The 144,179-nt window shown below is 38.1% G+C and overlaps 7 protein-coding genes and 1 long non-coding RNA gene across 17 annotated transcripts; 5 read left to right on the top strand and 3 right to left on the bottom strand.

Annotated features, from left to right (window-relative positions):
• Positions 1-12,027: 12,027 nt before the first annotated feature.
• Positions 12,028-13,507, bottom strand: LOC130430274 (galactose-specific lectin nattectin-like). The gene is made up of 6 exons (XM_056759313.1): positions 13,359-13,507; positions 13,177-13,244; positions 12,857-12,942; positions 12,639-12,761; positions 12,357-12,468; positions 12,028-12,150 (listed from the first exon to the last, which is right to left on the bottom strand). The coding sequence occupies exons 2-6, from the start codon at positions 13,235-13,237 to the stop codon at positions 12,080-12,082; spliced, it is 453 nt and encodes a 150-aa protein (XP_056615291.1). The 5' UTR covers positions 13,238-13,244; positions 13,359-13,507; the 3' UTR covers positions 12,028-12,079.
• Positions 13,508-51,537: 38,030 nt separating this feature from the next.
• Positions 51,538-75,174, bottom strand: LOC130430220 (galactose-specific lectin nattectin-like). 5 transcript variants are annotated; one of them, XM_056759250.1, is made up of 7 exons: positions 75,057-75,174; positions 67,726-67,862; positions 52,677-52,744; positions 52,360-52,445; positions 52,143-52,265; positions 51,864-51,975; positions 51,538-51,660 (listed from the first exon to the last, which is right to left on the bottom strand). In XM_056759250.1, exons 3-7 carry the CDS (start codon positions 52,735-52,737, stop codon positions 51,590-51,592), a joined length of 453 nt encoding a protein of 150 aa, XP_056615228.1. In that variant the 5' UTR covers positions 52,738-52,744; positions 67,726-67,862; positions 75,057-75,174; the 3' UTR covers positions 51,538-51,589. The 5 variants fall into 5 exon arrangements, with proteins under 5 accessions (XP_056615228.1, XP_056615227.1, XP_056615229.1 ...); XM_056759249.1 differs by lacking the exons at positions 67,726-67,862; positions 75,057-75,174 and adding an exon at positions 59,737-59,874; XM_056759251.1 differs by lacking the exons at positions 67,726-67,862; positions 75,057-75,174 and adding an exon at positions 59,437-59,715.
• Positions 59,911-65,532, top strand: LOC130430219 (galactose-specific lectin nattectin-like). 6 transcript variants are annotated; one of them, XM_056759244.1, is made up of 11 exons: positions 59,918-60,191; positions 60,398-60,529; positions 60,704-60,831; positions 60,931-61,018; positions 63,538-63,613; positions 64,109-64,156; positions 64,266-64,333; positions 64,562-64,647; positions 64,741-64,863; positions 65,030-65,141; positions 65,358-65,532. In XM_056759244.1, exons 6-11 carry the CDS (start codon positions 64,152-64,154, stop codon positions 65,423-65,425), a joined length of 462 nt encoding a protein of 153 aa, XP_056615222.1. In that variant the 5' UTR covers positions 59,918-60,191; positions 60,398-60,529; positions 60,704-60,831; positions 60,931-61,018; positions 63,538-63,613; positions 64,109-64,151; the 3' UTR covers positions 65,426-65,532. The 6 variants fall into 6 exon arrangements, 3 of the variants coding, with proteins under 3 accessions (XP_056615222.1, XP_056615223.1, XP_056615224.1); XM_056759245.1 differs by having other exon boundaries at positions 60,931-60,994; XR_008907747.1 differs by lacking the exon at positions 64,109-64,156 and having other exon boundaries at positions 59,911-60,191.
• LOC130430217 (uncharacterized) lies at positions 68,401-70,018 on the top strand. Its single transcript, XM_056759242.1, has 5 exons — positions 68,401-68,679; positions 68,783-69,103; positions 69,248-69,394; positions 69,476-69,595; positions 69,738-70,018. Exons 1-5 carry the CDS (start codon positions 68,655-68,657, stop codon positions 69,767-69,769), a joined length of 645 nt encoding a protein of 214 aa, XP_056615220.1. The 5' UTR covers positions 68,401-68,654; the 3' UTR covers positions 69,770-70,018.
• LOC130430218 (uncharacterized) lies at positions 70,879-73,260 on the top strand. Its single transcript, XM_056759243.1, has 5 exons — positions 70,879-71,652; positions 71,791-72,117; positions 72,321-72,452; positions 72,627-72,754; positions 72,858-73,260. The coding sequence occupies exons 1-5, from the start codon at positions 71,628-71,630 to the stop codon at positions 72,885-72,887; spliced, it is 642 nt and encodes a 213-aa protein (XP_056615221.1). The 5' UTR covers positions 70,879-71,627; the 3' UTR covers positions 72,888-73,260.
• Positions 75,175-77,743: 2,569 nt separating the features above from the next.
• LOC130430222 (uncharacterized) lies at positions 77,744-80,071 on the top strand. The gene is made up of 3 exons (XR_008907750.1): positions 77,744-78,990; positions 79,234-79,352; positions 79,578-80,071. It is a non-coding gene; the product is annotated as an uncharacterized LOC130430222 (long non-coding RNA).
• A 996-nt stretch (positions 80,072-81,067) lies between these two features.
• Positions 81,068-120,998, top strand: LOC130429738 (uncharacterized). Its single transcript, XM_056758474.1, has 6 exons — positions 81,068-81,146; positions 114,503-118,748; positions 118,857-119,177; positions 119,287-119,433; positions 119,617-119,723; positions 119,857-120,998. Exons 2-6 carry the CDS (start codon positions 118,724-118,726, stop codon positions 119,959-119,961), a joined length of 705 nt encoding a protein of 234 aa, XP_056614452.1. The 5' UTR covers positions 81,068-81,146; positions 114,503-118,723; the 3' UTR covers positions 119,962-120,998.
• LOC130429739 (CD276 antigen-like) lies at positions 90,713-94,520 on the bottom strand. Its single transcript, XM_056758475.1, has 4 exons — positions 93,968-94,520; positions 92,895-92,935; positions 92,479-92,790; positions 90,713-92,302 (listed from the first exon to the last, which is right to left on the bottom strand). Exons 1-4 carry the CDS (start codon positions 93,976-93,978, stop codon positions 92,100-92,102), a joined length of 567 nt encoding a protein of 188 aa, XP_056614453.1. The 5' UTR covers positions 93,979-94,520; the 3' UTR covers positions 90,713-92,099.
• Positions 120,999-144,179: the final 23,181 nt, after the last annotated feature.

Genomic DNA, 144,179 nt, shown 5'->3' on the forward strand with positions numbered 1-144,179 from the left:
TGTTTTATTCAAACGGTTTTGTACAGTATTTTCGGACGTCACGAAAATACTAAATACCACCTGACGACACCTTGCACCATAGTGACGGGTAATAATAATTATGACCGATATTTTACGAGCGTGTCAATCAAAATGACGGACAATAAAAAAGTCTAGCGCAACCGCTTGTGTGTTCGTTGGAAAATCCGTGTGCTGCAGTCACACAAAGAGAGTGAGAGAGGCAAATAGCCATCAGTAACACAGAGTGGTTGTAGCAGCGGATGATGGGAGAAGATGAAAAGAACAATTGACAACTTTTTCGTGAATAATGTTTAGTTAAGGTCTGATCCGTCCGAAAATCAAAAGCATTGCTCTGACACGGAGCACTCAACATCCCAGGTTTTGTCAAGGTCCATTTATCTTGAGATCTTTTAAGTTTAAATTTCTGCTCAGTGAAGCACTTTAAGCACCAACACTTTTTCAGTAAATCATTTACAAGTATATTTTGCCAATACGGACATTAGAAGTGAACTGGTAAAACTAGTTAAATGTTAAATGTGATGAAGTCGAAAATTTGGGTGCACTTAACTTTTGTGCCGGTGCACCTAAGAAAAAAAGTTAAGCGCACCATTGCAAAAAGTTAGTCTAGAGCCCTGTAACAGAGCAAAACTCAACACAATTGAAGACTTTCACTCTCATATCAGGGGCCCGTTTCAGAAAGCAGGGTAAGTGCAAACTCAGAGTAAGTCAACCCCAGAAAACGGAATACTCAGGGTTTTTGGTTTCAGAACGCGAGGTATGTCAAACCCACGACCGCGGAGTAAGTCAAGCCCATTTCAGAAATCGAAGTATCTTATACTCCGAGTGAGTAACCAGAGTAACCTACTACGTGAACCTAACCTGGTCGGGAGCAGGTTTTATTCCGCAAACCTAGGGTTTGTTACAATCTCCGCCCCCTTTTCGAAGCGCGAGCGGTGTTGAAATGACATACGTCATCTGTTTATTGATTCGTGTTCCTAATCGCGCTCTATTTAGTCACACAGAACTTAAAATAGCATGTCCGTTTATTCAGGAACCCATAGAAGAGGAAGCTGCATTAATTCGCAGAGAGTTACATTTATGTCGGGAAGGAATTGTGAGGCCCCGTTTGGACGTTTTATCTTAACTTTTAAGGCCAGTTTAAGAAGTATATTTAACATTTCCCAATCAGTCATCCTACTAGCAAGACTATTTTATTTCTTTAAACTTTCCTGAATGAATGATGTTATTGTATTTCTACCACGGCGTTTTAGTGCCACGTTAAAAATAACATAAATTCAAGATTACGAGAATAAAGTAGAAATTTTACGAGATTAAAGTCAAAATGTTACGAGAATAAACTCGTCGTAATACGTATTTTATTTTCGTGAAAGTTGTAGTTTAAGAGTTTAAATTATGTTTAAGTACGTCATCTGAATCAGTGAGTTAATTCGTAGTTCATGTCAGATTTTGACATTTCGACTTTATTCTCGTAACCTTTCGACTTTATTCTCGTAACATTTCGACTTTATTCTCGAAATCTTTTTTATTTACGACGCCGTCGTATATTTCATATTCAGCTGCTGCCAAGATCTTTTTATTGCAGAAGGATTTCACCTACATGAGAGCGAGAGAGTTAAATATAATTCGCATTTTCACAGTTTCAACAAAATAAATATAAAAGTGATTGACATATAAACTGGCGCATTAACACGTGAAGCACTTTTCTCCCACGCCAACTCTCTTTCTTTTGCTGCTGCGGCTGTGTTGCACTTTTTTCTAAATATCTGCTCATATTCACTGTACGCTTGTAACAGTTCCTTCAATTTGATTGGCGAGAAATGAACAGAGCGCTTTTTGTCACGTGCCGTTGCCATGGTGAATCGTGCTATCTTCACTCAATTGATGATGGCTTTTCATCGCCATGCTGTACGCGCGTAACCTAGAGTGAACTTACTCAGGGTTGATTGAACTAACTCAAATCAGCTGTTCTGAAACTGAAAACTCAGAGTAGCGATTCTCTGAGTAAATCAACTCAGAGTTCAGATTTTAACTCGGTGTTGGTTGAACTTCCTTATTGAAACGGGCCCCAGGTCTGCTGAATGCTGTTCTGATCATAACAGGTGAGATCTTTCTGCAAAACAATGATTTTAAGATAATGCTGCTCACAATGTGGCTCTACAACAGAAAGGTGAGTAATTGTGTACTGACACATTAGAAAAAAGAAAACTAAAATATTAATAACCACAATATTGACTCACTGTCATTAGGATTCTTAAATGTTGTTATTGTTGAAATTGGATGTTGGAACAGATCTGGAAACAGTTCACAACTTTATAACACTGAACTGCATCAGACGCAACATTTAAAAGAGCCTCAAGACCCAAATCAATTACAGGTAAGATTATTAATATCTTTAAAGATATTCACTGAACACAATTAACCAATAACTGATTACTGTGGTTTATTTGTTAATATTGATTTCCTTTTCATCTTTCAGTTTGTGACAGTGGTTTTCAAGCTGTTTAAAATATTAAGACCAGCCAGATCAACAGCACCTACTGTGTGTTGCTAAAAAGCTGTCAAAGTAAATCTGTATTTATTTTGTACAATACACCATTCACGGTTCAATTCATGGTCTAAGAATTAATAATCTAACTTGTTTTTTTTATTAATTAGATTTTAAATAACATTTTTTTATAGTAACATGCATATCTCTAAATAATGAAAATCCCTTAGTAACAATACAGTTTCTTATCAATGTTTTCTGATGTCAGAATTTTGATATACAAAACTTTTGAAAGATTTGTTTTGAAAGAAGTAGGCTAATGTTTGTTTAAAATGTTTGAATCAGTATCTATTAGTATAAATATGCAAATTCTGTAGAAGAAAACAGCATAAGTTTAAATATCACTAGTTGATAATGCTGACTATTTAACAACTAGTTAATAACTTTCTGTTTTGCCTTGATGTATAAACAAAAGTGTTGCAAAAACCATACACATCCAGTAGTTTATCCTGGCTTTTTTATTTTAACATCAGGTCAAATTATGTGTTATGTAATTTTATTTTCAGCAAACACTTGAATAAAAATAATATGAAGTCAAGAAAAAGTTCCCAATGGTTTGGTCATGCAGCCCATGACTAATATAGTCTCACCTTTGACTAGACCGGCGGTTTAACCTTGAACCAACTGCAGTGTTTTTCTCAGAGCAATTAACTTTAATGTATCGGCTCATGGTTTTCTTAACCACAAATGGAAACAGAAGCATTTTAGTATGGTTACTATAGGGTTTATATGTTTGCTTTATAATTCACAAGTTATGCACATTTAATATCACACTTATGTAACATGGAATAACCTTAAATACTTTTATATAGACGTGCTAGTAGGAGTGATGGTTTATGAAAATACTGCAAAGGAAACCAAAGTCTGAAGCGTCGCATGTTTTCAAGCAACACATGGGGAAAACCCCAAACAGAAGTGAACATCCCTATAACCTACTGCAAAGGGCAGATGTCTTAAAGTGGGAATTATGGAGCAATAATTGTAAAATAGGTGTTTAGAAGACACTCAGCATAGGAAACAACACTCATTGGTACAACTCTTCATACGGTACCCTTTCCCCAAAGCGCACAAAAGCACAAAGATTTCAATCAGAGACTGAAACAGACAGAAGTAGTGATGCTCAAAGACATCCTAAGACCCAAATAATGGTCATTCAAATATATCAAATATATAACATACAAATATATCAATGGAGTCCCTGTTAAATATCAACTATAACCTTTATTTAGACTTTGTATAAACCGACAAAGCTGGTTAGTGTTGTGTCTAACCTTCATGTTCCTTTTGTTAAAAATAAAAAGGCTTGCCACAGGAAGTCCCAGTAGACTTTATAAATGTCAAAGTTTATTCATGATAAAATGTTTTTAAACATGTGGAATGAAAAAAATGACTCGTTATCAAACTATTTCAGCGATGAAGGTAGAAAATCAGCAGTGAAGTTGACTTTGGCTGACTCTTCACACTCACAGTGTGGAAAAGTTCACCTCTCTGTACTGACTAACAGAAGAAACAATATAAGCATATGTGCTCATTACATTAAAATTATGATCCAAAAAAGACAAAACACTCCTTAATGAATTGATGACAGTTTAACATATGCACCTGTACTTTGTTCAACTCTTCGTGTTGTTTTTGATATAAATATTTAGTCTGTAGTAGATCAAAATCATGAAGTTTTAATCTTTCTCCTGAATAACAACTTCCATAACCTACTGGAGAATATGAGCATATCAATATTTTTACTGCCATAGTTATTTTTATACATTTAATTTTATTACAAACAATATCTCACCAATAACCACAATGATCAGAGCAGCATTCATCAGAGCAGATATAATGATGATAGTGTGCCATTGTGTCTCATTCTGATGAATACAGTTCCCTGTCTGTCGGTCTCTCTGCGTTGTGTCGAGCCAACAGATGGGGTTCGCTCTTGAGAACCAATCAACTCTGACTACTATAGAAGAGGCCAATGAAATTTGACGAATGAAATTTGTATGCCGGTCTCCGCCCCCGGATATCAGGTATAAAGCGAAGCCGGCGTGCAGCATTCATTTACCTATTGTTCCGAAGAGCCTGAGAGCCTCTCACGACTGGAGCAGAGGATGATACGTGTTGTGGCATAAGGGACACAACGTCTCGTTCCCTTCATCAGGGAACTGAGGTTACGTCCCGGCCTGAGGGGGAAGGCTGCTCTGCCCAGCCAACCCCCAGGGGGTGCTTGCTTAGTGATGGAAGGAATACCTGATCTCCAGTGTCTGGGTAAGAAGGGAGATGGGTGGGATACCTGTTCTTAGCCATCGTGTTTGGGTAAGAGAGAAGGTAAATAGCACACTAAACCCAGCTTGTTCAGGGTACGCAGATCTAAAATTGGGCGCGACCCGCCGTCTTTCTTGGGAACGACTAAGTGCGGGTTGTAACCCACTTAACATCTTGGTTTGAGGGACGAACTCGATGCCTGTTTCGGTGACGAGGCAGGAGCCGTCCCATACCGACTGATCAGAGCCATGGCTGTGAAGGTCGGGCCCGATGTTGTTCACCCTGGGGTCTTCCCGTCAGTGTCGCTTCTTGTGAGAAGGTTGCTGACGGGGTGGGGGTTTCCCCCTCGACCTTCGCTTCCGGGGTGCCGCCTGTGCTGGGGGCACAGGAACCGGAGCCGATGTCGAAGGGGTCCAGGACTGCCGGGAAACAGACGTCAAACAGGATCTCGGAGGCCTCTGGGCGTAGTCTGCTGAGCGCAGTCCTCAACGGTGTCACCAACAGCCCATCCTGCGAGACGGGTGCACCAAGAAAGCTGACTTTCTCTGTGTCATTCTTCTGCATAAGGATCGCCCAGAGGTGTCTCTCCTATACCACCTCGTGGACATCGTCCGACCCAGGGCTCATGCCGCCACCTTGGTCGCCCGTACAGCGCGGTCAGTGGTGGCACGGAAATCCTGCATTATACCCGTGTTGGCCTTACCCTCGTGGAGCTCTCTCAACGCCTTGGGCTGGTGGACCTGCAGAATGGCCATGGCGTGGAGAGAGGGGGCAGCCTGGCCCACAGCAGCGCAAGCCTTCGACACCAGTGATGCCGAAGTCCTACACGACTTGGACGGTAGCCGTGGCCGATTCCCCCAGGTGACAGCCGTCTGCGGTCACAGGTGCACCGCAACCGCACGTTCCACCTGGGAGATCTCGACGTAGCCTTTGGCTGCCCCACCATCGAGGGAAGTGAGGGAGCCGTAGCTGGTTTGAATGGAGCGGGCCGTGAGTGGAGCGCTCCAAGTCTTACACAGCTCCTCATACACCTCCGGGAAAAATGTCACTAATGCTGCTAGCGCTGGCAGACATCGGAGCCTTAGCCACCGACGTCACAGGCTGGGTAGCAGACGAAATGGTAGCTGGTTCCCGTAGGAAGACAGCCACCCATGACCGCAACTTCTGGATGACAATCTGCCCACAGTACGGGCAAGATGTGTCAACGAAAGCTGCCTCAGCATGCTGGACGCCCAGACATCTGATGCAGCTATTGTGTCCGTCCCCCTCCTCAATGAGGGTGCCGCACCCAAGAAACAGTGGTACATGCCGCGCTGGAGAATGCTCAGTCCTGAAAAGGACTTTTTAGAAAAAAATCTCTAAGAACTCTTGAACCGCCGAGACGCCCAAGGGAAGGTCGCTGCAGGTTGGGACGATCCGCTGTTCTACATCGTAGATCCGGCAATGTAGGAGAAGAATTCGTTGAATTCATCTTGTTCGTAGTCATGAGCGAAGGCTCTGAAGAAGAAAAGGTAAATGAATGCTGCACGCCGGCTTCCTTTTATACCGGACATCCGGAGGTGGAGACTGGCATGCAAATTTCATTCGCCAAATTTCATTGGTCTTTTCTATAGTAGTCAGAGTTGATTGGTTCTCAAGGGCGAACCCCATCTGTCGTTCTCGACACATTGTCGAGAGACCGACAGAAAGGGAACCGGGGGTTATGGCTAAATGTAATATTTTGAGTGAGGCCTAGTGTTGTATATTAGTTAGTTGCTATTTACAGAACAAGGTAAGTAGCTTTACTGAGCAAAATTAAATGAAAATTGGGCATAATGATGACATTTGGAATACCATTATTTTATTCCTTTTAATTTTGTGTCCGTAAACTTGATTTTTTTTCTTATTTAAAAATAACATTTATAACGTAAATAAATTATATAGCTTTCCAGTGGCTCAGTGGTGAGAGCTAGGGTGACCACCTGCTAATAAGCCCAAGGGGGGACAAGGGGTATGTTTCTGAGGGACAATGTGGGACACTGGCTGGCACGGCGGTGCCCCCACCCCCCAGACAGACTCACAGATAGTGGTTTACCCATTTCTAGCACATACCACCTTACATGGTATATTAATAATGCCCTTTTCCCCTAAACATGTGTAATTGCTGATGTATGCTCATGAATAGGCCAGCCAATGTATATTTTTTTAAAATAAAGATTCACAATATTTTGAACATTCAATGAATTGACAAATGCACTTCCACTTACGATTTACTTTAGCTATTTAATTTCCCCAGTCTTTCTTGTACCCACACCTTCTCTTTTTAATTAATGGCTCAGACCAGTGGCCTTGTTAGGCCCTTTTTAGGGGAGCTAAAGCCCCCCTAAAGTTCTAGCTCAGCCCCCCCTAAAATATTGTGTGTAATGTAATCTGCACAAGAATTCAAGATCGCTTTATAGCCCCCTTTAAAACTCTTATTATGAAAACGGCGTTAGGCTGCGTTATTTAGCGCATTCTTCAGTTCACACAGTAGCACATTGGAGTTAACATCATTAGCAGAGTAACTTTACAAGGTGTGTTCATTAACATGACGTCTGCATTTTTGCCATTCTTTGTTATAAATGCATCTTAATATGATGTGGAAGCGATACAAGACTGTTTTGGTGTGGAGGTCTTAGATGAACACACAGTCATGCAGAGAGAGTGACAGCGCTAGTGTTAAACAGAATGAATGGCAGGGAAACATATTAAGTTATTCTTACTAAAATATGATTCAGCAGTTAATTGTGACATTTTATTTTATGGATTTGTGGCTGTTGTTGTCACTTTGAAATATAAATGTTGCAGATTGACCGATTAATGTGATATTCATTTGAATAACAATAACTTGTATTTATGCTTTTCTGCATATTCTTTCTTAATTCTTTATTTTAGTAACGTCTACAATATGTGGTGATTAGAGTGTGGCTTTCTCTATATATATATATCCTCATTGGAGGCTGAGCCCCCCTAATATTAAAAACCTAGAATCGCCCCTGGCTCAGAATCAGTGTCTTTCTCCATTTTTCAAATTGGAGCGCGCATCTAAAAGTTCCTTCTTAGTGTGTGCACGTGTGCGCGCTGTCATGACAACAACAACGGAACAACCTAGTCAGCAGTTCATCTGATGGGTGGTTGTGGCAACAGTAGCGTGCTGAACTGTCAAGTAATGTTCGTTTGGTTGTCTGGGGCTCGAGGATATAGAGCGACCAACTTTTTTTTGAGCAAGCTTTGATTATGCGTGACACGGTCTCAATTTGCGGGACGCATGAATTGGGCTTCAAACGCTGTGCGCGCACGCGCTACGCGGGACGGGTGGTCACCCTAGTGAGAGCATGGCGCTAGCAATCCCAAGGTCATGGGTTCGATCCTCAATGTTTTCCAATATCCGTATGCGTGTGGATGGAAATCTTGAATGGTCTAGAATGCAGTCCTGTTGAAACGCTGAGTTTGGGTTCTGAGTCCAAAGTTCCATGGCCTAATCGGATTCCCTAGAGTGGAGCCCCATGCCGGGGTGTCCGTTGGAGTGTCCTCCACATCCTCTTTCTTTTCCCTACCAATTCCTAATTCCAAATTGTGATTCCTAATTCCTAATTCAATTCCTTGATTGTGTTTTAAATGCATCCCTGCCCTGCCCCCAGATGGTCTGCGGGCCAATGCCATGAAAGTGATAAGTGTGCCAGAGAAAGTTCCTTTGTTTCTCATGGGGCCTCATTTGCATAGCTCTGACAGTATGGTCACTTTGCATTTAATACCTAAACTTAGTTATGGACATAGTATGATGCATGATATGTTTTTAGAACATAGCTCATCATATAGGGAATTCAAAGATGTGTAGTTACATATAGAACATCCATGGCATTGAGCTGTGAATCATCGCAATGTATGAATACATCGAATGAATCCTATATCAAAACTTGTCCATCTAACAGTTACAGACTATTTAAAATGGCACGAGCGCCAACTCACAACCTAGACATTTGGATTCATTTATAGAAAAGGATAGTTAATCACATAAGTTCCTACTTGTCAGAGAAGTTTCTCTGGTTAGCCTCAGATGATAAATAAGAGATGAGACAGAGACTTCTCACCAATGCTTTGAAACTAAGGAGTCGTAAATATCCTACAGAGTAACCAATTGGTTATCGCACTCTCTGTGAGAGTTCAAGACCTAAAACCAGACCCATGGAGCCATCCTTGCTATCGTAACTAGAAACCAGGAAAAAAGGGCGTGAGGGGGTTTATGGCTTTCCTCTCAATGATCCAGTCACTATATTATGAATGCTAAGATTTCAGAGATGCAACAACATATCTTTTGCGAATTCTGCTGTTTTTAATGAAATCTTATGCAGTTTGTCACATAATGTGATGTGTGCTCTACTTGACATGCCTAAAAACATATAAGTTTATCACAAATAAGGCATAAGATATGACTGCATGTATGATGGATTTTATTAACAGTATAATTCAATAGATATTATCACAGGTAATAAAATTACTTTTTTGGTCAAATTTGTATTGAACATTATTAAATAAGTTGTTTGGAAAAACTGTTTCTTAAGTAGATAAATATGTTAAATATGTTGTAGGCTACCAGCAATGTCCAAAAACTCTTTTTTGTTTCAGAAATGTCAAATGTAGTAGCTTGCATATGGCAACCTGCACAAGAGAGTACAGGAACCGTTTTTTCCCTCTTCAAGCACTGCTAAGACTTGTAAATTTTCTCACTCACAGCCGAGTTTTATATCTGACTCTCCAACTATTAGATCAAAACTATCTTTGACTGAATGCATCAAATATGGCCTAATTCGTGGACAAGAGTACTGATATGCATTCATCGGGAATTAAAATAACTTTTACCATTAACTGTTGGAAATTGTAAGATGTGTACATTGATCCAGTGATATTTGGATATTTTTTTAGAAAGATAATTCAAAATATATACAATATTTAATATAAATACATAAAGTTTTACATTATCAGCTTATATTATTTAATTTAAAGGTAATTTAATTTAAAAAGATTAAATAATAAATTTAATACAAAAATTGCGCAGTGTAATTGTAATATTACTGTAATTTTTTTGAATATTTTACATAATCTGTGATTCCACGGCCACGTGACGCTCATCAAAAGCACACACATGCGCAGACAACCCCTAAAGCTTGAATGAACTTAACCTGGAACATAACCTGCTCCCGAGCAGATTATCTTCAGAGAGTTAGTTGCTATAGTTACTTTCTGGAATACACCCCAGGCTTATGTAGACGGAAGTGACAAGGTTAACTACAAACAGATGAGGGTATTCAACATAAGGATAGCAAAGGGTTATGGGAAATGTAGTGTGCAGTGAAAGGCCAGGTGATGAGGGGAGAGCCCTCTAGTGGATTTGAGAGGGCACTTCAGCTGCTGACTGTGACGCAAACGTCAATCATTAAAAATAGCATTAAACTTGGAGAAAGCTTTAAGCCGGACGTCCTTTTTCAATGCAAGTGCCAATAAATTAATTTCTTGTGACTAAATTATGTTTTTATCAGTGCCTACATACAGGTTGTTGCTAATACGTCATAGGTCAAAGAGCATAGGTCCCATAAATCATGCCTGATCCAGTATGTCTGAAATCTACCCATACTACTCCCACTCAAACTATATAGAACATACTGTTTTAATGGTCGATAGGTAGGTACCTTAAAACAGTATGTACTAGTATAAAATTTCAGACGGATTTTATATTTAAAATTTAAAATTAAGATTTAAATATTCAGAGGATTTCAATACGTCTTACATCAGACGTAGACTCTCTCATGAACGTGCATACTACCATTGTCCGAACCCATAGATTACAGTTAGTACTTTTTTTATGTAAATATTTTTGGTACAAAAACCCATCTTTTAGCTTACGTTCAGGGGTAATGTTATTTTCATGAGGAATATATGTGCTTTTGGAGGTTTAAACTCATGCAATCCACTGCAAATACCAAGCTGGAAAGAGCAGGGTATTATTAAATATAACTCCACTTAAAGGTCATAAACACCTCGGACAGCCTTCGAGTGAGTAAAATGTAGGTGAATTTAATGTTTTTCTTATTGTTTTTTATACACAAGCAAAGATAACACGTACAGCATTATAATACATGCTAAAACTTGGGTCTATTTAAGTTTAAAACATTCAGTCTTCTGAATGTCAAATTTAATTCTCATGGTTCTGCCTCATGTCATATATTTCTTGGTCTTGTGGCAGAACCAGGACAGGATCCCCCGTTTCTTGTAGAGAGAGAGGTTTCAATGAGAGGCCTCATTGAACACCATACTGTCTGAGTCGCGTCTGTGCTTCCCGACCTTTCGTCTCATTATTGCCTGTTAATTACCTGCTTTCTGTACCTGGGTCCTCTGTCCATGTAACCTCACCTGAGGTTTACAACATTTATTCTAACCTGTATCTTTCCTTTATTGTACAAAGAGTGAATGCTGATATCATTAAATAGGTACAAAACATGGAAATCGCTAGCACTATTTATTTGTAACCTCGATTGTTTGAAATCTAGCCCAGAATGTTTTGGTCTGTAAATATAATAGGAACTCAGTAACTTAACGTTTTAAATTCGCTGCTAACACTGTTCATGATCCTGACTGCAGCCTCTCACCTACACGCTGAGACTGACACACACATACACACCATGTGACCGATTTCAACATATCCCTAGAACATCAAGCAATGGAGCTGCTCGACAATATAAAATATAACAGTGTGAGGGCAGAGAAGACTACAGAATGGCAATGGGGTCTGCCAAGTAACAAACAAATCATGATTTAATTTTTGCAGAGACGAAGAAAGGTAACTTATTGCGCAAGTACAGTACATTCAGACGAAAATGTACACCTATAATTCCTAATATAAAAATCCAGACTATCACAACAAGCCTGCAGTTTTCCATGATTCTGATACTGTGGCATAATCTCGGACAAAATCAAGACAAAAATAGCAAAAATGAATTCAGCAATTGAAGGGCAGGCTATCATTGTGCCCTAATCGATAGTGTTCAGACGAGTTACCCAGTTCATTCTATCAAACAATTGATTTATTACTTGTTTTTTGTACATGATAAAAAGCTTGACTCTGCAATTCAGATTTTTTGCTTTTGAAATGCTTTTATTTCTTTGAGACAATTTACAAGTTATGGAAGTTTAGAGATGATGTGGTGGTACAATTTCAAAGGTGTACTCTATGCAGAATTCTCATGAGGGTCTTCGAGAACAAATGTAAGCTAGTGTGGTACTACAGGCTTCATCGTTCCAGCAACGGTTACCTGTAAAATGAGATAAAAATTACATTTACATTAAATTAATATAGATGTCAGTATAATGAAATGTAAAACAATACATTAGTCAACAATATTATAATATGTATTTTAGATACAAACAATATGTGTCAACAAAACTAGCAACTTTACTAATACAGCCTTGTAAATTGTCAGAATTGACAGGATTCACACAACAAAAGTAGAATTCTTACTGCTCAAGTTTATCTCCAGGCAGTGCTCAGAACCTTTAAAATTGTCAGGTTGTGTTTTGCACCAGTTGGTGTAGTCAAATGGAGATCCGTCAGTCCACAGACATTGTTGTTCCTTAAGAAAGAGAAGAGCCAAAAACATTATAAATAATATATGAATAAATTAACAATCCCAGTGAATGTTATTTTAGTTAAAATCATAAATTACCGTCTAAACTGACAAATTTGGTCTGGTGTAACTGAAAACTGTTTGTGTGTAAATATTTTTAAATCTGAAATATTTACAATTTCACCATCATGACCTCCAATCCAAACACGAGTGTTAACAGGTACCAGACTCAGGAGAAAATCATTTTGTGCTTTACTGCGCACAGACGCAAGATTTCCATCAAGGCTTTGACAATTTTTCTAAAGAGAGATTTTTTTCGGTCATTCCAAAGTCAAATAATTTTAGCTTAGATGCAGAAATGGATTATTCTTGAAAAATGTTGAGATGAAAGTACCTCTGCTGTGACCCAGTCAACTGCCTGGGGGAAGAACTTGAAGCATTGAACTCCAAAAGGTGTCCATCCAAATGAACAGTCTTCAGCTATACAGTTCATGAAATATTAGAGATTTACTCGCTGTAACACTGACAGTAAAGAAAGGTTTTATTTATTAAAGCTCTTTCTTTTTCTCTTTTATTTATGCTTTAGACTGTATAACCTCTTTTAATCATGACAATATTGATTCATGTCACAAATTTGACATTAAGAGCACAGAACAGTATTTCAGAGTTTGTTAATACTTTCTAATTGCATTAATAAATAAATGTGTTGGTTACCTGCTGAATTCTCCACAGAAAAGACCAAAAAAAGAAGCGCAAGACCTCTCATGACTGCCATGATAAATCTGAAAATGAAACAAAAACAGCAATGCAAAAGTGACACATCTGAACTCAAATGCAGACTATTTAAAAGTTAATATTAAAGACAAAAGCATCAGTAGTTCAGTGTTTAAACTCACCACTCTTTGGATTCTTGCTTTCAGAACTTTAATGAGGATTGAGCGAAGCTGTATACAGAATCCCACTTTTATACATTTTTATTTATGAAATGTAAACACTGTAAAATAAAGTGTTTATGAGCCTGCATGTTCTACAAATAACTTGGAATTTTGGGTGGTAACATGGTGTCATATAAAAAACTGTACTTTATTGGCTGTTATCATTGACTTCACACATATGGTAAGTTGCCTGTTTACTTACTCTGAAGTTTTAATTTTCGAATGAAGCTAATAAAGTGTGACAACACGCGGATTAACTTTGTTTGTTATTCTGTAGCCTACTGTTTGTACAAGGATTGTATAACATTTATGTGGAAAGGAGCTAAGAAACCAAATAATTGATCCTCTGCTCTTTAGTGATAGACTCATGACATGGTATAAATTAGTTGTGTAAGAGTGTATGTACACAAAAAACTACACTAGGCTGAGTGCACCAGGTGTTTGCAAGTCATTTTAATGATGTGTTTCATTTAATGTATTTATTTTTTAAAGTGGTGTTTGTTCATGTTTAAAGGTTTTGCTATTCACTTTGCATCAATCTTCTAAATAAAGGAAAGAAAAAGAAAGCAAAAGTGTGATGAGTGGAATCCAGTAAAGTCTTCCTGAAATTAGCTGCCTTATCAAGAGGGGATTTTTGCACACTAAAACCTTGCAACAGTGAGGGAACTTGACATTGAGAGTGTCACAAATAAGCAATAACTGGGCTAACAACAGTTCTGAGATCAGTTTTGGGGTTGCATTAGTCAAGGTGTTTGGTTTATGTTTTTAGGGTGGGGCAGAGTCCAGGTGTGACACTTAATCTGCCTTAAATGTGCGTCATCACAAACCTCTCAAAGCACTTTATGGTAGTGAGTTCCACAGGGACCTCTTGGGCACAAGCATGATGGTGGTAGTCTTAGGGCATGTGGGAACGATGGCACTGATCAAACAGGTGTTAGTCATGTTAGTGAGGACATCTGCCAGCTGGTCTGCATATCCTCTAAGCACATTGTAAAAGCTGCTGGTAGGCAAACAAAGGTGAGCAACGTCTCCACGAGATTGTAATGCCACTGAGCCTCTATCTCTGTTTATGCCCTACAGGATCGGATATCTAGAGACCGGTTAAAGGAGCTATATCGCTAACCCGAAAGTGAAAGGACCCGGAAGGAAAGATCCGTACTGCTTCAGGAAAGAAGTAAGGAGAAGCAAGACTCGGTGCCTGGGGACCAAGCACCGCCTAGGAATTCTTACTCAGTGGCATTAACACCTTACTGTCTAATAAAATACCCTTCGGGGTGGTACTTTGTACTTCTGTGTATGTGTCGTTGCTTCGCCCGTCACAATTGTTACCATTTACTCTACAAGTGTACCATTTTGTCTGTATCAGGCATTTTAATTTAATATCTAATATGAAGTGTATGAATGAAGTGAATAAAGTGTAATAACATCCGCAATGTAGATTTTACATTAATTTTCACAAGACAATTTGGTAATCTTGAATTGGCATCGGAACTATGATTTTGTTGATACAAACGTTAAATGAATGAAATGAAAAGACCGCAGTACCTAACACAGGGAATATATGCAGGACATCACATCATTAAAGCTTAGGAATTATCTTATCATTTACTTATTTTAACCTCATTGAGTTTCAAATCAGGATCACTTCTGCAGAACATAAATTATGATATTTTGAAGAACGTCTATTTTAAGAAAAAAAAAGCTTTTCTGGTTAAAGTAACTTTTCCATCTTGAGGTATGTAAATACATGGATAAAAATATAAAGAGTATAGTCTAATAAAAAAAGGTTTCCATATGAGAAAGTGTGCTTACAATTCTTTCAATATATAGTCATTTCACAGCATTGTGTCATAATGTGACTTGAGTCTTTGTATTAACACATGTTAGCCAGCAGATGTCCTCCCCATGCCGTTTTTCAGCTTCATCAACAGTCATTTGACAACAGAAAGTCACAGGTCGAGTAGAGCTACCCTTTCAGCCACAGCAATGACATGAAAATGAGAGGGACAAGGAATAAAATAACAAGTTTCCTTTGTGTGACTCATAAAAAGTCTCAACGAGACAATGACACACGCTTATGTGATTCTAAAAGTGACACAATAACCTACGCTTAGTGAACGGGAAACTCCATAATCATGAGAACACAAATACAATTCTGCATTGCATGCGGTTCAAGATTATTCCACAGGTCTTGTCACGAATTCCACCCGTGGCCTTCTGTCCGATTGCCAACAGAGGTCGCCTTTTCATTATATTGACTCTCACACTTCACAGACTGTTAAACATCACCCTGGACTACATTTCCCATGCTCCATTGCACTATCACAAGCACACCTGAAACCAATCACACGCAGCTGCTACCAATCACACCCACTATTAGATTCAGTCTCAAACGACCATTCAAGGGCCGGGTATTGTTTAAGCGTTTATGCTGTTTATTGTAGCTTCTTTACGGAGCCAGTTCCCTGTTGTGGTTGTCAAAGTATTTAGTTCTAGTTTCCATAGTCTAGTTAAAGTCTTGACTGTTTTCTCGTGTTCTGATCTTCTGCCTGTGTATTGAATTGCCCCTCTTGTCAAGCCCTTTAGATTATGTTCGCCGTTGATCAACCCCCACCTGTTTTAAGATTATTCTTGTGTCCCGTCTGAAAAATACCTGTTTGCTGGTGTTCGGCATTGCCTGTGTTTTGACCATGTCTCTGAATAAAGCTATGCGTATGGATATGCACGTCTCACGCCTCTGTCATTCCGTTACAGTCAAAGATGAAAGTCTATTAGTCATTGTTACAGATTGACCATTTGACCACATTTCTGGGTCCGGGAGAAGCCGTTTGTTGCAGCAGAAGTCAACAGAAGCGTGTACGTGTAATTGATTAATCTTGTCTTATTCGGTTTAAACGCAGTTTTGTTGCTTTGTTTACTACCGGCATGTTATGTGTAGAAGTCACATTGGTTCTCGTGCTGGTTTCGTTTGTTTATTGTGAGATATTGTTAGGCCTGTCCTGCTGAATTCAATTGTGGGATTCAAACCGGTATATAAGTGCCTAATCGCGTGAAAACCGAAGAGTGTAAAGACCATCGACTCCACCTAGCAAGGACCCCGACAAATCACTTGAGGAGTGCACTTCAGTATTAACTTTGTGCAATTATATTTATTCTCTCTTTTTATTCGTCTTGTACATTACTTATGCTCCTATTTAACTATGTGTTTCCAAAACCCTTCTGTCATTACAACTCCTAAATCACCGGTATCATTTTGAAGACCACGCAATGCTAATCATCTTTAAAATCTTTCTGTTTCAACAACTACCTCAATTACATTTCCCATTGGTTTATGGAACTGCCAATCTTCTGTAAACAAAGCATATTTCATCACAGCTATTGCTATACATTCTGGTCTTTCTCATTTTGCACTAACTGAAACCTGGATCAAGCCAAAGCTCACTGCCACAACGGCTGCTTTCTCAAATAACTACACTTTCTCCCACAGCCCACGCATATCAGGGAGGGTTGGAGGAACCAGTCTACTTATCCCTAACCACTGGATATTCAAACAGCTGGTACCCTCATGTGATAACATCTCCATCGAATAACATGCTGTTACTATAATCCACCCTGTTAAAACTCATGTTGTCAGTTATCCATTGTCCCCCAGGTCAGCTTGGACATTTCTTGGAGGAGTTGGATACGCTTCTGTCATCCTTCCCCGAGGATGGTACTCCTATGGTGGTACTTCGAGACTTCAAATCCCACCTTGAAAAACCACAGGCCGCCGACTTCCACAACCTGACTGACTGCGTCGTTTGACCTCAAGAGAGTTCCAAATTCAGCAACCCATAAGTCTGTTAATCAACTAGATCTTATTAACACACGATACTGCTCCACTCATCACTCTTGAACTCCACCTAACTTCTCCTGACACTACACATGCTTCCCCACCGGTCACTTTCCGGCGCAACCTATGAACACTCTCTCCCTCCTGCTTATCCTCTGAGGTCACCGCCATGCTCCCTCCCTCTGAACAACTCACTCTCTTGGTTACTTACAGCACCAGCGACACTCTTTGCTCCACACAAACCTCCTGCTTAGACAGCTTATGCCCTTTTACATCTAGGCCATCTAGTGCATCCCCTTCTGCCCCCTGGTTATCTGATCTTCTCCATAAGCACTACGTTCAGGTCTGCTGAGAGAAAGTGGCGCAGATCAAAAGAACCTACTGACATTTGTCTCTATCAGTCTCTCCTCTCTTCTTTCTCTGCTGATGTGTCCTCTGCAGAAACCCAGTACTACCACGCGTAAATCCACAACTTGCCTGACACTCGTACTCTCTTTAAAATCGCTCTGCTCTTCTTTTCCCGCCTGCCCCCTCACCTCCATCAGACTTAACAACTGATGATTTTGCTTCTTTCTTCGTAGAAAAAACGGCCACCATCAGCAGTCAGTTCTCAGCCCCGTTGCTTCTTGATGACTCCCAAACCCCCGACACATGCTCGCTCGCCTCTTTCTCTCTCCTATCTGAAGATGTCGTTTCCAAAGTCATGTCTTCTAACCACCCAACTACCTGCCCGCTAGATCCTATCCCTCTCATCTCCTCCAGGCCATCTCTCCATCGGTTGTTCCCGCTCTGACCCACATTATCAACTCTTCTCTCACCACTGGTACATTTCACACATGCTTCAAAGAGGATTACCCCACTACTGAAGAAACCCACTCTTAATCCTGCACTGTTAGATAAATACAGACTGGTATCTCCACTTCATTGCTTGAACGTGTTGTAAGTAACCAGCTCTCATCCTTTCTCACGCAGAACAACATCCTGGACAGAAACCAGTCTGGTTTAAAGGGGTCATATGGCGCGAATATGTTTTTTCTATGTCTTTGGTGTGTTATAAATTGTCCATGAATGTTTTAGACACGTAAAAACCTAAACCTAAACGCAAGTAGGGCAAGAAGGGCAAGACGGGCAAAAGAACTCGCGTTATTTATAAAAAAAGATCCTCTGTTTAATTTTGTAGGCTATATGAGAGCAGTTTTATTGCACTCAATTTTTGCTTTTTGTTCTCCTTACAGTTGTGTTATAAAAAGTCTGATGCTTAAAAGCAAAAGCATTTCCGTTGTCATTAGTATTGACACTTTCAGTGTATTACTGACATTACTAAGCTATAATCATTTAACTTTCCTTCTGGGTCCAGATATACACAGTTTGGTAAAGCGAGAAAATGCTCGCTTTATAACACATCGACCAAAATGACAGTTTGTCCAATAAAATCTATCCGGTTATTTCCAAACGTATGCTCCTAGAATTTTGAGTGGATGTTTAAGTAGATTGCGAACTTCAACTGATTCTTGCATGTTAGAGTTGCCAATATTATGACACTATCATGTGCTATCAAAATACTTTAAAGGAATAAAAATATCATAAAATCAATAATTTATCAGAATGAAATTAAAGTTGCAATCAGTAAGTTTTTTTGATTGAAAATGAACTAAAACCAATATCTAGCAAGTACATGAAAGAACAGTGATTTCCACTGTGTCATTATCCTTGCTGGATTCAACACGGAATGCTTGTAATAATGGTTTGGAATTTTCCTTGTTGGGTAGTGTTTCTCCAAAAATCTTTATTTGGTGTTTTCTGTCTATGGGTCATTTTGTTACATTCGTGAATAGAACGAAGAGGATCCGGCTGCTAGCCCACATGTGGATGTGGCGGGTGACAGGGGTAGCATTGTACACAGATTTTTTTCCTTGGAGCCTTTTATTATTTAGGGCGACAAGTATTACTTTTACCAGCGGTTAATTCTGGGATTTTCTGTCAGGTTCGTGTTACGGGAGATTTCATGAGAAGTAACAAAACGGGAGACTCCCGACCAAAATGGCAGCTTTGCTCTATCTGTTTATGTTCTTATTTGTTTCGTGTCATATCATCTGCCATGTTAACTGTTATGTTTACTACGATAAATATAACAACTGATGTACCTTCTTGGTTCCCACTGATGTACAGTAAAGATTCTCACCGGTTCACTGTCACAGGCCACATGTGACATACGACTCAAAACATCAGACTTCTCTGCGCAGTTGAGCAGTGCTTAATCACAACTCACGTAAAGAAAATACCTCTATACATCACCTGCAGTAGCAATTACAAACTGAGATGGCAACAAAGTGGCCATTCTTATGGACATCCACTTAAAGACACCGTACTGTTTTACAACTCTGAAACATTTCGGAAAAGTATTGTGATTTGAGATAATACCCTGTGGTGAGTCTCCCTTAGCGCAATCAGCGTCACCATGGGAACAGAGGGAAGCAACGAGGCACAGCAGCCGGTCGTCAGGAACTAATCTCAGCCGGCATAAAAGCCGGAAACAACAGAAGCACAGGGAGCTACGACTCCCTGCGAAGAGATCACTAATGTTTGTTTCCCCTTTCCTTGAACATGCTCTGACGAAAAGGGTACTGGCAGATAGCCCTGGCCCCACACACCAGGGAAAAGACCGCGTTCAGCACACCCTCTGGTCACTGGCAGTACAGGGTACTCCCTTCTGGGCTCCACTGCGCCCATGCTACGTTCCAGAGGATGATGGACGTCCTCCTACGCCCCCATCAGGCCTATGCCATGGTCTACATCGACGACCTGGTCATCCAGTCGGAGGGATGGGGTGACCACATGGACAGATTGCGGAGACTGCTGATCGACTTGAGGAAGACTGGGTTGTTCGCAAAGCCGCGGAAGTGTCACATGGGGCTCGACGAGGCTCAGTATCTGGGTTTTCGCGTGGGAGATGACTTATCCAGCCCCAGGAAAAGAAGATGGAGGCCATCAGGAAAGCCCCACAAACTCAGAACCATACCCAGGTACGAGCCCCCTGACCGACCTGACCAAAAAGCAGCAGCCTATGCCTCGGACACGGGCCTAGGCGCAGTCCTATCCCAGACTCACCCCCTCTGAGACCCGCTAAGCAACGGTCGAAAAGGAGGCCTTTGCTATTAAGTGGGCAGTCCTGGCGCTCCGATACTACCTCTTGGGAAGATGCTTCACTTTGGTCACGGACCATTCTCCACTTCAATGGATGGCTGAGGCAAAGGACACGAACGCCCGGGTCACCCGCTGGTTCCTGGCTCTCTAGGACTTCCACTTCACAGTGACACACCGAGCCGGGGCCTCCCACAGCAATGCAGATGGTCTGTCGAAGATGTGGTCAGGTTGGGCGTCCCGGTCAGGTAAGCGACACCCATTCCCCCTTCGACCCCACCCTTTCATCTATAGGACGTTCCGCTGATACTCGTCGACGCTTAGGGGGGGATGTCGTGAGTCTCCCTGAAACTACAAAAAATGAGCATGTTACAGCTAAATGAACACCTGTCCATATGACCTATACAGACCAAAATATTTATTTTCTACCAGGCTGTAAAACATGTTTTTTTGCGCTGTAAAGTTGACCATTTTAACATGGTGCTCAATGAGATTCTGCTCCGTTTTGGAGCCAGCCTCTAGCGGCCACTCGATGAATTGAAGTTTCAGTCACAGCCGTGTTGGTTTCACGAGAGAGACCGGAAGATTGCCCCTTGGTCTAATGTCAATGGTGCAATATGTTTTTGTTTTTTTTAAAGAGCACGTAAGTAATATGCACCTGAAGGCGATTGTACACCGAGCGCACATTCTGCTTAATACACACAGATGGACAAAAACATGCCAAATATTAAAATTAAAAGGATTACAATGTAAAATATTATAATTGTGGACGTAAAACTGGTATGCTTGCACGTGTGGCATGCGAGGGAGGGCACTTCAAGAGTGCAATAATCCAACATATATTTTCCCTCTCGTTTTAAATATCTCTCTTCCTGACTGCGCCACCCTGGGAAGGTGGAGGGTGGTTGCCCATCCTGTCACACACGCTTTAACCTCGCTGAGTTATAACTATTGTGGCGAGTCGGCCCGTTCCCAATCAGCGTAGCCATGGAGACGCAGGCAATTATTACAGACACCTGCCAGTCGTCAGCACCTGCCGCTCGTTTCCAAAGAGGATTAAAGCGGGAGAGCGATCAGAGATGGTGAGCTGCGAATCCATAGTAACCTGTGTGCGGATCCTGTTGCTTTCTCTCTTCTCTTTAAAGATACGAGCGCCTGACAACCGGCAGAAACACCAGACACGGATGGAAAAATTCTCACCACGAGGACAGAGAACCCGGAAGCACACACCCAAGCTGGATTCCCCCACGTGACACATACTTATTAGTTGTTTGCTTCACAGGATTGTGTGTTTAAATAAACCACCCTCTGGGGCCTTACACCTGCAAGTAATTTTTGTTTCTTGCTCACCACATTATGCATTCCTGTGCATGTTTTTGCTCTTGCAACTCTGCTGTGTAAATAGTGAATCCGTCATGGCGCTATCTAATGCCCTGGGGAGCGTGCAGGCTTTATTGGTCTGTGAAAAGTCAAATAAGGAAGTAAGGGCATCCAAATCTGCCTTTTCATTACTCAGGTTTCAACTTACTGCTGAATTGTCTAGAGAAGAGCTTGATTTGTTGTTTCTAGTGGCCTCAGTTTCTATATTTAAAGAGGAACAGGACCGTATTACAGATTGGGAGGAGCCTTCATTCTTGCACTATCAGTCTCGGCACTCTCAGTGATGTGAGTTCAGCCCTTCAAGTTGTTGAGTCTAAAAAGTGTTCTTACTGCAGGACACAGTCATGACCCCTGCTTGGGTGAATTTAGTTCTCTCAAGATTCAGCTCGAGTCAGAAACTCTGTCTTAAGTGCCAGAGCTCCTTCAACACACCGTACTCATGCCATTTAGTGGAAGCTGTTTGTCTCACGGTGGACAGATTGGGAAGAATTATTAGATGCTGGATGTTTTCCAGATGCTCTTAACTTTAATGGAAGCCATGACAGTCAAGATCCATTGGGACAGGTGTCAATCCTAGGGCCCTATGTTTTCTGTGCTGCGGACGGATTTGTGGAATGCAGGCATGAAATCAGAGATTGCTGTATAACATGGAATGGCATGGAATCTGGTATATTTAGGGCATGTCTCAATCAGCTCCCTTGTTCATTAGTCAGGGCACTGATCAGTGAGTCCATTTTAACGCCATTTTCCAGTGCAGTGAAACGTTTGTTCCCTAAAAATGTTGATTAACCGAAAAGTCAACTCAATAAACTTCACGAATGTATGGAATGTAAATAAAAACAAAAGAAAGATGTAAGACAGTGGTTTATGTTACCATAGTTGTACTATACATTATGCCCTTTTATCTTAGTATCTTGGTATTTTATAATAGTTTATGAGTAAATACTGTAGTTTACTTAAGTATTTTTCGAGTAGGCTATAATATTTTACTTTTGTTTAATATAAAATGGAAAACACAGAATACAGCACAATTGGATCAAAAAGGGAATTTGTGAAAAAATTAAAACAGATATTTAATAGGCATTTTACTAGCCATAACGTCAACACGAAGGGTCTGCAACATAAATGCTTTTGCAGTGACTTCGCAGTGTCTGTCAGTGTTTGTTTATCTTCACTTTCAGTGGTCTAAACCTCAGAAGGAAAAAGAGTGGTAAAGTATTTCAGTTTGCTTTTTGCAATGATGCTCTGTGTGTTTGTGCACATGTGCACTTGTGTCTAGATTTAAAAATCTATTTTAATCACAGCACAGTCAAAAATACAAGCACCACACCCTCAAACATTTTTTATTTGCAAAAACTTGGAAACCCTCTACTTTACACTGTCTGTAGCATTATCTATTTACAAGTTCACTTTAACCACTTGTAGCTCCTGTAGCTCAGTGGTAACAGCAAGGTTGTGGGTTCTATCCCAGGGGATTGCAAATACCTATATAAAATGTATAGGATAAAGCAATGTAAGTCGCTTTGGATACAAGCGTCTGCCAAATGCATAAATGTAAATGTATAAGTAGAGAGAAAATGCACAGGTAGAGGGAACTTTTTTAATTATGAAGAATTATTTTGTTTTTATTCAAAGTAGTGGACATCACTTAAGTGTTTTTATTTTCAAGTACATTTTCAAATATCTGTACATCAGTGTTATTAGTAATTACATCACAACATTATAAAGGATATATAATGATTTTTACTCCACTAAATTTTATAAATAAATATAAATTATACCTTGAAGTACATAAAAACTGCAGATTTTATATTTCAATGACAAAAAAAATATATATATATTTAGGAAAATCTCTCTCATAAAGTAATGATTCTTGATAATGTGCTTGAATAAAAGTAAAAATTCTTCCCTTCTATCATTCTCTGCTTATATTCATTCTACTTAATAGAATAAAAACACCCAATCAATGGCCTGTATCTGTGGTTGCTCTTTAAAAAACAGTTTGTTGTTTCTGACCCCCACGGTAGTATTAGTATAATTAGAAAATGTCTTTGTGAAGGAAAGATGTTAGGCCAAAAACATTTTTTGAAGGGAAATCTGAAAGGTAGGAACCGACTAGAACATCTTGCTGCTGATGGAGTCCATGTACTTTGCCGAAGGAACACTAGATGGATGTGGAAAAAACTTTGCATTGTGGAAAAAAAACAGACTATGCACCATAGTGTAAAATGTGCATATCGTGTTATGGGGCTACAGTATATGTCCGTGAGGGTCTTGTGCTTTTGTTTACTGTGTTCAGAATAAAGGGTTTGCTTTTGTTTAGTGGGTAGACTGTATGGTTAAATCTACACACAAGGGCACATGTGCACAAGCACACTAAGCATCATTGCAAAGTGCAATGCCACCCTATTTCCATCTGAGGTTTAGACCACAGGAAAAACCTAAGGTTTACAGGTATGAGAAACACATTGGTCTCGATTCACAGTTTAACCTCCCATCTAGTCAAATGTGAGATTTAAAAGTAAGTGGGTGACAAGTGACATAACCGGAATTAGTTTCTGGTTTTAGCTTAAGTTAAGCACAGAGTGTGGATATCCCCTTTCTTTCTTACCTTCTTTCTATTTTCTTATACTTAAACGTTTCTTTCTTACTTTCATGTGGACATGTACAACTGATTTAATTTATTTAACTAATATGACAATAGACAGACATGTGGAAAACAAAAATCTTAATAATATTAACATTATAGTCCAATGCAAAAATACCTAAACCAATAGGTACCCTTTAATACGAATTGGAAGACTATTTAAAATATATTTTCAAAAACTGAAAGAGATGAAATAAAACTGTACTTCAAAGCTATGAATTGTTTCATTAGAATATTTTTTGTCTCAACCTCAACCTGTCCTCCAACCCATACTAGTAAAAGTCATTAGTTAAATACGTAGCACTGGATTGTTCACTGAATTAGCGCCTCATCCAGCAACAGGAAAAGCTCCCGTCATAATTTAATTGCATATTGTTTTATAATTTTGCAACAGTGACACATATTGGAGTGTAATTTTCAATTTAAACAGCCATGATTAACTGAATTTACAGTATACATTACATTCAAACACTATTATTACTTTATGCTTTTTATCAGGTTAGTGAGTATAGAGTTTTATGAGCTTTAGAGAAACACAGATGATACAAGCATTGGGAGGGTAAGTTTACACTTATCTCAAAAAGATAAACCACATCAAGCACACAAAGACAAGTTGGCTAAGACAAAACTCCCATTTGTAAAATGACCCATATGCTAAATATGTCTTTAATAAATGGACTTAAATAAAAGGAAAGGTTAAGGTTACGGTTAAATATTTTAAGGAGTCCAATAAGACTTCATTATGTTATGTTTTTTACGTTTGTAATTGCCTACCAGTTCCAATCTGTAATGATCAGCCTGATGCCATATAATTCATTCCAAGACTTTTTCATTCTGTGTAATACAAGAAACAACCGTAAACCTGTTCCCGATTTACTTGACTAACCCCTAACTGTACATTCTCCAGAGAGCTTAACTTTTTACGTTTTATCCATCATGTCATGTGCCTAATGAAGCAAGAATTATGGGGCAAACCTCTTAGTAAATCAAATGTTGTATCCGGATGAAAATACTCATTACTGCCCACCATTAATTTGAAAGATTATTGTATGAAATTCAAATAAACTTTACATATCTTTATTGGAAAGTGTTTGAACAATGCTTATGTACTGTACTGTACTGTACTGTACATGCACCTTAGTAAATACAAAATGCAAAAACATTTTTCAAACAGCTTTAAAACCAATATATATGATCTAAAAAGTTGATTAAAAAAGGTTTATTTTCAGCAAAATCTGAGCAGTTTACGGTTCATTGTTACAAAGTCCAGAAAGGCAAATAAAATCATTGTACAGTTAACAAAGGCATTTTTATCATTGATAACTCACTTCATACATTAGATATGCTTTCTAAATTAAGTCAACAGCAAAAAGGTAAAATACTTCAAACTAACTCAATATTTTTTATAAAAAAAAAGTCTAATTAACTTTATAAGTTTATACACTTGCGTAGCACTTAATATTTTTGTACTGTAAATAAATATGATGTCATTTATATTCCTGTGCTTTTAGCCTTTGCAGCTTTATAGCAGAATAGGTGCAGTTGTCTTTTCTGGGACGGAAATTTTTATGCATTTTGGAAAAGTCCACCGCTGCATACTGAAATATCAACAGTAGAAACAGTATTAATATTTAAACTGCAGTTGTCCCTCAAACCAAATGGACATTTCATAACCAACCAATGGTCTACTCATCCTGAGTAAAAGTTTAGCAGAAAACAATGAATTTTTATAATGATTTTAATGGTTTTACCTGTCCTTGATTTGGATCTTGATGCTGTTCTGTAACTTGTGTCTGCTGTATGTCAGTGTTATTACATTGTCCTGAGCTTTTTCCATTTTCAATAACATAGACTTTTATTAGTCCAAGGAATAACACAGAGGATTCAAACTTGGGTCGTCTGAAGACCTTTTGCACTACAACATGGAGCATTGTCCACGTGGCCACAGGCTACAACATTCATAAACTTTTTTGAACACAAAGGATTTTATGTATGAGTGTATTAGAATAAAATGCATGTTTATATGTATTATTAGATTAGATTAGATTCAACTTTATTGTCATTACACATATACAAGTACAGTGTAACGAAATGTAGTTTAGGTCTAACCAGAAGTGCAATTAGCAAGTGCAGATATACAGTGTGAATAAATACAGAATACAATATTAGGAAAATACTTTACAATGGGCATGTACTATGAAAATATGACAGTCGGTATGTACTATGAACAATATATACAGAAGGCTATTACTGTGAACATAAATGTACAGGTGGTTATGAACAGATAACAATATAGACTATACAATAATGCAAGTGACTTGATTGTGCATTAGTTACAGACATTAGCTATTAAAGTTACAGTGCAGTAGATGAGTTAATGCAGTTATTAAAGTTACAGTGCAGTAGATGAGTTAATGTGGTTATTAAAGGTTACAGTGCAGTACATGAGTTAATGCAGTTATTGAAGTTATGGTGCAATACATGAGTAGATGCAGATAATACAGTTACAGTGCAGTAGATGTGTTAATGCGGTTATTAAAGTTACAGTGCAGTAGATGAGTTAATACAGTTATTGAAGTTATGGTGCAATAGATGAGTAGATGCAGTTAGTTATGCGATAGGTGCAGTAATGCAATAGATGATATTATTATGAGTGCTGTAACTGGTGTCCAGCTCAGGGGTTTTACCAATTAAATAATTTCACTTGACTAATTACAGTAATTTGAAACTATAAAACGTCTGTGTTGGCTTTTAAATGAGGCTATAAACAACAGTAGCGCAATAAGTATATACATTTGTTCAGATTTTTTTCAATGGTACTTTTCTTTTGCACTGCTGCCAAGGAGCTTAACAGAAAATACAAATGAATACAGATAGTAGTGACAAAAGTAAAACTGGATGGTCTGAGATATATAGACACATAAAATATGTAATACATGAATAGAATACATGGTGTTATTGAATTTGTTCAATACTATAGACTAAACGAATTGGCTTTATGTTTATCAGACTGTTCAAAGAACTATTATACAAGTGTGTATTTAAAATCTTAAGAAAAAAATATATACTAAAGGTTGTGGATTGGTATTTCTTTAATAATAAATAATTAGAAATAAATGCGACCTCATCTATCTAGAGAACATCATTCATATTTTTACAAATAGCACCACACTATATGTACTTACCCACAACTGTTATAATCAGAACCGCATTTAACAGACCAGATGTCATGATTCCACCTCACCTTGTCAGGTATTTCTTGGTCTAGAGGTGGAATCATACAGGATCCTCTGTTTCATGTGGGGAGAGACGTTGAGTCTAGTCTGTGTTCCCGCCCTTTCTGTCTCATTAGCTTCCCCTTATTGTTTGTTCCCCGCTAATAATAAAGTAGCTAGTTTTGTTGACACATATTTTGCATAACACATATTGTTTATATATAATATACGTAGGATAATATTGTTTATTAATTTATGGGTTTACATTTAATCATTCTGACAACTATATTCAATACATGTAAATGTAATTTTCATCCCATCTTACAGATAACGGTTGCTTGAACGATCTCCACTGTGCTATCAAACTAGGTTACGTTTGTGCTCGAAACCCCTGATGAGAATTCTGCATACAGTACACCTTCAAAATTTTACCATCATATAATCTCTAAACTTCAATAACTTGAAATATGTCTCAAAGCAATAAAAGCATTTAAAAATCTAATTATCTGAATTGTAGAATCAAACTTTATATCATGTAAAAAAAGGAATCAATCAATTTTATGATTCAATAATATGGGCAACTCATTGTAACACTGTGTATTAAGGCATACTGAAAGGCTGCTCTTCCATTGCTGTTAATCCAGTCACTTAAAGTCTAATTCACACTGATCCAACAAATAGCAACAAATTTGCTTGTTGTTTCTTTTTTGTCCCGGAATGGCCGTGTGTATAAAGCCAACAACGAGAGCTTGGAATTCCAAAAGTCCTATTACATAAAAAAACAACAGAGTGAAACCTATGATGGCCGGGAAGTGCAAAACAAAACAACAAATCGCAAAACAAAACAACAAATTTAAAAGCAAAATAAAACCCCCAAAATCAAAATAACAAATCTGAAAACACAACATCAAATCCAAAAGCAAAAGCAAAATAGTAAATCGTAAATACAACAACAATTCAGGAAACAAAACAAGTCAGAAAACACAACTTCAATTCAGTCAAACCGGAAAGGTATTTTGTTGGAATGAGATAGCTACTGCTGATTGGATGAAACTCCTTTCAATCAAGATATTCAAGATGCTAAATGTTACTATGAGAAAGGAAATGTGATACAGCGAATATTCATTTATTAAGATTCAAAAGCCCCATTTAGTTAATAAAGTCTAAACCGTCTCATCTTGCACTTGCATTAGGAGATGACTGTCTGTTTCACACTGCATCCATGCTCAGCGTGAGCCCTGAGCAGCATGCATAGTGCATCTTAAAACTGCCTGTGTACCATCCCTGATCCTTTTCATCTCACATGATACATACAATTTAAACATATAACATGATATTTACTTTGATATGTGTCCCTGAGGTTTATGGTGAGGGAGTGACTTTTTTACAAAGGAGCATCTATTGAAAGAGTAAATTGTTATAAATACTTGGGCATATGGTTGGATGACAAACTAGGATTTCAGATTCATTCTGAACAACTTTTAAAACATCTTTGACTAAAGTTGAGTTTTCTACTCCGTTAAAAGAAATGATTTCCTTTTAAAGCAAGAAAGAGAATTATACAGAGTTGTTTCCTTTCAGTATTAGATGATGGCGATGTGATCTATATTCATGAAAGTTTATCTTTAATTTAAATGTTGGACTATGTATACCATGCTGCCTTACATTTTGTGACGAGTGTTTCTTCACACACCCATCACTGTATATTGTGTGAACTGGTGGGATTGTCCTCTTTGTTTTAAAGAATGAACGTGCACATGTTACTGTTTATTGTTAAGGCATTGTTGGGAAAATTACCATTTTATATCTGCAGTCTTTTATCTTTTTAAACTTGTAATTACAGTACCAGATTTTGTAATTTTGCAAGGATCGTCTAATTTCCTTTTATTATGAGGGCACATGATTTTTAAAAAGAGAATGACCAACAGTGATAATATATGATAGTAAACACTGCAAACTTAATAAAAAATGGAATTGTCATTTTTTATTTCACAGGAACTTTAAGTTTATAATCACAGTCGCAAGATGTTATATAAAAACAAACTTGCTGAACGTTTATAAAAAGTAAATTGTTTTAATCGATTACACAACATTTACCTCCACTTTCAACACACCACAACATCTGTCAGCTGTATTGCCATGTGCTCCACCAGAGGGCGATCCCTTCTTGTCCTTTGACATTTTAACATGCAAAACAATTCCCATAATCCTTTGCCCATTATGCTTGATCATCTATATTATTCTTGTTAACTCAGCCCATTTGAAGTAATTTAGGGTGAAGTTGTGTTAGTCTCTCACTGCAATTCTGAGAGCTCTTGTTTTCTGCTCTTTGGCTTTGGGTTTGTGCCTGTATATTTGATCCTGTTGTCTAAGTTTCGGCCCTGGTGCCTGTTCTGTGGATTCGTTACCTTTATTTTGTCTCTGTATGGCTTTTGATTCTGGATTTAACCAATACATTTCTGCATGTGAGTCTTTAACTTGTGTTCATGAGCAGTACGTGATAACATCACGTTCTCTTTTTTCTTGCCGTTACACCTATCAAACTGTTGGTAGTAATAATAATATTAATGGCCTTTGGCCTTAAAGAGATACCTCAGGCAAAAATTTAAATTCTGGCGTTTATTCACCTTATTGCCATTTCAAACCAGAATGGATTTCTTTCTTCTGCAGAACACAAAATATGTTTGTATTTGAACAATGGCGTCACCAATTCACTTCTATTGTGTGAACATAAAACCACTGAGAAGTCAGTGGGTACCAACATTGTTCAGTGACCAACATTCTTCTAAGTATTTTTTTATTTTTGCAGCCATACAGGTTTGAGATGGCATTATACAGTCGTCTACAGTCAAAGCGAGTCAAAATCTCTCCTATAGTATAATGTCAAAGTGAAGTTTATTATAATTTTCCTATGGAGTCCAGAGTAAATAATAAAATGCAGTTGAAACCTTGGTGCAAACATAAAAATAAAGTTCTTGATGTTCTAGGATAACTGTAACGGGCAACAATAAATAGAAATTCAATAGATAAACCACAAACAATTTGCATACATAAATAGACATACACACAAACAAACAAAACAATAGTAGCAGATAAACAAAATACAAACAATTAACATGAAAAAGCAATATGCATTATAATAAATTATATATCAAATTTATTACTAGCACAAAATAAATGATTCTGGCTCGCTTACAGAAGTAATGATGGTCATGAGAAACTGAGAGAGTCAGACTTCAGACTGAGAGAGTTGAATTCCTTTGTTTGGTGTGGGTAAAGTATAAAAATAAGAAGCAGTGGAAAAAATAAATGAATTAGTGGCACCAGACTGCAGATAAATGGTAAGTGCTCATGTTATAATCAAGTTTATTCATATTCAGTTTTATTGATACAATTGTGTCTTTAATATGCTATGAGAAAGTCATATTAAAGAGATCAGTTATAAACATCAGAATCATACAGAAGTGAAATACATTCAACAGAATCAGACACTATGGCAGACTCTTACTCTCATACTTGGTCTGCTGAATGGTGTTTTATTCATTTTGGTCATAGGTGAGTTATTATTCTTTAATTCAACATCAATATAAACATTGTCTTTGATAAGGTCTTTGATTTTATTTTGTTGTTCTGAAGGACTATTAAAGGCTTTTATTGATGGGAATAAAACAATTGAAGAAGGTTTTATAAAACTCCCCAACACTGATCTACAGCAGGTGATCTACATGAGCTTTTCTGATCTCAAACCAGCTAAAGGTAATGATCTCAAATCACACAATTTTATCGAAATGTTTCAGAGTTGTAATACAGTACAGAATATCAGCATCATTTAGATAAATGTAATATAAAACAACTGCCTTCATCTTGCTTAGAGATGTATTCATTCGCTCTTTCAGTGTGCAGAAGTGAAATGTTCAAAGCTTCATAAAGTCTTGTTCCAGGAAACAATAGCAACTGTGCTGCTTCAAAGCTGCCAACATAATCTGTACAACTATCCTGACATATATATCACAAAGTGTACAGAAATATATATGATGAATTATATTACCTTACCAATTTAGTGATATTGATGTTTTTGTGATAATGATGATTCTATTCTTTTACATTATTTTGATAGCACATTACAGTCCAGTGATATTGTCAATTTATTTTAACATCCACTCATATTTCTACAAAGGAAGCTATCAATAGTGAATTTCTATGAGCATTTTACGTTTGACATAAACCATATAGATCTGATTGGTCAAACTATCATTTTGGTCGTACTGTAATAAATCGATTGTTTTCTCGCCTTACCAAACTGTGAATAGCTTGAGGCAAAGAAAAGTTAATTGATTATAACTTAGTAATGTCAGTCATCACTGAAAATGTATGTTTTAGTCAATAATCATGACACTGAAAATGTGAATTATGTTTATCCACTGTGGTTTTGGATTAAAAAGAGACAAAGTGTTCAGGTTAGCATTTCTGTTTTTATACTTTTTTGTAAATTGTTCATAATTTTTTCGGTAGATCAGATTTTTGTCAAACTACACTGGTTTGCTACTAGCGGACTGCAGCCCGGGTGGTTGGGGAGGCAAATACTCGGGCCTGGGTGGAGTTCGGTGAGGCCATGGAGAAAGACTATCGGTCGGCCTCGAAGAGATTCTGGCAAACCGTCCGGCGCCTCAGGAGGGGGAAGCAGTGCCCTACCAACGCTGTTTACAGTGGAGGGGGGCAGCTGTTGACCTCGACCGGGGATATCATCGGGCGGTGGAAGGAATACTTCGAGGATCTCCTCAATCCCGCCGTCACGTCTTCCATTGAGGAAGCAGAGGCCGAGGGCTCGGAGGCGGACTCGCCCATCACCCGGGATGAAGTCACCGAGGTAGTCAAGAAACACGCCTCTGCAGCATTGCGTGGCGGTCGGGCCAGTGCCCTTGGACTGGCAGACCGGGATGGTGGTCCCACTTTTTAAGAAGGGGGACCGGAGGGTGCGCTCCAACTACCAGGGGATCACACTTCTCAGCCTCCCCGGGAAAGTCTATGCCAGGGTACTGGAGAGGAGAATCCGGCCGATGGTAGAACCTCGGATTCAGGAGGAACAGTGTGGTTTCCGTCCCGGTCGTGGAACACTGGACCAGCTCTATACCCTCTCCAGGGTGCTGGAGGGTTCATGGGAGTTTGCCCAACCAATCCACATGTGTTTTGTGGATTTGGAGAAGGCATTCGACTGTGTCCCTTGCGACATCTTGTGGAGGGTGCTCCGGGAGTATGGGATTCGGGACCCTTTGCTAAGGGCTATCCGGTCCCTGTACGACCGGAGCAGGAGCTTGGTTCGCATTGCCGGAAGAAAGTCAGACTTGTTCCCGGTGCATGTTGGACTCCGGCAGGGCTTCCCTTTGTCGCCGGTTCTGTTCATAATTTTTATGGACAGAATTTCTAGGCGCAGCCAGGGGCCGGAGTGCGTCGGGTTTGGGGACCACACGATTTCATCTCTGCTCTTGCGGATGATGTCATCGTGCTGGCCCCATCAGACCAGGACCTTCAGCATGCACTGGGACGGTTTGCAGCCGAGTGTGAAGCGGCTGGGATGAGAATCAGCACCTCCAAATCTGAGGCCATGGTTCTCAGTCGGAAAAGGGTGGCTTGCTCACTTCAGGTAGGTGGAGACTTCCTGTCTCATGTGGAGGAGTTCAAGTATCTGGGAGTCTTGTTCACGAGTGAGGGAAGGATGGAATGGGAGATTGACAGACGGATCGGTGCAGCTTCTGCAGTAATGCAGTCGCTATACCGGTCTGTCGTGGTGAAGAAGGAGCTGAGCCGCAAGGCGAGGCGATTTACCGGTCAATCTACGTTCCTACTCTCACCTATGGTCATGAGCTGTGGGTCATGACCGAAAGGACAAGATCCCGGATACAGGCGGCCAAAATGAGCTTTCTCCGCAGGGTCACTCGGGAGGAGCTCAGAATAGATCCGCTGCTCCTCCACATCGAGAGGGGCCAGCTGAGGTGGCTTGGGCATCTTTTCCGGATGCCCCCTGGACGTCTTCCCGGTAAGGTGTGCCGGGCATGTCCCACCGGGAGAAGACCCCGGGGAAGACCTAGGACACGCTGGATGGACTATGTCTCCCGGCTGGCCTGGGAAAGCCTCGGTGTCCCCCCGGAAGAGCTGGAGGAAGTGTCTAGGGAGAGGGAAGTCTGGGCATCCCTGCTTAGACTGCTGCCCCCGCGACCCGGCCCCGGATAAGCGGAAGAAAATGGATGGATGGAGACTGGTTTGCATTTAAGTGTTAAAAAAATTACTGTTGCAAACCAAATAAAATATACTGTAATTATATAGTTTATGTATTTGTAAGAAAAAAATTATGTTTGTTACATTGTTGGTACACTCAACTAAAGTGTTTAATCAAACCCAGAAATGTGTTCCAATGGTCTCTGCAACCAATGACTAATACACTCTCACCTTTGACTAGACCTGTGGTTTAATCTTGAACCAGATGCAATGTTTTTCGCAGACCACTTACATATTTATCACATTCACACAAGTCTTCTTCCAAACCTTAAATGGAAACTGTAGCACTTTGCAGCATTAAAATGTATAATTCATCAGAGAATGTTCAGTGCTAGATATTCATATTCAGTAACCAATTTACTATATGTAACAAAGATCTTTAATAGTCACACAAAAACTATTTATATTCATATTTTGCCATATTGATAAAAATGTTTCCTAATATGAAGTATGCTATAAGTGACTATTGACACATTTTCTGTAAAATAACATTGTGACATGTTTTTGTAGGCAGAGCTTAGGTGGGGTTAGAAATATTCCCCTGACCACATATCTAACGCTATGTAGCATGTTTTCTTTGCCTGATTTTTGTTAATGACAATAAAAAAATCACTCACAGTCTAAGACTGCAATTGTTCTTAAAAAGTTAACTTCTATGCAAGGAACCTGGCCAAACTGTACTTGTTCACTCAATGGATGGACGAACTGACAGTTAATACCGTATATTCTCTTTATTTTTCTTTTAGTATTATTTTATTAAAAAGTGTATTGATATTTTATAAGCATTACCTTTTGAACACATAGGGTATGGTTGCAAACTTTGTTAGTTATACAACAAGCAGTTAACTATTGGCCAGAAACTAAACGTAAAGGAAACTGTTTGTCATCTCATTTTCTTAAGTTATCACAAGTGCATTAGTATATAGGGAGAAAGAACAGTAAGAAGACTCATGTTAAGTGTCAGGTTTGTGTTCAAGTCAATTCTGTAAGTTGATTTTTTTTGTATCTGAATTTGTGAGCATTAAATTCAGGTTTTTAAATTGGAAATCAAGAATTTTCATATTTAAATTTCATAGAGGTAAATTCGAAACAAATAAATTCAGATACATGGTTTCCAAAGTAAAATAATTCAAAATCAAGTATTCATAGGCTGTTAAATTTCAAAACATTATGTCTCTTATTTGCTTCCATAGTTTGCCGCTGTTTTTACACGCAGGCATCTAGAATACGCTCTCTTGGTTAAACACTTGGTTTCTCTGTCTGGTGAGTGTAGATGTCAAGTCACTTAATAAGTTTAGATTGAGAGCTCTAGTCAGACACTATTATTCATCTATGAACTATTTTACTTCTCTGGACCGTGTGACCTTTAAATAATCAAATGCAACATAACACAGCATATTCCTCCTTTAAAAATAAATCAATTACCTTAACCTGTTACTATAGAGGATACTTGTCCAGCTGAAGTACGTAAGTCTCCCTCTAGTGTTAAAACACTTGACTTCCTGTTTGATGATTGAGACCTTTTGTATAGAGCAATGAAGATGAATTCACTTTATGCAGTGTGTGGTGTGAAGCAGTTTTTATTATTTTAACGTGTTCAGATCACAGCAACAACATGAGGATTATTCAGCTTCAGCTCTGTAAGTTTATTGAATTGTTATGATGCTTTTAGTTAGAAAATGTTTTCTATTTTTTAAAGCGGTTAATAATACCTGCCACATGCTTTTTTTTAATCCATGTGTCATTATGAACGGGTTTCCTTGTTTTTATCTTAAAGGTCTATTAATGTGGTTTGAAGCAGCAGAGACTTTAGATCAACTGACTGATTTGGGACAGAATGTGACTATAAACTGTGATCTGGATGATGAGGATGTTTATTGGGTTTTACAGAAACAATCAGATTCTCCTACAGTGATACTGCTCTCATTCTCAAACCCAACATTAGCTTTTAACTTCAATAAAACAAATATTCAGTACAATCTAAACATCGTCTGGTCATATATAACATCACTGTAGATGAGTTAGGAGTTTATTACTGTATGAACATAGATACACCTCCAAAACTCAGTCACAGCACAAGACTGAACATCATTGGTAAGTACTTTTCCGCCATCAGTGACCAAAACATTATGGATACTGTGATTATTAACATCAGTTGAGCTTCTCTTTGGTTAATCTATACAAAAGGGAATATGTTGTTTAACTCAGTATTACAACAATCTGTTTACACTTGTGTTCTTGTGCTTGAGAAGACTGACAGTCATTACTGTAACTGAATGCAATGCACATCTTTATTTTCAGAACCAAAAGTAATCAGAGGTCGCACCGGTGCGACCAGCCGCTCGAGGGAAAACAATTCTCCGCAACTCTGCAAGTCTCCCTGTGATTCGACAACAGACACGCATTAGGCCCATATCTTGGTCTAAACCAATCAGAGATAGTGAAGGGCGGACCTCTCCTCTGATTCGCCGTGGTCAGATATTCCTGTACGCGTGTGTAACAGTGATCACGTAAAACGAAAATTATCTGACATTGACGGATTTTTTTAAAAATCTGAAGGCCGTCCGTAATTTTGGAGGATTACAATGAGGGCAATTTGTAAATCCCCGTTTCCCTTCAGCGTGATAAACTCGCGAAGCGACCTGCGAGTTTTCACCTGTCATTGTTACTGACTAGACATATGAAGCGATCTGGGAAACCCGTCGGATGTCGCGCTGGGACGCGGAAAAGACAGTTCACCTATCAAAGTAATGAAGGAGTATCAATGCACATTTTCCGCCAGTCATGTGTAAACTATGGCATGCAAAGTTTTGTTAAACAATGTTTTCGTGAGTTGACAGAGCTCCCCGTCTACAGCACCATTAGTTATCCCCGTTCCGCTGCTCATGCGAGCCGGTCCGCGATCGAAAACATACAAGGGATGATCAAAAGTCCAGACACTATGCACATGATAAACAACGTAAAACTTGCTTCACTGCTTATTAGTTGTTGTCCGTAATGTTTGTTAGTTTCCTTGTGTACTGTAGTGATAATGGCAGAGCTCTCGTTCTTTAAGTGTGCGCTGCACCATTTTCCTTACTTTTGTTTTATTCAAACGGTTTTGTACAGTATTTTCGGACGTCACGAAAATACTAAATACCACCTGACGACACCTTGCACCATAGTGACGGGTAATAATAATTATGACCGATATTTTACGAGCGTGTCAATCAAAATGACGGACAATAAAAAAGTCTAGCGCAACCGCTTGTGTGTTCGTTGGAAAATCCGTGTGCTGCAGTCACACAAAGAGAGTGAGAGAGGCAAATAGCCATCAGTAACACAGAGTGGTTGTAGCAGCGGATGATGGGAGAAGATGAAAAGAACAATTGACAACTTTTTCGTGAATAATGTTTAGTTAAGGTCTGATCCGTCCGAAAATCAAAAGCATTGCTCTGACACGGAGCACTCAACATCCCAGGTTTTGTCAAGGTCCATTTATCTTGAGATCTTTTAAGTTTAAATTTCAGCTCAGTGAAGCACTGTAAGCACCAACACTTTTTCAGTAAATCATTTACAAGTATATTTTGCCAATACGGACATTAGAAGTGAACTGGTAAAACTAGTTAAATGTTAAATGTGATGAAGTCGAAAATTTGGGTGCACTTAACTTTTGTGCCGGTGCACCTAAGAAAAAAAGTTAAGCGCACCATTGCAAAAAGTTAGTCTAGAGCCCTGTAACAGAGCAAAACTCAACACAATTGAAGACTTTCACTCTCATATCAGGGGCCCGTTTCAGAAAGCAGGGTAAGTGCAAACTCAGAGTAAGTCAACCCCAGAAAACGGAATACTCAGGGTTTTTGGTTTCAGAACGCGAGGTATGTCAAACCCACGACCGCGGAGTAAGTCAAGCCCATTTCAGAAATCGAAGTATCTTATACTCCGAGTGAGTAACCAGAGTAACCTACTACGTGAACCTAACCTGGTCGGGAGCAGGTTTTATTCCGCAAACCTAGGGTTTGTTACAATCTCCGCCCCCTTTTCGAAACGCGAGCGGTGTTGAAATGACATACGTCATCTGTTTATTGATTCGTGTTCCTAATCGTGCTCTATTTAGTCACACAGAACTTAAAATAGCATGTTCGTTTATTCAGGAACCCATAGAAGAGGAAGCTGCATTAATTCGCAGAGAGTTACATTTATGTCGGGAAGGAATTGTGAGGCCCCGTTTGGACGTTTTATCTTAACTTTTAAGGCCAGTTTAAGAAGTATATTTAACATTTCCCAATCAGTCATCCTACTAGCAAGACTATTTTATTTCTTTAAACTTTCCTGAATGAATGATGTTATTGTATTTCTACCACGGCGTTTTAGTGCCACGTTAAAAATAACATAAATTCAAGATTACGAGAATAAAGTCGAAATTTTACGAGATTAAAGTCAAAATGTTACGAGAATAAACTCGTCGTAATACGTATTTTATTTTCGTGAAAGTTGTAGTTTAAGAGTTTAAATTATGTTTAAGTACGTCATCTGAATCAGTGAGTTAATTCGTAGTTCATGTCAGATTTTGACATTTCGACTTTATTCTCGTAACCTTTCGACTTTATTCTCGTAACATTTCGACTTTATTCTCGAAATCTTTTTTATTTACGACGCCGTCGTATATTTCATATTCAGCTGCTGCCAAGATCTTTTTATTGCAGAAGGATTTCACCTACATGAGAGCGAGAGAGTTAAATATAATTCGCATTTTCACAGTTTCAACAAAATAAATATAAAAGTGATTGACATATAAACTGCCGCATTAACACGTGAAGCACTTTTCTCCCACGCCAACTCTCTTTCTTTTGCTGCTGCGGCTGAGTTGCACTTTTTTCTAAATATCTGCTCATATTCACTGTACGCTTGTAAGAGTTCCTTCAATTTGATTGGCGAGAAATGAACAGAGCGCTTTTTGTCACGTGCTGTTGATGATGGCTTTTCATCGCCATGCTGTACACGCGTAACCTAGAGTGAACTTACTCAGGGTTAATTGAACTAACTCAAATCAGCTGTTCTGAAACTGAAAACTCAGAGTAGCGATTCTCTGAATAAATCAACTCAGAGTTCAGATTTTAACTCGGTGTTGGTTGAACTTCCTTATTGAAACGGGCCCCAGGTCTGCTGAATGATGTTCTGATCATAACAGGTGAGATCTTTCTGCAAAACAATGATGTGATTTTAAGATAATGCTGCTCACAATGTGGCTCTACAACAGAAAGGTGAGTAATTGTGTACTGACACATTAGAAAAAAGAAAACTAAAATATTAATAACCACAATATTGACTCACTGTCATTAGGATTCATGTTGTTATTGTTGAAAATGGATGTTGGAACAGATCTGGAAACAGTTCACAACTTTATAACACTGAACTGCAGCAGACACAACATTTAAAAGAGCCCCAAGACCCAAATCAATTACAGGTAAGATTATTAATATCTTTAAAGATATTCACTGAACACAATTAACCAATAACTGATTACTGTGGTTTATTTGTTAATACTGATTTTCTTTTCATCTTTCAGTTTGTGACATTGGTTTTCAAGCTGTTTAAAATATTAAGACCAGCCAGATCAACAGCACCTACTGTATGTTGCTAAAAAGCTGTCAAAGTAAATCTGTATTTATTTTGTACAATACACCATTCACGGTTCAATTCATGGTCTAAGAATTAATAATCTAACTTGTTTTTTTTTATTAATTAGATTTTAAATTAAAAAAAATTATAGTAACATGCATATCTGTAAATAATGAAAATCCCTTAGTAACAATACAGTTTCTTTTCAATGTTTTCTGATTTCAGAATTTTGATATACAAAACTTTTGAAAGATTTTGTTGAAAGAAGAAGGCTAATGTTTGTTTACAATGTTTAAATCACTATCTATTTTTATATAGATGCAAATTCTCAAGAAGAATACAGCATACGTTTAAATATCACTAGTTGATAATACTGACTATTTAAAAACAAGTTAATAACTTTCTGTTTTGCCTTGATGTATAAACAAAAGTGTTGCAAAATCCAAATATATCCAATAGTTTATCCTGGCATTTTTATTTTAACATCACGTCAAATTATGTGTTATGTATTTTTATTTTCAGGAAATACTTGAATAAAAATAATATGAAGTCAAGAAAAAGTTTCGAATGGTTTGGTCATGCAGCCCATGACTAATATAGTCTCACCTTTGACTAGACCGGCGGTTTAACCTTGAACCAACTGCAGTGTTTTTCTCAGAGCAATTAACTTCAATTTATCGGCTCATGGTTTTCTGAACCACAAATGGAAACATAGAAGCATTGTAGTATTGTTACTATAGGGTTTATATGTTTGCTTTATAATTCACAAGTTATAGAATAACCTTAAATAATTTTATATAGACGTGCTAGTAGGAGTGATGGTTTATGAAAATACTGCAAAGGAAACCAAAGTCTGAAGCGTCGCATGTTTTCAAGCAACACATGGGGAAAACCCCAAACAGAAGTGAACATCCCTATAACCTACTGCAAAGGGCAGATGTCTTAAAGTGGGAATTATGGAGCAATAATTGTAAAATAGGTGTTTAGAAGACACTCAGCATAGGAAACAACACTCATTGGTACAACTCTTCATACGGTACCCTTTCCCCAAAGCGCACAAAAGCACAAAGATTTCAATCAGAGACTGAAACAGACAGAAGTAGTGATGCTCAAAGACATCCTAAGACCCAAATAATGGTCATTCAAATATATCAAATATATAACATACAAATATATCAATGGAGTCCCTGTTAAATATCAACTATAACCTTTATTTAGACTTTGTATAAACCGACAGAGCTGGTTAGTGTTGTATCTAACCTTCATGTTCCTTTTGTTAAAAATAAAAAGGCTTGCCACAGGAAGTCCCAGTAGACTTTATAAATGTCAAAGTTTATTCATGATAAAATGTTTTTAAACATGTGGAATGAAAAAAATGACTCGTAATCAAACTATTTCAGCGATGTAGGTGGAAAATCAGCAGTGAAGTTGACTTTGGCTGACTCTTCACACTCACAGTGTGGAAAAGTTCACCTCTCTGTACTGACTAACAGAAGAAACAATATAAGCATATGTGCTCATTACATTAAAATTATGATCCAAAAAAGACAAAACACTCCTTAATGAATTGATGACAGTTTAACATATGCACCTGTACTTTGTTCAACTCTTCGTGTTGTTTTTGATATAAATATTTAGTCTGTAGTAGATCAAAATCATGAAGTTTTAATCTTTCTCCTGAATAACAACTTCCATAACCTACTGGAGAATATGAGCATATCAATAATTTAACTGCCATAGTTATTTTTATACATTTAATTTTATTACAAACAATATCTCACCAATAACCACAATGATCAGAGCAGCATTCATCAGAGCAGATATAATGATGATAGTGTGCCATTGTGTCTCATTCTGATGAATACAGTTCCCTGTCTGTCGGTCTCTCTGCGTTGTGTCGAGCCAACAGATGGGGTTCGCTCTTGAGAACCAATCAACTCTGACTACTATAGAAGAGGCCAATAAAATTTGACGAATGAAATTTGTATGTCGGTCTCCGCTACCGGATATGAGGTATAAAACGAAGCCGGCGTGCAGCATTCATTTACCTATTGTTCCGAAGAGCCTGAGAGCCTCTCATGACTGGAGCAGAGCACGATACGTGTTGTGGCATAAGGGACACAACGTCTCGTTCCCTTCATCAGGGAACTGAGGTTACGTCCCGGCCTGAGGGGGAAGGCTGCTCTGCCCAGCCAACCCCCAGGGGGTGCTTGCTTAGTGATGGAAGGAATACCTGTTCTCCAGTGTCTGGGTAAGAAGGGGGGTGGATACCTGTTCTTAGCCATCGTGTTTGGGTAAGAGAGAAGGTAAATAGCACACTAAACCCAGCTTGTTCAGGGTACGCAGATCTAAAATGGGGCGCGACCCGCCGTCTTTCTTGGGAACGTTGAAGTGCGGGTTGTATCCCACTTAACATCTTGGTTTGAGGGCCGAACTCGATGCCTGTTTCGCCAGAAGGTTGGTGACCTCTGCCCGAAGTACGGATGCGTCCCTGCCTCTGACAGAGGGAGAGAGGATGCCCCGAAACTTGGGAGGGTTTCTGGCGAATTGGATCGAGTAGCCAAGACGGACCGTCCTTATTAGTCACCGAGACAGTGTGAGCAACTCTTGCCAAGCTCCCAGGGACTTTGACAGGGCGACCAAGGGGACAGTCTGCTTCACCATTTCCACGGGGGGTGGTTCGTCGGCTGGTGGAGCTAACCACGTCTCGCGGGGGGGACCCCTGAGGGAAGGTTGGCTGCGCCGACTTACTTGCATGGTGGGACAGCTGTATGCACTTTCGGTTTGAGAATGGCGACAGCTGTCGTGTATGTACAACCTCACACCTCGCCAGGGCGTGAGGTCAGGATGCCGGGCACAGTCCAGTGGAGTGTGAGATCGGCTGCAAGGTACACCAGGGGAGAACGAAAAAGCACTGTGAGAAAGTGGGCGCCAGGCGCTGAAATGGCTTTGGTGACGAGGCAGGAGCCGTCCCATACCGACTGATCAGAGCCATGGCTGTGAAGGTCGGGCCCGATGTTGTTCACCCTGGGGTCTTCCCGTCAGTGTCGCTTCTTGTGAGAAGGTTGCTGACGGGGTGGAGGTTTCCTCCTCGACCTCCGCTTCCGGGGTGCCGCCTGTGCTGGGGGCACAGGAACCGGAGCCGATGTCGAAGGGGTCCAGGACTGCCGGGAAACAGACGTCACGCGGGATCTCGGAGGCCTCTGGGCGTCCGAGTCACGGTGCGGTATAATGTGGCTAATCGCCACTGTCTGCTTCTTCACCGTCGAAAAACTGCTGAGCGCAGTCCTCAACGGTGTCACCAACAGCCCACCCTGCGAGACGGGTGCACCAAGAAAGCTGACTTTCTCTGTGTCATTCTTCTGCATAAGGATCGCCCAGAGGTGTCTCTCCTATACCACCTCGTGGACATCGTCCGACCCAGGGCCCATGCCGCCACCTTAGTCGCCCGTACAGCGCGGTCAGTGGTGGCACGGAGATCCTGCATTATACCCGTGTGGGCCTTACCCTCGTGGAGCTCTCTCAACGCCTTGGGCTGGTGGACCTGCAGAATGGCCATGGCGTGGAGAGAGGGGGCAGCCTGGCCCACATCAGCGCAAGCCTTCGACACCAGTGATGCCGAAGTCCTACACGACTTGGACGGTAGCCATGGCCGATTCCCCCAGGTGGCAGCCATCTGCGGTCACAGGTGCATCGCACGTTCCACCTGGGAGATCTCGACGTAGCCTTTGGCTGCCCCACCATCGAGGGAAGTGAGGGAGCCGGAGCTGGTTTGAATGTAGCGGGCCGTGAGTGGAGCGCTCCAAGTCTTACACAGCTCCTCATACACCTCCGGGAAAAATGTCACTAATGCTGCTAGCGCTGGCAGACATCGGGGCCTTAGCCACCGACGTCACAGCCTGGGTAGCAGATGAAATGGTAGCTGGTTCCCGTAGGAAGACAGCCACCCGTGACCGCAACTTCTGGATGACAATCTGCCCACAGTACGGGCAAGATGTGTCAACGAAAGCTGCCTCAGCATGCTGGACGCCCAGACATCTGATGCAGCTATTGTGTCCTTCCCCCTCCTCAATGAGGGTGCCGCACCCAAGAAACAGCGGTACATGCCACGCTGGAGAATGCTCAGTCCTGAAAAGGACTTTTTAGGAAAAAAATTATATGAGCTCTGGAACCGCCGAGACGCCCATGGGAAGATCGCTGCAGGTTGGGACGATCCGCTGCTCTACATCGTAGATCCGGCAATGTAGGAGATGAATTCGTTGAATTCGTCTTGTTCGTAGTCATGAGCGAAGGCTCTGAAGAAAAGGTAAATGAATGCTGCACGCGGAGGTGGAGACAGGCATGCAAATTTAATTCGCCAAATTTCATTGGTCTTTTCTATAGTAGTCAGAGTTGATTGGTGCTCAAGGGCGAACCCCATCTGTCGTTCTCGACACAACGTCGAGAGACCGACAGAAAGGGAACCGGGGGTTATGGCTAAATGTAATATTTTGAGTGAGGCCGAGTGTTGTATATTAGTTAGTTGCTATTTACAGAACAAGGTAAGTAGCTTTACTGAGCAAAAATAAATGAAAATTGGGTATAATGATGACATTTGGAATACCATTATTTTAGTCCTTTTAATTTTGTGTCCGTAAACTTGATTTTTTTTCTTATTTAAAAATAACATATATAACGTAAATAAATTATATAGCTTTCCAGTGGCTCAGTGGTGAGAGCATTATCTAGCAATGCCAAGGTCATGGGTTTGATCCCCAATGTTTTCTGCACATAGTCAGAAACAAATGTATAGGACAGTGTAATGTAAGTCACTTTGGATAAAAGCATCTTCCAAAATGCATTAATGAACATCATCTTAGATCACTACATGGCATACATGAAAAGAGCGAAGTATCAGTTTTTTGGTTTCGGGTCAGCACCTTTCCAAATAAATATTAAAATCGCATGTAAAATACTTGCAGAAACTTTTTTGTACACAGCAACCTTGTAGTGTAAATAGTGTTAACAGTGTAAACACATAGTCAAAAACAAATGTAGAGTACAATGCGACGTAAGTAAGTTTGGGAAAAAGCGTCTGTCAAATGCATAAATGTAAATGGTAACAGACAATCAAGTCAAAGTGCTTGGAGGATATGCAGACCAGCTGGCAGATGTCCTCACTAACATTACTAACAACCTATTTGAGCTGTGCCATCGTTCCCACATGCCCTAAGACTACCACCATCATGCTTGTGCCCAAGAGGTCCCTGTGGAACTCACTCCCATAAAGTGCTTTGAGAGGTTTGTCATGAGGCACATTAAAGGCAAATTAAATGTCCCCCCTCACTGGACCCCCGCACCTACCTTAAACATAAACCAAACACCTTGACTAATGCAATGCAAAACTGATGTTAGCACAATTTTGTACATACACTCTTAAAAATAAAGGTGTGTAAAATGTTCTTCACAGCGATGGCACAGGAGAACCATTTTTGGTTCCACAAAGAACCATTCAGTCAGATCTCTTTCTTATATTTTCATAATCTGAAAAACCTTTCGGCGCAAACCTTTTGTAAAACAGATTGACCATTTATACCCAAAAAGTTACTCTTCAAGAAAGACTCGGAAGGCAATATGTTATGTAGTGAACATTTATTAAACAGCTGTTAGACAGAATATATGGTTATATTAAATGTGAATATGCAGTTTCTTAGAGTTTGCCCTGTCCATGGCTCGCATCCAGAGGGACAAGAAGTCCTCCACTTCACGCCTTGAGATGAAGGCGGGGGCGTAGCCAACCCCCTGGGTTTGTATGGACAGGGACCTCCTGGTGGGGAGGATGGGGGCGAATTAATGCTGCTTCGACTGCGAATGCAAAGAAGGGGTAAGTGGCGATCTTTTATGTCCTTGTTGGAGGGTGATTGGTAAGGTGTTGATTGGTAGAGAATGATGCAAGATTGAGTCTTCCTGGCAGAACCTGCGCTAGAGCTATATTGCACCGTGAAGCACCTAAAGTTTTATGAATGTATTGCATATGTTTGAAGGATTATTTTCTTATAACCAACTAATATACATCATTAACATTTACATTTAGTCATTTAGCAGACGCTTTTATCCAAAGCGACATACTCAACTCAACTCAACTTTATTTATATAGCACTTTTTACAATTTTCATCGTTACAAAGCAGCTGTACATGAGACACATTGATTACATGTAAAACAACTAAAGGCATGTACCTGTAAAAACAAGAAAAAGGTGAAAACAACAAAGACAGACATACAAATGCTCCACACACACAATATGCAAACATACTTACACACATTGACATAGACGCACACACACACAAACACACTCGCACACACAAACAGTGAAAGCAAACACATTGGCGATAAAGGAGAGAGAGCCACAGGTCAAATATTAAACGGACAATAAATTGTTATATGCAATATTAATTATGTCTAATTTCTGAATTCTAAAGCAGCCCCCCCGGCCAGGCAGATTGCAAACAGTATGCAAACGGTGGTGAGGAACCCAAAACTCCCATCGAGAAAAAAAACCTCAGGGGAACCCAGGCCCAACCAGGGGATTCCAGTTCCCCTCTGGCAAAAGCTGCTGCCTCTGCACAAGCTCAACAGTGCTTGTACAACAAGGCTAAATAAAAATAAAAATAAATATGGATTTAAGATTATCATTAACAATTTAATAGCATTTGAAATGTTGTAGGAAAATCAAAGTCCTCGCGTCCTTTATCCAGCTCTATCCTCTTAGCTCTTGTCAGGTCACCGCTTCCCATTCTCAGCTCTGCCATCAGGTCTGGGCATGAACTGCATCCTGCGGTAACCTTGGAACAAAGAGACAAGACTGGCTGAGAGTAGAGTACTGTTCTGCACTCTTTGATGCAACAAGTACATCATTTGTTGTTGGATGTGTTCCTGGTTCCGGTTGATCTAAATAATGCAGCCTAAATCCTCTGAGGATCAATATTATGGAGGTGTATTGTATGCAAGATTAAAAAGATGAGTCTTTAGTCTAGATTTAAACTGACAGAGTGTGTCTGCCTCCCTGACAGTGCAGGGAAGAATATTCCAAAGTTTAGGCGCATACATAGAGTTAGGGAGCAACAAGCAATATGTCATACAGGAGCCATAATACATTAGGTGCCAATACAATGTTACTAGTATCAACAAAAGCTAGACCACTACCTGTTGAGAGAAAGGGTTAATGAGTTTTTTTTTTGTCTGTCAGATATTCACAGAAGAGTTGGGTTTTGAGTAGTTTTTTGAATGTTGTGAGAGATGTGGATGACCGGACAGAGTTGGGAAGAATGTTCCACCAGGAAGGAGTTGTGAAGTGGAATGAGCGGGAAAGCGATTTTCTGCCCTTATGAGAAGTCAACACAAGACGCCGCTGGTTTGCTGAACGCAGGGATATTGATGGGGTGTAGGGTTGCAGGAGGGTGTGAAAGTAACCCGGTATAGATCCAGTGATAGTCCTGTAGGCAAGCATAAGTGACTTGAATCTGATGCGGGCTTCGACGGGCAGCCAGTGGAGAGAGATGAGAAGGGGTGTCACATGAGCCCTTTTGGGCTGTTGGAGGACGAGGCGTGCTGCTAGGTTCTGGACCAGCTGGAGAGGTTTGATAGCCTTTGCAGGAAGACCAGCAAGGAGAGCATTGTAGTAGTCCAACCTTGAGATTACCAGGGCCTGGACAAGGAGTTGTGCCGCATGCTCCGTGAGATAAGGTCTAACCTTTCTAATGTTGAATAAGGCGTATCGGCAATATGACTCTGAGGTTCCTGGCTGTTTTGGAAGGAGTGATTGTGGTATTGCCAACATGGATGTTGAGATTGTGTTGCACCGTAGGGTGCGCCGGAAACACAAGTAGTTCAGTCTTGGCAGGGTTCAGCTGGAGTTGATGCTCTTTCATCAAAGGTGTATCTAAACTTAATAAAGGCCTTTATGGTTTTTTATTAAACTCTACTCTACATGGTAAACATAATGACGACAAACAAATACATGAAACACAAACACGCTAGGAAGTGCAGAGAGAGTGAGAATGTGAGACTGAGAGAGTGAGAGGGCATGGCCGAGGTATTCTAATCGGATACTTGCAATCTCGGTGTTGGACCAATATCCGTATGCGCGTGGATGGAAATCTTGAATGGTCTAGAATGCAGTCCTGTTGAAACGCTGAGTTTGGGTTCTGAGTCCAAAGTTCCATGGCCTAATCGGATTCCCTAGAGGGGAGCCCCATGGCGGGGTGTCCGTTGGAGTGTCCTCCACATCCTCTTTCTTTTCCCTACCAATTCCTAATTCCAAAAAGCCCAAGTGGATCGGTGATGGTGTTTAAATGCATCCCTGCCCTGCCCCCAGATGGTCTGCGGGCCAACGCCATGAAAGTGATAAGTGTGCCAGAGAAAGTTCCTTTGTTTCTCATGGGGCCTCATTTGCATAGCTTTGACAGTATGGTCACTTTGCATTTAATACCTAAACTTAGTTATGGACATAGTATGATGCATGATATGTTTTTATAACATAGCTCATCATATAGGGAATTCAAAAATGTGTAGTTACATATGAAACATGCATGGCATTGAGCTGTGAATCATCGCAATGTATGAATACATCGAATGAATCCTATATCAAAACTTGTCCATCTAACAGTTACAGACTATTTCAAATGGCACGAGCGTCAACACACAACCTAGACATTTGGATTCATTTATAGAAAAGGATAGTTAATCACATAAGTACCTATTTGTCAGAGAAGTTTCTCTGGTTAGCCTCAGATGATAAATAAGAGATGAGACAGAGACTTCTCACCAATGCTTTGAAACTAAGGAGTCGTAAATATCCTACAGAGGAACCAAATGGTTATCGCACTCTCTGTGAGAGTTCAAGACCTAAAACCAGACCTAAACCTAAAACCAACTCTCACAGAGAGTGCGATAACCATTTGGTTCCTCTGTAGGATATTTACGACTCCTTAGTTTCAAAGCATTGGTGATAAGTCTCATCTCTTATTTATCATCTGAGGCTAACCAGAGAAACTTCTCTGACAAATAGGTACTTATGTGATTAACTATCCTTTTCTATAAATTGAATAATTTTGAACACAATTGTAAAACCAGACCCACGGAGCCATCCTTGCTATGGTCTTTTGATGATGGTAACTAGAAACCAGGACAAAAGGGCGTGAGGGGGTTTATGGCTTTCCTCTCAATGATCCAGTCACTACATTATGAATGCTAAGATTTCAGAGATGCAACTACATATCTTTTGCGAATTCTGCTGTTTTTAATGAAATCTTATGCAGTTTGTCACATAATATGATGTGTGCTCTACTTGACATGCCTAAAAACATATAAGTTTATCACAAATAAGGCATAAGATATGACTGCATGTATGATGGATTTTTATTACAGTATAATTCAATAGATATTATCACAGGTAATAAAATTACTTTTTTGGTCAAATTTGTATTGAACATTATTAAATAAGTTGTTTGGAAAAACTGTTCCTTAAGTAGATAAATATGTTAAATATGTTGTAGGCTACCAGCATGTCCAAAAACTCTTTTTTGTTCAAGAAATGTCAAATGTAGTAGCTTGCATTTGGCAACCTGCACAAGAGAGTACAGGAACCGTTTTTTCCCACTTCAAGCACTGCTAAGACTTGTACATTTTGTCACTCACAGCCGAGTTTTATATCTGACTCTCCAACTATTAGATCAAAACTATCTTTGACTGAATGCATCAAATATGGCCTAATTCGTGGACAAGAGTACTGATATGCATTCATTGGGAATTAAAATAACTTTTACCATTAACTGTTGGAAATTGAAAGATGTGTACATTGATCCAGTGATATTTGGATCTTTTTTTAGAAAGATAATTCAAAATATATACAATATTTAATATAAATACATAAAGTTTAACAATATCAGCTTATATAATTTAATTTAAAGGTAATTTAATTTTAAAAGATTAAATAATAAATTTAATACAAAAATTGCGCAGTGTAATTGTAATATTACTGTAATTTTTTGAATAATTTACGTAATCTGTGATTCCACGGCCACTTGACGCTCATCAAAAGCACACACATGCGCAGACAACCCCTAAAGCTTGAATGAACTTACCCTGGAACATAACCTGCTCCTGAGCAGATTATCTTCAGAGAGTTAGTTGCTATAGTTACTTTCTGGAATACACCCCAGGCTTATGTAGACGGAAGTGACAAGGTTAACTACAAACAGATGAGGGTATTCAACATAAGGATAGCAAAGGGTTATGGGAAATGTAGTGTGCAGTGAAAGGATTTGAGAGGGCACTTCAGCTGCTGACTGTGACACAAACGTCAATCAATAAAAATATAATTAAACTTGGAGAAAGCTTTAAGCCGGACGTCCTTTTCAATGCAAGTGCCAATTAATTTATTTCTTAATACTAAATTATTTTTTTATCAGTGCCTACATACAGGTTGTTGCTAATACGTCATAGATCAAAGAGCATAGGTCACATAAATCATGCCAGATCCAGTATGTCTGAAATCTACCCATACTACTCCCACTCAAACTATATAGAACATACTGTTTTAATGGTCGATAGGTAGGTACCTTTAAACAGTATGTACTAGTATAAAATTTCAGACGTAGCAGAGAAATATAAAAAATTACTCAGAGGATTTCAATACGTCTTACATCAGACGTAGACTCTCTCATGAACGTGCATACTACCATTGCCTGAACCCATAGATTACAGTTAGTAATTTTTTTTATTTAAATATTTTTGGTACAAAAACCCGTTCAGGGGTAATGTTATTTTCATGAGGAATATATGTGCTTTTGGAGGTTCAAAGTCATGCAATCCACTGCAAATACCAAGCTGGAAGGAGCAGGGTATTATTATATTTAACTCCACTTATAGAAGGTCATAAACACCTCGGACAGCCTTCGAGTGAGTAAAATGTAGGCTAATTTAATGTTTTTCTTATTGTTTTTATTCACAAGCTTTAGCATATATTATAATGCTGTATGTGTTATCTTTGCTTATGTCTATTTTAGTTTAAAACATTCAGTCTTCTGAATGTCAAATCTAATTGTCATGGTTCTGCCTCATGTCATATATTTCTTGGTCTTGTGGCAGAACCAGGACAGGATCCCCCGTTTCTTGTAGAGAGAGAGGTTTCAATGAGAGGCCTCATTGAACGCCATACTGTCTCTCTGAGTCGCGTCTGTGTTTCCCGACCTTTCGTCTCATTATTGCCTGTTAATTACCTGCTTTCTGTACCTGGGTCCTCTGTCCATGTAACCTCACCTGAGGTTTACAACATTTATTCTAACCTGTATCTTTCCTTTATTGTACAAAGAGTGAATGCAGATATTATTAAATAGGTACAAAACATGGAAATCGCTAGCACTATTTATTTGTAACCTCGATTGTTTGAAATCTAGCACAGAATGTTTCTGCCTGTAAATATAATAGGAACTCAGTAACTGAACGTTTTAAATTCGCTGCTAACACTGTTCATGATCCTGACTGCAGCCTCTCACCTACACGCTGAGACTGACACACACATACAACGTGACCGATTTCAACATATCCCTAGAACATCAAGCAATGGAGCTGCTCGACAATATAAAATAAAACAGTGTGAGGGCAGAGAAGACTTCAGAATGGCAATGGGGTCTGCCAAGTAACAAAATCATGATTTAATTTTGGCAGAGACAAAGAAAGGTAACTTATTGCCCAAGTACAGTACATTCAGACGAAAATGTACACCTATAACTCCTAATATAAAAATCCTGACTATCACAACAAGCCTGCAGTTTTTCTTGATTCTGAAACTGCGGCATAATCTCGGACAAAATAAGGCAAAAATGAATTCAGCAATTGAAGGGCAAGCTATCAGTGTGTAATAGTGTTCAGACGAGTTACCCATTTCATTTTATCAAACAATTGATTTTTTACTTGTTTTTTGTACTTGATAAAAAGCTTGACTCTGCAATTCAGATTTTTTGCTTTTGAAATGCTTTTTTTTATTTGAAACAATTTACAAGTTATGGAAGTTTAGAGATGATGTGGTGGTACAATTTCAAAGGTGTACTCTATGCAGAATTCTCATGAGGGTCTTCGAGCACAAATGTAACCTAGTGTGGTACTACAGGCTTCATCGTTCCAGCAACGGTTATCTGTAAAATGAGATAAAAATTACATTTACATTAAATGAATATAGTTGTCAGAATAATGAAATGTAAAACAATACATTAAGCAACAATATTATAATATGTATATTAGATATAAACAGTGTGTGTCAAAACTAGCAACTTTACTAATACAGCCTTGTAAATTGTCAGAATCTACAGGATTCACACAACAAAAGTAAAATTCTTACCTGTATAGCTGATCTCCAGGCAGTGCTCAGAACCTTTAAAATTGTCAGGTTGTGTATTGCACCAGTTGGTGTAGATATATCGGGTTCCGTCACTCCACAGCCATTGATTTTCCTTTAGAAAGAAAAGAGCCAAAAACATAAATAATATAAGAATAAATGAACAATCCCAGTGAATGTTATTTTAGTTAAAATCATAAATTACCGTCTAAACTGACAAATTTGGTCTGTTGTAACTGAAAACTGTTTGTGTGTAAATATGTTTAAATCTGAAATATTTACAATTTCACCATCATGACCTCCAATCCAGACACGAGTGTTAACAGGTACCAGACTCAGGAGAAAATCATTTTGTTGTGGCCTGCGCACAGACGCAAGATTTCCATCAAGGCTTTGACAATTTTTCTAAAGAGAGATTTTTTTCAGTCTTTCCAAAGTCAAATCGTTTGACTTCAATGCAGATATGGATTATTCTTTAAAGATGTTGAGATAAAAGTACCTCTGCTGTGACCCAGTCAACTGCCTGGGGGAAGAACTTGAAGCATTCAACTACAAAAGGTGTCCATCCAATTGAACAGACGTCAGCTATACAGTTCATGAAATATAAGAGATTACTCGCTGTAACACTGACAGTGTAAAGAAAGCTTCAACAAATAAAACCTATCTTTTTTTATCTTTCTGTTATTTATGCTTTAGACTGTATAACCTCTTCTAGTCATGACAATATGGCACAAATTTGACATTAAGAGCACAGAACAGTATTTCGGAGTTTGTTTATACTTTGTAATTGCATTTATAAATAAATATGATGGTTACCTGCTTCATACTCCACAGAAAAGACCAAGAAAAGAAGCACAAGACCTCTCATCACTGCCATGATAAATCTGAAAATGAATAAAAAACAGCAACAGACTTTTTAGTAGTTAAAATTAAAGACAAAAGCATCAGTAGGTCAGTGTTTAAACTCACAGCTTTTTGGTTTCGTGCTTTCAGAACTTTAATGAGGATTGTGTGAAGCTGTATCCAGAATCCCACTTTTATACCATTGACTGTGGGCAGCGCCCCTCCAGCCTGGATACACTAGGCTGAGTGCACCAGGTGAAGGTGATTTACCAATCAATTTGCGGTTGGAGTCACACACACACACACACACATCATTTCTACAGAGCAGCAGTGGGAGCGAGCAGCATGAGAGGTGAATGAGATCTGGGAGTTTAGACTGAAACACCAAGACTGTTTGTGCAAAACAAAGCTTTCAAGGAAGACGCAGCCGGTGAGCTCCTTGCTATTCTTGGATGCAACTGGGCCTTGTTGTTGCATTGTTGTAGTCCATTGTTTGCAAGTCATTTTAATGATGTGTTTCATTTAATGTATTTATTTTTTCATTTTTTAAAGTGATGAGAGATTATATTGGTTGATAATGACTGTGAATTGTGTGCAGCTATCTCTATGACAATTTGGTAATCTTGAATTGGCATGGGAACTATGATTTTGTTGATGCAGAACATAAATTACGATATTTTGAAGAACGTGTATTTTAAGAACAAAAAAGCACTAAGATATATCTTATAATTTCTTTTTTTGGCTAAAGTAACTTTTCCATCTTGAGATATGTAAATACATGGACAAAAACATAAAGAGTATAGTATAATAAACAAAGGTTTCCATACGAGAAAGTGTGCTTACAATTATTTCAATGTATAGTCATTTTCACAGTCATAATGTGACTTGAGTCTTTGCATTTATACATGTTGGCCAGCAGATGTCCTCCACATGGCGTTTTTCAGCTTTATCAACAGTCATTCGACAACAGAAAGTCACAGGTCGAGTAGAGATACCCTTTCAGCAACAGCAATGACATGAAAATGAGAGGGACAAGGAATAAAATAACAAGTTTACTTCCATCACCCTGAACTACATTTCCCATGCTCATCACAAGCACACCTGAAACCAATCACACACACTATTAGAATCAGTCTCAAACGACCATTCAAGGGCCGGGTATTGTTTAAGCGTTATGCTGAAGTATTAAGAAAAGAATATCTGATAATATATCTGTGTTTGCAGCAGAATTAGTTGGCATGATGGTAGCACTACAGTGGGTTGAGGATGTAAAACCAAGATTAGTAGCAATATGTTCAGATTCTTATGCAGCAATTACAAGCCTAGTAAGTGGAAATAAAGCATCAAGGCAAGACATTATATATGAGATTCTTGCAAGTTTATTAAGAATAAGTAGTGTTAGCTTAATAGTGTTCGTGTGGGTTCCTGCTCATGTGGGATTGGAGGCTAATGAAGTGGTTGATAAACTAGCGAAGCAAGCTGTAAAACACATAGAGATAAATATTCAAGTGACTCATAATCCTGAAAAAAAGAGGTTAAATGTAAAATAAAAGAATTCATAAACAATAAATGGCAAGAAGTATGGAACAATGATAGCAAGGGTAGACATATGTATAGTATACAGAAACAAGTAGGAAATGGAAGAAGTGTTCCATTGTATCTTAGAAAAGAAGATACAATCATTTCTCGCATTCTAACAGGGCACACTAGATTAAATCATTCATTGTTCAAAATAGGAAAACATAAAACGGGTAAATGTAATTATTGTGATCAGGCAGAAACAATAGAACATGTTTTAATAAAATGCATAAAATATGTAAAGGAAAGAATAGAACTTATGAAGGAAGTAAGTAAATTGGGTGTTGTATCATTTAATATGGAAAGTCTATTGAAAATACATGCAGAACAAGAAAAAATATATAGTGTTATTATGAAATATTTTAAAGCTATTGGAGTAGACAGGATAATTTAAAGTAATGGGGTTTTTTTTTTAAGTTGTTAATTTCTAGACGCTTATTAGTGCTTCACACTGCAGTCCAGTTGGTGGTGGTAATGCACCGAAAGTTGGTTTGCCAACCGCCATAAAACACCATTAGAAGAAGAAGAAGCAGCAGCGTTATGCTGTTAATAGTAGCTGCTTTACGGAGCCAGTTCCCTGTTGTTGTCGTCAAAGTATTTTGTTCGAGTTTCCATAGTCTAGTCAAAGTCTTGACTGTTTTCTCGTGTTCTGATCTTCTGCCTGTGTGTTGAATTACCCCTCTTGACAAGCCCTTGTGTTCGCCGTTGATCAACCCCCACCTGTTTTAAGATTAGTCTTGTGTCCCATCTGAAAAATACCTGTTTGCTGGTGTTGAATTAACATCTACGGGTAAATGATATTCAGGTAACATCCATGGGGAAATAAACACTAGTAACTTCAACTGGTAAGTATACAAAGGTAAGAACCACGGGTAAATAAATACAGGTAACATCCACGGGTAGGTAAATACAGGTGACATGTATTTAACCCTGTGACCTCTGGTAAACTGTCTCTACGGAATCTTCTTGCTGTGACTCCGATAGAAAGAAAAAACAGAACAATAACAGAAAGCTCTGGTGGTCATCCAAAACTCAAAGAACCACAGTAACATTCTTAACTCTCTTTCAATTTCATTCTTCCTGACCGACAGAGGCAGTGCTTTACACTGGAGGACTTATAACAATAAAGTCACCAGGGGGCCTACTCACAACTTTAAAGTTGAGGTTCCCGACAGGATTGCTGTTTTAATTAAGTCTGTTGTAGCTAAATTAATTCTGTGGTAACGTGAAAACGTTCACAGATGACCACATTTCTGCCATGAAGACGTCATTTGGGGGATACCTTTTAGTGCTGCCTGCCCAAGACGTTGAGATGCATCTTGTTGAATGACATCTCCCAACTGAAGGCAAGAAACATCCATTAGATTCTTACGCATGGGTGATAACCTCCACCACCAGCCAAAAATGTGTTTGTGTGTTGAATCAATTCATGAGGGAGAAAGGGAGAAATAACTTATACTACAATGTTTATAATTCTTTTAGATGATAAGAGATGAGAACTCCTTACAAGCCTTGTGAAAGTCAAGCTAGAGACACTGCAAGCAATCTTTAGGTGAAACAGGTGCTTGATAAAACTGCACAAATGTTCATTGTCAATAACTAACTATCAATGTCAATAATAGATGCAACTTACACACATAAAGTTTGTGAAAAATCTAGTTATTAGGGATGGGTATCAGAGTTTGATTTTAACCATTTTTTTCAATATGATTTACTGTAAGTCTCTGACTTGGCCTTAGTCAAACTAAATCAAAATCTAATGTTTATACTTTCACAAGATATTCTTCACATTATGTAGTTGCCCTGCTTAAAAAAACAATAGAACCCTGCCCAAAACACAAGAGATGCAGATGGGAATCAATAGAAAATACATAAAATAAAAATTTATAAAGAAATGTGTTTCATTATGGTATTTAAATGGAAACCACTAGAATGTATGTAATACTATTTTTAGCAGGATCGGTTTGTGTAGAAATACTTAATAGCTTTTCCCGTGGATCACTAATGTCCATTGAAAATTGCCAGCTGATAAAACCTGTGCTTTAGTGACTGTATACATAAATAAAACTCTTAACTGACTGATTTAAAAACAGCAAGTCCCCCCAGCTTTCATTGGCTATTGAAATCTTTCTTGATTACATATAGAGGAATACTCTATCCTTGAATTCGTGAGTGTGGTGGTGCTCATGGGTTGTCGACCTGGGACGGATGAGTAGGCTGGGGAGGAATCAGAGTATACTCACTACTATACTCACTCAGTATTTGCAGGGTTTGCCCCCTTCTTTTTCAGGACCTCTGCAATTCGACTGGGCATGCTCTCAATCAACTTCTGGGCCAAATCCTGACTGATAGCAACCCATTCTTTCATAATAACTTCTTGGAGTTTGTCAGAATTAGTGGGTTTTTGTTTGTCCACCCGCCTCTTGAGGATTGACCACAAGTTCTCAATGGGATTAAGATCTGGGGAGTTTCCAGGCCATGGACCCAAAATTTCAACATTCTGGTCCCCGACCCACTTAGTTATCACTTTTGCCTTATGGAGCGGCGCTCCATCGTGCTGGAAAATGCATTGTTCTTCACCAAAATGTTGTTGGATTGTTGGAAGAAGTTGCTGTTGGAGGGTGTTTTGGTACCATTCTTTATTCATGGCTGTGTTTTTGGGCAGAATTGTGAGTGAGCCCACTCCCTTGGATGAGAAGCAACCCCACACATGAATGGTGTTAGGATGCTTTGCTGTTGGCATGACACAGGACTGATGGTAGCGCTCACCTTTTCTTCTCCGGACAAGCCTGTTTCCAGATGCCCCAAACAATCGGAAAGGGGCTTCATCGGAGAATATGACTTTGCCTCAGTCCTCAACAGTCCCTTTACTCTACTTTCTGCAGAAGATCAATCCGTCCCTGATGTTTTTTTTTGGAGAGAAACGGCATCTTTGCTCCCCTTCTTGACACCAGGCCATCTTCCAAAAGTCTTCGTCTCACTGTGCGTGCAGATGCACTCACACCGGCCTGCTGCCATTCCAGAGCAAGCTCTGCACTGGTGGCACTCCGATCCCGCAGCTGAATCCTCTTTAGGAGACGATCCTGGCGCTTGCTGGACTTTCTTGGACGCCCTGAAGCCTTCTTTACAAGAATTGAACCTCTTTCCTTGAAGTTCTTGATGAACCTATAAATTGTTGATTTAGGTGCAATCTTAGTAGCCACAATATCCTTGCCTGTGAAGCCATTTTTATGCAACGCAATGATGGCTGCACGCGTTTCTTTGCAGGTCACCATGGTTAACAATGGAAGAACAATGATTTCAAGCATCACCCTCCTTTTAACATGTCAAGTCTGCCATTCTAACCCAAACAGCCTGACATAATGATCTCCAGCCTTGTGCTTGTCAACATTCTCACCTGAGTTAACAAGATTATTACTGAAATGATCTCCGCAGGTCCTTTAGTGACAGCAATGAAATGCAGTGGATTTTTGGGGATTAAGTTAATTTTCATGGCAAAGAAGGACTATGCAATTCATCTGATCACTCTTCATAACATTCTGGAGTATATGCAAATTGCTATTATAAAAACTTAAGCAGCAACTTTTTCAATTTCCAATATTTATGTAATTCTCAAAACTTTTGGCCACGACTGTATTTAGTTAATCTCAGACATGGGCCAAATATAAATAAATACATAAAGTCTGCCCTTTCATTGCTGTTAATCCAGTCATTTAAAGTTTAATTCACACTGATCCAAAACATGAATGTTGATTTATTTAACTTATTTTGATTCTATTTTTTTGTTTTGAATATAATAGTCACACATTTCTATATTTTGCCATGTAGATAAAGATGTTTGCTAATATGAATTATGCTATTAGTTGCTATAGACAGATTTTCTGTAAATTTACATTGTGACGCGGTTTTTGTGGGCGGAGCTTAGGTTGGGGCAGAAAGATCCCCCTGACCACATAACTAAAGCTATGTAGCATGTTTTGTTTGCTTGATTTTTGATGATGACTAGAAAATATCACTCACTGTCAAGGACTGCAACTGTTCTTAAAAAGTTCACTTTAATGCAAAGAACCTGAACAAACTGTACATGTTCACTCAATCAATTGACGAACTGAAAGGGTTTTTCCTCAAGTTAATACCGCATATTCTCTTTAATTTTCTTGTAATATTATTTTATTAAAAAGTGTATTAATATTTTATTAGCATTACCTTTTGAACGCATAGGGTATGCTGGCAAACTTTGTTAGTTATACAACTAGCAGTTAACTATCTGCCAGGAACTAAACAGGAAACATTTCATCTCATTATTTTAAGTTATCACAATTGCATTAGTATAAAGGGAGAAAGAACAGTGAGACTCATGTTATGTGTCAGGTTTGTGTTCAAGTAAATGCATTTGCTAACATTTGCCGCTGTAGTACATGCAGGTGTCTAGTATACTCTCTCAGTTTATATTTAATATACACACTTGGTTTCTCTGTCTGGAGAGTGTAGATGTCAAGCCACTCAATAAGATTAGATTGAGAGCTCTAGTCAGACACTAATATTTGTCTGTGAACTATTTTACTTCTCTGAACTGTGTGACTATTAAATAATCAAATGCAAAATAACACAGCAAATTCTTCCTTTATTAATTTAATATTAATTAGACAACTTAACTGGTTATTTTCAAGGATACTTGTCTAGTTGAAGAAAGGAAGTCGCCCTCTAGTGCTAAAATTTAAAACACTTGACTTCGTGTTACAGGATTGAGACCTTTTGTATAGAGCTTTGCAGATGAGTTCACTTTATGCAGTGTGTGTTGTGAACCAGTTTTTATTATATTGATGTGTTCAGATCACAGCTATAACATAAGGATTATTCAGCTTTGTCAGCAAGTTTATTGTGTGTTCTGGTGCTCTTTGTTAGACGATGTTTTCTGTATTTTAAAGGGGGTTAACCAGCCCGAAGCTCCCCAGCCCGTCACCTGTAGAAGAAGAGGATTACGTGCCTGTATACGCACCTGACTGCTTTGCAGTGAAGCTCCCCAGCCGTAAATTCTCTGTCTGTCGCCTGTAGAAGAAGAGGATTGCATACCCGACTAATCACATGACTGCTCGCAGGAATCCCCCTCGTCGTACCCTTCTGTCTGCTTCCCGCTGTGAAGAGGAGTACGTACCTGAATCGCGCACCTCAACTGTTCCACCACAGTTCCTCCGGTCGTAAGTCCCGATTCATCCTCCCCCTGGGAAGAAGGGAGTGCGTCCCCGAAATACGCACCTAAACCCTCCTGCAGCAGCCTCCTCCCAGTCGGGAGCCCCGACTCGCCCCTTCCATTGGAAGACCGCAAAGCCACTCACCAGAACACCCCCCTACACTGCACTCTGTGGGCCTTCGGCGGATCCACAGGACGGAACGACCCTGCCCAGAAGACTCATTCTCTTAAATCTCTTATACATTTTTATACTCAATAAAGTACCGTTACTTGAAGTCTTGTTGTCTGTTGTCTTTGCCTGGCCTCTGTCCGACTCCCCAAGGGTGGTACGGGTCTCAGGGGTGGGTGTAGCCTGATTGGCCCGCCCCGACCTGTGACACTTTCCTTGTGTTTATCTTAAAGATGTATTAATCTTGTGTCAGGCTGCAGTGACTTTAGATCAACTGACTGATTTGGGACAGAATGTGACTATAAACTGTGATCTGGATGATGAGGACGTTTATTGGGATTTACAGAAACAATCAGATTCTCCTACAGTGATACTGCGCTCATTCTCAAACCCAACATTAGCCTTTAACTTCAATAAAACAAATATTTAGTACAATCTAAACATCGTCTGGTCATATATAACGTCACTATAGATGAGTTAGGAGTTTATTACTGTATGAACAAAGATACACCTCCAAAACTCAGTCACAGCACACGACTGAACATCATTGGTAAGTACTTTTGCTCCTTCAGTGATCAAAACATTATGGATACTGTGATTATTAACATCAATTGAGCTTCTCTTTGCTTGATCTATCCAAAAGGAAATATGTTGTTTAACTCAGTATTACGTGAATCTATTTAAACTGAGTTATAGTGCTTGAGAAGACTGACAATCATTACTGTAACTGAATGTAATGAACATCTTTATTTTCAGAACCAGCTGAACGAAGCGAGTTCAATACAACTGAATGCAAGAATCACACAAATGTAACAGAGCAAAACTCAACACAATTGAAGACTTTTACTCTCATATCAGGTCTGCTGAATGCTGTTCTGATCATTACAGGTGAGATCTTTCAGATATACAGGTATGTGATTTTAATCTAATGCTGGTAATAAAAGAGTCGCTCTAAGTGAGGTTGAAATTGTGAAATGAATTAATATTTATTAGAAAAAAACAAAAGCTCTTTGAAAAATGATTAATTACCACAAATATTGACTCTAAATTCATTGTCATTAGGATTCTTAAATGTTGTTTCTGCTGAAAATGGATGTTGGAACAGATCTGGAAACAGTTCACAACTTTATAACACTGAACTGCAGCAGACACAACATTTAAAAGAGCCTCAAGACCCAAATCAATTACAGGTAAGATTATTAATATCATTATGATATTCATAACTAAAATCAACCAAGAACTTGATAACTTTTTAATTTGTTAATACTGATTTCCTTTTCATCTTTCAGTATGTGACAGTGGTTTTCCAAGCTGTTTAAAATATTAAGACCAGCCAGATCAACAGCACCTACTGTATGTTGCTAAAAAGCTGCCAAAGTAAATTTATTTCTGTGTACGGTGTCCTTGATTGTCTAGTCAGATGCCTTAAAATAAAATAATAATCTGTACAATACAGGATCATTCAATGGTTTATGCATTAATAACCTAACTTGTTTTCTTAAGCACCACTAGCTAAATTGCATCACAAATTTTAGAAACCGATGCATGATGTAATTTATCTGTAAAAATTGAAGTTGCTTTGGAAACCATACAGTTTCTTCTGACTGCTTTCTAATGTCAGAAATGTTGATATCCCAAACCATTGAAATTATTTGCAATATCTGAAAGATTTTGATGACGATAGTAATGTTTTTCAAGTGTTTAAATCAGTTTCTTTCTGTATAAATATTCAAATTCTGCAGAAGAAAACAATTTTATGCTAACAAACTTTCTGTTTTGCGTTGATGTATGAACAAAAGCATTGCCACACAAATCCAATTGTTTATTCTGGAATTTGTCTTTTAACATCACATGAGTGTTTAGGCCTATGTGTGACATATTTTCATTTTCAGCAAATACTTGAATAAATATATTATAAAGTCAAAAAAAAAATTCCAGTGGTTTGGAGCCCATGACTAATATAGTCTCACCTTTGACTAGACTGGCGGTTTAACCTTGAACCAACTGCAGTGTTTTTCTCAGAACAATTAACTTTAATGTATCAGCTCATGGTTTTCTGAACCACAAATGGAAACAGAAGCATTGTAGAACAGTTACTAGGGTTTATACATTTACTCACAAGTTATGCACATTTAATATCAAACTTTTGTATCATGGAATAACCTTAAAAACCTTTTCATAGACATGTTAGCAGGAGTGATGGTGAATGAAAATACTGTCAAGTATCCAGCTTAGCTTGTGGTCACACAACATGTGAAACCTGCAAACAGAAGTGAGCATCACTATGCCCTATTGAACAGGGACGAGCTCTTAAAGTGGGAAACAACGATATCATTTATTATTATTCAATATTAGTATCCTTTTCCCAAAGCACACAAAAGTACTATAGATTTCAATCACAGACAATTAAATTATGCTCAAACACATCCTAAGACCCCAAAACTGTTGTTTAAACAAACAATTTAGGTATATTTCTGCCATCTGTGATTATATCAAGTTTAATCATGATAAATGTTTTTAAACATGTGGAATGACAAAAAATAGAATTAAACTATTTCTGTCGCGATCTTCAGGGAAAGACTCCTGAACCCAGGGTATAGAAACAAGACTATTACGAACAAAAACCGACGATGGGGTAAAACAAGGACAGGATTAAATGACAAAACAGAAAAGAAACCCTCGAGGGGAATTAACCAATGGAACAGAATAAATATGCATATAGAATCGACAAGTTAAAACATTTCAACAGGCCAAGGTAATCCAATGGGGAAATGGACCACACAAGGTAAATAATCCACAGGGTTTAGACAGTAATATGATGAACAAGGCAGGGCAAACAAGACATGTAAGCAAAAAAACGAATGAGCACATGACAGCAAACACAAGGGGATTAAATAGGGAGACTAACAAAGGAAAATTAACAAAGGGAAACGAGAGGGGCGAAGCCAAAGAGATTTAAAATTTTTACAGTCGTAGATGTTCATAATGAACAATATCTCACCAACAACCACAAGCATTCATCATAGCAGATATAATGATGATAATGTGCCATTGTGTCTCATTCTGATGAATACATTTCACTGCTGTCTGATTCTGACACTCTGAGAAATGATAATGTTGAGTCGGTTTTGTAAAGACAATTAAAAATATATATATTAAATCCTTTATTAAGCATAAGCGGATGACTAAAGTAACACTTACCAATGATGTCTTGTGTTGTGACTGAGTTTTGGAAGTGGCATTGTATATGACCAGATGAGGATTAGATTGTACTGAATATTTGTGTTTGAATGCTTTAAGGAAGTTGGATTATCCTCATGTTGTTACTTTGATCAAAACACTATAATATAAAATAATGTAAAATGACCTCTACTGCAGATCTCACAAAGACAAGCTAACAGAGGAAGTCAAATACAATCTTAACAATCATATGTAGTCAACACCCAGACATTCAATCTAAGAAGGGCTCTCGTTGGTTAGTGTCATTTTTTTGCATTATAAATGTAGCATTTTAAATTTCTGTAGTAATGCATTCATTTACACAAAGTAGAAGTAGTAGTTTGTGTTAAAAAGCTGCATATTGTCAAATATCAACATTAGTCCCCAGTTTTATGACTAAAAGTCATCGAAAATTTCTGTCAGTAGGCCTACCTATTAAATTAGGCCTGTGCAAATCCAACAACCTGTGTGTACATGTGATTTAAATAAAAGCAATATAAAATTGTGGTTATGGCAGTAAGTGGTTTGGTTGAAGGCCAAAGGCAACATGGGTAACCACAGTGTGCTAAAATTCAGCAAGTGAAGAGGCCACAGAGCACATATGAAGAGCTCATTTGCGAAAACAGATAACTTGTCCCATTCCATGTTTTTTATGTGCATAATTGACTTTCCCCCAGGGGTTGTATGGACAGGGATGGACAGGGAGGATTGGGCCGAATCCATGCTGCTTCGACAGTAAAAGGCAAAGAAAGGGTAAGTGGCGATCTATTATGTCCTTGTTGGAGGGTGATTGGTTAAGTGTTGATTGGTAGAGAATGATGCAAGATTGAGTCTTCCTGGCAGAACATGCGCTAGAGCTATATTTCTATGGCACCGTGAAGCACCTCTAGTTTTATGAATGTATTGTATATTTTTGAACGATTATTTTCTTATTAACAACTAATATATATCATGTAATCAGTCTATCACTAAAGAGTAAATAATCAGTAATTCGGTTTCTTAGCTCCTGTCCACATAAATGTTATAAAATGCTTGTACAAACAGTAGGCTAGAGGAGGAAGCAAACAGGAAACTTAGCATTAAATCAATGGGAACAGCCAATCAAGTCCATCATTTAATATAACACTAAGTTACCACCCAAAGTTCCAAGTTAGTTATTTGTAGAACATACAAGCTTATAAAACAGGTCATTTTACACTGTCTACATATCATGAAGAAAATGGTATAAAAGTGGGATTCTGTATACAGCTTCACTCAATCCTCATTAAAGTTCTGAAAGCAAGAATCCAAAATGCGGTGAGTTTAAACACTGACCTACTGATGCTTTTGTCTTTAATATAAACTATTAAATAGTCTGCATTTGAGTTCAGATGTGTCACTTTTGCTGTTTTTTATTCATATTCAGATTTATCATGGCAGTGATGAGAGGTCTTGTGCTTCTATTCTTGGTCTTTTCTGTGGAGAATGCAGCAGGTAAACAACACATTTATTTATAAATGCAATTACAAAGTGTCAAACAACTCTGTTCTGTGTTATTAATGTCAAATTTGAGACATGAATCAATATTGTGATGATTAGAAGAGATTTTACAGTCTAAAGCATAAATCACAGAAAGATAAAAAGATAGCTTTAATAAATAAAACCTTATTTTCCTGTCAGTGTTATAGCAAGTAAATCGCTAATATTTCATGAACTGTATAGCTGATGACTGTCCATTTGGATGGACTCCTTTTGGAGTTGAATGCTTCAAGTTAATCCTTCAGGAAGTTGATTGGGTCGGAGCAGAGGTACTTTTATCAACATTTTTCAAGAATAATTCATTTCAGTATCTAAACTAAAACGGCTTGAATTTGGAATGACTCAAAAAAATCTCTCTTTAGAAAAATTGTCAAAGCCTTGATGGAAATCTTGCGTCTGTGCGCAGTAAAGCACAAAATGATTTTCTCCTGAGTCTGGTACCTGTTAACACAAATGTTTGGATTGGAGGTCATGATGCTGAAATGGTAAATATTTCTGCTTTAACAACATTTACATACAAACAGTTTTCAGATGCAACTTAATTTGTCAGTTTAGACGGTATTGTGTGATTATAACTAAAATAAAATTCACTGGGATTGTTAATTTATTCATATATTATTTATAATGTTATTGGCTCTTCTCATTCTTTAGGAAGAACAATGGCTGTGGACAGACGGATCTCCATTTGACTACAGCAACTTGTGCAATGGTCAACCTGACAATTATAAAGATTCTGAGCACTGCCTGCAGATAAACTGGAGCAGTAAGAATTCTATTTTTGTTTTGTGAATCCTGTGAATCGAGACAATTTTCTCTGCTTTAATAATAAAGTAGCTAGTTTTGTTGACACATATTTTGCATAACACATATTGTTTAGATGTTATTTACATATGATAATATTGTTTATTAATTTATGGGTTTACATTTCATCATTCTGACAACTATATTCAATAAATGTAATTTTCATCTCATTTTACAGGTAATGGTTGCTGGAACGATAACCAATGTGGTATCGAACAAGGTTACGTTTGTGCTCGAAACCCCTGATGAGAATTCTGCATACAGTACATCTTCAACATTTTACCATCATATAATCTCTAAACTTCCATCACTTGAAATACGTCTCAAAGCAATAAAAGCATTAAAAAATCTAATCATCTGAATTGTAGAATCAAACTTTCTATCATGTAAAAAAAGGAATCAATCATTTTTTGATTCAATAATATGGGCAACTCATTTTAACACTGGATTAACAGCAATGGAAGAGCAGACTTTCAGTATGCCTTAATACACAGTCACTCTGATCCAACAAATGGCAACAAATTTGTTTGTTGTTGGTTTTTTATTGTCACGGAATGGCCGTTTGTATAAAGCTAACAACGAAAGCTTAGAATTCCAAAAAGTCCTTTTAAATAAAAAATCAACAGAGTGAAACCTATGGGGGCCGGGAAGTGCAAAACAAAACAACAAATCGCAACACTAAAAAACAAATCTAAAAGCAAAATAATACCCCCAAAATCAAAATGACAAATCTGAAAACACAATATCACATCTAAAGCAAAATAGCTAATCATAAATACAACAACAAATCAGAAAACAAAACGACAAGTAAGAAAACACAACTACGAATAAGTCAAAACGGAAAGGTAGGTATTTTGTTGGATAGCTACTGCTGATTGGATGAAACTCTTTCAATCGTGATATTTAATATGCTAAATGTTACTACGAGAAAGGACGTGATACAGTGAATATAAATTTATTAAGATTCAAAAGCCCCATTTTATTAATAAAGTTGAAACTGTCTCATCTTGCACTTGCATTAGGAGATGCATGTCTGATTCACACAGCATCAATGCTCAGCATGACTCCTGAGCAGCACGCATAGTGCAAATAAAAGGCTGCCTGTGTACCATCCCTGATCGTTTTCATCTCACATGATACATACAATTTAAACATATAACATGATATTTACTTTGATATGTGTCCCTGAGGTTTATGGTGAGTGAGTGACTTTCGCGACTGTTTGCTTTCGCTTATAAAGGAGCATCTATTAAAAGAGTACATTGTTATAAATACTTATGGTTGGCATATGGTTGGATGACAAACTAGGATTTCAGATTCATTCTGAAAAACTTTTAAAACGTCTTTGATTAAAGTTGGGTTTTCTTCTCCGTTTAAAGAAATGACTTCCTTTTAAAGCTGGAAAGAGAATTATACAGAGTTGTTTCCTTTCAGTATTAGATGATGGCGATGTGATCTATATTCATGAAAGTTTATCTTTAATTAAAATGTTGGACTATGTATACCATGCTGCTTTACGTTTTGTGACGAGTGTTTCTTCACACACCCATCACTGTACATTGTGTGAACTGGTGGGATTGTCCTCTTTGTTTTAAAGAAGGAACGTGCACATGTTGCTGTTTATTGTTAAGGCATTGTTGGGAAAATTACCTTTTTATATCTGCAGTCTTTAATCTTTTTACACTTTAATTTCAGTACCAGATCTTCTGCTAAACTTCTCTTAAATGTTTTAAGAGTACATTCTGAGAGGCAAAACTGCCTTCTCTTGTTTTCCCCTTTGTTATGGAACGAGTTGCAGAGTATTATTTTGCTGGAATTTTAAAAAATCTATTATGGTGGAAATATGTACTTGCTATAAGTAAATTACACATTTGTATTCATCTGGATGTGGGGCAAATGATTTTGCTTGTTTATGTTTTTGAAACGGTCTTATTGTTAATCTTTTTGTGCTGCCATTTTGGTCAGGACTCCCTGGGCAAAGACATTTAGTAATTTTGCAAGGATCGTCTCATTTCCTTTCATTATGAGGGCACATGATTTTTAAAAAGAGAATGACCCACACTGATAATATATTCATAGTAAACACTGCAATATTTAATAAAAAAATAGAATTGTCATTTTTTATTTCACAGGGACTTTTAAGTGTATAATCACTTTTGCAAGGTGCTTTATAAAAACAAACTTGCTGAAAGTTTATAAAAAGTAAATTGTTTTAATCGATTACACAACATTTACCTACACTTTCCAAGGCCACAACAAATGTCAGCTGGAGTGCCCATGTGCTCCACCAGAGGGCGATCCCTTCTTGTCCATTGAAATTTTAACATGCCGTACACTTCCCATAATCCTTTGCCCATTATGCTTGATTATCTTCATTATTCTTGTTAACTCAGCCCATTTGAAGTAATTTAGGGTGAAGTTGTGTTAGTGTCTCACTGCAATTCTGAGAGCTCCTGATTTCTGCTCTGTGGCTTTGGCCTTGTGCCTGTATATTTGATCCTGTTATCTGAGTTTTGGGCCTGGTGACTGTTCTGTGGATTGCTTACCTGTGTTTTGTCTCTGTATGGCTTATAATTCTGGATTTTCCCAATAAAGTTCTGCATGTGACTCTTCAACTTGTGTTCTTCAGAGCAGTGGGTGATGACATCATGTTCTCTTGTCTCTTGCAGTTAAGCCTGTCAAACTGTGGGTCATAAATAAAAAATAAATATTATATAGCTCAGCCAAATATAAAAATTCTGGCGTTTATTCACCTTATTGCCATTTCAAACCAGAATGGATTTCTTTCTTCTGCAGAACACAAAATATGTTTGTATTTGAACAATGGCGTCACCAATTCACTTCTATTGTGTGAACATAAAACCACTGAGAAGTCAGTGGGTACTAACATTGTTCAATTACCAAGATTCTTCTAAGTATTTTTTTATTTTTGCAGCCATACAGGTTTGAGATGGCATTATACAGTCGTCTACAGTCAAAGCGAGTCAAAATCTCTCCTATAGTATAATGTCAAAGTGAAGTTTATTATAATTTTCCTATAGGGTGCAGAGTAAATAATAAAATATAGTTCAAACCTTGGTGCAAACATAAAAATAAAGTTCTTAATGTTCTAGGATAACTGTAATTGGCAACATTAAAAAGAAATTCAATAGATAAACTATAAACAAATGGCATATATAAATGAACATACACACAAACAAACAAAACAACATTAGCCTATAAACTAAAAACTAACAATTAACATGGAAATGCAATATGCATATAATAAATTATATATCTGATTTATTACTAGCACAAAATAAATGATTCTGGCTCGCTTACAGAAGTAATGATGGTCATGAGAAACTGAGAGATTGTAAAATAACATGGTATGACAGACTACAGTGTGGTCAGAGCAAACTTGACTTCCTCTGTTTGGTGTGGGTAAAGTATAAAAATAAGAAGCAGAGTTAATTTGTGTCCTAATAAAGACAACATGAGAATCACACAGCTTCATATCTGTGAGTATATTGATTTAAAATTTATTTGCTGCAAGTTTCTACTTATATTTGTTATTTGTTGACAGTAGATTGAATAGTGAAATGATGATTATGATTTCTATAGATCTCTTCATATGGTGTCAAACTGCAGAGACTTTAGATCAACTGACTGATTTGGGACAAAATGTGACTATAAACTGTGATCTGGATGAAGGAGACATTTATTGGTTATTACTGAAAGTACCAGATCCTCCTGTGATGATATTACGCACTTTATCAACAACATATTTTCTCTTCGACACAACTCTGAGACAGAAATATTCAGTACAATCTAAAAATCATCTGTTTATAAATAACATCACTGTGAATGAATTAGGAGTTTATTACTGTATGAAGACAGATACACCTCCAAAATTCAGCAGTGGCATCAGACTACAGATAAATGGTAAGTGCTCATGTTGTAATCAAGTGTATTCACATTCAGTCTTATCTACACAATTGTGCCTTTAATATGCTGAAATGATGTTCACTAACAGTACACATTTGAATTGCTACATTAAAATATTGTAAAGATACTCATTATTTGCAGAGCCAACAGAAAGTCCAAATGAAGAGATCAAATATATACATCAGAATCATACAGAAGTGAAATATATTCAACAGAATCAGACACTATGGCAGACTCTTACTCTCATACTTGGTCTGCTGAATGGTGTTTTATTCATTTTGGTCATAGGTGAGTTATTATTCTTTAGTTCAAAATCAATATAAACATTGTCTTTGATAAGGTCTTTGATTTTATTGTGTTGTTCTAAAGGACTATTAAAGGCTTTTATTGATGGGAATAAAACAATTGAAGAAGGTTTTATAAAACTTCATAACACTGATCTACAGCAGGTGACCTACAGAAGCTTTTCTAATCTCAAACCAGCTAAAGGTAATGATCTCAAATCACACAATTTTTTTATGAAATGTTTCAGAGTTGTAATACAGTAGAGTAACTCAGCATCATTTAGATAAATGTAATATTAAACAACTGCCTTCATCATGCTTATACATGTATTCATTTGCTCTTTCAGTGTTCAGAAGTGAGATGTTCAAAGCTTCATAAAGTCTTCATCCAGGAAACAATAGCAACTGTGCTGCTTCAAAGCTGCCAACATAATCTGTAAAACTATCCAGACATATATATCTCGTTATGTATAGATATATTTATGATAAATTGTATTACCTTACCGATTAAAAAAGCGATAATAAAGAGATAATTTTCCCGTTTTACCAAAGTGTGCATAGCTTGACCCAAAGGAAAGTTAAATGATTATAACTTAACAATGTCAGTCATCACTGAAAGTGTCTGTTTTAGTCAATAATCATGACAACGAAAATGTGACTAATGTTTATCCACTGTGGTTTTGGAATAAAAGAGATAAAGTGTAAAATTTGTCATTTCTGTTTTTTATATTTTCTTGGAAATTATTTAAAAAAATGTTTTGGTATATTTCTACTAAGGCGGTTTGCCTTTAAGTTTTAAAAAATTTGTGTTGCCAATCCAGATAAATTAAACTGTTATTATGTAGTTTATGTTTTTGATAGAAAACAGGGTTAAGGTTGTTACAGTGTTTTTACTCTGAACTAAAGTGTTTATTAAACCCAGAAATGTGTTCCAATGGTCTCTGCAACCAATGACTAACAGACTCTCACCTTTGACTAGACCTGTGGTTTAATCTTGAACCAGATGCAATGTTTTTCTCAGGCCGCTTACATTTATCACATACACAAGTCTTCTTCCAAACCTTAAATGTAAACTTTAGCACTTTGCTGCATTAAAATGTATAATTCATCAGAGAATGTTCAGTACTAGATATTCATATTCAGTAACTAACTTACTATATGTAACAAAGATATTTATACTTCATACAGTTTGACTTTAATCAATATAGTCAATCTCAGGCAAGAGCCAAATAAATAAATACATAAAGTCTGCCCTTTCATTGTTAATCCAGTCATTTAAAGTCTAATTCACACTGATCCAACAAATGTATTTTGTTGATTTATGTGGGCAGAAAGATCCCCTTGACCACATATCTAAGGCTAGGTAGCATGTTTTGTTTGCTTGCTTTTTGATAATGACTACATAAAAACTCACTGTGTAGGACTGCAATTGTTCTTGAAGAGTCTACTTTAATGCAAGGAACCTGACCAAACTGTACGTGTTCACTCAAAGGATGGACGAACTGACAGGATTTCCTCCAGTTAATATCGTATATTCTCTTTAATTGTCTTGTAGTTTTTTTATTTTTTATTAATATTTTATTAGCATTACCTTTTGAACACATAGGGTATGCTTGCAACCTTTGTTAGTTATACAACCAGAAGTTAACTGTCAGCCGGACAATAAACAAAAAGGAAACTGTTTGTCATCTTATTTTCTTGAGTTATCACAATTGCATTGGTATAAAGGGAGTAGGAAAAGTGAGACTCATGTTATATGTCAGGTTTGTGTTCAAGTAAATGCATTTGCTAACGTTTGCCACTGTAGTACATGTAGGCGTCTAGTATACACTCTCAGTTTATCTTTAACATACACACTTGGTTTCTCTGTCTGGTGAGTGTAGATGTCAAGACACTTAATAAGATTAGATTGAGAGCTCTAGTCAGACACTAATATCCGTGATTGAACTGTTTTACTTCTCTGAACTGTGTGACTATTGAATAATCAAATGCAAAAAAAAACTGCATATTCCTCCTTTATTAATTAAATATAAATCACTTAACTTAACCGGTTGTTTTCGAGGATACTTGTCCAGCTGAAGTACGGAAGTCTCCCTCTAGTCTTAAAATTAGAAACACTTGACTTCCTATTTGATGATTTAGACCTTTTATAGAGCTCTGAAGTGGAGTTCACTTTATGCAGTGTGTGGTGTGAAGCAGTTTTAATTATATTAACGTGTTCAGATCACAGCAACAACATGAGGATTATTCAGCTTCAGTTCTGTAAGTTTATTGTGTGTTATGATGCTCCTTGTTAGAAAATGTTTTCTGTTTTTTAAAGGGGGTTAATAATACCTGCCACTTCCAGTGTTGCATTTTTATTAATCATTATGAATGGGTTTTCTTGTTTTTGTCTTAAAGGTGTATTTATGTGGTTGCAAGCAGCAGAGACTTTAGATCAACTGACTGATTTGGGACAGAATGTGACTATAAACTGTGATCTGGATGATGAGGACGTTTATTGGGTTTTACAGAAACAATCAGATTCTCCTACAGTGATACTGCGCTCATTCTCAAACCCAACATTAGCCTATCACTTCAATAAAACATTGAAAAATAAATATTCAGTACAATCTAAACATCGTCTGGTCATATATAACGTCACTGTAGATGAGTTAGGAGTTTATTACTGTATGAACAAAGATACACCTCCAAAACTCAGTCACAGCACACGACTGAACATCATTGGTAAGTACTTTTGCTCCATCAGTGATCAAAACATTGTGGATTCTGTGATTATTAACATCAGTTGAGCTTCTCTTTGGTTGATCTATCCAAAAGGGAATATGTTTAACTCAGTATTACGTGAATCTATTTAAACTGAGTTATAGTGCTTGAGAAGACTGACAGTCAATACTGTAACAGAATTCAATGCACATCTTTATTTTCAGAACCAACTCAACTGAGCGAGTTCAATACAACTGAATGCAAGAATCACACAAATGTAACAGAGCGAAACTCAACACAATTGAAGACTTTCACTGTCATATCAGGTCTGCTGAATGCTGTTCTGATCATTACAGGTGAGATCTTTCAGATATACAGGTATGTGATTTTAATCTAATGCTGGTAATCAAAGTGTCGCTGTAAGTGAGGTTGAAATTGTGAAATGACTTAATATTTATTAGAAAAAAACTAGAGGTCTGGGAATTATTATTAATGACCTCAAATATTGACTCTAAATTCATTGTCATTAGGATTCTTAAATGTTGTTTCTGCTGAAAATGGATGTTGGAACAGATCTGGAAACAGTTCACAACTTTATAACACTGAACTGCATCAGACACAACATTTAAAAGAGCCTCCAGACCCAAATCAATTACAGGTAAAATTGTTAATCTCATTATGGTATTCATAACTAAAGAAACAACCAAGAACTGGATTACTGTCGTTTAATTGTTAATATTGATTTCCTTTTCATCTTTCAGTATGTGACAGTGGTTTTCCGAGCTGTTTAAAATATTAAGAGCAGCCAGATCAACAGCACCTACTGTATGTTGCTAAAAAGCTGTCAAAGTAAATCTGTATCTGTGTACGGTGTCCTTGATTGCCTAGTATATTGCCTTGAATGACGATAGTAATGTTTTTCAAATGTTTAAATCAGTTTCAATTTGTATAAAAATTCTAATTTTGAAGAAGAAAACTATTTTATGTTTACCAACTTTCTGTTTTGTCTTGATGTATGAACAAAAGCGCTGCCAAACAAATATATCCAATTGTTTTTTCTGGAATTTGTCTTTTAACATCACATGAGTGTTTAGGCCTATGTGTGACATATTTTCATTTTCAGCAAATACTTGAATAAATATAATATAAAGTCAACAAAATGATTCCAAAGGTTTGGTCACGCAGCCCATGACTAATATAGTCTCACCTTTGACTAGACTGGCGGTTTAACCTTGAACCAACTGCAGTGTTTTTCTCAGAACAATTAACTTTAATGTATCAGCTCATGGTTTTCTGAACCACAAATGGAAACAGAAGCATTGTAGAACAGTTACTAGGGTTTATACATTTACTCACAAGTTATGCACATTTAATATCAAATTTCCGTATCATGGAATAACCTTAAAAACCTTTTCATAGACATGTTAGCAGGAGTGATGGTGAATGAAAATATTGTCAAGTATCCAGCTTAGCTTGTGGTCACACAACATGTGAAACCTGCAAACAGAAGTGAGCATCACTATGCCCTATTGAACAGGGACGAGCTCTTAAAGTGGGAAACAACAATATCATTTATTTTTGTTTAATATTAGTATCCTTTTCCCAAAGCACACAAAAGTACTATAGATTTCAATCACAGACAATAAATTATGCTCAAACACATCCTAAGACCCCAAAACTGTTGTTTAAACAAACAATTCCGTTGGTTAGTCTAGAGTCTAACCTTCATGTTCCTGTTGTTAAAAAAAATAAAACCCTTGCCACAGGATGTCAGTAGACATTCTAAACATCAAAGTTTAATTGTGATAAATGTTTTTAAACATGTGGAATGACATAAATAATGTATAAAAGTATTTCTGTCACGATCTTCAGGGAAAGAACCCAAGTGCAGGCAGCGGTGGTATAGAAACAAGACTATTACGAACAAAAACCCACGATGGGGTAAAACAAGGACAGGACTAAATGACAAAACAGAAAAGAAACCCTCGAGGGATTAAACAATGGAACAGAATAAACTTGCGCTAATTAACAAGAACCAACACCAAATAACAGCAATAACACAACATAGAGAATCGACAAGGTTTAACAATTCAACATTGCAAGGTAATCCAATGGGGAAAGGGAGCACACAAGGCAAGATAAATAATACACAGGGTTAAGACAACAATGCGATGAACAAAGCAAGGCAAACAAGACATGTAAGCAAAACGAACGAGCACATGACAGCAAACACAAGGGCATTAAATAGGGAGACTCATAAAGGATAATTAACAAGGGACACGTGTCTGCCATGAAACACTAGTAGAAGTCTAAACAGGAGATGAGAGGGGCGAAGGCCAAAGATGAGACTGGAGAGAGCGCATGTTAATCTTTCTCCTGAATAACAACTACCATAACCTACTGGAGAATATACGTATTTTATAGCTGCATTTAATTGTCAAGTCATGTTTTTATTGTGCATTCCAGGTTATATCAATCAAATTACAGTTTGGTTGTTTTGATTAAGTAATCATCACTCAAAAATACAGCTAACACAATAAAAACATGATAACACAATAAAAAAAAATGATTTAGAAAATATTCATGAATGATGTTTTCTGTTTTTGGTAATGAACTCCCCATATAGTAAGTGATGGCACACATAATAAAAGACTATTGTGTCGTTCACACAACATTATAAATTGTAACCTCAGGAAGAAACCTAAACACGAGCAAAAAAAAAAAACTCAGAATGACTGTATTGTGATGTGTTATTTATTGTGTTCTAGTGAACTTAATAAAATAAATATTTTATTCTGATATTTTCAACATGCAACAAAAACTCAACTAAACTGATTTAAATTGCTTGAGACACCACATGCATGTTCACATAAACTTATTTATAAGATTAATTGTAAAATGGAAAATTAAATCAATTAAAAGTGTACTTTGAGTTTTTTAATTAAAGGTAGGCTACATACTTTTGTCCTCAAGCGCAGGTCTCTCTTTGACAAGGTCACAAAAACAGACTTGAAGAAACTTGTAACGGAATAAAACATCAGTTTTGAAAGAACTCAATCATGTGTCTGTAGGGGGATCTGTGCTCGTCTTGTGACTTTCTGTTGATGATGCTGACACGTGGCACATGGATGACATCTGCTGGTTAAATTGTGTAAGTGCAAATATTTGAATCAAACTAAAATTTGTCATAGAAACTGAGAGACCTCACATTGGCAAATATTGACATCTGCGCTATCACTATGCTAATACCTTAATGTTTGGTTGACGCCTATTGCAGGACGTTCACATAAAGTCACATGAATATTTGTTATTCACAGACTGATATGATCACACATGTGAATAAACATTTCAGTATCCAGTTTCAACTTCAGTGTCAGGCATAAAGAACAGCCAACTTAGACAAAAAACAGACGTTTTTAAAAAGGTAAAATGATTTAATCTAGATTCTTCTCGTTTGTACATTACCATGTACTTGGACATAAAATCCAATTGACATTTTTTAAATACTGTATATTTACTAATCAGCCATATATGTACACATTGGGTGTGGTGGGTGATCTGGCGCAAGGCTGCTGTCGCATTATCCAGGTGCATGCTTCACATTGGTGGTGGTTGAGGAGATTCCCTCCTTCCATGTAAAGTGCATTAAGTGTCCTGAAAAGCGCTATATAAATGTAACAAATGAATTCATAACTATACCAAACCTCCAGCAGTGGACCAAATCCAGAAGATTCATATTCAGTAAAGTATAAAAAGTGGATACACAACTCATAGTATCATCATTGCTTATTTCCAACTACTGGTCCATAACATAAAGAAAATAACTAGAGATAAGAACATATGCTTAACCCTGTTTTTGTCCCTTTATAAATCATAAAAATTTCTTTGCTAACAGAAGTTCTTGACATTTCTGTCTGTTATCTGCCAATGTTTATCTGTTTTACCCTCACACTGAAACCATTTGTTTGATGTGTTATCAGTCCAGGAACAAGAAATAAAACTCTCTGCAAATATGAGCAGAGCATATAAATTTATATCCGTAATGAAACAGGACCAGGGTTTTTCTTATTCCAATGTATGAAGTAATGCACATAGTCAAATAGTGGGGGTACTGACCCTTTATTGCTGTCCAGTTTTGAAAGAGTAGTTTTGCCCCAATTTTGAATCAATTAAAATCATTTGTGCACTTTAAGACGGTGGTTTCAGCTATCTGAACATAAAAAAACGCAAATGCATTATGTTTCATATGATATGATAAACAAATGTTATTTTTTTTAAATATTGTTTTTAGATTTATAGGAAAAGTTTTTGCAGGTGCTGGTCCTAAGCAACTAGCTCCGACACATGACCAGCTTAAACCAGCTACCATGCTTCAAAACATACCTAACCAGCATGTTTTTTTCAACAGGGATTGTTTAGTGACTGTTCTCTATCAAATGCGTATGAAGTCTATTTTAAGAATGACCGCTTTGTCTTGTTGACCACTTTGTCAGAGATAAGATTCATTCAGTGTACAAAACAGTATTGCTTGAGTGAGTTATCACTGTTTGGTGAACAGGTGATTTTTAATCTCTGCTCAAATGTGAAATAAATGTTCTAGTTATGACTCTGTATCTGAGAAAAGTTAATGTAAAATAGTTTAGGTGCTAAAGGGTGCTACAGGAACAAACTGACCACATGAAGTAACCAAATAATGACAACCATTCACCTTCATTGAGCCGCATTCCTTACAGAGCAAAGGCTCAGCTGTTTTGTTTAACAAACTTAAATGGCCTTCTGCTTGCATTGAAAGTTGCTTTGTTATTTTCATCTATACTGCTTTATGAATACTGAGATACTAGACTAAGAAATCAAAACGAAACTGTTTAAAAATCACAAAATTCCATATTTTATTTAATGTTCAAAGGTACACCATAATTAAAACATTTGCAGTCTCTGTAACAACAGATTAAAGAGTTTTTGTATCACCAAAAGCATATACTGTACATTTCACTCATCTCAATTGAACTTGTGATGATACCAGGTCAGACAGACAATAAGAATGCAGAACATCCAGTTGGAAAAGTGAAAGAGGAAACAGAGTGAAGGTATTTTATTTGCATCATGAATTTGCTTTGCAAATTTCTACTTTACAAGTCATCTTTCTCTGGGTTTGAAAGTGTCTTTAATGTTATTAAAGGTGATTTAAAGTCATTAGCCCAAAGTGCTGCATGTTTAGATGGATATTGTTTGTCCAGAAGGTTTGTTCTTATTTATTATTTGCCCTGTATGAGACTACATAAAACGCAGTGACTCTAAAGGTACTTTAAGAATGTCGAATGTGCTTTGCCACAATTGGCAGACGACCTTATTGACCATTTTCTCAAAAGAAAAGGCACAGTGGTTACCTTACAATAGTGGTAGATTTGAGTCACCATATGAACAAACCCAAAAAACAAATAACTTGGTCTCTATGGACACCAGTTTACATGTCAGCTGTTGTCATTAACATGTTATCTGGTCAAACAAGTCTGTCTGGGGGGTAGGTATAAAAAAAATCTTTGGCATTTTATACAATGCATTTTATGAAGAAAAAAGCGTATATATATTTGTGAAAACCAGTAACCAAAACTATAGTTGTCTTAGTATACACTGTAACGAATTGCTGTAAAAACTACAGCGTTATTTTACAGAAGCTGACTGTATTTTAAATAATACAGAATATTGCTGTAAAGTGCAATGCATTCTGGGGTCACGTGACGGATTAACTCAATGTACAGAATATTGCTGTAAATTTCAAATCTACAATGGCGGGATGATTTTCAACAGTCGAGATTGGGGTAGTGCGCAAAATGAATGATTCACACCTGTGGTAATTTATCACGTATTTTTTTTCCATATTTGGTAACTATCATACTGGTAACTTTATATAGAGGTATCTAAATTCGCGGTTCATATTGCTAACCCCGGATTCAACCTCCATCCGCGGGGACCGAAGGAGTCTTGCGGGGTTTCAGCAGCGCCGTCGCGGTAAGATTTCAAACATTCTCCGTCGCTATAGCACCTGAGGACAGAAGTTGTTCATGTTATTTAGAGTTTTTGTTCACACCAGGAGTGAAGGCGGTATGTGACGAGCTACAGTTCATTGTATTAGTAAGTTGACGGTTGTTTTTTTAATGTTGAACATCGCGCCCGCCGTAGACTCGGTAAAAGTTACATGCTTCGACAGTTGGGATACCACACTCGCTCGTGATTATTTTGTGGTGTAATTCAAATTTGCAAATGCAGTTATCCGTTAAATCGAGCGCCCAAATTAAAATGAGTCACCATAGCTTGAGGTAAGTCGATGTTCACGGAGGATAGCCCGGTAAAGTGATTAATGTACGTAACCATCTAGATATACAGTTTATGTATCGGAGGCCAGCTGAGAGCTTGAGCAAAAGACGTTAGCGACACCCTCATTGTATAGCAGGCCTGTCTCCCAAATAGGACCGTTGGAGGGTGGGAGTGAGACCCGTTACAAAATACTAGTGTGACAATTTCTTGACCGTGACATCCCTAACGTTAGTTGGATTACATTTCTGTATAAGTACGGTTTTAAGTGTAAGTTACTCTGTTTAATTTGCTTAGAGTTTGTTTGTAGAGTCACTTATACTAAAATGTAGTTAAAATGTAAAATGCTTAAAGATAATTGTATAGTCACTATTAACTATTACTATTGTCACATGTATAATTGTTTGTTTTAGGACACACTTTGCTATGCAGGCCACTGGATACTGACTACTGAAGGTTAGGTTGTGTGTGACGGTGCTCAGCACAGCTTCATGTCTGGCCTTCCCACTCTGTTCATAGCATGTTACATATTCAATCTTGAGTACCAGGATGGGGCAGCATGTACTTGGAGTCCAATGAAAGGTATTAATTGAACAACTTCCTTACCTGCTTTTTGTAGATATGTTAATGTTATATACCTGTTAAGACCTTTAAAACAATATTTCTCAACGAGAGATGCAATTTTTTTGGGCAAATTATTTAGAAGTCTCCCCTATTTAACACTAGCAAGCTGATGATTTAATTCATGTGTTTTAATATAATATATTTTGTACATTTAATATATAACATTTAGTTTTTCCTGACTCTTTGTGGATATTAATCCAGAGAGTGGAACAAGAAGCGTCATCTAAAATGCCAGGATACAGAAGAAACAGGTTGCAGTGAACCCACATGTCGCCGCTCTTCTAAACACAATGATGAATATTCAGTGTAATTGATGAAAAGTAAGAAGCACACACACACACACACACACACACACACACACACACAGACACACGCACACACACACACACACACACACACACACACACACACACACACACACACACACACAGATCTCATCATTGAATTACATCATTTTATTATTCTCTGACTGTAGATGTTGTCCTCTGTTTTTCTCTGACTATAAATTGAATATCTAACATTATTCTCTTGTTTCATTTCCATAGTTCCAGCTACTTGTTGTGCTCTGATGGATCAAGATGTGGACCGTTTTACAGACTCACTTGGGCCTTGTTTTGCAATGTTGTTTCATGATGGTAATGTTGGTTAACGTGTTGTTTAAACATGAATGTTTAAAGAGCCATGTTGGATACTATGAAGTTCTTACTGAATAAAATTATTTCATGTACAACAACGTACACAATTTGTCTGTAATGTATTTTTGTATCAATTAAAAAAAAATAAACACTGTATATCCAGTATGCAAAACATACTGGATATACAGTGATTTATGTATTTCTTCTAAATAAAGTAAATTAAAATCAAGCAATTTGCTGTAAAAAATACAGCATTATACTGTTGCTATTCAAAATTACAGTTTTTCCTGTATTCTGCAATTACAGTAAATGGCTGTAAATTAAATTACAGTACTGTGGCTGTACAATTTACAGTAACTGGCTGGCAACCCTGCTGCCAGTAGTTTACTGTAAATTTTACAGGATTTTTTTTACAGTGTAACCTATAACCTTTTAAATTTATATTTAGGGTTATTTTTTATTATTGGTATTTGGTATTGGAAAATCTCATTTTGCTTGAACTTAATAATGATTTGTTCTCAATGGAACCTAAAGTATGGAGCATGTGCAGTAAAAACAGTATTTTTTTTAAATACAGATGTAAAGCAGAGATGATACTAACTCTTAATAACCTTGTTCTCATAGCACACATTCAAATTTTTCAGTTAACACCAAATTTCTGTATAACGCTGACCTTCATTCTGCAATATCCAGTACATTTTGGGCTAAAAGGTTGCTTTAAACTGTGCACTGTAAAGTTTGAGAGTGAGATTATCACAAAGTCACTGTGTTTGATTTACTTTTACAAAAGAAGAGAATAACAGATTGTAGATCAATGGGTCACAAGACAAACATTGAATAGCCATTCACCAAAGTCAATTCTCATTGACATCAGCAGACAAGTTCCAAAGTCAAAGATTAGATGAAGGCATAATGATTAAAAAATTGATAGGTTGATATGCTGTGGAATTTTCAATATTCATTCTTACTGGAGATTCTACATAGGCCTATTTCAGCTCTAGGGTGTTGTAATGTTAAAAGACAGAATATGCAGTATATCTACAGCCCACAGTATTTTGCATAAAGCCAAATTAGTTTACATTTGCAAATAAACAGACTGAATTCAGGTTGATGTCGGTTGTTTCCCAAGCTCAAAGAAGCACGAGACTATTGACAAATGATAAAAATGACGAACTAAAGGTGAAAACTGGAATATCATTCAACGTTTATAAATCAGTAAATGATGGAATGTTTGAGGTTAATATGACATGAAGCTGATACTGTATGGTGGTGGTGATTACTCTCAGCAGTGAGAAACGATAATGATTGACGCGATTGACTGTAAAAAGCTCCTCCCATAACTCCCTTAACTTTCGTTTATTATTTCAGCTGTTTAGTGTTGTCATTCCTGTATGAGGAACGGAACGAACATGAATGAAGAAAATATGGATTATCTTCTGCGAAGCCGTTTAAAGCCCCCGTGAATACAGCGCTATAAAGGTGCGTAACACGACTAAATAACTATTAATATTACTTCTCTTGGGATCACAACAGGTGTCGACACTAGTAATGATCAACTGTTATAACTTGTGTAAACCATTTAAGACTTTTTACCGTAGTCATGGAATTGTTCAGTAATTGAGGAATTTATTGGTTTATTTATATTATATTTATTGCTCCGTAGATATTAAGGGCGATAACCAAACAACCACTAAATGTAAATAAAAAATCATTCATAGAAGAAAAAACATAGTCTACTGTAAATATTCAGTAAATATGGAAAATGTATGTTTGAAATGTTTTCGAGTAATAGCCACTCTCTTAAATCTGACGGAACAGATGTGACATAAAATAAACTGTCGGTCTAAACATAAGCAATATTATTTTTGGGTTAAGGGGGTAATTATGTTCTTGTTAATATGTTTAGTGTAGGCTATAGCCTTGGCTATTATTTAAACAGGTAAGTTTAGATGTTTGACGTGATTGTTGAATTCCGAAATGACGTACAATGATGAGAACTTTAAGATCACACTCCACTCCTTAAAAACAAGCTTTACATTTTTGATGCATCAATCACATTTGTTACATAAGACTATACTAATGTCTGTATTAGAAGTGACATAAAATAATTAACAATAACCCTAATATTAAAAAAGACCATGATGACTATTGTGTGCATTTGTAATAAACTATTTAATAGCCATTAAAAAATGTGTCACAATGGTTACCAAATCTCTCTCTAACTCTGTTCTTGTGATTTTGTTAGACACGATAACCTTGTTCTGACAATCTGACAGCCCTGACCTGTTTATTTAAACACATATACTTTGGAATGATCAAAGTTCAGACGACAAAACCTTACAAATGTAATGTTCTAATGTAATGTACTGCTGTAACAATTGGGCAGAGTAACCAGGCAGAGAAGCTGAATCACATGCAGTTAAAGATCTGATAAGATAAGATAAAACAAAACAAACAAGGTCATAATCTGAAAATAGAGACAAGAGGAAACATGCAAAATGACTGACAACCAACAAATGAAACACAAGGGCTTAAATACACTGGGAAAACAAGAGCACAAGAAACACCTGGGGCAATAATTAACAGAAAACTACAAAGGACTACAAAATCAAACAGGAAACAGGAAGAAATGAAAGTCCACATTAAACTCTGTTAATAAAACAATGTTACACAGGTGACATAGATTAATACAGTATACACTAAATATACTGCAGATATAGGCCTATACATATATTGACCGATACTAAATAAACAAAGTATGCATAGATTCAGCAGAATAAATAAATGCTTAAAATATAGGCTCACAGTCTTACAGTTTAATTTAAGGTAAGTCTATAAACTATGAGGAAAGTTGAATTATTGCAGATTTCCATTAAGTTTACTGTTTACATCTCCCGTGTTCTTTTACATTCTCGAATTCTTCTTGTTTGACAAAAATCTTTTTGGAGACGGATGGAGGAATACCTGTATGTCTTCCTGTTGTGTTATTTGCACATAAATACACTCACAGTCACTTCACTAGCAACACAATGTGAGTATCTGGATGGACCCCTTTTGCTTTCAGAACTGCCGTCAAGAAGGTTCTGTTCACTTTCCTCTTTTTTCAGCTTGAGCTTCCTTTGACATCAACGAGGCATTTTCACTCAGATAACAGTTCTTTACTACATATTCAGTTTTCTTTCTTCCCATTCTCTGTGAACCAAAAAGAAGATTCTTTGTGAAAATCCTCAGATCAACGGTTTCCTAAATATTCTGGAACGATGTATGTCAGCATGATATCAACTCAACCTGCCATCTAGTGGACAGTAAATGTAAGTTAAGTGCAGTAGGGAGTGTCCTCAGATTCCCAATGAGAACAATAGAATATCCACAGGCTTAGTAGTCAAGGCACAGATTTATTCCACGCTTCATGAAAATCAAATTGTTAATCCCAGCATTTGCGTGCAGATAAAATCAGGACATCTGTCAGGACACCAGACAAATAATGTTGGCGTTTAGAACCCAGTGCTTAGAGACCAATTAAATTGTTCACCAGTCTGTTTACGCCCTAAGGGATCTCTCTGGGGTTTCATGTCATTGTTTTGCGGTACAGCTTTCATCCAAATTATGAATGAAATCTGCTTAAACCACTAAAACTAGTCCCACAACATTGTGACAGGTGCACCCTGAATTACTGTTTCATCTTTATGAGAATCAAGTAGAAAAAAAGAAACCCAATAGTAAGATAAATGTTAATGTAGGTGAAGAAAACTACAATCTAGATTAGAAAAAAATAAAATCGATTCAATCATCAATAATAGAATGAATTAGAATATAGTACTTTTTTTATCTTTCCAATGAAGTCACAAAAAACATATATAACATGGGCTATAAAATATGACTACTAAAAAGCTTTCCAATGACACTGGTCCAACGTTATAAAAGCAATAAAAGCGATTTCTCTCCTCAAGAATCAACTGTTTCTTGTTTTTCAGTGACATACAGTATCTTTGAGTGTTGAGGACTAGTGCTTATTGAGCCTACATTCAGTACGAGTATAATCCTGTTAATATCAGATACTTTTACTGAAGTCGTTTTGGAATTGGTGACTTGTAACTTGTAATAGAGTATCTTTCGCTGCAAGGTATCTGTACTTTTACTTAAGTATGGTTTTCAGGTTCTCTTTACACCTCTGCCCCAGGTTTGGTCCTGGAGGGCCGATGTCCTGCAGGGTTTAGCTTCAACCCTAATCAAACACACCTGAAGCAGCTAAACAGGTCTCACTAGGCACAGCAGAAACTTGCTGGCAGGGTTTTTTGAGGCAGTTGGAGCTAAACTCTGCAGGACACCGGCCCTTTGTGTCCAGGAACAAGTTTAGGGATCCCTGCTGTAGACTATAAAAACACACTTACTCTAAGACAGATTAAACAATAATATCAGACCTACACTAAAAAAAATCTGTAAAATAGGGCACAATATACTGTATTATTATGAAGAATTTTTCTGTATTCATTATCATAGTTTTTACATGTATTTTACATTTTGCATTAAATTGAATTTTAGCATTTAAAACTGTGTTCTTCTGTGTTTACTTTAACTCTCCTTATATTACTATGTTGCTCAAGCTCTTTCCACCATTTAACCAATCATTGCCAATCATCCAATCACATATGGACAATTTCTTTATACCAGCTCTCTGCCCTCAGGAGAAGTTTGTTTTGGAATGGGAATAAGCGGCTCTTTGCTCTTTCTGGTAACAAGTGGCTGTGTAGAGATACAATGAAAGTGAGTTATTTCTATTTTTGAGGGTAAAAAGATCCCCTTAAAATTTTCAGCAAAGATCCATGTTCAGTCACTTACAGTATAGTTCCAGTCAGGGGTACAACAAGCTGTGTTGAGATCTGGATTTGTATATAGGATTCTATCCACAACATGGTTTTGTTCTTTGAAACAATTGTCCAATGCGCAGTCATCTTTATTTAATACTCAACTCTCAACTCAACATTATTTATATAGAGCTTTAAAAAAAATCCATTGTTGCAAAGCAGCTGCAGAGACATATTGACTATAAACAGAACAACTAAAGTTATATACCTGTAAAAACAAGAAAAAGGTGAAAACACAGAAGACAGACACACACACAATATGCACACATACTTACACATGTCGCCATAGACACACAAACACACACAGACACACAGACAAGCATGCGCGCACACACACACAGACAGACACGCATGCACTCACCTTGAAAGAACGAAGGTACGATAAAGGAGAGAGAAACACAGGTCAAATATTAAACGGACTATACATTTCTATATGCAATATTAATTATGTAAAACTTCTGAATTCTAAAGCAGCCCCCCCGGCCAGCCAAATAGTGCAAAACAGTAAGCAAACGGTGGCGGGGAACCAAAACTCCAGTCGAGAAATAAAACTCAGGAGAAACCAGGCCCAACCAGGGGATTCCAGTTCCCCTCTGGCAAAAGCTGCTGCTTCTGCACAAGCTCAACAGTGCTTCCACTACATGGCTAAATAAAAAATTAATAAACTTACTAATAAGGTAAATTATAGAGTTAAGATTATCATTAATAATCTAATAGCATTTGAAAATAATACATTATTAACTGCATTAAGATATTGATGTGATAAGATTAGCTACACAACATTAGAAACATGAAAAAAGATGTATATTGTAAAAATCTTAGTCTTTTGTAATTTACTGCCTTTGTTTTAAATATTCTTTCACATGAGCATTATTCCTGATATGTTTTCTCTTTGGCTTCCCCTGGTGGTTCTTTTGTGCAACATATTCTGCACACCCATACAAAGTAAAACACAAAAGTCCAGTCAACAGATAAGGGTTTACATCTTGAGTCAGGTAACAAACAAATACATTTAGTTACCACATAAACTTATAAAAAACCTAAACCCAAATTATTGTCATACCAGCTGAAAAAGTGTTTTGTAAGTGTGGCAGTACAACAGCACACACATTACACCAACATTCTTTTATAAAAACAGAAAAAAAATCTGATATGTAAATACGATAAGCTGTGATAAATTGTTAATAAAAGGCACAATGTAAAGCAGAATATTAACATTACACCACATCCTCCTTACAGTGCAATGTTCAGAACCTGTTACAATAACTACAAGCAGTCCAACAACATTGAGAAAGTCCTGCAATGGCTTAGAAAAAAATAAGTTAATTATTTGAATAGCACTGGCATTAATTGCTTAAAGTTAGAGATTCCATTTTTTTATTATCTGAATGGATAGTAAAACAGGATGCATAAATTGCTTTAATGGGACCTGCATATACTTTTTTAAGTACAGAATGATCACAATCACAACAACAAAAAGTTAAACAATAAATTTGTCCGTATTACTTTCTGGACTAAACTTATACACAATGTTTTTGTGACTGTACTTCCAATTCACTTCTTGTGCATTATTTTAATCTTCTGTGGAAGAACAAGGTAAGACAGCAGGGTCACCAACATAGCCTGTAACCGAGACCTCCAGAGACACTGAAATCAAAGGCAGGTTTAAAAATACACAACTTGTCCTTAGACCATAATTAAGTATTTGTCTTTAAAACGTAGTTAGTTTGTTGCTTTGCTTACCTTTAGGTTGATAAGGCACCTGCAGAAAGAAAAAGACCAAAATGATTTAAAACTTATTAACTAATGTGATGAGTTTCTTCCGATAAGAATCACATCTAATTGAATAGATGCGTACACTCGATTCATATGCAAAAAGGACAATCACAAAAACAACTATAGGCAACCACATGTTTCACTGCGTATATTTAGTGAATCCTGACAGTGCTTTTTTAAAGTAAAATCTTCCGTTCTCTCCGTGTTCTTCTGTAAACTTGAAAATAAAATGAAACTGAGATCCTGTCTGACCACTCGAGGGCGAACGCAAAGATAGAAGACAAAAGCTGCGTCCCAATTCGACTTCTCATACCATGCCATTAAAGTATGTACTGCAGCCTATTTACGTTGGCCGCTAGGTGTCACTGCGCTGCAACAGAAGAAAACACAAGCAAACACAAAAAAACACAAGCAAATTCAGAAAGCATCTTCATTAGTTTGACGACACATGCTCTGCAAATACTCGAAACACAAACAAACACAGAAACGCGCTGCAAATTCTCACAACACAAACAAATACAGAAACGCGCTGCAAACTGCACAGGCGACAACGGAAGTGTTTCCGGGGGACCCCAAAAACTGATGCACCTTATTGGGACGCGATTCACTATGACTGTTCAAATTCTTTCAATAGCATCTGGCTGCAGACGAGATGCACTGTCAGACACATGCACTGTCAGCCGCGCATGCGCACTCGTCACATGCACGCTCTAACGTCTTTCACGAGGTGAACTGTAAGATTCTATTAATAAAATGTGAAGGTTACTGCTTTTTAAGAGTACCGTGAATACTGGTGGTTCAGTTCAAGGCCAGGTATTTATTATAATTATAGCTGAAATACATTAATGGGCATCTGCACTAATAATGAAAATACATAACTAAATAAAACCTTTTCTTGTACACGTATTCTTCCACCCTAAAATTATAAACAAACTCACATATATACATAAATGTCTCATTCTACAATAAACAGGTGCTTGTTAATCAATGGTTTAATGATAAAGTTTTATTATATAGACATACTATATATATATATATATATATATATATATATATTATAGTTTATATATATAGTTTGTTTATATAAAAATAATTGTTCTAATATTAATTTGTTTTAATATTGTAGGTTAGTTTTGTTGTTTGAAATAAAACATAATTTATTATACAAAGAAACGTGAAGCATTTTAGAAATAATACAAGGGAAGTTGTTCATTTTGTAAAAATAAATCTTGAATAAATCGCATCGTGAGCTGAGTGAATCGTTATATATTAAATCCTTATATATTAAAACGATACTTTACATCTATCTAATACTGTATGAATGAAATCAATATACTTACAACATTCGTCTGATAATGTTAAAGAACATTTTCGATTATATTTGTCAAATAATTCATAATAACACTTTTACTTCGACTTAATCTTGTATGAGAATAAATAAATTGAATATTTAATAAATATACTTAAATTGGCTTAAAAATACTATAATTGGCCTGTAGGTGCATTTAATTCACACACTTGTCTGACAGTGCGTTTGTTTGAGTGCGCATGCGCGGCTGAGACTGCATGTGTCGGAGTGCGCATGCGCCGCTGACAGTGCATCTGGCCTGAGAGTGCATCTGGTCTGCAGCCAGACCCTTCTCAATTCTTTAGTGGAGTCACAAATAATGCAACATGGGCAAAAATCTCTTAAAACGTAGATGCTGATTCATTCACGGAGCTACTACTTATCAGGGAACACATTTTTTATAAAGTTTGAAGGAGTTGTAGGATGCGACCTTAAGTTTAGTCTGGTAGTTTAGTCATGCTGTAAGCATTTTTACTTCTGCCTATTGTATTTCGTCTTCAAAAGTAACAAATGTGGCATTAATTTGTAAAGATTATCTTGATAGACAAAACCTGTAAACATCATAAACCTTTGTTAATCACAGAGCTTATTTTTTGCGATCTTCCAAAAGTCCATGGGGAAAATGCACAGGGTTTCGATCGAGGGAACGATATGTATAGCTTTGGCACTGGAGACTGTGGTTCGAATCTGCCTCCTGCTAAAAATGCTCTTTCAACTTTTTCTATCACATAACAGATCATAAAGGTATTTTATATTTCAATAAAATTAATTTAAGACTTAAAAGTTTAGGGTAAGGTTAGGGGTAGGTGTAAGCCAGTGGCGATCCATTAATCCTCTTCAGGGGAAGCAGTAATATGAAGCTCGGCAAAACATGCATTTCTGTCATGACAACTCTCGGATAAGCATGGTAGTATTTAAACATAGAGCAGCAAGCTCATTGGCTGCTGATACGGAGGGAACCAATCACTTCAGCGTGTAGTAGTTATTATGTTAGATAGGTTTAGACTTTCAGACTGCGCCACCTAGAGTTTCATGGCAGAACTATTCATTTAGCCCATCATGTGTATGGCTCGTCATGTCAAAATACGTGCCTGCTGCAGGCAGGAGGCAACGATCGCGACTGGTGTAAGACATTAATATCTCAATAAGTTCCCATCATTTTAATAGTTTGTAATAAATATAATGAATTACACTCTGTTATTATTGCACAATGTTTAATGCACAACAATACGGAGGTGCAAATAGTAACGTTATCTGCCACTATTTATAATTACCAATAGCATCTAACTACTATTTCTACTTAATCCAAAGAAAATACAGCTATAGCAGAAAGGATACACCACATTTATCCTCCTGTGAAAGAAAGTTGCATTTGAAGGGTGCATTCGGAGTGTCTTACTTGTTAGTATGGAAACCAGACAGTCTCAATGACATAGTAGCCTTCGAATGCGACCTCCGGAGGATTCAGCCTTACAAAATGACAACACTAATTGGCCTATTGAAAGCGCAGAGATTGAAAAGTAATAGTTAATAATAAATATGATATTCAAGCAAATGAAAGTCTAAACAGTTTGGAAATTTCAGGTGTTGGTTTCAATGTACTCGCCTTCTTATGAATCGTAGCTGTTGGTTGCTCAACTTTCATTGTTGGCGAGCGGTTGGTTCTCTGTTCAGTTGTTCTTTGATATTCAGTTGTTGTATAAAGTGTAGTTGTTGATGTCTTAACACTTGGTTTTAGAACATAATAGCTGAACTTGTTTGAAAATGTTTTGAAAACACCATATTTGAGTTATTTCTACAAATCTGTGTAGACATACCTTAAGTTTAGTGCTTACAGCAAGTTGCTGTACCTAATAAAGTGGCCATCAATCGCATGAATAAAAAGAGATATACTAATAATAATAACAATCTACCCAGATACAAAAAAGTAATACATAAAATAAATAAAAAGATAAGATTAAATAGGGGTGGAAATATCTGAATGAGAGAATTGGGTATGCTGTGCCACATTTTATGTGTGATGTCGTCTATGTGAGAAGGAATGAAATAACAGAATAAAGTACTTCTAAAACTAAAGTGAATGACGGGTTGGGAACCCCATGAGGATGAGTCAGTAGGGTGTGCAGACACAGGTGATAGCTGGCAAAGCAAACATTCAAAGATGAAACCGGGCTGAGACCCAAACATGCATTATACAAATCACAGGTAGGATAAAAACGTATCAATACTCGAAAAAAAAGGTGCTTTACATCACTTAAATTGGTTAATGGCTTGTAATTAAAGGTGAACCACTTATAGAACCATATCTTGGTGTTTCATGGGTTCTTCAGCGGTTCTTTGGAATGACTGAGGTGCTACATAGAACCGCTAAAGAACCATACAGGGGCATAAAAGGTTCATTATGCGGATAGCATGTATGGTTCTGAAGAACCACTGAAGCACCAAGATATGGTTCGATGTAGCACTTAAAGTGGTTCCCCTATGATTACAAGCCCAGAACCAATTTTGTTGCTTTATAGGCACTTTCCGACCGGATAAGTTCAGGAACAAAGTTCCAGAATGAGTACAGAGGGCTGTCGTTTCAATAACTAAGTTTTCGCCAAAAGGAACTATTTAGTTACGTAAGCCGGTTGACAGCGACGTCATTTAAAAATGTCGAACAACGACAATCAACTAAACAACAGAACTTTGGGCAATCAGCATTTGCTTAGGTCACGGATCGTTCCTGTCCTGCTGGTTTAGACCCTGCCTTGGACATGGAGCTACAATGTTCCTCCAAAAAGGGTCTCCGGAACTAAAATTCAGTCCTATTCCTGCGGTGCGAACACAAAAAATGCAGGTACTTCCGGCAAATTCCACTGGAACTATGAAATTGTTCCTGAAAGCCCCTTTTAACAAAAATTTTTTAGTCTATACATTATCGTAGTCTAAAGTCTCTTTGTATGCTTATTAATATTTGTATCATAAATCAAATATTTGAATTTTTAAAATATTTACTTTTCTTAAACCCTGTGTGAAATATGAATGTCACATTAAAGTCACACTGTAAACAATAATTATTATTTTTGTATTGATATTTTATTTAATACACAAGCAGATCAAGTGCTAGTCAAACACAATTATCACCAGGAAAACAGTCAAACTTCCTGGCAACAAATAACAAAGTTGCAAGAAAACACTCCCTTCTTGCCTGACTCTTAGTTGTCATGTTTTCCTTAGATCAATGTAATAGTAACAATTCATATAAAAACTGAAATGCTTTAAGACGTGGATGTTTACATAAAAAAAAAAGTTCATAAGCATACCCTGTGTCCAAAATCACCTACTTCCATAACGGTAGTAGGCAAAAATTAATGAAGATGTTGAAAATAACATGTAAAACTGTAACAGGGGTGACTCATTTGAAATTTAAGTACGAAGAAATGTAGTTTTGTGGTGCTTGTTTACAGCACCCATAAATAGCCTACGGGTCACATGAGAATGAAATGACAGACGTACACGAGACCGTTTTCAACTAAAAACCCACCCACCCACCAGCTGACTTATAACCCACCACCGTTTGACATATACCAAGGCTGCTCAAACAGACCGATCGGTGTATGAAATTAACGCGTCGCAAGAGTGTTTCAAAAGCGTGTGTTTTTAAAGTAAAGAAACTTTTGTGCTCAAAGTGCTTTAAGGTAAAGTATCTAGTAAAATCAACTATCAGATATCATTCACTGAAAGTCATAAGAAAGAAGATTAGCGCAAATAGCTAGAATTTAACTGCTAGCTAAAGAGTGACTTGTGATGTCGGATCGCAGTTATTTCCGCGGGCAGGTGGTTCAAGTAACAAAAATAACTTTCTGATTAATTGCGGGTGGGTTAATTAATATTAACAAGATGCGCCTCTGTCATAAGAATTAATGGGGAGGAATGAAACACTCAATATGGCCGCTCTAGTGAAGGAACTCCGCCCTCCCCTGATACAGGGATTCATGTCCCTTGTCGGCCGTGAATACGATTATCAAATCTTGTCAAATGGATTGCTAAATAATTATTATTACATCCATCACAATGAAAATGTAGGCTATTGAAAACAAAAGGACGAAAGCAGTCTTAAAAATACTGAATTCTGTTCTATACTGATGAAGAATTCGCTGTTTATGCGTTGTTAAACGCATCACTTTTAGCATCACTCTTCTTTTTGCCGTGCTCATTTTATTAATTTTTGTCAGACAGCAGTAAACTGAATATGGAATATATAGTACCACAGACTGTATATACGATTTAGGTTGTATTGCATCAATTTAGTCATTTCAAACCAAAGGCAATTGGTTAACTCATCACAGCTTAGAAAAGTTAATTCTGTGAAAAACTCATTAATTGCTTACACGGCGTCTACATGGGACTAGATCGGCATCCAGTGTAGACACAGCGTTAAAGTAAAAAATTCTATTTGTTTTAGTAAGCTGATCCAGGGCAACAGGATGCAATCATTTTTCTAGCATGAACTCCATATCCTTTTTTTATGCACACAATGAGCAGAATCCCAACAGCAAACAAAAGTAAAACAGCAACAACAACAACAACACATACTGTTGTAACAAGCTCTGATGGTTTTTGTGTTTTTTTATCTCCTTCTTCAATGTTTGTTTCTGTTGTATCTGTAAAACGATAAAAAGTTGAAATTAAAATGGTGTGTAGAGGACACAATATTTCTTGCCTTATTGTTTCAAATGTAGCCTTCAAAATGAGCCACAGTTAAAACATTCTTTATAGTTCTTTTGCCTATGTAAACTTTTTTTAAATAAGAATTTTAATGTGATCACCTTGTACCCACCTTTTGGTTCAACGATGAGCTGTATGTTCGTAAAATAATCTGTTGGTGTGATTATGCAGGTGTATACGCCTTGATCAGTTTGTTTAAGCTTCTTTATTTTGATAGAGTATGTTCCATCTGCATACTGCTCAGGAAAAGATTCAAACTTTTCATCGGGTTTACTTTGTGAACTGCCTGGACTAAACTCATAGACAGTGTAGGTGTGATTGTATATCCAATTCACTGTTTGTACTTTATTTTTATCTGCTTTGTAAAAACAATCTAAGACAGCATTCTCTCCAACATGGCCTGTAACTGAGACCTGCAGAGACACTGAAAACAAAGAGAGGTTTAAAAATGTAGAAATACACAACTGTCCTTAGATTATATTTAGGGTATTTGCCCTACAATTGCACCTAGTTTGTTAGTTTGTTTACCTTTGTGAAGTAATCCTGCAAACAGGTAGATGACAAGGCACCTGAAAATGAAAAAAGACCAAACATATTTGAATATAAGGTAAAGTGGTAATGTTGCTCCAAAAAGCAAAAGACCATGTATTTTTTAACAGATGCTGTCTCCATGACACCATTTGTAATGAAGACCCCTGTCTGGACCTTTTACAGTTTGCCTTTAAACAGATGGGCACAAACTTTATGAAGACACCACGTTTTACATTATTTGGAGAGATATGATGACTAGAGGAGTCCTAAAGTGGGTTTGTCCAAAAAGAGACACATCCCAAATGTTCAGTGCTGTGTTGACTCGACAGGGTTGTGAAGGACTAGAATAATCATGCGAAAGTAATACCTTTAACGATGCTGCAAGGCTAAGCAATAAAAGACAAACCGCGTGGGCTCGTTTCTGTTTATGTTTGTGAACGTTAATATACAACAAAGCTGAGACCCTCTATGACCACACGAGGCGCAAGAACTGAAAAAGAAACTGAAACCTAAACCATATACTTTATTTGTATTTATTATATAACGAAAAAATAAGCCAAATTGAAAAACAGTCTCTAAAAATGTTTCTTTTACATAAACAAAGTAAAAATCAACGTGAAATGTTTAAGAACAAACAAAGCGCATAAGGTCGCTGTTTGCCTAGTGTGCCTAATATAAACATATGAAAATTAATCTAACGTTACATTCAACTGTTAGCGTAGTAGCATTTTTGTTCTTTTACACTTCTTACGTCAAGTCGAAGCTTTCATGAAATTAAAGTTTCAACTTGGCCAGGCCGATGAATGGAGAGAAGTTAAAAACTCAAATGTTGATATTAAAGCACTAAAACTCAGTGAATGATCATTATGACCACAAATACTATTATATTGTTTGGTCTGGACATTCTTGCTTAGCAAGCTAAGCAGATAATATTAGTTGACGATAAATAAATATCAGTGAGACCACCGCCCTAAACAGCATTTAATAGAAATAAATATATGAGCCCAAATCATAGGCTTTATAAACCAAACAAAGAAAAAACCGAAGCCTAGCTGATAAGACGTACATACCCGAAACTCATAGTGCTTTCATATTACGAAGATTAAATATAAATGGAACAAAGGACTGGAACAAAGTTCTCAGAGCGCGAGTCCGAAAACCCGGAAATGTGTTAGCATTTACTTAGCTAGCATCTCCAGTGTCGTTACCACAAATGGGTTTTAGATAAATGTTTAAAAAAGTGTTTCGTTTACAGAAACTCAAGGTACTTTAAACTTTTTATTCTACGACATAAAATACAGCAATGACACCCCATTCATGATTTTTAAAAGCTTCAACATCTCTTTAAATAGACGGTTGCTAAGAAGTGGCTAAGTGAGAACAAGTAGGGCGAGTTCCAATCCGATGTGAACATTGCTATAGGCTACGTTCTTCGTACTGCAGGGCTTTTGGTGAGTAAACTGTGGAAGTCATAGCAAAATTGTGAACAATAACGTGACCATCCGAAACAAGCTTGGTAAATTGAGCATTAAAAAAATAATGAAATTTCCACTCTATCTGAAACGACTTTTCGTTAGGCGTCCCTACTTGAAGTACCCTTCAGGGGTGAATAAACCGCATTTGACATGCGCCCACCGCCCTTGTCCAGGGCATTAAACGTCATCACGCAAAACAGGAAACTCCTCCAAACCAGTTGATCTTAAACCACGCCCCGCGCCATGACTCGCGTACATAGCGATTTCATTGGTCAGCTCTGTTAATACTGTGATATGTTGTTCTATTAATGCACTTTATGCAATAGTGCGTTGCGTTTTATGTATGTTGATATGCAATGAATGAATGTAAAAAACGAAAAGCTGTTTGGTGGACACCACAAAATCACTTACGCTGTCTACCAGTATCTTATAGCCTTATTGCTCCCTGAACTCTCTGCAAGTCTAATGGATAAAAGTGTTTGCTTAATGACTAAATGTAAAAATGTTAGTGTAAATCTACCGGTATCTGATTAGATTACGGAAAATTCTGAGGTAAATTAACTACTCCAGTTGTGCAGAGCATTAGTAACGTTATTAGTTTCTTTAAGATTAGAGAGCTGGGTTCAAAACTGCCTTGGGTCAAAGAGTACTTTTCCCATCACATATCAGATCCTATAGGCATTTATTTTCAACAAAATAATACAAACATTTGAAAAGTGGCTAACATGTAACATGCTCACCAAAAGCCCTGCAGTACAAAGAACGTAGCCTATAGCAATGTTCACATCAGATTGGAACTCGCCCTACTTGCTCTCACTTAGCCACTTTTTAGCAACCGTCTATTTAAAGACACGTTAAAGCTTTTAAAAGTCATGAACGGGGTGTTATTGCTGTATTTTATGTCGTAGAATAAAAAGTTTAAAGTACCTGGAGTTTCTTTAAACTAAACACTTTTTTTAGACATTTATCTAAAACCCATTTGTGGTAACGACACTGGAGATGCTAGCTAAGTAAATGCTAACACATTTCCGGGTTTTCGGACTCGCGCTCTGAGGACTTTGTTCCAGTCCTTTGTTCCATTTATATTAAATCTTCGTAATATCAAAGCACTATGAGTTTCGGGTATGTACGTCTTATCAGCTAGGCTTCGGTTTTTTCTTTGTTTGGTTTATAAAGCCTACGATTTGGTCTCGTGTATTTATTTCTATTAAATGCTGTTTAGGGCGGTGGTTTCACTGATATTTATTTATCGTCAACTTATATTATCTGCATAACTTGCTAAGCAAGAATGTCTAGACCAAACAATATAATAGTATTTGTGGTATTAATGATTATTCCCAGAGTTTAGTGCTTTTAATATCAACATTTTAGTTTGTTTCCTCTATCTATTCGTCGGGCTGGCCAAGTTGAAACTTTGATATCATGAAAGCTTTGACTTGACGTAAGAAGTGTAAAAGAACAAAAATGCTACTACGCTAACAGTTGAATGTAACGTTAGTTTAATTTATATATGTTTATATTAGGCACACTGGGAATACAGTGACCTTATGCGCTTTGTTTGTTCTTAAACATTTCACATTGATTTTTACATTGTTTAAGTAAAAAAACATTTTTAGAGACTGTTTTTCAATTTAGCTTGTTTTTTTGTTACATAATATATGCAAATAAAGTATATGGTTTAGGTTTCAGTTTCTTTTTCAGTTCTTGCGCCTCGTGTGGTCATAGAGGGTATCAGCTTTGTTGTATATTAACGTTCACAAAAATACACAGAAACGAGCCCACACGGTTTGTCTTTTATTGCTTAGCCTTGCAGCATCGTTCAAGGTATTACTTTCACATGATTATTCTAGTACTTCTCAACCCTGTCGAGTCAACACAGCACTGAACATTTGGGATGTGTCTCTTTTTGGACAAACCCACTTTAGGACTTGCACTCGTCTAGTCATCAATTCTCTCCAAATACTGTAAAACGTAGTGTCATAATAAAGTTTGTGCCTGTCTGTTTAAAGGCAAACTGTAAAAGGTCCAGACAGGGGTCTTCATTACAAATTGTGTCATGGAGACAGCATATGTTCAAAAATACATAATCTTTTGCTTTTTGGAGCAGCATTACCACTTTACCTTATATTCAAATATGTTTGGTCTTTTTTCTTTTTCAGGTGCCTTGTTATCTACCTGTTTGCAGGGTTGCTTCTCAAAGGTAAACAAACTAACAAACTAGGTGCAATTGAAGGGCAAATACCCTAAATATAATCTAAGGACAATTGTGTATTTCTACATTTTTAAACCTCTCTTTGTTTTCAGTGTCTCTGCAGGTCTCAGTTACAGGCCATGTTGGAGAGAATGCTGTCTTAGATTGTTTTTACAAAGCAGATAAAAATAAAGTACATGCAGTGAATTGGATATACAATCACACCCACACTGTGTATGAGTTTAGTCCAGGCAGTTCACAAAGTAAACCCGATGAAAAGTTTGAATCTTTTCCTGAGCAGTATGCAGATGGAACATACTCTATCAAAATAAAGAAGCTTAAACAAACTGATCAAGGCGTATACACCTGCATAATCACACCAGCAGATTATTTTAAGAACATACAGCTCATCGTTGAACCAAAAGGTGGGTACAAATCGATCACATTAAAGTTCTTAATTAAAAAAAGTTTACATAGGCAAAAGAACTATAAAGAATGTTTTAACTGTGGCTCATTTTGATGGCTACATTTGAAAAAATAAGGCAAGAAATAATGCGACCTCTACACACCATTTTAGTTTCAACTTTTTATTGTTTAACAGATACAACAGAAACAAACCTTGAAGATGGAGATAAAAAAACACAAAAAACACCGGCGCTTGTTACAACAGTATGTGTTGTTGTTACTGTTTTACTCTCTGTTGGGATTCTGCTCATTGTGTGCATGAAAAAAGGAAAAATGTTTGCATCATGTTGCCTTGGATCAGCTTACTGAAACAAATATAATTTGATACTCTAACACTGTGTCTATACCGATCTAGTCCCGTGTAGACGTGGTGTAAGCATTTAAACGTTATTCACAGAATTAAAGAGTAGGTAGCATGAGATCATGAAAATGACATTTCATGCAGTCTGTTATGTTGCCGTGTTTGAAAGTAAGCTGTCTGACAAGTTGTAAGTCCGAAGGTGAATAAATAAAATAAAAAAGTTATTTGCTTGTAAAAATGGGAGTCGACTCTGAATCACACAAACGAGACGTGGACTAGTACATCCACGTATCTACATCACTATACCTAGTCCCCGCCTACGCTTGGCTAAGACTGACGTGAATTGACTTATTTCTCCTCCCCAAACACTGTCGTTCGTTCGTGATGCGTGTGTATCATGTCTAGAACCTGTGTTCTACAGTGTGACACTAAGTCCGTCTTATTTCAACTACCAAAGAAGAACGTCAGAGGGAAAAATGGTTACAATTCATTTTTCAAACGATACCAAAGGATTTTAACCAAATCGGGAAGTGAGAGAACCCAAATGCAGGCAGTGAAGGTGATAACAAAATACTTTAATTAAATGGAACAAGAACACAAAACAAAAACCCACAATGGGGTAAAATACAGGGGATAACAAAGACAGCCAAACAGGAACGAAAAACTCACGGAGGGTAAACAAGCTGTTACAAAAATCTTAAAGATAACCAACTGTAGCAGAAGCGCTGGAGCAGAAGCGGTGGAGCAGAAACGGTGGAGCAGAAACGGTGGAGCTGTATCAGGGGAGGGCGGAGTTCCTTCACTAGAGCGGCCATATTGAGTGTTTCATTCCTCCCCATTAATTCTTATGACAGAGGCGCATCTTGTTAATATTAATTAACCCACCCGCAATTAATCAGAAAGTTATTTTTTGTTACTTGAACCACCTGCCCGCGGAAATAACTGCGATCCGACATCACAAGTCACTCTTTAGCTAGCAGTTAAATTCTAGCTTTTTGTGCTAATCTTTTGTCCTATGACTTTCACTGAATGATATCTGATAGTTGATTTATCTAGATACTTTACCTTAAAGCACCTTGAGCACAAAAGTAGTTTCTTTACTTTCTTTGCTTAAATCACCGCGAGAGTGATTGAAAAAAGGTAGCTTTTCAAACTCTCTTGGGACACGTTAATTTCATACACTATCGGTCTACGTGAGCAGCCTCGGTTTAAGTCAAACGCACTTAATAACAGACAGGTCTGACTCTTTCAGGAAAACAAACAAAGCTTATAATTCATTACCCGGCCTTTTTGCTCATCCAGATCCACTTTGATCGTCCGTTCATTTTTGCTAGCATTCACAAGAATAACATTAATGTTTTGTCCTTAAATGAACACAAAATGTCTTGTTTTTAACACAACTGTTTTTAGAATGTATCATGTTAAAAGCAAACTGCGTAGTATTTTTTATAGACAAATGACAGCTGTACATCTACATCACAAATGAACAGTCAAAATGCAAAGAAAGTTTACCATTTTTAGTTGAAAACGGTCTCGTGTACGTCTGTCATTTCATTCTTATGTGACCTGTAGGCTATTTATTCGTGCTATAAACAAGCACAATAAAACTACATTTCTTGATACTTAAATTTCAAATGAGTCACCCCTGTTACAGTTTTGCATGTTATTTTCAACATCTTCATTCATTTTTGCCTACTACCGTTATGGAAGTGGGTGATTTTGGACACAGGATATGCTTATGAGCTTTATTTTAATGGAAACATCCAGGTCTTAAAGAATTTCAGTTTGGGTATGAATTGTTACACAAAGCAAATGCAGGCACTCCTGTTACATTGATCTAAGGAAAATATGACAATTAAGATTCAGGCAAGAAGGGAGTGTTTTCTTGAACCTTTGTTATTTGTTGCCAGGAAGAGCCACTGTTTTCCTGATGATAATTTTGTTTGACTACCACGGGATCTTCTTGTGTATGAAATAAAATATCAATACAAAAATAATAATGATTGTTTACAGTGTGATATTAATGTGACGTCCATATTTTAAACAGGGTTTAAGAAAGTAAATATTCAAGAAATTCAAATATTTGATTTATGATATAAATATTAATAATCATACGAAGAGACTTTAGGCCACGGATAAAATATGCGGATCGATCAAAGTGTAAAGGGGGGCTGCTAGTGCATGTGCAAACATCAATCTTTGTTAAAGATAGCAATTGTTTCCTACTATGGGGAAGGCATATGACACTAGATTGAATGGCTTCAGACTGGTTATATTAATTTACACTAAAAACAGAAGCGTTAGTTTAGCTTTTTATTTTGGACCCGAGTTGGATAATAAAACAAGCAGATTGACCAGGAGATATTTGCAAGCAGCAGTTTCATAAAAGTTTTTAAGAGGTATGAGCGCAGACACACACACAATTTCAGTGTATTACACAGAACAGCTTTCACAGCCGATGCTAAAGTCATGGAAGCTGTTATTTGACCGTCGGTTATCTTAGAATGTGTGTAGCTGAACTCTAGTGAAATGAGTTTTGTGCGTAACTAAGTCAAAATGTTTACATTCTCTGATAACCAAATACTACTCCAGTGGCTTTTCCTCTTATCTAAGGAAGGCCTTGCTCATTTTTTGGCGTATTCCTTTGGGCGGAGGTTATTAAAAGCACTCGGAATGTTGACATCATGTACCCTGGGTACATTATCCTTGATAATCAAATTCTGTTAAAGACAACATCTCGCTTGGCACTGAACTTTGAGCTTTATCATTTTGCAGGTATTACTTATCCTCTAACAGCAACATTACACACTAACAAAAGGTTCAAAAATGGGATCGCTGGGAATGGAATCTTATTTGGTTTATAAGGTTGTCTCGTGGTCTAGATGAAACGAAGCAAAGGTCCGAATCAGGACCGTGGTCCGCCAATTGAGGATGACTGATGTAAACACTTGTCCAGAAGCACTTTCGGTATGAGTTTTTGATTATTTTTATTATTATTTTAAAGCTCACATATGGAATGAAATCCTAAATATATTTGTTTAACATCCATCCATCCATTTTCTACCGCTTACCCGGGGCCGGGTCGCGGGGGCAGCAGTCTAAGCAGGGATGCCCAGACTTCCCTCTCCCTGGACACTTCCTCCAGCTTTTCCGGGGGGACACCGAGGCGTTCCCAGGCCAGTCGGGAGACATAGTCCCTCCAGTGTGTCCTAGGTCTTCCCCGGGGTCTTCTCCCGGTGGGACATGCCCGGAACACCTTACCGGGAAGGCGTCCAGGGGGCATCCGGAAAAGATGCCCGAGCCACCTCAGCTGACCCCTCTCGATGTGGAGGAGCAGCGGATCTATTCTGAGCTCCTCCCGAGTGACCGAGCTTCTCACCCTATCTCTAAGGGATCGCCCGGCCACCCTGCGGAGAAAGCTCATTTCGGCCGCCTGTATCCGGGATCTTGTCCTTTCGGTCATGATCCACAGCTCATGACCATAGGTGAGAGTAGGAACGTAGATTGACCGGTAAATCGAGAGCTTCGCCTTGCGGCTCAGCTCCTTCTTGACCACGACAGACCGGTACAGCGACTGCATTACTGCAGAAGCTGCACCGATCCGTCTGTCAATCTCCCGCTCCATCCTTCCCTCACTCGTGAACAAGACCCCCAGATACTTGAACTCCTCCACTTGAGGCAGGAACTCTCCACCTACCTGAAGTGAGCAAGCCACCCTTTTCCGGCTGAGAACCATGGCCTCAGATTTGGAGGCCTTTAACCTTTATTTGTTTAACATTCCATTATAAATGTTCGGCTTTGATTGTATTTTGTTTAAACGTTTGGGTATTTAAAAAGAACTAAAACAGGAAGTTGTTCTGGTCTGGACCAGCGTTGGACCTTGGGCATGTTCGTACTCAAAAAAACAACAACACATCTCATGTGTGCATTTCATTAGCACTTTAATTATGCCTATACAGATTGCTAAAGAGATGACGTATTTTTGTAGCTCATCCCGGAAGTTAATATTGCAGTGGTTCCAATTCAAATTGGCTTTTAAAATATCACAGAAATAACCTCTGTAACTGACAAAGGATTATGTCTTTTTTTGGTCGAGTGAACCAGTGCGATGCCAACTTCCCCATTGCCCTATGCCTACAATGCTTGATTTTTTCCCCCAAACCAGGGGCATGTATCAGCTCAAACCAGTGCACAATGTTTTGCTATGGTTTCTGGGTTGAACAACATGTTTCCAACAGGGTGTTCAACTGCACCACAATTTCCGTTTAAGAAACGTTTGCATCGTTTTGTAGGAGCTGAACGCAGCCCAGTTCAGCGAAAACTCTGCCCCTTGAGCGAAAACCCCCATTAGAAAATAATTATAAAAAACGTTTTTTTAAAAGGAAACATTGGTGCGGTTTAACACCCTGTTGGAATGAGGCAAGAGTTGAACTACGGCAGCTGAGAAGGCCATTCTTTTTGTTCTTTTAGAAGAGTTTTTGGAGCTTGATGATATTGGTACAAATACATGTTAAATATTACAAAATACATGTTCCCTATCAATACTTCACTCGTACTGCGTAGCAGGATGCTATGAGTAAAACTCCTTTTTCTCTGATGACTGAAGCTTTTTAAAAACGCAGTAACTACTGCACGACCATTTGTTATTGCAAAATAAAACTTTGAACCAATGGTAGCGAAGCAGTTTTGCGGGCTCCATCGCAATAGGTCCGTTCAGTTTCGCAGCCATTGGTTCAAAGTTGTACTTTGCACAAACCAATGGCGGTGCAGTATTCACTGTGTTATTAAAAAGCTTCAGTCATCTAAAATAAAAAAGATTTTCCCCTATACAGTCCTGCTTCGCAGAACTCGTTCCAGTATCTCAGGTAACCGAGGTTACGTAAGTAACCGAGTACGTATTCTAACATCTTCAATTGTTATTTACACGAAGCTGCAGCGGAAACATTTGTAAACGACTTTACTTGGACAATTGTACAAGTTGTCTCTTTAATAGCGGGTGGGTTATATACATGTTGCTGTTGATTGGGCTGACATTCTTGACACACCCACCTAACAAGAGAAAACATATCTCAAACCCTGTTGCACACCGTTGCAAACCGTTTCCAGGAAACACGTTGTTCAACCCAGAAAACATAGCAAAACGTTGTGCAGCGGTTTGAGGTGGAACAAGCGTTGTGGGCATAGGGCAATGCGGAAGTTGGCATCGCACTGGTTCACACGACCAAAAAAAGACTTAATCCTTTGTCAGTTACAGAGGTTATATCCGTGATATTTTAAAAGCCAATTTGAATATTGGGCTTTTTGTCTAAGGAACAGTGTGATATTAACTTCCGGGATGAGCTGCAAAAATACGTCATCTCTTTAGCAATCTGTTTAGGCATGATTAAAGTGCTAATGAAATAAAAATTAGAACATATTATTTCTCTGATATTGCACTGTTTATTATTTTAAATTATTTAGCCATTGTTTTTTATTCATGTGAATACATTTTTACTCTAGATGTTTGTTTTCAATTTATACATGTGTTCTCATTTTGGAATTTTATGTTTGTTGAAGGGGTCATCTGGGACCGCTTCATGATTCCCTTTCTTTTTAGTGTGTTATAAAGCATGCATAGGCCACTTCAAGCATCACACACACTCTCAAAATGCAAAATGCAAAATGCAGTTTCTAATGGATTTGTATTAGTCAGTCTGTTTACTGTTTGCTTAAAGTCGCCAAACTTTTGAACAGATTTGTGATATTTAATGAACCATAACGTTTTAATCAACATTTAGCATTATTGATAAGCATGTTAACAGTTGTGACCCTGTGAAAACTCAGGCTAAAGTCTCAAAATCGAATTTATTGTAACAAGCATCAAGCAATAATTTCACAAAGATTTCAATCTTTAAAGGAGTCATGAACTGGCTTGTTTATTTTTTTATCCTGTTGTATGAGGTCTACTTATGATGTTTGTGTGGTTTTAACATTCACAAACATAAAAATCAATAAGTATCTGGGTTTTGAGGCCGGCTCGAAAAACTCACGGTTTTATTGCGCGTGCCCAAGACTTTAGATTGAAGATTTGGAAGTAAATGGACACTGCTTTGATTGGATAGCAGTTTGCGTAGTAAATTTAGTCGCATTCGCACGGGACAAGTAAAGCCTGTTATTTTACTCAAATAAACTGACTTAATTCCTGGATGTGATGGCAAGGCTTTGCGTTTTGTTTATATAGCCTATAGTTTTATGGTGTTTAATGTTATCTGACCATACCTGGCAGCATTTGAGACCCGTGATCGCGAACTGGACATAAGATCACCGTGATCCCTGGTCTCATATGTTACGAGAGTTTCCGTGATAAAAAAAATTCTCCCGACCAAGACAACAGTGTTGGCAGACTTATGAATATTACCCAGCACCCGAAATAATATCAAAACAGCCTCCATTATTCGCAAATGGTGGATAAAACCTTGAAAAATTACATATGAGCCCGCCAAATCAAAGAGATGCCGATTTGCATGGGACTAATATTATAACAGGACCTCTTTATTTGTCAAAATATGCGAATTGTACTTCACAAATTAATGACATGGCCGATTCGCACGGGCTTAATATCACAGACAACCTCTCCAATTATAACAAATGACTAGAGGACCCTAGGTAACACTAATCCCGTGTAAATTTGGCTCCGGGCATATCAAGTGATCTCTAACAAAGCAATAGTGACACATAGTACAAAAATTGTGTACTCTCATAAGATTGCTGCCTCATTCCTATCAGATCCAATATTGATGGAACATCACTGCTTTTTAATTTTAGTCTCTGCACAAATCTAGAGTCAACATTTGTCTTGTTCACAAAGGAATCCACTGTTAAATGAAGTGAACAAACAATTTTTTACCCACATGAGCTGGAACGTCTTTAAAAATAAACTTCAACCACGCATGACTAAGGTCGGAAATTCAAAGGAAGGTTATGCAGCGACTGTTCTTCCACAACCAGGCACTGACTGCATAATTTTGTTATCTTTAAAGGAATCTTTATTGCTTGCTCGCTCTATCTGGTTCCACGCAACTTGTGTTAATTCAGTACTGTCATGCTTGAACCAGTAAGCGGGGCTAGAGAAGTAGTTGTTGATATTCTCCTATGGAGGTGGTGTTCTGTCACGGAATGCATGTGTGAGCAGAACCCAGATGCAGGCAGATTAAGTTAACAAAGACTTTTATTAAATAAACAAAACAAAACCCACGATGGGGCAAAACAGAGACACGTACAACAAAACAGAAAACTTTCCACGAGGGGAACAAAACAGCTAGTAAATAATAAATCCAAACACGAACTGGTACTCCACAGGAAAAAAGGTAATCCACACGAAAATGGCAATGCGAGTAAAGCGCACGTACAGAGGCCATAAAAATACACACAATGAACCGACACAGGACTAGGAAAACACAGGGTTTAAGAAGGGAAACAATAACGAGGGATAATGACACAGGGAGAGCGACGGGCAGGTGACAGGACTAAACATTAAAGGGAGACAGGTGATAGAGATAAAACACTAATGTAAGACTCGCGGAGAAACAAGGGGGCGGGGCTACACGGAACACCGGAGGACACGCGGCGGATTATCAAAACATACCCCACGTGTCTCCACATAAAAAAAAACATACACACAAGACATGGTACTGAAACAACCCTGTCCCCAAGGCACGAAATCCAAGAACAGAAAGGACAGGATCGTCACAGTGTTCAACCTATCTAAAGTTGAAGTCCAGGACCTGCCGTTTGCTGGATCTGGTGTTAATATCAGTTTTAATTTCAGTAACAGCAGTTCTGACACTTACAGGATGTTCACTTGAATACGATTCCCTCTTTTATAACAAAAGCTCAGTTAAAATTGTAGTCTTTATACAAGAGTCCTTTAAAATGGCATTATTTAGTCAATATTAAAGATATTGTTGTTAATTTTCACAGAATATTCTGTAGGATGATTTTATGTAGAAAACAGTGAAAAGAGTTTTTGCTTTCTGTAGGATGATTTTATGTAGATAACAGTGAAAAGAGTTTTTGCTTTCTGTAGGATGATTTTATGTTGAAAACAGTAAAAAGACATTTTGCTTTTTACAAGCAGGGTCACATTTTGTAATGTACAACGTTCTAATCTAAAAATTATTTAAAGATGGAATTAGTTCTGGTTTGGAAAGAATAGTTCAGTAAGTAATGCATTTTCTGTTTATGATGAGACCATTTTAATTGTTACAATACATCTGTTGATTGAATGCTGTCAGAAGTTTCTTATTTGCCATTAATAATTATCAGTCTTCTATTAAGAGGGTATTCTCCTAGCCACAGAGCCTACAATACATACATACATACATTGTCTTGGTTAGGTGTGTAACCTCAGTTCCCTTTCTGTCTGTCTCTCGACGTTGTGTCCAACCGACAGATGGGGTTTGACTTGAGATCCATTCATCTTCTGACTAGTTTTGAAAAAAATCCAATGAAATTGGCAAATTAAATTTGCGTGCGGGCCTGCTGGTAACGGGAGACGGCAGGTAACTCAGGATCTCCTCATCCCATCCAGAAGTCAGATGTGGAGGTTCCAGAGGTCTGGTCTTGAGTGCCAGGCCGTGCTCTTCCCCTAAGAAAGAAGGTCCTTCATCAGGGGAATCGGCCAGGGAGAGCTTTCGTCAGAAGCGGCAGATCTGAGAACCAAGTCTGGTTGGCCCAGTGGGCCGCAACCAACATAACTTGATGTTCCTCTTCCCTGAACTTGCACAGGACCTGTGTAAGGAAGCTCACTGGGGGAAGGCGTTCTTCCGCTTGTCCCATATCCAGCTGTGTGCATATGCATCTGTGCCAAAGGGGGCCTGGGTCAGGGAGTACCAAAGCGGGTAATGGGTGGTGTCTAGGAAGGAAAACAGATCCACCTGCGCCTGCCCAAACAGCTCCCAAATGAGCTGGATGGCACATTCTCCATGGAGCGTGACCTGCCGAGAGAACGCGACAACTGTCTGGTTGTGGTCGCCCAGGATATGAGTGGCGCGCAGGGATTGCACCACCTGGTGGTTGATATACGCTACGGGAACCATACTGTCTGTGCAGAGACGCAGATACTTGCCCTGGATGAGAGGAAAGAACCTCTTCAATGTATATGCCTCTACGGATGGGGTCCCGTCCAGCTCCCCGACACTGCATGCCCGTTGTACTCAGCACCCCAGTCGAGCATGGAGGCCTCTATCATCACCACGACGCGCCTCGAGACCTGCCCCATCGGGACTCCAGCGCAAATGAAGGACATGTCTGTCAAGGGGGCTAGGGTGCAACGGTAGTGAGACGTGATGTGAATACGCCTGTGCCGGTGTGCCACGCTCTCCAAGGAACTCGACTCTGAAGCCATGGCTGAAGTGGTCTCATATGCATCACCCCGAGAAACACGACTGCCGTCAAGGACGCCATTTCCCCCATTAGCCTCAGTTTTAGTGAGACTGCTGCCTGACGAGGGTCAGACAGCGCAGCATTGACTGGGCATGCTCGGTAGTGAGACGCGATGTCATGGTAACAGAGTCTAGTTCTAAAACGAAATAAGAGGTGCTCCGTGCAGGGGAGAGCTTGCTCTTGTCCCAGTTCACCTGTAGGCCCGGTCGGTCGAGGTGCCGAAGCACAAGGTCCCTGTGTGTACACAACAGATCTCGTGAGTGAGACAAGATGAGACAGTCGTCGAGATAGTTGAGGATACACACCCCCTGCTCTCTGAGGGGAGCGAGAGCTGCCCCCATGACCTTGGTAAAGGCACAGGGAGACAGGAGCAGACCGAAGGTCAGGACCTTGTACTGGTATGCTCGACCCTCGAAGGCAAACCAAAGAAACGGTCTGTGGCGTCTTTGAATCGAGACATGAAAGTATGCATCCTTCAGGGCGATTGCCAAGAACCAATCCTGATGTCAGATAGACATCAGGATGCGCTTCTGCGTCAACATTCTGAACGGGAGCTTGTGAAAGGTCTTGTTCAGAGTGCGAAGATCCAGGATGGGGTATGTAAAAACCCTGAAGTCTTCTTGACCAGAGGGACGGGCTCGATCTCCGCCACAGGTATGGGAGCATTCTGGCCTCGCACTGAGGTGAACAGAATTCCCCGAAACTTGGGCGGGCGCCTGGCGAACTGGAGCGCGTAGCCTAAAGATGGATCATCCTCACCAGCCACTGCGACGGGTTGGAGTTGTAACCAGGCCCCCAGATACTGTGACAGAGGAACTAGTGGGGAGGAACTAGTGAGGACCAGGGCCCTAGGGAGACGACCGAGTCAGCTGATTTACCAGCCTTAAGTCTTCTGTGTGTTATTGTTTGATTATTTTGTTTGAATGTTCATCGGTTCTCGCCTCCTGCTTCCCTACTTTAAACTGTGTTATAATAGGTTCTCAAGATCAAACCCCATTCTGTCCGACAGAAAGGGAAATTGTAGATATCAAAATATAAAATAAATGGCCTGATAAAAGATCATATCTTATATATTTATGTATACAGTATATATATCCAAGGGAGATTCATTTATTAAATCTTTATTTATTTTCAAAAAACATATTTTCCGAACCAATATTTGTAAGAAAATATAAAGACCGGACCTCTTGGAACTTAAATGAATACGTCTGGTTTATATCTTTTGAAGTGGCTAATAAGAAAGTTCAAAGTTACAAACCTGAAAGTCACAAAACTCTAAGTTTCACACAAAAAAGATTCACTCTAAGAGAGAAGTCTAAACTGGTGAGGTTCTCAAGGGCAAACCCCACCTGTCAGTTCGACACAACGTCTCGTTCCGTCCATCAAGGAACTGAGGTAACATCTGTAACCAAGACTTATTTAATCATGTGACATTTAATTAGTAACATTACCAGGCTTTTAAAGAGTACCTACACTCTAAAAATGGCTGGGTTAAAAACAACCCAATTGGCAACCCAGCGCTGGGTAAATATTGGACAGAACACATGGTTAACACAGCATGCTGGGTTATTGAAAAACCCCCAATTGTTGTCATTTTAACTATTCATGTGTTTAATTCGGGGTTGTTCTAGCTGGGTTATTATTAATTTCTTCTGTACTTCATTGTCAATCAAGACAATTGAAAAAATCATTTTTATTTGACTGTAAAAATAATTGTTAAGAAATGTTTTAACTTTTACAGCCAACAACAGCAATATTTTTAGATTTGCATGATTAAAAGAAAATGGTTTAATTATAATAAATAAAAATGTTTCATATCAAACATTAACAAGCATTATAAATAACATTAAAAATAACTAATAAAAAATCTCCACAATATGTAGTAACAAATGTCAATTGATAAAAATAACTAAATACATATAAATAATGTATAATACATTATGAATTACACCACTTAATACATTAAGAAACCACACGTGTAGCAAATCAATTTAAATTAAATAAAAATAAAAAATTAAATACAAGCTACCACACTCGTCTTTCTTTATCATATGCACAAACCTTGAAATGTTTGGTTTAAAACAGAGAGATCAATATAATTGACTGCCCGCTTTATATCCAGAGTGAACACCGAGAGAGGCGTTCCTGAACCGTGAATGCTTGACCGCGCTCGCGGGGCACTCGCCGGTTTGACTCAAATTTTGTTAAATTCTCACTAAAGATCATAACATAGCTTACATGTGATGGGGTTCACTAAAATTGTATTAATTCGCATTGTCGCGCATGTTCACAGGACTATGCGAGTCAATTTATATCTGAGGTAACAGTTGCTGGTCGTCAAAATTACATCACTAACGTTAGTTAAGACTTGCAAAATGTTAAAAATTCTGAACATTTCAATAAATATTCCCTTAAAACGTAAAAAACGTACCTTTAAATTGCTCCAACCAGTTACTTTGTCCCTTTGTTTTTTATTAAAATGAAATTTGCATATGTAAGGGAGTACGGTGGAGGTGTCTTTGAGTTAATGAGGGGTGGGGACTAAGGTAATTGAAGTGTACAGGTGATGCGGATTAAAAGGCTGATAAAAAGACTGTTGGAGAGGCTGCTTGTCGTTCGGGAGCTCGAGTGTGGGTGACACGCTAAACGGCCGCTCGAGATAAATAGTGTCTCCGGCGGTGAAGATAGGTAGCCAGATAGAGGGGGAGTTAATAGAGCTAGTCAGTGAGGGCCTTCTTTAGTGGTTAGGAGAGCTCCTGAAACCTGGATTATAGCTGACAACGTGCTAGTGCTACTGCATACCTTGTGCTGGTGCCACTTAAACTGGGATTATAGCTGGCAACGTGCTAGTGCTGCCGCCTACCCTGTGGTGGTGCGTCTGAACCCTGGACTACAGTCTGACCCCGTGAGAGATCGAACTCTGTGTCTGAACCCTGGACTACTGTCTGACCCCGTGAGAGATCGAACTCGGTGTCTGAACCCTGGACTACTGCCTGACCCCGTGAGAGATCGAACTCTGTGTCTCCGGTGATCGCCGTTGGTTGGGAGATTGAAGCAAGCCTTGACTAAAGGGGGGTAATGTGCCGTACTGGAGTGTGTTTATGGTTTTAATGCAATAAAGCTTTCATACTTGTCCCTGTGGTGTTCGGTCTCTGCCTTAAATTTGCCTGGGTGTTACACTGGTGACAGCGGTGGGATCTTTTCTTGTAACAATTAGACAACAGGCAATGGAGGGCAGAGAGGGACACCGAGAGGGACACCAAGAGGGCCAAGCAGGGCCGTCGAATGTTGCCATTTCGGCGACGGTACCTTTGTTGGAAGCCACAGCTGCATCAGCAAACCGAGCTTTTTCACGCCCTATATTTATGCCAGAGACTTTCACTGGCATGGGACGGGAGTGGTCTGATTGGAGAGAGCAGTTTGAAATGGCAGCTGTGGTAAATAATTGGAATGATGGGACGAAGCTTAAATTTATGGCGCTTTTATTGGCGGGTCGTGCTCGAGATATCTTTAGTGGCCTCCCTTTAGAGGCCAAGCATAGTTATGTGTTATTAAAAGATGCGTTGGGCAAATGTTTTGAACCATGTGAAACCGCAGAATGGAACCGAGTAAGTTTTTCGTCACGTAAACGGCAGCCGAATGAAACAGTGCGTGAATATGGTAATGCTCTTCGGAGGTTGGGGGTTAAAGCATACCCGGCTGTAGGGGCAGATACGCAGGATTTACTGGCCAGAGACCATTTTATTACACATGTAGGGAATGGAGAAACTCTCATGCGGCTCCGTAGCTTTAAGCCCCTTACGTTAGAAGAAGCGATTAATATTGCCGTAGAATTCGAGCTGATTCAGGGATTAGAACAATGTACGGTTCATCCCGATTCAAAAGTGCGGGGGTTGCATGTACCTGAAGTAGAGATTAAAGTAGATGTGCTGACTGGGGTCATAGATGCACTGCGTAATGAAGTGCAAACATTGAAAAAATCTGTGCAGCAATGGCTGGAAGTTGCTCCCCCGCTAGTTAGAAATGCACCCCTGCAGAAGGATAGTGGAGAGTCCTTGGTAACAATGATGAGCGGAAGTAGACCGGCTCAGCCGTTAGTGGGGGGGTGTTGGGAATGCGGGTGCAATCGGCATTTGAGGAGAGAGTGTCCTTATCTATCGGGAAATGGGAGGGGGCAGGCACGTTAGGCCAAATGCCTGCCCCAACACGGGAACAACTTTGTCAATTGGCCTCACCGTTCCAGAGCTATCCTAGGGTCTATCTGGCCGCCATACTAGGTGGGTGTGATGTGAAGCTTTTGGTTGATACAGGTGCCCAGGTTTCAATAATACCCAAGCAGAGGTGGCTGACCATTACTGATGGAGGGGCTCGACTTGAGTATCATGATGGTGTGGTCAGGGTGGTTAGTGGGGGAGAACTGCCGATTTTGGGACGTTGGCAGACTGTATGTCAGTTTGACTCATTAGGGGTGATAGCAGAGTTTCTGGTGGCAGATGTGGAGCCACAGGAAATTCTGCTTGGTGCAGATTTTTTGTTAAAATTCGGTGCTGTTATTAACCTTGAGCAAAAGAGCTGCCGATTAATGGGGAAACAAATACCTCTTATTTTTGCCAACGATAGGGATGCACAGGTACGCGAGGTTATAGTGCATGTGGATACATCTGTTCCCCCTCGTAGTGAGGTTCTAATCACAGGGGCGGTAGAGGGGGTCGTTGATGGTTCGCAGGGCATGTTGGAGCCATCTACCTCTCTTAATGCCCACTGTGATCTTTTGGTGGCTAGAGTGGTGTGTAAGGTGGAACAGGGTCTTTTGCCCGTTCATGTTATTAATGTTACAGAGGATACTCGTATTTTAAAACGTGGAATGAAAGTCGGGACATTATTCTGTGACGCTGAGGTAGAGGAGGGAGGTGGGGATTGTGGGAATCCTATGAATACGGTGGACATGCTGTTAGATCGGTTAGGCTTACGGGAAAAAGAGTTTGGGGAGAGTGAGATGCATGCAGTACGTGAGCTGTTGGGTAAAAGCCTGTCCGTTTTCAGTGCAAATAATGCTGATTTAGGGACGACCAAAATAATAACGCATCAGATTGATACTGGGGAGGCAAAGCCTATTAAGGTATCCCCGCGGCGGGTCCCTCTGCATTTACAAACGGAAGTGGCGGAGAATATCAGGGATATGCAGATGAATGGAATCATACAGCCTTCGTGTAGTCCGTTGGGAGCCCCGGTGGTTCCGGTACGTAAAAAGGATGGGACCTTACGATTTTGTGTAGATTATAGGCGGCTGAATGATGTAACGAGGAAGGATGCGTATCCTTTACCGCGAATAGATGATGCATTGGACAGCCTTGCTCACGCCTGCTGGTTTTCCACTCTTGACCTGGCCAGTGGGTATTGGCAGGTCGAGGTGGATCCCAAAGATAGGGATAAGACCGCATTTACAACGCGACAGGGTCTGTTTGAATTTAATGTTCTGAGCTTTGGACTATGTAATGCAACTAGTACCTTCCAGCGTCTTATGGATTTGGTGTTGGCGGATTTGCAATGGACTACTTGTTTGGTCTACTTGGAAGACATTATTGTTTTCGGGAGAACATTTGGGGAACATCTGCAACGGCTTGAGGAGGTACTTGGTAAATTACGGCATGCGAATCTGAAGGTTAAGCCATCTAAATGTGTGATGTTTTCTACACGGGTTAGTTATTTGGGGCATGTTATAACTGCCGATGGAGTACGAACTGACCCGGCAAAAATAGATGTGGTAGAGCAATGGCCCATACCGAGAAATCAATCAGAGGTGAGAAGTTTTGTGGGTTTGGCATCTTATTACCGGCGATTTATCCAAGGATTTGCGGAAATTGCACGGCCATTACATCGTCTTACAGAGAAGGGGCGAAAATTTAAATGGGATGATGAATGCCAGAATGCATTTGTACAGCTTAAAGCAGCTTTGGTGACATCTCCGGTTCTTGCATACCCTGACCCGCGGAGACCATTTATTTTAGACACAGATGCCAGTAATGTGGGCATTGGGGCCGTTCTGTCTCAAGAAATAGATGGGGCAGAGCGGGTTGTGTCGTATGCAAGTCGAGCGTTAACGAGGAGCGCAAGTATGCCACCACAAAGAAAGAATTGCTTAGCTTGGTGGTTTTCACCAAATACTTCAAACATTATTTGCTGGGTAAGGAATTTATGTTGCGGACGGCCCATAGTTCTTTGAGGTGGTTGCATAATTTTCAGGGTCTGGAGGGGCAGCTGGCTAGATGGATCGAACAGTTAGCTAACTTTCAATATAAAATTGTGCACCGGCCAGGGAAGAAACATGCTAATGCGGATGCGCTTTCACGGTTGCCCCAGTTGGATGCTAAGTGGGGAAGTGATCAAGACTGGGGTCTGGGAAACGCCTCTGTTCGGGCTGTGCGTGAAGTGACTCCATCTGAAGAGAGCGAGACCGATGATGAACTGGTCATGGCACAGAGGAAGGATAAGATTTTGCAGGTGGTAGCACAGTTACGATTGAACGGGGAGGAAGGGTGTGTGGAAGCCCAGAACTGTGCGGAGGTGAAGGGATTTCTACGTGTTTGGGGGCAACTTGGTTTTGAACGAGCGCGACTTGTGCGTTATCTGCCGAGTAATACAGATGCGGCGTCAAAGGTTCAGGTGGTCCTTCCAGAAGCAATGATTCCAGATGTGCTAAAGATGCTACACAATTCTATGACCGGTGGCCATTTAGGTGTGCAAAAATTACAGGCAGAGGTGAAAGATCAGTTTTATTGCCCTGGCTGGTTTGGGGATGTGAGGAAGTGGTGTAGGGAGTGTACAGAGTGTGCTTCTCGGAAAGGGGATGTCCCAAATCGTCGTGCCCCTTTGCAACCTACAATTGCTTCGCGGCCTTTTGAACGTGTGGCAATTGATATTTTGGGACCCTTACCTTTGACTGGTGGAAAGAATAAGTACATTGTAGTGATCGGGGATTACTTCTCTAAGTGGACTGAAGCGTTTGCCCTGCCAAATCAAGAAGCAGTGACAATAGCTACAGTTTTGGTGCGGGAGTGGGTGTGTAAGTTTGGGGTCCCCCGTAGTATCCATTCGGATCAAGGGCGAAACTTTGAGTCCACATTATTTTCAGAGTTGTGCAGGTTGTTGCAGATGTATAAGACAAGAACTACATCATATCACCCGCAGTCAAATGGTATGATCGAGCGGTTTAACCGTACTCTGCTTTCTATGCTTTCTTTGTTTATAGAGAATAATCAGCAGAATTGGGACACGCTGTTGCCATATGTGATGATGGCTTATAGGAGCAGTACACACGCTACTACTGGATTCTCACCATATAAGGTTCTTTTTGGGAGGGAGATTGTTCTGCCAGTTGATGTTGTGCTGGGAGTGGGTGAAATGGAACGCTTCACGTCAGTGAATGATTATGTGGTAAAAGTAGCAGAGAGTTTGTCTACAGTAGCGGAGGCAGTAAAAATTCACCAAATGAAGGCTTCAGGGCTTCAGAAACAGAACTGTGATTTGAAAGTTTCGTATCAGGGGTATACAGAAGGAGAGCTGGTGTGGGTGAAAAATACAGCGCGTAAACGGGGGGTGTGCCCAAAGTTACAGAGACGGTTCGTGGGGCCTTTTGTTGTCCTGGAGCGTGTAACAGAGGTTCTGTATAGGATAGCGCCTCAAGAAAAGGGCATCGAGAGGGTTGTACATTTTAATCGCCTCAAGCCATATGTTTCCAACTCATTTGCAGGGGTACCGGAGTGGCAGAGAGAGGAAGGTTGTCGAACGACTGGTGGAAATGAAGAGAGGGGGCTGCTGTATGATCCTGAGCGGATGTTTGACCCGGAGATGTCTCAAGACACTGAGTTGCTTCCCGATGGGGCGCTGAATGCTGGCACGGTGGAAAAACCTGTCCAGAGTCTTGGATTAGAGTTGATGGGTGGCCCGGTGCTGTCTACGGATCCTTCATTGGCTCCTGACCAGGCGGAGGGACTAATTCCACATCCTGATTTGGCGCTGTCTGACGAGGGAGCAGGGTCTTCAGAGGTTGTGGGAGGTTCCGGTGGGTTGCCTAATCTGATTGTGCAGGTGGATTCCTCGGGTGCTTCTGTTCTGGGGACGACTCCTAGGCTGAAGACAGATGTGTCGACTATCGGTGGGACATCTGAAACAGATCATGGATTTGGGGGAGGAAGGATGCCCCGGGCTAAGAAGTTACCCACTCGATTGTTGGATTATGAACTTGCCCTTTGACTCGGGGACGAGTCTTCTCTGTTAAGGGGGGGTAGTGTGATGTAAGGGAGTACGGTGGAGGTGTCTTTGAGTTAATGAGGGGTGGGGACTAAGGTAATTGAAGTGTACAGGTGATGCGGATTAAAAGGCTGATAAAAAGACTGTTGGAGAGGCTGCTTGTCGTTCGGGAGCTCGAGTGTGGGTGACACGCTAAACGGCCGCTCGAGATAAATAGTGTCTCCGGCGGTGAAGATAGGTAGCCAGATAGAGGGGGAGTTAATAGAGCTAGTCAGTGAGGGCCTTCTTTAGTGGTTAGGAGAGCTCCTGAAACCTGGATTATAGCTGACAACGTGCTAGTGCTACTGCATACCTTGTGCTGGTGCCACTTAAACTGGGATTATAGCTGGCAACGTGCTAGTGCTGCCGCCTACCCTGTGGTGGTGCGTCTGAACCCTGGACTACTGTCTGACCCCGTGAGAGATCGAACTCTGTGTCTGAACCCTGGACTACTGTCTGACCCCGTGAGAGATCAAACTCGGTGTCTGAACCCTGGACTACTGCCTGACCCCGTGAGAGATCGAACTCTGTGTCTCCGGTGATCGCCGTTGGTTGGGAGATTGAAGCAAGCCTTGACTAAAGGGGGGTAATGTGCCGTACTGGAGTGTGTTTATGTTTTTAATGCAATAAAGCTATCATACTTGTCCCTGTGGTGTTCGGTCTCTGCCTTAAATTTGCCTGGGTGTTACAGTACACTCAACGTCTTCAGGGCTGTAAACGCGCGAGACTCTTCAAATAACCCAGCGGTGAGCAGAAACAACCCAGCACATTAACCCAGCGGGTTTAACCCAACACCTTGAAAACTAAAACTACCCAAAAAGTGTTTAACATGTGGAAAAATAACCCAGCAAAACAACCCAACGGACTCAACCCAGCGGTATGGGTTAAAAAATAACCCAGCCATTTTTAGATTGTAGCAAATGTTTTTTAGGCCCTACTTTGGTTTATGGAGTGTCCAACAACAAGTTTATGTACATACAATGTGTTTAAACACTATAATCTCGTAATAATAGGCAGTTATTCGTACCTTACTTCTTGACTGACTCTCAAATGACGAGAGTCACGTTCCGCGATAAATCTGTCTAGGCCCCGCTTACCCACTAACCTTGTGTCATGTGATTTGTCAGATGTAATTGGTCAAATGCGTTCATCATTTGTCGCAATTGGAACCCCACTACCACCATTACAGGAATACGGTTTACATGTGGTTGGATGTCATGTATATTATATGTGTAGCTAGAGATGGCTGCGATTTTACCCTACCAATTTGAGCCCGAGTCTGAAGATGAAGAAGACGCTAATCCACAACAAACTCCACCACGACTGGAGCAGGATGTCTGTCAGTGGCAAGTGACAACTCTTGTCATAAAAACTTCCAGTGTGACAAGATGCATGTTGTGCTTTTTCTCATCAATGAAATACATTTTTTTTCTTAAAATACTGTTAATACGTTAGTAATACTATTATTTCGTCGTAACTGTGCGTTCTCATGGTACATAGAGCATTTCAGACATAAGTTCTCGCGTCAGTCTCAGCAAAACGTAGGCGGGGACTATGTATATCGACGTAGATACGCGGTTGTACTAGTCCATGTCTCGTTTGTGTGATTCAGAGTCGACTCCCATTTTTACAAGCAAATAACTTTACTTACAACTTGGGAGAGCTTACTTTCAAACACGTCAACATAACAGACTGCATGAAATTTCATTTTCACGATCTCATGCTACTTACTCTTTAAAAAAAGTTGCCAGCCTACGCCAGCGTTTCTTAAAATTTTCACCAAACTTTAATGCCTTTGGACGTTTTTTCAGCTTCAATGGCGGTGAAAGAGTTACAGACTATTTTGGAGTTGGGTGAGGGTGCATGCAGTCTTCCTACTTTTTTGTCCTGGGCTGATCACATGCCTGATGAAACACATTTAATACTCAGTAGTACACACATATGGTTCTTTAATGTATTTGCATTGTACTAAAATGCGTTCATTTTCAATATTGCAGAAGGCTATGATTCAACGTTGCAAACTCAGTCATCACATATTCCGCTCCATGAACAGGGATCTAATATTTCTGTATAAATACGGATTTCCATATTTTCTGACCTCACTCGGATCCCCTGCCTGAATTGCATAAACTCAATTCATTTTCATTCGTGACGGGATTGGGGGGTTGAGGGTTTGTGCGCAGAGTCATCATGCAGTCATCATACGTCCAAAAGGATCCTTTCTACGCTCTCTACATCATGCACACGCTTGATATAAATCCAGAGCGATATCTTCATTCAGAAAACTTACATACATTCAGAACCTATCTTTATGTATGACATTTTTTATTAGCAGTCGATTATTGTCAAATTTGAAATTCGACATTAGCGAAATGTTATCTGAGCTTAAAGTTAATTGTGCAAGGTATGGTTTTTGTCATTATCAGTCGTTTATTGATAATATTGTAGTGACCTAGTAATTTACTAATTATGGCAAATTTGCAATGTTTGCTATGGCTGTCACGGTTGTTCTCTGTTTTGTTTTGTATTTTCCTCCCATGGTTTATTTCATTATTAGTTAATTAGTTTTCACACGTGTCTTATGATTAGTTTATCCCCAGCACCTGTTCATCCCTCGTTATATGTTGTATTTAAGTTCTCCCCTAGAGTCTATTCCTTGTCAGTTATTGTTTAATGTTAATGTGTGTTTGGTTCGTGGTTCCTGTCTTTCCTTTGGATTGTATATTAAATATATCTTATTTTTCTTTTTGTTTGGACATTCTCTTCTGCCCGCCACACGTGACAATGGCTAAATACATGCCATGGTTTGCTTGCCAGCAGTAGGCTATGATTCAAATCAGTTATCATATCTTCTGCTCCATGAACAGGGATGTGATGTTTCTGTAAAAACACCTGAAACAGGTAGCCAAGTGCATCTCAAATTTTTTAACATTAACATTTTAATTTAAAATTATAGTCATTATGGCCTTTAGAAAAATGTGTTTTTGAGGAGGTGGGGTAGTACACAAAAGGCCCCTGTGGCGCGGCCTAAGCCTTTGTTCTTAATGGCATTTTTTCCTTACATTACTTTTATGCATTAAGTAGTTTTGAAACTAGTACTTTTACCCTTTTACTTAAGTAAAAAGCTTAAGTTGATACTTCAACTTCTACCAAAGTCTTTTTAAAACCTCGTATCTATACTTCTACTTGAGCAATGAATGTGAATACTTTGAAACCTCTGTCCATAGCTCAGTGTCTGCTGAATTAATCTCTGGCAATGACTAATCATTTTAGTCATTGCACATATTCTCCATGGCCCAGCTTCAAACACTACACTACATTTAACTTAATCACATCCTTCAATTTTTTTGTTAAATGTTGTCCTCGAGCAAATTAGCCATTGTTGATAGTAAATGCATTGGACTGTGTAAAACAGATTATTTCTAACAAATATGATAACTTTCTCACTCAAAAGGCACACATTTTATACACCAAATTAATTAATTCATTAAAGGCACTAAAAATGATCTTAAAATACTTTTCAAAGTGAGTGTATTCATGGGTTATTGAGAGTTTAAAATTGTGCATACAGTGCGGTCAGAGAGAACTTCATTTACTTCCTCTGCTTGGTGTGGTTAAGACTTTTCCTCTTCTTATAAAACGGCAGCAGTGGAGCTCATTTGTGTTTTATGAAAATTACAACATGAAAATCTTGCAGCTTCAGATTTGTGAGTGTATTTACCTGAAACTGAATTATGTCTGTATATTTTGTTTTTCTATTCACAGTGCATTTGAAGGTAAAATCTTAATCGTTATGGCTGTGTTTTGTTTCATAGATCTCTTCATATGGTGTCAAGCTTCAGAGACTTTAGATCAACTAACTGATTTGGGACAAAATGTGACTATAAACTGTGATCTGGATGAAGGAGACATTTATTGGTTATTACTGAAAGTACCAGATCCTCCTGTGATGATATTACGCACTTTATCAACAACATCTTTATTCTTCAACACAACATTCAGACAGAAATATTCAGTACAAAATAAAACTCATCTGTTTATAAATAACATCACTGTTAATGAATTAGGAGTTTATTACTGTATGAAGACAGATACACCTCCAAAATTCAGCAGTGGCATTAGACTTCAGATAAATGGTAAATGCTCCTGCTATAATATTTTTTTTTATTATTGTTTTTAAATAGATTAACAGTGAAATCGATCATAGCTACAATAAAATATTGTAAAGTGACTCATTATTTGCAGAGACAACAGAAAGTCCAAATGAAGAGATCAGATATAAACATCAGAATCATACAGAAGTGAAACATATTCAACAGAATCAGACACTATGGCAGACTCTTACACTTATATTCGGTCTGCTAAGTGGGGCTTTGTTCATTGTTATAATGGGTGAGTTATTTTTTTTCAATTCATTCTCTAACCAAAGAAATATTAATATTAAGCTATTGGTTTTAATAAGTCAGTACTCTATGTTGTGATACATGTATAAGTTTTCTTCTAATTGCTTATTTAAAAAACGATCATCCATAGTCTTTAATCCTGTTGAATGGTATTTTATTGTATCATATTCAGGGTTGTTAAAAGTTTTTGTGGTTGGAAATAAAAGATTTGGAGAATGTTTACAACGTAACACCGACCTACAGCAGACCCAAGTGCATGAAGACCCAGACCAACTACAGGTAAATATCAAGCAGAATTTGCTAAAGAAGTTTTTGATTCTTGCAGATTAATCGTAAGTGTTTCAGTATTGTTTAAATTATAAAACAGCTGAGCTGACAATGCTTACAAATGCATCCCCATTTGCTTTTTCAGTATGCAGAAGTGGACTTTTTAAAAGTGCGTAAAAAGTCTCGACCCAGAAAAGCCGACAGCACCTATGCTGCTCTAAATCTGCCAAAACTACGAACACAACAGTAGGAGTAACCAAACACATATCTCACAGCTTACAACTATTTGTTTTTCATTGTTTTAAGACATTATAACAAACTTTGAAATTCATGGAACAACCAGCACTATGTAAAATAGTCTGCATCTAACATGAGTTGTACCCTTAAATCTGACTTAATGAATGCAAAACAAATTCCCAGTTGTCGAGTATTCTTAAGTATCTTAAAATCTTCATTTCAATTAACAGATCATACATGTATATGTTAAGAACCACTTTGAAAGGCCTGCTTATTTCACTTCCTCCTGGAAAATCTTGTGCAATAAACATATAATTAGATGTGACTGCTTGAAACCAGTTCTAACTGTAAATATAGTGTATTCTTTTTTCTTGTTACAATTTTCTTTTGTTTTACTGCCTAGCATGACCAGTGCATTTGTGATAAAAATGGTTCATCTTCTTATTTATCAGAAGAAAATGTATGTGGTGTTATGATGGACATTGAAAACTGTGAGAATTTTTTTTAATGTGAGTTTAACTTCCTCTCTTTGATCTGACTGTAATGTTCTCATGAAACAAGCTTTGAAGAAAACGCAATCAGTAAAACACAGGACTTTTCTTCAACTTACATAATAATGCATTATAATGTGTATTTGGGAGTTACAAAGTGAGGCAACTGCTTATATTTTTCTGTATTCCAGCTATTTTCATAACTCTTAGAGCTAAATTTACTTTTTGTGAATACAAAACTTTGGACCAGGGTTCCCTAAATCTTAAACTGCAGAGTTTAGCTCCAGCCCTGATCAAACACACTTGAGCAAGCTAATCAAGGTGTTCAGGATCACTAGAAAATCACAGGTAGGGAAGTTTGATCAGGGTTGGAGGTAAACTCTGCAGTGCTCTGGACCTCCAGGGTAAGATTTGAGGAACCCTGATATAGACAAACAAGCTTGTAAAATGTAATGCTATTTTTACATGTAACATGGTGAAATCCAATTCTATTTATAACTGTACATGTTAATTGAGTGGTTTATGTGAATAAACTGGTAAAAATAAACAATTCAAATCAGCTACTGTAGAAGTTCACTCAATGTCTTTTTAAAACTAGATATTCAGTTAAATGTTTTATTTTGACTCAGCTGTACAGTTTAGTATAACATTTTATGAGACTGTATACTGTAAGCTGCTGCCCAGATTCCATATATATTAATTATTAAATTAAATTGATTTATATAGCGCTTTCACAATGTGCATTGTTCCAAAGCAAATAAGAAAAACTGAAAAACACCGAAAGATAAAACACAGCACAGTGCATGCTGTTTATAGACCAAGCAAGGTCATTCTAATAAATAATATCTAAATAAATGAATGCAGTCTCCCGGTGAGCAAGCCAACAATGCCCTGCTGTGGCGAGTAACCCAACCTCCAATGATGAATAAATGGTGAAAAAGAAAACTCAGGAGAAACTAGGCTCAGCCTGGAGGACCAGATCACCTCTGATTCCGACCAAAAGCCACCGAGCAAACGTCCACGAAGAACAGGGAGAGCCCACCAGCCGCGACCCAGGAAGCCCCACCTGCCGAAACAGTGCAGGTCCAACCCGGTTGCATATAAACAGGTTTATCTGACTTTAAAGCCAGTGATTTGGTTTCATAACAAACAGACTTTCTGTTTAATATAAGCATATTATCAAGGCTAGTTTATAGGAAATCTACCAGGGGAAAAGTTTCATGTTGATATTGGATATTTTGTTATCTGAAACAAGATATAAAGGAAAAGGGAAAAAAAGAATTGAATGCAAAAGTCTGTTCGAGTGTATCCACTGTGGTTTAATGAAAAAAACAGAAAATAATTCCACGGGTCACTTGGTAACCGTTGACTTAAATAGAGTCTCAACTTTGACTAGACTTGAGGTTTAACCTTGAACCGAGTGCAGTGTGTTTCTCATACATGTAAACATTCGTCTAAACCTCAGATGGAAACAGGGTGGCATTGCAGTTTGCTCTTTGCAGTGATGCTCTGTGTGTTTGTGCACATGTGCCCTTGTGTCTAGATTTAACCATACCAAAGAGTCACGATTCTCATCAGATTCTCTTCTTTTCTACGAAGCAAACTTTTAAACCTGAATGATGTGAAGAAAAGCACAACATCTTCATGGACACACCTCACGTAGAGCAGGTTTTCAGAAAATACTGGAACTTGTTAAAGGATTAAACATTAGGCTTGCTCATGCAGGATTTTTCAGTACTGAAAAAAATATATATACGCTGAACTGAATCATCCACACTTTATATTTTGTATATTTAGACTAGGAGAGTACATGGTCATGGGCTAATATCTGAAATATTAATAAAAACAAATATGTATTGCATGTTTATATATTGCACGCTATTTTTTAAAGGACTAAAGCTACTGAGTTAGAAAGTTTTTTCGCACCCGCAGACCATTCAAGCCAGGGTGATACTTAGAGGTTTCTTTGAAGTTTCTTTAGCTTTAGTCTTACTGAACTTATTTCTTCAAAATCCAACTCTTTATATCACACATGTCCATGTTGCAGTTTGCTGAATGACATGTTTAAAGTTGCAATAAATACAATGTGCACAACAACAACAACAAGAAAACATTCAACAAGATGTGATTCACCAAAACTTTTCATCGTGTATTTCTTGTGAAAGTGTTTCTTAATTTTTTCTTCTTATAACGAGCATGACATCAACCTCAGGAACTTCATCTCTATCATGATCACATTAAGATCACATCATTTACAAATAACTGGTATGTTTATCAGTGGCTTCATATGTCATGTTGAGATATGTTAGAGAAATAGTAGAAGCATATTAATAAACAGATATCATAGGAACCCAAACATAAAAACAAAACACTTTTAAATATCAGAAACATCCAAAAGTTGAAGAACTGCATCCTATAATGAAGATTAAGACCCAATACTTGTAAGAACATTTCTTTCTATATGTGACCCAGAAAACATCTCTTCCTCTGAGTGGAAACATTAACAAGCTTTAGACAAAAGCCTCCACACAAAAACCACACTGAACAGTTAGTGTGCCATAGCAGAACTAAGGGCATTTTTTAATTTACTTTTTAGTTTATATATCTATAATTACCTTGTGACAGTATAAAGTGTGTAGTTAAAAGTCAAATGTCAAATTCAATGCCATAGAAGAACCTTTTGGTTCCATAAAGAACTTTTAACATCGGAAGAACCCCTTTGTTTCACATAAGATTATTTGTAGAAAAAAAGGTTCTTCAGATTATAAAAAAACCTTTGACTGATGGTTCTATGTTGAACCAAAAATATATTTAGAATGACGCCGTGAAAATCTGAAATAAAGTGTATTTTTTAAAGCAATGTGTCTAATACTGTATGTCATTCATAAACAAATGCATTAATGTAAACTTGATAAAAAATTATAATGATAATATTTAATATAATATATAGAAATATAATAATAATTAGAAAAATTGGGAATTAAAGATAATCATTTATATTTAATGGCTATTTATTATATAAATTTAATTACAAGTACACTTTTTTTGCAGCAGAGTACTCACTCCTGCCCTCTGCTGCACAAAGGCCTAACCATGAGTCAATAAGAGATTCTAATTTAATGCAATGCACTAAACTAAATATTGATTTTTAAAAACACATTAAATTTAAGCATCTCAGTAAACACCCTAAAAAGACAATGAAGGTGTGTGTTTGACTTCCTCTCTGCATGGGGAAGTCAACTTGCCCTCTCACATTAAAGAGTTCAAATTATTTGCTGCATAGCGATTATAAAGACAGTCAACAGCATTACTGCTTTTGTTTAATGTGTAGTTGGGATTAAGAAATTTTGTTATCACTTGTTAAACTAAAGAGTTTGGACACTTCAACAAATATATAATGCAGGGACATACAGTACTGTAAACACAGAAGTGTTAGCGCAAGTCATCCGTTAGGGGGCGCCACTAAAGTTAAATTCCAGCAGCTTAGTTTAGCGTTACATTTGATTATGTATTACCTAACATACATACACACACAACGAAGAGCCTGTACAATGAATCAACAAACCGTCGACAGTATTTATTTTTTAAACTAAAGTCCTTAGCCTACATTAATCAAACATATATTTGTTTAAAGTTATGAAAGAAAGGTTGTAATTGCATATCATTGTATATACACGTGTAATTATGTTAAAAGAGATACAATGTATATTGTGTGTGACAAGCACATAATCTAACATTTAAACACACAATTTAAACAACGACTGTTGTGCTTACAACTCTGTAATACAAACTTTGAAGGCTAAATTTATAAACAATATTTATACAATCCAATAAATAACTGAAAACAAGCAAAATGTGTTTTGATCACATGTTTTTTTAGCCTAAAAGAAACTATTTCTCTTTCATAATTTTTTATAACAATTATCATTTAAATGATGCATTTTGCATCTATATGACATCTGACAGTAGAAGTGTCAGGGCCAAGGCTTGAACTCGGTCTCCAGTGTGAGAGAGTAACTCTCTACCACAGAGCGACAGGGGAATGATGAACCCAAAAGAACTCAAGAGGACTTGGAATGAATTAAGTCTTTAATAAATAAAGTCTTTAATAAAATAAAGTTCTATGACAAAATTAAGTGTAAAACAAGTTATCCAAACAAGGTGTACAAGAAACAAGGTATCCAGAAGGTTTATCCAAAAAGTTTAAATATAAATAATCAAATCGGAATGTTCAAAAAAGGTATTCCAAACATCCAACATAATAATCCACAAGGCAAAAGGTTTGAAAAGACAGATTTCAAAGACTTGAGACAAAAAGACATTCAACAACCTAAACTGGAGACTTACTTGAAAGGTTGGCTACTGAACGCTAAACACCAAGCACAGGACAGAGAATAAAAGGCAACTTGAATACACTGGGGAGTAACGAGGCATATGTGAAACAACAACACTAATGGCAAACAACAGGTGAAAACGTCTCAGGATAATTGGCTGTAACCCTGTTCCCTGAAAAAGCGGGTACGAGATGCTGCGATTCAAACGCTATGGGAACGAGAATACCAACGCCACCGCACTGAAAGTGTCTAGACCCCTTAAGGTTGTGTAGTGTGTGCGCAAAATCCGAGAGGAGGCCTCAGATATGACTCTGGGATATAGACTCAAGGACGCGTGCATCCAGACTATAAAGTCTAACAAATGTGTGCGAAGAGGACCATCCCGCTGCACAGCTTTGTCACAGCTTGTCTGGACAGCAAGTCTGCTCCCACATTCATATGCCCCGTGATGTGAATCGCTCTGAAGAACCCAATACTTGTGAGCTTCGCCCCCGAAAGCGAACCTCAGGAATTTCCCGTGTTGTGGCAGGATCACTATATGAGAGTATGCATCTTTCAGATTGATCGTCACAAACCAGTCGTGGGACTGAATGTGAGACATAATCATCTTGATTGTAAACATTCGAAACTTGTGCATCTTCGGATGCAATCCCCCATCCTTTTGGGAATTAAAAATCACCGGCTGTAGTAGCCTGATTCTATGTCTGGTAGGGGAACACGTTCTATGGCCCCTTTAACCAGCAGAGCTTGTAATTCTTGTGCCAACAGATGTGCTCACTTCGGTTGCACGGACATGAAGACCACGCGGTTCGCGGAGGGCGATATGCAAATTCAATCCTGTAGCTCTGGTCTACGGTTCTTTCTACCCATGGAGAGATAACAGCTTCTGTGAAAGGGGTATCAATTTTGGCATTTCGTCTTATTGGGGGGATGCCAGGTGTCTGGTGTCCTGAGATATCGCACGAGACAACCAAACATCTAGCATTCTTTTTGAGCTTGCTAATCCCTGAAACGCTGGTGGTGGCGGAGATTGCAAAGCGGCTCTGTTAGGGTGCCGGTCGGGAGCCTCCAATTTCTCTTAGAATTTTATGCATGCCTTCTTGGGGGGGTGCACACCCCCACAGTCCCGGGAACTCATGTCTCAGGATCTCTTCTTAGAAGAGATGAAGCACCTCAGGTCCGGCCCTCCCGAGGCGGCCTGAGGGGCACGGTGGGCTGATCCCCGGCCTCTGCAAGGGGGGCACGACTCGTCACACTCTCCCTGAGGACGTGACGCCTCAGGTAGACTGGACCCAACCGAGACTATGTTTATGGTTGGGACTGGGGAACTGGTCCGGAGTGAGTGGCAGACAATCCAGACGCTTGAGCACGGAGGGAAGATATCTAACAAACGCCTCCTCGTGGTGCCTGCCTCCCAGAATCTGGTGACCACGGTATTGACCGCATCGCCAAACAGTCCGGAGGTGAGATTGGGGCATCAAGGAGGGCCGCCCGGTCCCTGTCTCTGATGCCTGTGAGATTCAGCCACAATGTTGTGCAGGGCAGCACCAGCCTAACCTTTTGTCTGAAAAGCCTTTCCCAAAAGCCTTCCCGCCTTCCTTACCACAAAAAGTTACAAACATCGGCCTCATAATGGGCGCAAAATTTACAAACCGGGTTCCTAGAGTCAGAACAATGTTTTGTATAGGTCTATATCTGTTTTATATTTGTACACTAGAGGGAGTAGTGTGCTATTTCAGTGTTTGTCATTGTTCAATTCAATTCAATTCAAGTTTATTTATATAGCGCTTTTCACAATGTGTATTGTTTCAAAGCAGCTTTACAGGGGCAAACAGGAAAAACAGAAAAGTTAAAACACAGCACAGTGCATGGTATTTATACAACGAGTAAGTTCATTCTAATAAATAACATCTAATTTCTAAATAAATAAATGAATGAATGCAGTCTCCCGGTGAGCAGGCCAACACTGCCCTGCTGTGGCGAGGAACCCAAACTCCAATGATTGATTAATGGAGAGAAAAACCTCGGGAGAAACCAGGCTAAACCGGGAGGGCCAGATCCCCTCTGACATGTCATAGCTGCACTCAGACTGCTGACGTGTGGTTTAGGTTTAGCATTTAATACCAAATATTGTAACTTCAGCATTAATAAGACAAATAGTCCGTTTTTGTTATTGGTTGGGGATGTAGTGGTCTGAGCTGGGATGGTCCGATGGTCATATTTCTCTTGGCAGCTGGTGGAATTGCCTTAGATGGAGCTGGGATGGTCAGTCAGTCTGCAGCTGTATCTGGTGTAATCTCAAATTGGGGATGGGCATCTGTCGGTCGTCTGGACATGGTGGAACTTCTTCCTACCTCGGGATGGGCATCCCGAGGCAGAGGCGGAAAGAGAATAAAGAGAATAATTAGCGTAGCTGCTGTTCATTAACTATGCATTAAATAAAAGCTTGGCTGAAAAGATGTGTCTTTAATCTAGATTTAAATTGGGAGAGTGTGTCTGACCCTCGAATAGTATCAGGAAGGCTATTCCAGAGTTTAGGTGCTACGTATGAGAAAGCTCGTCCACCTTTGGTGGATTTTGTTATTCTAGGTGTTGTCAAAAGTCCTAAGTTTTGAGATCTCAGCGAGCGTGATGGGTTGTAACGTGATAAAAGCTCGGTTAAGTAAGTAGGTGCTAAACCGTTCAGGGCTTTGTAAGTAATTAAAAGAATTTTAAAATCAATGCGATACTTAATGGGTAGCCAGTGAAGCGATGATAAAACTGGGGTTATGTGATCGTATTTTCTTGACCTAGTAAGAACTCTGGCAGCTGCATTCTGAACTAACTGTAGTTTGTTTATCGATGATACAGGACAACCACTAAGTAGAGCATTACAATAGTCAAGCCTTGAGGTCACAAATGCATGAATAAGCTTTTCTGCATCTGCAACACATAAACTATTTCGTAATTTGGCAACATTTCTAAGGTGGAAGAAGGCTGTTTTTGTGATATTTGAGATGTGATTTTTAAATGACAGGTTGCCGTCTAATATAACGCCTAGGTCTTTAACTGTATTTGTTGGAGTAACAGTGCAGCTTTCAATTTGCAGGCTGTAATCGGAGATATTCTGTTTACTTAATTTTGGTGCTATAAGTAATATTTCTGTTTTGCTAGAGTTTAAAAGGAGGAAATTACTAGTCATCCAATGTTTTATGTCCTCGATGCACTCTGCCAGTTTGGATAGCTTAAAGGAATCATCTGGTCTTGATGAGATATATAGCTGAGTATCATCTGCATAACAGTGGAAGCTAATTCCATGTTTTCTAATAATGTTGCCGAGGGGCAGCATGTATATGGAGAAAAGCAAGGGTCCTAAAACCGATCCCTGAGGTAATCCATAATTGACTTGCGTAAGATTTGACGATTTCCCATTTAAATGGACGTATTGATATCGGTCTGTTCAGTAAGATTTGAACCATTGCAGTGCCTGTCCCTGAATACCGATATAATGGTGTAAACGATCTAGTAGTATTTTATGGTCTACAGTATCGAAAGCAGCACTAAGGTCAAGCAGGACTAATAGTGAGATGTTACCTTTATCTGAAGCAATAAGAAGGTCATTTGTAATTCTAACGAGCGCAGTTTCAGTGCTGTGATGCGGTCTAAAGCCAGACTGAAACTTTTCGTGCATGTCATTATTTTGTAGGAAGGTACACAGTTGAGTTGACACTACTTTTTCTAGTATTTTAGACAAGTACGGGAGATTTGAAATCGGTCTATAGCTTCCAAGTTCATTTGGGTCTAAATTTGGTTTTTTGATAAGAGGCTTAATTACAGCCAGCTTAAAGGGTCCTGGGACATGTCCTAGATTAATAGACGAGTTGATTATGTTACAAATGGGCTCAATTACAGCAGGTAGTAACTCTTTTAATAAAGTAGTCGGAATGGGGTCTAATAAGCATGTCGTCGGTTTGGATGTTGCAATAATTTTAATTAAATCTTCCTGATTTATAGGAGAAAAACACTCTAGCTTTTCTTTTTGGGTGAAGGTTGAAACTAATTCTTCCGACAAACTTCGAGGTTTGGTTTTAGCTATGTTGTCTCGTATTATTTCGATTTTCTCGGTAAAAATTTCATGAATTCATTGCTACCAAGGTGCGGCGGAATACCCAGGTCAGGTGGAGTCTGTTTGTTTGTTAATTTAGCAATTGTACTAAATAAAAACCTTGGATTGTTTTTGTTATTTTCTATGAGGTTACGGAAGTGCTCGGCTTTTGCTGCTTTTAGTGCCTTTTTGTAACAGCTTGTACTCTCTTTCCATGCAATTTTAAAGACCTCTAATTGGGTTTGTTTCCATTTTCGCTCCAGTTTACGCGTTTCTCTTTTTAGGGCGCGAGTGGTGTTATTATACCATGGTGCTATGTTCTTTTCATTTATCCTTTTTGACTTCATAGGTGCGACCGCTTCTAATGTATTAGAGAAAATAGTGCCCATGTTGCTGGTCATGTCATCGAGCAATTTTATATACGTTGGAAAGGTTATTAGAGAAGTCAGATCTGGCAAGTTCTTTACGAAACTATCTTTAGTAGTTGAGGTGATTGTTCTACCTTGTCGATAACGAGATATACAACTGATTTCTGCAGTGCGCAGTGTACATGTTATAAGATGGTGATCGGAAACATCGTCGCTTTGAGGTATAATATCGATATTGGTTAGATCGGCTCCGTGAGATATAATCAAGTCTAGGGTATGATTAAGGCGATGAGTAGGTCTATTGATGTATTGTGTTACACCACAAGAGTCTAGTAGTTTTTTAAACGCCACAGCTAATGGATCGTTAGCACTGTCTACGTGGATATTAAAATCTCCAACAATCAGTACTTTATCGACGTTAACCAATAGATCCGATAAGAAGTCTGCGAACTCTATCAGAAAATAAGTGTAAGGCCCAGGGGGTCTATACACAGTAACCAATGTAAGAGAGACCAATGATTTTTTACTTTTGTTTGGAACTGTTATGTTCAACGCAAGCATTTCAAATGATTTAAATGTATGCATTGTTCTCCGAGTAACGGTAAGAAAGTCTCTAAAGATTGTTGCATTGTGGCAAGGGGGGCGTGGTCTGACACGGTCTGCGGCAGAGAGGCGTGTCGGGAGAACGACGGTAAGTAAGCAGATCAACGCTATAGTGAAAACACCTGCTTCTTATTCTAGTAATTGGCGAGGAGACGCTTTTAAGGCACGACGGAGGAAGCAGACAGGGAGAGAGAGACGGCTGAGAAACGTGTCCCAGGAGAAGCCTCGAGACGTTGTGTCCAGGACTAAAAGGGAAGAATCTTACTCAACGAAGAGCTATAAATAGACAGTGTGAATGTTTGATGCCGGAAGTAAACCCGGAAATAACCAAATAAAAGATTCTTACGTTTCTCAGTCACGCCGACCCCGCCTCCTTTCTTCCTCAGAGCTTGAACTTTGTTACAGTCATCATCAGAGCAAAGGGGAACGAGTAGTAGATATGATACAATGAATGTCAAACGTTATTTATTCTGCACAATTTATTACACAATGCTTGGTCTTTGACCAAAATGTCTGTGAATGAAAGCAGTAAAAGATGAGTTAAAGAAAATAAGAAGCACTGATGTTAAATAAACTATATAAATAGTGATTAAGTGAAATAAGATAAAATAGTCAGGTTCAGTTTTTAAGTTTTTAAAAGAAGGGGCCTGAGTTGTTTTCTGAATTTTTGGTATTTGACCATAATGTCTGTTAATGAAACGACACAAAACGAGTAAAAGAAATAAGAAGTACTGATGATAAATAAAATAGACAAATAGTGATTAAATGAAATAAGATAAAATAGTATTTTGAAGTCAGGTCTTCAGTTTAAAAAGAACTTTGAATTGTGTTGAATCTAGTCCATTTTAACCATGTAATAATGAAAATGAAATTCCAACTGTGTTGGGGGATCCTCTGTCCCCCTTCCTACCCACACATCCCCCTTCCTTCCCACACACCCCTCCACCCCCAAACCAAGACCTAGCTTTGACCCTGGCTGTCTGTTTACCTGGCAACATGATGTGCTGCGGGTGATTTCTAAATTAGAGATTGATAAATGAAATGTTTATGTGTGTGACGTTTCTTCTCAGAGCGATTTGGTTTTGACTTTTATCCGACAAATGGTGAAAAGTGTTCGAGACTTTGGGATTTTGTCTTCTGATCAACGTGTTGCAAACAAAGTTTATGTTTGTGTGTTTTTACGACCAGGGTGACTTCCAAGAAGCCTATATAGCCTATAGTTGTATTGCGTTTAATGATATATGACCGTACCTATCAGCATTTGAGACCAGTGATCCCGAACCGGACAAAAGATCACCACGATTGTGGGTCTCGTTACGAGAGTTTCCATGATAAATAAACAAACGGGAGTGTAAACAGGTTCAAATAATGGGAGGGAAGAAAGGAGTCGGGGTCGGCGTGGCTGGGAAAACTGTGAGAATCTTCTTTATACCAAAAGTACTTCCGGGTATTCACTTCCGGCTTCAACATACAAATTTCTACACAATCTTTCTGGATCGTAGATTCCTTCTGGTCAGCCCTTTGGACGCAACATCTCTTGGCTCCGGCACACACGTTTTCCCAGCCGCTCTCTCCTGCCTCTGGACCTGTCGATCCGTTTTATAGCGTCTCCTCGCCAATTACTAGAACGAGAAGCAGGTGTTTTCACTAAACCGTTGATCTGCCTACCCACCGTCTTTCTCCCGACACTCTCTCCTCCCGCAGACCGTGCTGAACCACGCCCACTTCTCCACAGGGAGACTCCTGGTAACTTATGGATATCACTCAGCACCCGAAAAATACCAAAACACTTCAAATCAGCCTCCATTGTTCTCAAACAATGTATAAAACCTTGAAAAATTATATACGAGCCCGCCAAATCAAAGAGATGCCGATTCGCACGGGCTAAAGATCACAGACAACCACTGCAATTAATAGAAATAGACTAGAGGTGCTGGGGTAATACTAATCTCATGTGAATAGTGCTCAGGGCACATAAAGTGATCTCTAACAAAGCAATATTGACGCATAGTACAAAAATGATGTACTCAGATAAGATTGCTGCGCCATTCTTATCGGATCCAATATTGACGGCACATCACTGCTTTTTAATTGAAACTCTCCACAAATTCAGTGTCGACCTGTGCCTTGATCACAAAGGAATCCTCGGAGAAATGAAACGTACAAACGCTCCATGTTTTTCCATGATGAGCTGGAACGTCTTTAAATATAAACTTTAACCACGCATGACTAATATCGGAATCCGATGGAATCTTATGCAGCAACTGTATTCTTCCACAGCCAGGAATGGCACAATATTCAACTTTAACGGCATGTTTGTTTATTGCTTGCTCACTCTATCTGGTTCCGCTCCACTTGTGGTACTTCAGTGCAGACGTGCACGAACAAGTGGGCCGGGCTACAGGTGTAGTCAATGATATTTTTCTGTGTAGGTGGTGTTCAACCTTTACAGATAGGTGCATTTCAGAACCTGTCGTTGGCTGGGCCTGGTGTCAATAACATATGTAATCTCAGTAACAAGGGGGTTTTCAGCTCTGACACTTACATGATGTTTGCGTGAATATGAATCGCTCTTAGATAACAACAGCTTGGGTTAAAATTGTGATTTTTTTTATGGGTAAGTTAGCGGGGTCACCCCAACTTTCGGTTCCAAAAACAGAGATAACTTTCAGGCTATGCAAGTAACCATAGCACTTTCTGAAGATAACCTGCTCCGGAGCAGGTAATATGCAGGGTTAATTCATTTTAAGGAAATATTACTAAGCTTTAGGTTGTGTCTGCCGCTGCGTGCACTTTTGATGAGCGGCAAGTGGGCGTTGAAGCACAGATTACGTATAATATATGATCATTTTACAGCGATATTGTAATTAATTTCCAATCTCACCAATCGCAATTCAGCATTCACAATTCATTTTATTTACTTAATTTAACCTTTTAAAATAAAATCTTTAAATAAAATAATGTAAGCTGTTATTGTTAAACTCTATGTTCTAGTAAATACTGTATATTTAGACTTATATTTAGACTTATATTTAGACGTAGACTTTTTCATACTGACGGTTTTGCTTAAAAATGTCTTTCTGATCCTCAGCCTCCTCCTACAGTTTAGTATTGAAAGGCCTTTCTCCAAATTACAATTAAACTTTCAGGAGCCATTTTCACCTCTTTTAACATTTCGAAAGCAATGGCCTTTCAGCAAACAAAGTCAAAAGAAAGAAAATGTGTCACGGGTTACTTGAGGACAGACTGATATCACACCATAGATCGGATTGAAAGCTTTAATGAAACAATCCACAACTGAAAGAAAGGCAGTCCAAATAAATAACTCCAGATAAATCCAACACAAACAAAAAAGGGATTCCAAATCCCTGGAAAGACAGGTCACAGACTGATACAAAAACTCAAAGTAAACAGGATAATATTCCAGAGGATAAAATAAGCCCCGACATATATCAAAGACGTTAATACTCGAAAAAGTCCTTTAGAAACCAGGGAGTATAAATGCAGTCCACGTGATGCGTTGCAGCTGAGACATGTAATCACTCAATGAGGCGTTATTGTCTGGTGAGCATGTGCGAGAGGGTCCGGAATCCGATGCACATGAAGGGCCGTGGCAAAATGATAGTCCATGGGGAAAAACATGGAACACAGGCAGGAAACACACAGGAGTGTAACAAAATGAACAAAATGTAAACCTCTACCTCTGTTACAGCAGACCTTCATCCTCTGCTGCAAATTAATAGTCATAGTGTAGTGAAAAGCATTACACAATTTTTTTCCAAAATTATGACCAATGTAGTAGTTTCTGGAATTAAAAGAGTCTCCATTACATCAGCAACTGTTGCAAATAAAGCTGATACGAAACCAGTTGTCAGAAAACCAAATAAAGATAGATTTTTTAAGAAAGAGAAGGAACTAAAAAGAGGTTTAACACTCAAAATTATCTCAACAAATCTACATTTTATGTTACAAAGATAGCCATGATGAGTATATATTTTAGATATTATAGATAAAAATTGTGTATACATTTTAAATATGTATATATGTAATAAAATACTTAATTTAGAGTGCTTATAGTTTTATAAATACATACAGTTATATAATTTTATCATTTTTAATCCCGCACTTTAAAACTTAAAAACACTGATGCAGATTTAAGTCTTCTGTGGAAAAAAAAACGTGTTGTTTTACAGTCACAAACTTTAAGCTTCCCGGCCGTTTCCATGGTGACTCGTGAAATCTGTGATCCATTGACAAGGTCTTCATGTTGTTTCTGTGAGCGCGTGTTAACTCTGGGTATCTTTCAGGAGGTTAATTAAATTTACTCTTCAAACATGTTCTGGAACTGCCATACCCCCAGTAAGCAAGGTTTGGGTTAATTAACCCTGCCTTCTGGAATACCCTCTCGGGTGTCAAGCAGCAACCAACAAAGAAAGCTAAAACAGATCTGAAGGGACTCTTAACAAGCATACAAGGAGAAAAATTGTAAACTTGGAGGATGGATCCAGGGCAGAGAATGGTAGTGCAGAATCAGAACTCAAAAATGAGTTCTCATTACAGTATATGACTTAATCTGTAACGGGTGACAGTTGACAGGTATACCATCCTAAGAAATAAGGTTCTTCAGATTATAAAAAGATAAGAAAGAGAGGGTTCTTTACAGAACTTTTGGCTGAATGGTTCTTTTTGGCACCAAAAATCAATCTTCTATTGCATCGCTGTGAAGAACCCTGTGAGCACCTTTATTTTTAATAGTGTAATTGTTTTGGTTTGCTTTTCATTGTACATGAGTTTGTAATCATGAGGCATCTCTCTCTTTTCTTTGTGCAGTGGACATCAATTTGGGACCTCAAAATCTGACAGAAGTCAGAAATCAACCCATAAAGTAGCTGGGTTTAGAAAACACTGTAATCTTCATCATATTCTTATATGTTGTCATCTTAGAGATGGGGAACTTTGGAATGCTCTTGTCATTTTGTGACCAGCTACAAAATGAAAATCGACAGTCAACTGCAACTGGCTTCTTAGTTTGGCGATTGCAGATTTCACTATCATATTGTCCTTGATTTTCTGCATCATTGCCATCTTTTACAAGAACAATTGGCCCTTCGGCGACTTCTTCTGTAAATACTCACACTTTCTGAAAATACAAAATATGTTCTCATCATCTCTGCAGCTGGTGCTCGAGACGGCTTTTAGTGTGGATCATCTGGTTTCACATTAAACTTGTCTTGCTAACGCCCTGGTACCAACTGCTCCTGGTGTTCAGATTTTTTTTGGTCCATACATGATTGGAATACAGTATAAACTCTCCTCCGTTCTCTCATATTGTCATTCTTGGTTTAGCTAATGTCAGGCTTATGAAAACAAACCAATCCATGTATCAGTGAGGAGGAAGTGAGGATTCTACCAATGACCTAAATTAAATAAGCCTATATTTTATTCACCCTCAAGCCATCCCAGGTTTATCTGACCTTCTTCTTTAAGCAGACCACAATTGAAGATATATTGATAATATCCTGGCTCTGCAGCTAGGTAATGGTAGTGGATAAAGTTTTGTGTAACAAAAATAAATAATTTTATCTATGGCTTCCGGCAATCGCAGTATGCACGTTAACAAGAACTTCTGGCTGAAGGCTGACCTCTGACCCGACATATGATGTAAGTCGCATACATAGAGCTCCGATAAGAATATAAGATCGAAGAAGTGGAAAGGATTGAGCAAATGTAAACGCTGGGCACAAACGTAAAAATCGCCTACTATATAGTATGTTAATAGGCGATTTCAGATGCACAGCAATTTTTTATTCTAAAATTGTAATTAAATAGTCATGAATAGTATATCTGAAACCTCAGCATACAATAACCAGTAGTTGAGAAATACCCTGACGGTATTCCATGATGCCACGGGAGCTGAGCAGTAGTCAAGTTTTAAACGTCAATCAAATAGAAATAGCGTAAAACTTGGGGAAAACATTAAGCCGGACGTCCGTTTTCAATGTAAGTGCCAATAAATTAATTTCTTGTGATTAAATTATGTTTTTATCAGCGCCCACATACAAGTTGTTGTTAAAACGTCAAAGAGCATAGGTCACATGGCCATAAATCATGCCAGATGCAGTATGTCCCAAATCTACTCATACTACTCCCACTAAAAATATATAAATCGTACTGTTTTTAATGGTCAATAGGTACTTTAAAACAGTACGTACTAGCATAAGATTTCAGACACAGCAGAGAAGTTTAAAAAAAAAATAGTGTATTTCAATGAGTCTTACATCGACCCTCTCATGAACGTGCATACTGCCATTGCCGGAAGTCATAGATTATAGTTAATATTTTTTTAACATAAATGTTTTGTTACAAAGACCCATCGTTTAGCTTATCTTAAGGCGTTATTTTATTTTCATGACGAATATATGTGCTACAAATACAAAGCTGGAAAGAGCCAGGCTATTATTCAATATAACTCAGATTGTGGTCCGGTTAAAGAAGGTCATATACACCTGGGACGTCTTGAGAGTGAGTAAAATGTAGGCTAATTTAACGTTTTCTTATTGTTTTTTATACACCAGCTTTACCATATATTGTAATGCTATATGTGTACTTGTTATTGTTGTTTGTATCTTTAAAACATTTAGTCTTCTGAATGTCAAGTTTATTACTAACCTGTGGCTTTCATCTATTGTATAGAAGTTGATTACTCAGATACTTAAATAGGTACCAAGCAGACAGACAAAAGACACAACCATCGCCTAGTGTATGTGTTGCAGCGAGTGACCAGGAAAACAATCTTTAATTTCTTGGAGATGCACATTTTTTACTTGGAGGTATTTGTTTCGAAAACACAAAAGAGCCAAATAAAGTGTAGCTTTATGAAATACCTTCTCCACTGTGATTTTCGACAACAGCTCGACTACTTATTTTCACCTGTTGTCTTTATGTTGATGATCTTACATTTTTCACTCCCAGCGGCATGCATAGGCTTATTTTTATTCAGAACCATAAAATGTCTTGAGTATCATCCGTCCTCTTCATGATTTCTATTTCTGCCAAACATTGTGGTTAGCAAAAATAGCTCATTTTAATTATTTTTTTATTTATTAATTAACTTGTGTTTCATTTCATTCAAAGTCACTCTCTATGTCAACGTTTCTATACACTTTGCATTACATTTATTTACACATAATTTCTGGCTGTTTGGTATTCCCAATGACTATAGGGTTTTAGATAACATAGTCAGATAACATAGTTATGTTAGTCAACATAAAAAACAATTCTGATTAAGTGCATAAACCTCTTTATTATTGAAATAATAATTACATAACTTTTCGAGGATACTTGTCCAGCTGAGGAAAGGAAGTCTCCCTCTAGTGTTGAAATTACAAACACTTGACTTCCTATTTGATGATTTAGACCTTTTATATCGAGCTCTGCAGTGGAGTTCACTTTATGCAGTGTGTGGTGTGAAGCAGTTTTTATTATATTAACGTGTTCAGATCACAGCAACAACATGAGGATTATTCAGCTTCAGTTCTGTAAGTTTATTGTGTGTTATGATGCTCTTTATTAGAACATGTTTTCTGTTTTTTTAAGGTGGTTGATAATACCTGCCACTTTCAGTGTTGCATTTTTATCAATCCATGTGACATTATTAATGTGTGCTTTCCTTTTTTTTATCCTAAAGGTGTATTTATGTGGTTTGAAGCAGCAGAGACTTTAGATCAACTGACTGATTTGGGACAGAATGTGACTTTAAACTGTGATCTGGATGCAAATGAAGTTTATTGGATTTTACAGAAACAATCAGATTCTCCTACAGTGATACTGCGCTCATTCTCAAACCCAACATTTGCTTTTCATTCTAATAAAACTTTCCAAAATAAATATTCTGTACAATCTAAACATCGTCTGGTCATATATAACGTCACTGTAGATGAGTTAGGAGTTTATTACTGTATGAACAAAGATACACCTCCAAAACTCAGTCACAGCACACGACTGAACATCATTGGTAAGTACTTTTGCTCCATCAGTGATCAAAACATTATGAATACTGTGATTATTAACATCAGTTGAGCTTCTCTTTGGTTGATCTATAAAAAAAGGAATATATTTAACTCAAGTGATAGTGCTTGAGAAGACTGACAGTCAATACTGTAACTGAATGCAATGCACATCTTTATTTTCAGAACCAACTCAACTAAGCGAGTTCAATACAACTGAGTGCAAGAATCACACAAATGTAACAGAGCAAAACTCAACACAATTGAAGACTTTCAGTCTCATATCAGGTCTGCTGAATGCTGTTCTGATCATTACAGGTGAGATCTTTCAGATATACAGGTATGTGATTTTAAGATACTGCTGGTAATCAAAGTTTTGTTCTAAGTAAAGTTGAAATTGTTTAATGACTTAATATTAATTAGAAAATACAAAAGCTCTGGGAATTATTATTAATGACCACAAATATTGACTCTAATTTCATTGTCTTTAGGATTCTTAAATGTTGTTACTGTTGAAAATGGATGTTGGAAGAGATCTGGAAACAGTTCACAACTTTATAACACTGAACTTCAGCAGATGCAACATTTAAAAGAGCCTCAAGACCCAAATCAATTACAGGTAAGATTAGTAATATAATTTATGATATTACTGAAAATAATAAACCAAGAACGGGATTACTTTCATTTATTTGTTATTGATTTCCTTTTCATCTTTCAGTATGTGACAGTGGTTTTCCGAGCTGTATAAAATATTAAGAGCAGCCAGATCAACAGCACCTACTGTATGTTGCTAAAAAGCTGCCAAAGTAAATCTGTATTTATTTTGTACAATATATGGATCATTCACTGGTCTATGAATTAATAACCTTACAACTAGTTTTTTATTAAAATACCACTAGCTAAATTGCATCAAAGATTTTAGAAACCGATGCATGATAAAGCTTGTCTGTAATTATAAAAAATGCCTTGGAAACCATTTCCCAACCATTGAAATCATTTGCAATATCTGAAAGAATATGTTGAGGATGGTAATGTTTATTTCAAATTTCGAAATTGTTATCTATTTGTATAAAGATGCAAATTCTGAAGAAGAAAACAGCCTTAGTTTAAATATCACTGGTTGATAATGCTGACTATTTCCAGTTAACAACCTTCTGTTTTGCCTTGATGTATGAACAAAATTGTTGTCAAACCAATTATATCCAATAGTTTATCCTGGAACTTTATTTTAACATCACATGATCATGTCAGTTTATGTGTTATGTATTATTATTTTCAGCAAATACTTGAATAAAAATAATATAAAGTCAAGAAAAAAAATTCCAATGGTTTGGTCATGCAGCCCATGACTAATATAGTCTCACCTTTGACTAGACCGGCGGTTTAACCTTGAACCAACTGCATTGCTTTTCTCAGAACAATTAACTTTAATGTATCGGCTCATGGTTTTCTGAACCACAAATGGAAACAGAGAAGCATTGTAGTATGTTTACTAGGGTTTACACTTTTGCTCTATAATTCACAGGTTATGCACATTTAATATCACACTTTTGTAACATGGAATACCCTTCAAGGGATAGTACACCCAAAAAAGAACACTCGGTCATCATTTACTCACCCTGAGTAAATGTGTGGAGTATTTCAAACCTGAATAAATGTCTTTGTTCCGATGAACATAGAAGAAGAATTTTTAAAGAATGTAGGAATACCATAGTAGGAAAAAAATATGTTATATATTTTTTGTTCTTTTGAACACAAAATGAGATATGATAAAAGATTAAAGGTAAACAAACAGTTCTTGGGCACATTTAACTAACATCAAACAGAGAACGTCAAAATACACTTTAACACACACTGTAGTCAACATCTATAGATAGTCAATATAAGGGGGGCTCAAGTTGGTTTGCGGGATTTTTATTTGCTTTTTTTAATGCACTCCATTACCAACCTTAAATCAACTGTGAACAGGCCACAGAACATATGAAGAGTTCATTTGCAAAGACAGATAACTGCTTTTTTTAATTTTCACATATCAGGTTTTTTTCCTGCATTCAAGGTAATAGCAATCAAACTCCAGTTGGGTTGTTTTGATTAATAATTCAAAAATACAACTAGCTAACATAATATAAACATAATAACACAATAAAAACATGATTGATTGAGATTGAAAATTAATACAATTGGGGTAATCGGTTTCTGCAAATTAACCATTCATATAGTATATTATGAGACACTAGCACACAATATGTCCTTCACACAACATTAGGACTTGTGACCTCAAAAAACAACTCAACACGAGGGAAAATCCCTACACAAAATGACTCTATTGTCGTGTTGTTTTTAATTCAAGATAAATGTATTGCTATTTAATGTTAACTATAGGGTGAACATATGAGACATTTCGACCGGACGCATGCTTACCAGGATTTGGGTGCGTCTTCGGCGAGTCGAATTTTTCAACCGCATACGTCATCGAGGTTCTCACATTTCAGTAAAAAAAGCATTATAAAATTTAACATTGCTTAAGACGTATAATCATTGTAGTCATTCTTACCTTGAAATATGATGGTTGTCTTATAAAATACAACCTGAAATAATAAAACCTCGATGAGGTATGCGGTCGACAAATGCGACTCCCGGAAGACGTGTCCTTGCCAGAATTCGGATGCGTCTTCCGGATTGCTCTTCATATATCATACAATTGTTATTGTATTTGATTCACCTTTGTGTGGGATTGCCCCATTTCAAAATAAACCTTATAAGGATGATACAAGAACTCTTCCTAATCATCCCGTCTGGATTTAATTTATTGTGATAACATATGCTGTATATCCAGTGGGAAAAGTGAAAGAGAAAACAAAGTGAAGGTATTTTTGCATTTTTTGTATTTTGCTTTTTTCATGGCTTTCAAAGCGTCTTTAACATGATAACAGGTGATTTAAAGTAATTGTGTATTTACAACCCCAAGTTCTGTGTGTGATTTGCTGGATATTGTTTGTCCAAAATATATGTTGCTGTTGTTTATTTTTTGAACTAGGTCAGACTATGGGTGCAGGCCTTATAAAAACACAGTAATTCTAAATGTTACATACAACCTGATTGATCACAGTCCTACTGTAGTTACACTTGAGTCGCCATACAAACAAATGCAAAAACAATTCATATGGTATCTATGGACACCAGTTAACATTTCTGCTGTTGTCATTTACATGTTAACTGGTCAAACAAGTCTGTCTGAAGGGCAGGCAATTATCATGCACAGTCTGACTGGAAAAAGATTTGACAGATAATTAGTCTTATACCATTTCCCATGATGATACTGGACACTAAAAAATGAAAAGAAAATCATTCCCTTATATCTAATTGTAAAAACAATACATCACCCAATATAAGATTACAAACAAAATTAGATACAACAATGTAAGACACAATTTCAGTCAATTTCCAGACACTCACTTGAACACTGGTATGTACAATGTGAAGAAATAGAAAAGAACAGTAAAAAGTACACTTTATTTACAATAAATAGACTGGTAAATATTTTAGACATATAAACAAAAAAAGGCCTTTTAGCTACTGTACTCAGACTGAAAGAAACCTAACCTTATGCAACATCACTGCTTGATCTAATTGTTTCAAATAAACAAGGCAACAAAGAAAATTAACTCTTAAACAAAACAATAAAAAAACCATCAGAAGTACTTTTAGAATTACTGTGAATAACAGTGTGGGTGTCAATACTTTCTACTTAAAATTTGATTCAGGTAAAGGAGTCAAGCACACGTAATAAGAGAAGGACAGTTAGTTCCTGTTGTTAGTTTGAGCTTCAGGCACAACAATTCTTCCAGCGTGAATATAGAAAATTTCAAAAGCAGAATGAGGACAGAAGGAGAAGAAATATAATATATTTGGTGGCCTTTTAATTTGATTAATATGACTTCAGCAGCCATTTGTCATGCAGTCTAGTCAGATATACAAAAACGGAAAAAAATCTATTCTATCTATTCTGTTAATCTATTGATTAACAAACGGACAGTTTTGAAATGTAGCACAGGAAATTAAATTTTAGACATCTATCTCATAGACATGCTCTTTTCAATGACACAACTTGGCTGTCATCTGGAAATCAGAGCATCTTAATCAGCTCAGTAGTCCCCTAGGTCATTAAGATGAACATGACATGAGCTGCGACCCATTTCGACAGAATACTCTTACAAAATCATTCAGTCTTAAAATAAATAATGATAAACAACTGTGGTTTTCTGGATTGATGGAATATGAAGGTGGAATATAGTAGTTGGGGTAGAGGAGGTGTATAGGAAGAATTGTCACTAAAAACAATAAGGTTGAGGCCTAGTAAGCAGGTAGGATGAGCCAGTAAATCAGTTACTTGAGCTAAAATTTACAGAACTTTTACTAAGAGGCATCAGTGCCACCGTTAGAGGGGAGCCCTGCGTAATCCAGATAATTCTGTATGGTTGCTTTAGGCGTGTTTGGTATCGGTTTTAACCCAACTGGGCAGGACAGGCACGATCAACTAGCAGACCCCCCTGAACAAGAGGTTTTATAACCCCAAATCACTCTGGTAATTACTATACATACAATAGATACAATAAACAGGGAAAAACAAAACACAATAATTATTATGTTTCTCTTTCCTCCTTCTACATCTGATGCCTTCTCTTCTGGTGATTCTGTGCATAGTAAATATTAATTCAGTTAACTTTTAGACATTTAGGCAATCATTTCCTGCTTTCAGACTTAAAGAAAACATTGGTAAAATTATTTTTATGTTACAAATTGGTTTTTACATACCATTAACAAGCAGCTGTACCGTAACACGTTCAGATGAGTGTGTGATGTAGCATTGGTACTTTCCTGCATCAGTGTGTGTGAGATTGTTGAGTTTTAAGGTGAAGTTTCCGGTCTTGTACTCATCAGGGAAAGTTATTAATGATGGCCAAGACATTTGTCCTGTCATTGTATCTCCAAAGCACATCTATATCCTGAAGTTTCTGATAATTTTTCCTTGACTTACATGGCAAAAAAACAGAGTTTCCAGTAACCCCTTCAACATTGTCCTCTGAATACACTGAATTAAGAGAAAAACTTATTTGGATCTGGTGTTTTTGCAGGCGGCCTGAAATCAACTTTTAAACTCTGTTGCTCACCTGTATCAGCGGTGCAGATGTTTTTCAGCAGCACAAATACACAGATGAACCAACAACTATTGAAAAAAATAAAACAAGTTTCTATAGCTACTTGGATAATATAGTAACTAGCAAAGCAATATCACGCTCACAGACTTACAGCTTCATACAAAACTACAACCAAACTTATGTTCCCTTCAAATGCTAAAACATAGCTATGGATTTTCACACGCTTTGTCTTTCTTTTTGCTACTGTGCGCTTAACACTAAATTTATCCCAGTCAAAACTATATTAAGACAAATGCTAAAGAGAAAATGTATAAAGCTGTGACCTAATGCAAAATCAAATTTAGCCCGTATAACTTTAACCTGCGCATAGTTTAAAGTTCTTTATATGTTAACAAATTATTTTATTAACTAAAAACATAAAACAACAACCCACGAGGGGGTAAAACAATAATACAACTGACACTAGACTAGGATAACTCACTGACAGGAAACACGACGCAACGTCTATTCGATTTATTCGAACAGCGGGTACAAAATGAACAAGAACAAACGAGCACAGGACAGTGAATACAAGGGCATTAAATAGGGACACGAACAAAGGAAAATTAACAATAGGCAGGTGTGGGTAATGAAACACTGAAAGGAAGCTAACGAGGAAATGATTGGGGCAGGGCCATAGACGAGACACGAGAAAGCACATGGCATGTCAAGATGACAGAAATGACAGAACCATGACATGTGTGGGCTAAGCACCTGGCAATGTCAGTGGTGACACCAATGGTTATATGTACTTGTTACATACACTTATAACTGAACTGTAATTTTCTGTTACACAGGTGACTATTATTGGATCCTGCTTGGACACAGGGGCAACAGAATGACTGTAGGCAATGTTAAATGACAGCAGTCCCTCACCTGAACCCCAGCCCACAAACCTATTATCTAGCCAGGACAAGGTCATGCATTGAAATGAAATGCATTGAACTCAAGTTAGTGACTCGCACTAGAGTCGCATTTTAAAAGACTTCAGACTTGACTCTGAAAAAAGGACTTGTGAATATTGAAAAAAAACGAGTCTTTTATCCTTGACTTGCTGATATCATAAGGAAAGAATGTGTACAGCTGTAAATAGAACTTTTATCATAGAATTTCATGATGGACGTTTCACTGCGTATTCCGTGTAAAC

This window comes from Triplophysa dalaica, chromosome 10 (assembly GCF_015846415.1).
Source record: "Triplophysa dalaica isolate WHDGS20190420 chromosome 10, ASM1584641v1, whole genome shotgun sequence".
Lineage (NCBI taxonomy): Eukaryota > Metazoa > Chordata > Actinopteri > Cypriniformes > Nemacheilidae > Triplophysa > Triplophysa dalaica.

What these genes read in the sequence shown, in the direction of transcription:
- LOC130430274 (XM_056759313.1), bottom strand. Translation starts at nt 13,237, where the DNA reads ATGGCAGTCATGAGAGGTCTTGCGCTTCTTTTTTTGGTCTTTTCTGTG. An exon ending in TTGACTGGGTCACAGCAGAG is followed by an intron (nt 12,762 to 12,856) that starts GTACTTTCATCT and finishes ATCTCTCTTTAG; the next exon opens with AAAAATTGTCAAAGCCTTGA. An exon ending in CCTGGAGATAAACTTGAGCA is followed by an intron (nt 12,151 to 12,356) that starts GTAAGAATTCTA and finishes CTCATTTTACAG; the next exon opens with GTAACCGTTGCTGGAACGAT.
- LOC130430220 (XM_056759250.1), bottom strand. Translation starts at nt 52,737, where the DNA reads ATGGCAGTGATGAGAGGTCTTGTGCTTCTTTTCTTGGTCTTTTCTGTG. An exon ending in TTCTGTGGAGTATGAAGCAG is followed by an intron (nt 52,446 to 52,676) that starts GTAACCATCATA and finishes TGAACTGTATAG; the next exon opens with CTGACGTCTGTTCAATTGGA. An exon ending in TTGACTGGGTCACAGCAGAG is followed by an intron (nt 52,266 to 52,359) that starts GTACTTTTATCT and finishes ATCTCTCTTTAG; the next exon opens with AAAAATTGTCAAAGCCTTGA.
- LOC130430219 (XM_056759244.1), top strand. An exon ending in TTCTGTGGAGAATGCAGCAG is followed by an intron (nt 64,334 to 64,561) that starts GTAAACAACACA and finishes TGAACTGTATAG; the next exon opens with CTGATGACTGTCCATTTGGA. An exon ending in CCTGCAGATAAACTGGAGCA is followed by an intron (nt 65,142 to 65,357) that starts GTAAGAATTCTA and finishes CTCATTTTACAG; the next exon opens with GTAATGGTTGCTGGAACGAT.
- LOC130430217 (XM_056759242.1), top strand. Translation starts at nt 68,655, where the DNA reads ATGAGAATCACACAGCTTCATATCT. An exon ending in CATCAGACTACAGATAAATG is followed by an intron (nt 69,104 to 69,247) that starts GTAAGTGCTCAT and finishes CATTATTTGCAG; the next exon opens with AGCCAACAGAAAGTCCAAAT. An exon ending in TAATCTCAAACCAGCTAAAG is followed by an intron (nt 69,596 to 69,737) that starts GTAATGATCTCA and finishes TTGCTCTTTCAG; the next exon opens with TGTTCAGAAGTGAGATGTTC.
- LOC130430218 (XM_056759243.1), top strand. Translation starts at nt 71,628, where the DNA reads ATGAGGATTATTCAGCTTCAGTTCT. An exon ending in TGCTGTTCTGATCATTACAG is followed by an intron (nt 72,453 to 72,626) that starts GTGAGATCTTTC and finishes CATTGTCATTAG; the next exon opens with GATTCTTAAATGTTGTTTCT. An exon ending in CAGACCCAAATCAATTACAG is followed by an intron (nt 72,755 to 72,857) that starts GTAAAATTGTTA and finishes TTCATCTTTCAG; the next exon opens with TATGTGACAGTGGTTTTCCG.
- LOC130429739 (XM_056758475.1), bottom strand. An exon ending in TGCAGGATTACTTCACAAAG is followed by an intron (nt 92,791 to 92,894) that starts GTAAACAAACTA and finishes CTTTGTTTTCAG; the next exon opens with TGTCTCTGCAGGTCTCAGTT. An exon ending in GCTCATCGTTGAACCAAAAG is followed by an intron (nt 92,303 to 92,478) that starts GTGGGTACAAGG and finishes ATCGTTTTACAG; the next exon opens with ATACAACAGAAACAAACATT.
- LOC130429738 (XM_056758474.1), top strand. Translation starts at nt 118,724, where the DNA reads ATGAAAATCTTGCAGCTTCAGATTT. An exon ending in CATTAGACTTCAGATAAATG is followed by an intron (nt 119,178 to 119,286) that starts GTAAATGCTCCT and finishes CATTATTTGCAG; the next exon opens with AGACAACAGAAAGTCCAAAT. An exon ending in AAGACCCAGACCAACTACAG is followed by an intron (nt 119,724 to 119,856) that starts GTAAATATCAAG and finishes TTGCTTTTTCAG; the next exon opens with TATGCAGAAGTGGACTTTTT.